At 35.8% G+C, this 144,179-nt stretch overlaps 1 protein-coding gene across 2 annotated transcripts; it reads left to right on the top strand.

Annotated features, from left to right (window-relative positions):
* Positions 1-74,903: 74,903 nt before the first annotated feature.
* On the top strand, positions 74,904-137,208 carry LOC149237998 (endochitinase 4-like). Of its 2 annotated transcripts, none has more exons than XM_089372885.1 (3): positions 74,904-75,385; positions 75,524-75,638; positions 75,739-76,212. In XM_089372885.1, the coding sequence occupies exons 1-3, from the start codon at positions 74,968-74,970 to the stop codon at positions 76,031-76,033; spliced, it is 828 nt and encodes a 275-aa protein (XP_089229011.1). In that variant the 5' UTR covers positions 74,904-74,967; the 3' UTR covers positions 76,034-76,212. The 2 variants fall into 2 exon arrangements, with proteins under 2 accessions (XP_089229011.1, XP_089229010.1); XM_089372884.1 differs by lacking the exons at positions 74,904-75,385; positions 75,524-75,638; positions 75,739-76,212 and adding exons at positions 135,900-136,403; positions 136,522-136,636; positions 136,731-137,208.
* Positions 137,209-144,179: the final 6,971 nt, after the last annotated feature.

Genomic DNA, 144,179 nt, shown 5'->3' with positions numbered 1-144,179 from the left:
GTGAAGATGTTGTTGATATATTCACCAAGCCTCTTGGGAAGACTAAATTTGAATTGTTTAAGGAGATGTTAGGTGTTCAAGTGAATCTTTTCTCTATTAACGGGGAGAGTTGAAAATTAATGTAGAAAGTTTGTTTCATAGTTGTGTGTGTCCTAGATTAGAGTTAGCTCGTATTTTCTAGGAGATGGTTTTTATCTCCCTAAATTGAATGTAAACTTATATATTTCTGATTTAAACATTAATGAGATAGAACATATTGCTTGGACAATCTCCTGGTGTAGCTTTCTCACCAATGAGATGCTAGCTTTCAATGTGTAAGTTTCATTCAAGTTTTGTCTTTCCATTTTTTAACACAGTACACCCTATCTCGTTAATCATTATATCAGAAATATATAAGTTTATATTCAACTTAAGGAGATAAAAAGCATCTCCTAGAAAATAGGAACTAACTCTAATCTAGGACACACACAACCGTGAAACAAACTTTCTACATTAATTTTCAACTCTTGTTTATATGAGAATATAATGTTTCTTTAATCCTTTCACTTTTTGTTAATGTGGATAGGTGCCATTTAGCAAATGGCAAGATAATTTTTTAATCATATTTAGTAAATTTCATAATTTAAACATGTTTTAAACAAGATATTTATATATACAAGTTATGTGTGAGAATTATGCATTGATATAAATGAGATTGAGAATATGATGGCATTTTTAATTCTAATCCATCATATTTGGGAAAATGATTTATTTATCAACTTTGGGATACTTATCAAAGTAATTAACCATGGTACAACAAAGCATTCTACAAAGTATTCCTTACCTTACTCAATGTTGAATAATGAAATAATTTCAAGTTATTTATCATTCTTATTATGCCTGCCACAACTTGTATTATGCATTTGATAATAAGCTGATCACTTATTACTTGGTCAAATAAAGTAAATAATTCTCAATTTTACAAAGTGAAACTTTAAAGATAATATTTTTATTTATTAAAAAAAAAACATTTTTCTATAATATTATTAGTTGTAATTTTAAAGATTTTATTAGAGCATGCTTTGTAATTGACGATATGATAGTAACACTTAAATTTAATACTAGTCCAATCATATTAACTTTTCTCTCCTTTATAATTGCACAAACTCTTTCAAATTTCATTTCATTGTCACGAAACTCATTCACTTAGATTTTGTAAAAAACAAAGCTTGTTCATTTTCATAAAAAACAAAGCTTGTTCAGTTAGATTTTCATAAAAAACAATGTCATTCTTCGAATGTATGCCCGACCAAGATGTGCATTTCGCCAGGGAATCCGAAGTATATGAGTGAGCTTACTATGGGAGTGATGGATTGATTGTCTCTGAATTTGATGTGGAGGGTACCGCGATTTAAGCCTCCAGGGTTTGAGAGACCGAGAAACTATGATAGAAATCAAATATCCGAATGTGAGGAGGGTTTAGGATATGCGGTGTTGACCTACTCTCCCTCTGATCAGACGACCCTCTCGGCTGCTCACTTTCTTTGACGACCTCGATCTCATTTCCACGTGTTTGGCAGAGACTAAGCTTTACACGGCTTTTAAGTAATCACATATTTTGAAGCTCTTGTAATTTGGAGGAGCTGCTTAATTCACATATTTAATGAAATTATTATTATTTATCTTCTTTGGGCATAGACTTTTAAGTGTGTTCATTAATGTGTGATATATTTTTTTATTTGTAATTTTTATTAAAGTAAAAATTTTCAATTTTTTGAAAAGTTCTCAAAGTCAAGACTTCCATTTATGAGAATTAGGTGAATTTTTATTTTTATTTTTAAGTTTATTTATTTATTTTTTTGAATGGCTGAAATATATTTTTTAACTAATTTAAAATTTAATATAAATTTGTTAAAAATTTGAATGGTATAGTTTATATAGTTCGAATGTTTTAAGGATATTTTAAAGTATTGAATTTATTTATGTATTTAAAAGTATATTTTAAATTACTAAAGAATTGTATTATTGGATTTAGATTAAAAATATCAAAAGATGAGTTTTGTCTAAACTTTGTTAAAATGGTAAATTTGAGTGGTTAAAATGTATAGAATGAGTGTCATCAAAATTGTATTTCAAGTGATTAAAAATAGTGATCTCACCAAAAAGTACGTAGTCACATTTCATAATAATAATAATAATAATAAAAGACATATTTACCATTGATAATTATTTTCTAAATTTAAATTTAAAATCATAAATTTATTTACGAGAATTTCAATTAAAGATATCGACTTATTTTAAAACAAATCATATTATAAGATTTTGACTTATTTCAAAACAAACCATATTACAAGATTTTGATTTATTTCAAAACAAACTATATTACAAGATTTTGATGTATCTAACAAACCATATTACAAGATTTTGGTTTATCTCAAAACAAACTATATTACAAAAGATAAATACACAAAGGTGGAACTTTGCTTGGTTAAAAAAAATGAATTTATCCATTTATTATGCAACATTTGGTAATAGAGGGGCCACCTATTACTTTGGTCAAATAGAGTAAATAATTCTAATTTTACAAAGTGAAACTTAGGGATTAATTTTTTATTTATCAAAAAAAATTATTAGCATTTACCTATAATGCTATTAGTTGTAATTTTAAAGAACTTATTGGAACATGCCTTGTAATTGGTGATATGACGGTAATATTTGAAATTTAGTGCTAGTCAAAACATATCAACTTTTCTCTCCTTGATAATTGCACAAACTCTTGTTGACTTCATTTCATTAAAATACAATAGCACAAAAACTAGCTCAATTAGATTTTCATGAAAAAATAATGCCATTCTCTAAATGTATTCCCGACCAAGTTGTGCATTTAGCGAGAGAAGCCAAAGTATAACAATGTAGATAAATCAAATACACCACTAGGTATGGATCAATATTATCCTATTATGATATGATATTATTAATTTTTAATTTTTCTATTTTATTATAACATTTGTTTATATATAGATATGTTATTATTTGATTCATATTATTTTTTCTTTTAAAATGTGCTTACCATCACTTATGATTGGATATTTATTATTTATTATTTTATTTTGATGTCATTTAATAAAATAAAAATATAGTTTTTACCATCTAATAACAAAATAAATGTCAATTTAAAATACATATTTTTTTTTTACTTTTTAATATTTAATAAAAAAATTCATTAACATAATAATTACTCATTTTAAATTTAAATTTTTATAATTATTTTAAATTATTTAATTTAATTTTAATTAAATATAATATTAAGTTGAATTAACATTATTTTAATTGATATATTTTATATCATTCCATTATAAAATTATTATTTTTTAGAAAATTTATAAATTAATTTAATATATATATATATATATATATATAAAATTTAGTATACTATTACAATTTTTATTGTTATACTATTTTTTATAAAAGCAAAATAGCATCCATCATCATATTAAAAATAAGCTTCCATATATTTTCAATTTTCTAATAAATTTTCATTATATTAATAAGTGGTTGGACACTGTCACAATTATTCATATTGTTGTTGGAGACTTCCATAATAGAACTGTGTAATATTTGTGATCTAACCAATGTTTCGAATGGTAATTTCATTCATCATCAAGGACCAAAGAACTTTCATTATATTTTTAACATTCTCTTCAACTAAGTACAATATTATCTTGATGATGATTATTTTAATTGATTTTATTTTATTAACAAAATTATCTTAGATTACTTAATTGATTTAAATTTTTTTGACAAAAAAATATTTATATTATTTATAATTATTTATTTATTAATTTTTTGAATTATATAAATTAATTTATTATTTATTATGTTAAAATTTTATAAAATTAAATTTTATGTTATTAAATAAGATAAAATGGAAACACAACTTTTTCCAAAATGAGAAAAAGTCATATAACATAGTATAAAACAAAATTGCATGATCACATTTTAGAAAACATTTATAATATGATTTTAAAGTCTATAACCTTATTGCTAATAAACTTTCATTAGAAAATAATGTTGTACATTATTTTTGTAAATTGCATGATCACATTTTACAAAACATTTCTGATTTGATTTTAAAGCTTACGACTGTATCGCAAAAAAATGTTTGTTGTATTAGACATTTGGTAATCAGTTGACCACTATTACTTTAGTCAAACACAGTAAATAATAAATTACAAATAACTTAACACCTCAATTTACCAATCACCGAAATCTAAATTGACCCAATTCTAAACCTTAATAATAACTTAAATTTAATATTTTTACCTTATTTCAAGTCAAGTATTAACTAATATGTAGCTTGTATTTCCATGATAGTAATCTTTATTTCCATAATGATAATGTGAAGCTAATAATACTACTCATTTTCATCATACAAATGATACCAGGATTAGTATTTGAAGACAGGTGTCCATTACTATCAACAGCTGTTTAGCGCCATTATCCCCATAAAAGGTGAATCTGCGTTTAGTCCATTCACAAAGCAAAAAACTCCATTTATAAAATCACAATAAAGCCATGTTCTGTGTATTCAAAAAAGCAAGCGAAAGAAGGAAGCTCCATCTATAAAAGGTAGTTGTCATTGGCTTCGATCGTTCCATCTTAATTTTGTATTTTGTTCGAACCGATCTCGGGTTGATTCATTTTCTTTCATCGCCGTTTTATCCACTTCCAGCGCTATTTTATTTGTTTTCAGGTTTCTTTCTTATATTGGTTCGTTCAGATTTCTTTCATTTGTTTCCAGGTTTCATTCTTGTATTTGTTCCTTTAGATTTCTTCCTTTCTAATGGTGAATCACATTTTGATCTTTTACCTTCTTGATTTCATATCCAAAGGCATGACATGGCTAGACAAAACCCTATTGCGCAATGAAATGATTTAATGTAATGGAATTCATTTGAAATGAAAAAGTTTAAACGCGTAATGTTCTCCTTTTTCTTTTACTTATATTTTTCAAAATTGGGTGCCCCTAGTGAAAAGTTCATTTGTGACCTGGTATTGTTGTGATTGTATTGAATTTATAATTTTGGTTCTATTTAATTATTCTTTATGTTTTTATGATTTATTTTAAAGTGTTTAGATTTTTTTTTGTATGTAGGGGAACATGTAATGTAATTGATATAAAGGAAAGGTTAGTTTTCACATTTAAAAAAGGAAATATTTGCTTGATTTTGTAGATCAAAATTACAAAATTGTTTATTATCCAGTTGAAGAGAATCCCAAGTTTCCTATATGATTCACAATGCTATTACATATGATGTCAAATACATTTCATGAGTTTTATAATATGTTATATGAGACAGGGTTTCAAGAAATAATTAGTTAGTACCATTTAATTCAAATTATAGTATGATGGTAACTGTGGGTTTCTAGTGTTGTCCAATTTGATTTGTTCACTCTAATCATGGTTTCCAGTCTAGTCTAATTTCAAGTATCCATGCCCACCTTTAGATTTAGATAATGTCCATATGTTTAGCCATATAAAATAAAATTGACTGGATTCAATAGGCCTAGAGTTTGAAGGTGTCAATAGTACTTGTCTAAGGCAACTAAGCACAACCTTAGACAACACTCAATATTCCACATATTGTCCACTCTACTCCAAACACCTGTATTATGATCAAATAATTCCCCATGATTCTGGATTTGACCCTTCAACTTTGTTGAACGCCCGCTTAACATAATGAATTCTCCATTTAAAAAGAGTACATGGAATCAATATCACTCTTGGTTCATAGGAAGTAGAGCCTCCTTGTTTTCTGGTTTAACATCATATTCTTCTACAACTCGAAGATCACTTTTATCGTTGTCGTGTCCTTCAAAGATATAGATAAGCCCCTGTGATAAACATAACATTCGAAGAAGGATACAACCATCCCCATGTCTTCTTTATCGTGTCATTTACCCATCATGAAGTCATAGATAGATAAAGAATTCATTTCTTCCCAACAAGAGGGATTCTGCTTCTTATATACCGAAAGACAAAAGAGGGGAATCCCGCTGAAAAATTGGGGAATTAAAGGAAGTCAATTCCAAGAGGCCCATTGAGGGTCATATAAAGTCATCCCATAAGCCTTGGTGGCCTACCACTTAGACAGCTTCCCCTGAGGAATAGCCTAAATCAAACATATAAATTGCTTGTTAGTCCTAGAGACCTTTTCGTCCTTGTAGAACACGAGATACTCACCATAGACTCGTAGCTTCTTCAAAGAAATTTGAGTTTATTGTTTAAATTGTAAGAGACTATGAGAAAGTTCTCTCAACTGATTTTATATGGAATATTGGGAATAATATCCACTAATCCCACTACAATTTCTCAAATTACTCCAAAATAAGCGTAAACTAGTTGATAATTAAATCACAAGTATTAGAAGTTGTTTAGACTTTCTAAAATCAAATGAAGGGTATGAGAAAATAAAGAGAAAACAATGTGGAATATTGTGCTAAAAATGCTTGAAAGTATTTTGATAAAAAAAATTAAGAGTATGAGAAAATATGGGAAAAAACTAAAAATATTGTGCTAAAACACTAGGGAATCTTGTGCTAAAAACCATTGAAGTGTATGAGTGAACATAAATAAAACCACAAAAATCTTGTTGTAGAAAGGAATTGAGGGTATGAGCAAAGAGTAGATCGATGAGACTGTGATATACGTAAAGTGAAGGGTGGCCATTCCAAGAGAATGTGAAGATGGGTTGTCAGATGGAGCAATCACATCGACCATTAGTCATCCCAATGATGAATGGGTTTTTTCCGCATGTGACATTTCACTGTTGAAAAATGAATGACAACATATTGTAGACATTTATAACTAGAAATAAGGTTGAAATTTTGTCAGTAATGAAAAAGTCAATAATTTGCATTTAGTTAGAGATAAGGTTGAAAATATGTCAAAGATGTAAAAGTGTCACTAAGATGGACATACGTTTTTTTATATATTAAAAATAAGTTTCATTCAAATTGAATTTTGGATTGTAGAGTGTATTTTGTTTAGGAAAGGGAATTTTTTTGTTTAGGAAATGAAATAATATTTATTAAAGGTGGTCATTTTTTTATATATTTATAGATGACATGGACATTTTTTGTTTGTTAATTTTAATCAAAATTGGGATGATATTTTTAAAAATTTGAGTTGAAATTGTTTAATTTGTTGAATTTGAGTGCCCTAGGGGTTTTCCAAGTGCTAAATCCATTTATGGATTCAAAAATGCAATTTAAACGACAAAAAATCACATTCTTTCTTAAAATTGTTTTGTCATCTGTGAAAAAGTCTATTTCGTTTATAAGTTAGATTACACCTATTTTTTATTTATTTAAAAATGATAACTTTTAATTATTCAAATGATTTTAATAATTATAATTACATTATATTTTATAATTATAGTTTTTTTTAACTCAAATATGTTTTATTAATATAAACAAGTGTTGTAAGTTAGTTTAATCCTTTTCACTTAAATTAGAATTTATGCTCTAGAAAAAATTGCATAAAAATTTATAACATATATTAGTCAATCTTAAATTAATAGAGTCAAGAGTCAAATCAAATCCTCGAGGATGAACCACATTAGATTGTTCGAAAAGTCCACCTAAAACTAATGATGTGATTAATAAGAAAGACATTTTGAATAACAATATGGATCACAGAAGTCTAAAATCAAAGAACTAATAAATTGAAACATGGATAAATCAATTTATTGCTCTAACACAAGGATTTGGATAAGTTTTTGTGGGTAGTAGCCACTAGTAAGTCCATGTTTACAATATAACTCCTACATAAGTGCTAAGGAAAACCCTAAATAATGGTGAGAAGTAACGCCTTATAATCATATAACCTTTTTTAGGGATTTAGTTTTAGTTGATTTTCCTACAAAGATTAATAATAAAAAATCAATGCACAAATATCTAAATATCATGCACAAATATTGCAAATATATCAATAAATTATGGCATAAAATATGTGAGGAAGTTATCGACACTACATTATAATGTATAAAAGTTGCAACAAGACTTTCAAATTATGGTCCAATCAAATGTTTGAAAAAAAAAAAAAAAAAATATATATATATATATATATATAGATATAGATATGTTAAACATTATAAGTTGCATTGTTCAATTTCAATGTAATAATAGTTAATAGATGATTAATAGAGTCCTAACTTCCTCTTAAGGATGACCACATTAGATGAACCAATTTAGTTGGTTCAAACTTCGACCAAATCCTCATGATGTGATTAATCCAAAAAACATTTTCATTAACATAAATTTATTTTATAATTATTTTATTACATATTTTAATTATTTTTCAATATATATAGTTTTTAATTTCATATACAATTTATATCATATATTTGTTAATAATAATATAAAATCAAAGGAAGAGGTAGCAAAAGCAGAAGAAGAGGAGAGAAAAACAAAGAAAAAAGAGGCAGTAGAGGCAAAGGAAGGAGAAGAATAAATCAAAGGAGAAGAGGGGGAGAAGAAAGTAGAAGAAAGAGTAAGCCCTAAGGAGACTTATAAACCCCAAGAAGTAGAGAAACAACCACACTAAACAAGTCTATCTCTAGGGAATATTGAACAAGAAGTAGTTGCAACATTGCCTACATTGGGCACACCTATCAAGCCCAAAAGGAAGCAACCAAGAAAAGGTCCCTTATATTTCAAGACTAGGAAGAGAAATAGAATTAGACAGGGGAAACCAAAAACTCCCGCAAAGGTCCCTATCTTTATTGATGAATCACCAAGTAAAAAGGAAGAAGTAGGACCTAGTGAGGGAAACATTGAGGAGGTTACTTCTCCTAAAACCAAAACCGAGTGACTTGTAGCATTTGTGGTAGGCCCACCACTAGGTTAGTGACCTTCAAGAAACCTAGGATGCAAGTTTCCTTTGAGCAAGAAAAAGAGGGGAAGTTATATGAAAGATAGGGTTTGCTATAGGAGAGGTAGAGTTTGCTATAGGAGGAATAGGGGAAGCTACAAAAAGTAGCAACCACCTCAAAGTCAATTGGAAAGGACCTCCAAGAACTCCAAGAGCCTGATCCAAAACCTAGATTGGGGTTCTAACAAAAATTTATTGAATGGGGAAGGATTATCCCTGAAAAATCTACAGTCCCACTCCTCTATGAGCTAGAGCTAGAGAGAGGTAGAACCCGCAGGTGGATGAAAATTTTCAAATCCAAGAATGTGGAAGATGTGGAGCTCATGGAGGAGAAATTCATTGAAATGGGTAAGGAATTGAGTGATTTGAGACTAAGGGAGTTTATTATGAAGGAGCAATTACAGGTAGAAAACACAAGATTGAGAGAGAGGTTGCATGAGAAAGAAACACAACTTACCACCATGCCAAGTCTCTCTATGGAAGCCCTGCAATGAAGGAAACCATGAAAATATTATGCTCTATTCCTCAAAGAATAGTGGTTACATTTCCAAATAAAAACTCTAGCACAATATGGGTCTCTGCCTTTTGAGGACTACAGGCAATTTATTGAGTTGTGTAAACAAACTAGTATGAAAGACAGGGCAAAGTTAGTTGAATTCTACATGCACAATTTCATTTTGATAGATATGAATTTGTGGGATCTCAATTCAAGAGTGGGATAGACACAATTAATGCCTTTATCATCTTGGTTGACTCATGAGGAGAAAATGGTTGAGGGGGTGAAAAAGGTAATGACAAAAGAGGAGAAGAAGGCCTTGTATATCACAGCAGAGCTAGTGAGCCCTTGTATATCCGAGTATAGCTAGTGAGCCCTAAGGCTATCATCAACAATCATAACCTCATCTCCTCTGATGTTACTTTAGCAACCAAATACATTTCATCCAAGGAGCAAGCCATTCTGCACTTTGAAGGCACCTTTAGAATGTTGGGAACAGAAAGTCTGCAAACTTTCCAAAGAAGATGGCATGCCTTACCCCACAGTATACAAGTCAAAGAATATCACTCTCCTGAAAGGCTAAGGAATACCTTGGAGAGAATACCATTGTATACGAGAATCATGTAGAGGATGAAGACTAGATGGATAAGACTCAAACTTAGTTCACCCTTGTTGATATGCTTACAAGAAGGAAGAGACGAAACATAAGAGCAGAAGGCGTGGACTGAGACAGAAACAAATGCAGGTTTTTAGCCATAAGAAGGCACACCATCTAAGTTGCCTTGGGATGTTAGAGAGGCCACCAAGGCCATGAAAAATCTTCACATGGACGAGTAAATTTCTCAGAGGATGAGCAACACCTTCAGTAGAGGGGGTGGTGACGAGTTCCATCAATAGGTATGTCTTGAAGATCATCATGCCATCCTCTAGCAACCTTAAAATTATCATTTTCTCACATTAATTCACATTTTTTATTATAATATGCTTATAAAGAAGAGTAAAAGGTGTTTTCCATAAAGTGTGGCCTAATGTGGTTTAATTGCAGGAAAACAAAGTTTTTCTTAGGCATTTACTATGCAGGGGCTTGAGGGAGACAACTAGGTGAAAATCAAGGAGGTTTGTCCACCTCCTTAACTCCCTAGCTCAGCTTGGGATCACAACATCCTCTCTCACCAGTTCGAATTCATTGAAAACCGAGAAAATCCTAGTACATTATACTGTGTAACTGTTGCAACAAGACTTTCAAATTATGGTCCAATCAAATGTTTGAAAAATATGTATTTTAAATGTTGAGAGATCGGTAAAAATCACATAAAAAACTTTAATTTGATCTGTTTTAAACTATCTAGTGTGGTTCATCTTCAAGACAAGATGAAGAACCAAATCATGGAATTTGCATATATGTGAGTTCTTTTGGTGTTTGTAGTGTTAGCGGACTAACACAGAATTTAGTCAATGTGGAAAGCGTTAGCATGCTCTCCATCACCACAACAGAGGCGTTAAAAAATTAAGGAACATACGTTTCAATTTTTTTTAAATTGTGAAGTCAAGTTCATGTGGTTCTATTCATGTTTAGGAGAGTGCCTTTTTTCTTTTTCTTTTTTAAGTCCTTATAATATATCAAAAGAGGCATGTAAGCTTTATATTAAAGTGGTTTTTTTTTAGGATTGATTTAATAAAGGGGCTTCACAATAAAAGTTTTTCAAAAGGAACTTTGAAAAATATATTTTTTTATATATAACATAAAAACTTAGGTTTTTATTGAAAGGGGTATATTTGAAAAAGTTTATTAAAGGAGAATTTTTTTTTTGAAAAGAAACTTTTGGTGAAAGTTGGATTTCTCAAATTTCTAGCCCCAGTTCCCACCATTTATAGGGAAAGATTATGATGTGTGGGCCATTAATATGGAAACCACTTTGCAGGCACATGATCTTTGGGATTATGTCCAGTTTCAGTTTTCAGAACCTAAGAATGAATCAGAAGAACGAGATCTCAATAATGTAGAGAGGCAAGAATGGAAGAAGGACAAGAAGAAGAATGCAAAAGTGTTGCAGCTTATCCAGCAGTGAGTCGATCGAACAATGTTCCATAAGATTAAGATCACGTCTTCAGCAAAGGAAGCATGGGATACTTTGGCGACAAACTATAGAGGTATGGACAAAGTCAATATTGCTAAGTTGCAGAATACTAGGAGAGATTTTGAAAGTATGTAGATGAAGGAGACAAAGGACGTCGATTCTTTCACTAAGCGGGACATAACTGTCGTAAATCAGTTAAAGATTTATGGTGAAGAAGTTAAAGATCAAACTATGGTTGAGAAGGTCCTCAGATCTCTGTCTACCAAATTTGATGTTGTGGTAGTAGCCATAGAAGAAGCCAAGGATTTGGCATCACTGGCAGTTGATGAGTTGATGAGATTACATCTATCACATGAGACAAGGATAGACAGAAATAAGGATTCCACTTTAGAAACCGCTTTCAAAAGTCAGGTTTCTATTTCAAGAGACAGAAGCCGAGGCAGAAGTAGATCGAGAGGCAGAGGACGAGGCGGAAGATATGGTGGTCAGAGATATGGCTGAGAAGAGCATGAATATGAAAGTGGAAGCAACTACAAAAGCTTCAACAATAATCAAAGAGTTGACAAATCAAAGGTGAGATGTTATTATTGTAATAAATTTGGTCACTATGCTCGTGATTTTAGGAAAAAAATAGTTGATCAAGGGGACCAGAGAGATAATGTCACTACAGAGATTAATAACTCCATGTTCCTAGCTTGCCATACAATGCATGAGCCTTCTTCTAGTGTGTGGCTATTAGACAGTGGTTGCAGTGACCACATCACAGGAAACAAGAATTTGGTTGCAAATTTCGATCAATTTGTGAAAACAAAGGTAAAGTTGGGGACTAACAAGACTGTGGAATTAGATGGCAAAGGAGTGGTCAACATTCTGACCGAGGGGGAGCCAAAGATAATCTCAGAGGTATATTATGTTCCTAGTCTCAAACATAATTTGATAAGTGTTGGTAAATTGACACAAAAAGGATACAGAGTATATTTCAAGGTCAGTAATGTGTTATATATGACAAGCCCCAAAGTAAGCAGGTGATAGCGAAGGTGCAGATGACAAGGAATGGGCTCTTTGCTCTCATTATGAATTACATTGATCAGGTAAATTCTTTTATAGTTGCATGTTCTAATGATTATTTGTTGTGGCACTTTCGATTTGGATACTTACACTTTTATGGTTCAAGATTGTTGCAACAGAAATAGATGGTTAGAGGATTACCTCCCATCAAAGAGCCTGTTAGTACTTGTGAGTGTTGCATCTTGGGAAATCAACACCGTGAAAGTTTTCCTAAGGGATTTGCAAACCGAGCAATGCAACCTCTTGAGCTAATACATACAGACTTGTGCGGACCTATGAGGACACAGTCGATTGGTGGAAGTTGTTACTTCCTCACTTTCATTGATCACTATAGTAGAAAAACTTGGGTTTACTTCTTGAAGCAGAAGTCTAAAACTTTTGCAAAGTTCAAGGAATTCAAAATGTTAGCAAAGAACCAAAGTGATCGACAGATCAAGGTATTGAGGTCAAATCGTGGTGGAGAATGTGATTCAAAGGCATTCCATGATTATTGCAAACAAGAAGGAATTAGAAGACAATTTACAACTAGATACACACTGCAGCAGAATGGTGTAGCAGAGAGAAAGAACAGGACAATTATGAACATGTTAAGAAGCATGTTGAAAGGCAGAAACTTGTCTAATGAGTATTGGGCAGAAGTAGTTGTATGTGTTATTTATGTGATCAACAAATATACTATTAAGAGTGTGGTGAACAGAGTACTAGAACAAGCATTGTCAGGTATGTCTTGTAGTGTGTCTCATCTCAAAGTATTTGGATGTGTAGGTTATGCACATGTGCCTAAGGAGTGAAGATGAAAATTGGATGATAAAAGTGAAAAATCCATATTTACTAGTTATGGTGAGCAATCAAAATCTTACAAATTGTATAACCCTGTCACAAAGAAGACCATAAGTAGCAGAGATGTCGTGTTCAAAGAACAAGAGTCATGGAATGGAACTGTAGACAAAACAGGTGATGCACAAGTGCCACTAATGGAAGAAGATGATGTAGCAAAAAAGGAGTAGCAAGAATAACAAGTGAAGACACCAAACAGAGCACACCAACAAGGACTCCAAGATTTTCAGAGCAGCATGGATCTTTAAGAAGATCAACAAATCGAGATTCTCTGAGCAATCAATCAGATGATGAATCAAACAATGGTAAGAGAAAGATGAGAAGTCTAAAATATATTTATGATGATTTGGATGTTCATTCAAATTTTTGTAGTCTTTTCATTCCAACCTTCTTCATTTGAAGAAGCAATCAAAGATGAAAATTGGGTGCAAGCCTCAGATGAAGAAATTGAATCTATTAAAAAGAATGATACATGGGATTTGGTTGATTTGCCAAAGGATAAAATTCTCATTGGTTTAAAGTGGGTGTACAAGACAAAGTTGAATGAAAAAGGTGAAATTGATGGATTTAAAGCAATCAGGAATAGATTTTGGAGAATGTTTGCTCCGATAGCCAGATTGGATACTATAAGAGTAGTTCTAGCCACAACAACTTAGAACAAGCGGAAAGCATATCAGATGAATGTGAAATCAACCTTCTTGAATGGAATTCTAGAAGAAGAAATTTATATGCAGCAGTCTCCAGGATATGAAGTTAAAAGTCACAAAGAGAAAGCTTACAACTTGAAGAAAGCAGTCTATGGACTGAAGCAAGCACCTAGAGCTTGGTATAGCAGAATCGATAGCTACATGATTAAGAATGGATTTTACAGAAGCAACATTGAGCCTACCTTGTATACAAAGGTAAATGAACATGGAAAAATTTTGATTGTTTCCTTATATGTTGATGACATGACTTTTACATGTGATTTTGAGTTAGATGAATTTAAAGAAGACATGATGAAAGAATTTGAGATGACAGGTCTTGTCTCATGAAATATTTTCTTTGCATTGAAGTTGACCAATCTAAAAAGGGAATTTTTATTTGTCAAAATAAATATGCCAAACATTTGTTGAAAATATTTAGGATGGAAAATTTCAAACTTGACCCTACACTAGTTGCAACAGGCACAAAGTTAACCAATGATGATGAAGGGTAAAAGGTCAATCCAACTCTATTTAAAAGATTGGTTGGCAGCATCATGTATCTCACAGCTACAAGATTGGATATCATGCAAGGAGTGAGTTTGATTTCCATATTTATGGAGACTCTAAAAGACACACATTGGATTGCAGGAAAAAGAATGATGAGATACATAGCAGGAACTAGAGATTGTGGCATAATGTATGGAAGCATAGAAAAGAAGGATTTGATTGGATACACAGATAGTGATTTTGTAGGCAGTTTAGATGATAGGAAGTACACTTCTGGGTATGTGTTCCATCTTGGTATAGGTGTGATTTCATGGGCATCTAAGAAGCAACCCATTGTGACACTTTCTTCAACATAAGCATAATATGTAGCAACAACATCAGCATCATGTCAAGCAGTGTGGTTAAGAAGAGTATCTGATGGACTCAAGAAAAAACAACAAGGATCCACAACAATATATTGTGGCAACACCTCACTGATTGCACTATCCAAGAATAGTGTGTTTTATCAAAAGAGCAAGCATATTGATACTAGATATCACTTTATTAGAGAACTTGTGAGCAATGAAGAAGTTCACTTGAAGCCTTGTAAATCTAGTGATCAATTGGCTGCTATATTTACTAATTCATTAGCAAAATATGCGTATGAGTTTCATAGAAGAACCTTGGGTATTGTAAGCCTATTTGAGATATACACGAGCAGGCATGTTTGAGTTTTCATGAGTCATGTTTTAGTTTAGTGGTCGTAATTAAGGGGGAGTGTTAAAATAAGTTAATTACTCCCACATGAGGAGTTGGCTAAACTTAGAGAGTCAGTTGACTGAGTGTTGAGTGTTGAGTATTGGAGTGTTGAGTGAAGTCGCGTTAAGTAATAGATGAATTTCAGCATGTGGTTTCATGTCAAAATATTTTAGGCAAGTCACTAGTTTGAAAAGGATAAATACTCTTCATTGGGTTCATTGTGAGTATCGAGTTTTGTGAGATCAATAGAAGCGTTGCAGCTCGTGTGTTTTATGTGTGAATTTTTGTTTTGCCTCCTCTCCATCAAATGGTTACAAAAGTGTCATTGGTTTTCTTAAATTTGTATCTTGTATGATGATGTTATTTGGAATTTTCAAGAATTTTGACGAAAATCCGAGTTTATCCATTCTCTAACACATCATCAAAATTTTTTGTATTGTTTCGATCAGTAACACTTACTTTCCGGGTAGGTCAATCTACTAATCATAAATTTGCCAGACAGACAACATTTTCCTGAAGTACACTTCAAAGCCGTCGAAATTTACAAATTTAATTTGTGAGAATGCAATCATGCAATTAGCTACATAATTCATCATAATCCAACACAGTATCCAGATGCAGTACGAGTAGCTGGGGAAGTCCTAATTTTTCTTAATAAGGAGTTCTGTAAGTTGAATAATAGATCTAATTTATCATAATGAAAAAGAAAGCACCAAGAATACGAAATAGCAAACCGCAATCATGGATGGTAAGGTGGACGAAAGTGTTAAGAATGACTTTATATGGAAATGTTTTTTTTGGTAGTAACCAACAAAATATTGAAGCTGTTGAAGATATAAATAACAAATATTGAATTTGAATTTGATTATGAAGTTGAATTAACATTTTTTGAGGATTATTTTATAGAGCTTGGATATAATGGAGATGAAAGTTTGTATGGACATGTTGTCATAACTACAACAAAAGATACAGGAAAAAATGAACATAACTATTAAGAATGGTTGAAACTATTCTAACAATATAAGAGAAGATGAAAGAAAAACATTTTTTTTTTATATTTCATAAGTTAATAAATAGACACAAAGGACTAAAAAAGAATAGATAAAAAACAAAAAAATATTGAAGAAGAAAATTAGAGTAAAAGTATAACTGAAGAACCAGAAAAAGTGAAGAAAAATATAAAATTGAAATTTAGAAAAAGAAAAAAAAAATTGAGAACTTCAAATAAAACAAGTTTTTAAATTAATATCAAATATGATGACACCAACTATAATTTAGACCACCAAATAGTAGGTAGTGGTGTTAATTAAGGTTGTCTGTAGGAATGCCTCGAGTATTCAGGAAGGCACTGCTCTGCAAATCTATGTGGAAAGCATTAATGGGTGACTCGATGTGGAGCTCAGCCATTCACACCAAATACATGGACAACAAGGAAATGTCTTGTTGGATCAGGGGAAATCATATAGGGTCCTCACTGGGATCTGCTATTTGGAGGGGCTTCAGCAAATTGGAACAATATTTCAGGCAAAATCTAATTTGGAAATTTCATACTGGAGCTAAGATTATGATAGAAAGGGACAGATTTGCTGGAGGGGCTGGAAAAATAACTATATCTCCTCGTTTACTAAGATTGCTTCATAACAGAGGTATCTTTTTCTGGGCTAGCGCCATTCGAAAATGCGAAGGAGCCATCCCCATATGGAAAACAGCGAAGGAATTGTAGCTCAGAGACGACATGGAGGTTCAATGGAATTCTACTGTGATATCGGTAAGTGCTCACAGAATATATCGCTCTGAGAATAAATATTTTCTCATATGGAAGGGTCTAGGGGCCTCCTCGACAGTACAGGTAATATATATATATATATATTTGGAGGTTCTAATCTCTGAGGGCAGCAACGATGGAGATATATTTCCTTTTCCTTTATGGAAATCGGGATGCCCTACAAAGATCATTATCTTTGCATGGTTGGTGTATCACAATAGAAATCTCACTTGGGAAAATTTACAAAAACGAAATTGGCACGGGCCTGTCATATTCCCTCCCTACGGAAGTGACTCCGAAAACAATATGCATCTTTTTTTCACTTGTCCACAGGTGCAACTTATCTGGCAGAATCTTGCTGGTCACTATGGTTTCATGCTATGCTCCTTCCCATCCATTACAAAAGCATTCAAAAGTTAGTGCTCCATGAAAAAAGAATGGCGGGCCATGCCAGTATTGTCCATTTGGGCCATTTGGAAGTGGAGAAATGGCAGGATCTTCAGCTCAAAAAAGGAATCTAACATTTCTGTAGCTGCATCTATTATATCTCTATACAATGCCCTTGACTTGTCTGGACAGAATAGGAACAGGAAAGAAAGAAGTCAAAAGGCATCAGCAAATAGGAACAGTATTGGAAGAAGATCCATAGCATCAATGACCACAGTTTCTCCATGCGCATACTTCGATGGAGCTGCTCAACATGGGATATGCGCATGTAGTGTATACATTAAAATAGCAGATGACCAGGCTATTGAAATTTATTGGAATGCTGGACCGGGGTCCAATAACAGAGCTGAGGCGGTGGCATTAGCGGGTCTTCTATCCTTTTGTAACTTTCTTGACATTCCGAATTTGCAAATCTATGGAGACTCGAGGATAATAACTAATCATGTTTTGTCAAAACACAACATAAAAAACATTCATCTTGCTGGATGGCTGGACAGGATTGCAGCTATATGGAACAACAAGAAGGCCTATAAGATTTCACACATTGACAGGAACAAAAACAAAAAAGCAGATGCATTATCCAAAATGGGCCTAACTTCTCCCCAAGGCATTTGGAGGATGCAGATCAAAATGGACAACAACTGCTTCCAGATCCAGGACTTTTGTCTTCCGGGTATATAATTCTTAAGCTATGGAAAATTTTCTGGTATGTTTCCTACACGTGCTCATACAATGGCTATCTCATAAGAGAAGGTATGCATATATAATCTTGCTGTCATGGTAATCTTTTTTCTTCCCTATATCTGTTGATCATAAATATCTAAATCTACTCAAACATTATGTTGTATATAAAGGACATCTTTCAAATTTTTTTGCTAATACTCTAGATGTGGCGTGGCCCACACGACAGCTCAAACGATTATGTTGTATATATAGGACATCTTTCAATTTTTTTTGCTAATACTCTAGATGTGGCGTGGCCCACACGACAACTCAAACAAATGGCAATATTATCCGAGTATGTATGTCTATATTTGAATATAATCAAAATATACAGCTTTTTTTTTCTGTGCTGAAAAAAAAAAGAGAGAAAAAAAAGAGACATATTTGTAAGAGTTAAAATTAGTATGACTCTATTAGCATTCTAATATCTTTCCAGGCTTATCCATAAAGTTGGGTTTATTTATTATTCTATGGTGTCTAAGTAATTCAATCAATTCCAAATTCTGACCCGTAGTTTTATTGTGTGATTTATTTATCAGCTTAACTTTTGTAAATTTCTGGTTTCTTCCTCTCTCCATAAGGATCCAATGGTACCAAATCCAGAATAGGCATTGCCAATGCAGTTATGGTCGCCAACTTTCCACTAACAGTAAAAATAATTTAAATTTTGTTGTAATAATAGTGGTTAAATCATATTTTTGTTTTTGATGATATTAAAAAAAAAAATTATATAAAAATATTTAAATCATATTTTTAATAGTGAAAATGAATTAAGTTTTATTTAAAAAATTTGGAAAACCTAAAATATTTTGATTTAACAATTATACCTTAGATTTGTAAAAATCCCTATGAAATTTCATCAAAATATTGGAAATTTAACAATCTAATTAGATTGCTACTTTTTATTTTATTATTTATTTATTTATGAAAATAGCTAAATGGATATTGACGCATTCTGGATTCAATGGATTTTTTATCCTCAGAATGGCCGGAACTGAAATGCGTCGAATAGGAAATAAACACATTCCATTATCGCACGGTGGAAAATAATCGCATTTAACTACAGATAAGGTTGAAATTTTGTCACGAATGGAGAAGTCAATATTTCGCGTTCAATTAGACGTAAGTTTGAAAATTTATCAAGGATGTAAAACTCTGACTAAGATGGATATAAGTTTTTAATATATTAAAAATAAATTTCATTCAAATTGAATAGGGTGGAAAATAATCGAATTTAACTGGATATAAGTACTACAAAAGAAGGGGTGGAATGGGCTGGGACGATGCTCCATGTGCCTCTCGGATCATGAAACCAATGTCCACATGTTCTTCCAATGTGCTCAGACACAGAAAATCTGGTATGAATTGTCTATATCCTTTTGTTTTCCTTACCACGTATTTGCTTCTGTACAGGAGGGCTACAGGTGGTGGAGTGAGCAATGCTTGTCCCTACGATCTATGTTTGTCACGATCATCTGGCTTTTATGGAAGTGGAGAAATAACTGTACTTTTCAAGATCTCAGAACTCCTCTTGCGTCTATTCTGCTGCGGATTACAGATTCCTCTGCCCCTCCTGATATGTAGGGATCTCTCTTCCAACTGTTTCTTGAAGTCCTCATTGCTGCTGCGCACCAATGTTTTTTATTGGAACAGAATTGTTACTTGAGGTCGTCATTGCTGCGCATCAATGTTTTCTTTGGATCTGCCTGATTTTGGAGCTCTCGCTCTATCTGGTGCTTTTGGTACACATGTTTCATATGGAGATTTCATAGTTTTTTTTTTTTTTGTCTCTTTCTGGTGTGAGATTATCTGCTCCACCCACCTGATCATCTGTAATCCTTGCCTCATACATGGGTCTTATCTGTTTTTGCTGTGGTCCAGGCAATACTGTTATGCTGTATACATGACTTTATATTTCCTGTAATATAATATATTTGGTTTTTTTTCTTCTGAAAAAAAAGATTGAAATTTTGTCAAGAATGGAGAAGTCAGTAATTCGCATTTAATTAGAGATAAGGTTGAAAATTTGTGAAGGTTGGAAAAGTCTGACTGATATCCACATAAGTTTTTTATATATTAAAATTGAATTTCATTTTAATTGAATTTTGGATTGCAGATTGTATTTTGTTTAGGAAAGGAAATAATATTTATTAAAGAAAGTTAATTTAAAATTTTGATATATTTATAGATAAAATGATATTTTTTAAGACATTTTTTTGGTTAATTTTAATTAAAATTTCGCAAATATTTTTAAAAGTTTGAGTTTAAATTGTTTAATTTGTTCAATTTGAGAACCATAGGGAATTTTTAAGGGGTTGAATTTATTTATGCATTCAAAAATACATTTTAAAAAACAAAAAATCACATTCTTTCTTTAAATTGTTTTCCGCATGAAAAAGTCTATTTCGTCTATAAGTTAGATTAAACCTATATTTTTTATTAAAAAATGATAACTTTTAATTATTTAAATGATTTTATTAGTAATAATTACATTATATTTTATAATTATAGTTTATTTTTAACTAAAATTTGTTTTATTAATATAAACAAGTATTGTAAGGTAGCTTGGTCCTTGTCACTTAAATTAGAACTTATGCTCTAGAAAAATTTGCATAAAAAATTATAAGATATATTGATCAATCTTAAATTAATAAGAGCAAGAGTCAAATCAAATCTTATAGGAAGAACCACATTAAATGGTTCAAAATGTCTACCTAAAACTAATGATGTGATTCATCCAAAAGACATTATGAATCACAATATAGATCACAGAAGTCTAAAATCAAAGAACTCATAAAGTGAAATGTGGATAAATTAATTTCTTTCTCAGACACTAGGATTAGGATAAGATTTGTGGGTAGTAGCCACTAGTGAGTCCACATTTACAATTTAACTCCTCCATAATTGCTAAGGAAAACCCTAAATAATGGTGGGAAGTAACTCCTTATAAGTATATGACATACTTTTAGGGATTTAGTTTCAGATGATTTTCCTAAGAACATTAAGAATACAAAATCAATTCACAAATATCAAAATAACATGCATGATGAATATTGCAACTATATTCATGCATTATGACATAAAATATGTGAGGAAGTTATAGACATTATTACATTATACTGTGTAAAGGTTGCAATAAGACTTTCAAATTATGGTCCAATCAAATGTTTGAAATATATATATATATATATATATATATATATATATATATATATATATATTAAAAAATATATATATAATTTTCTAAGTTAAACATTATAAGTTGCATTGTTCAATGTCTATGTAATAATAGTTAAGATGTGATTACTAGAGTCCTAACTTTGTCCAAGGATAAATCACATTAGTTGGTTCAAAATGTCGATGGAATCTTAATAATGTGATTAGTCTGAAAATCATTTTTATTAATATAAATTTATCTTATAATAATTTTATTATTTTATATTTAAGATTTGTGTCCAATCTAATCAAATCAATATAATACAATTCAATATATAATTAAATAAATTTAAAATATTTAGAAATAAATAAAATAAAGTAATATATTTTCCAATAAAAATTATTTTAATACTTTATATAAAAATTAGATTGTATAATTTAATAAGATATATATATTAATTAAAAACAAACTATTAATATAATACTTTATTTTGGAAATAATTTAAAATATCCATATTAAACTATTATCAAACTTTTTATGTTTCGAGTTTACTCTTAGTTTATGTTTCGAGTTTACTCTTAGTAATCAATAATAGATTGTATCAAAAATTATAACAAAAAAAACTTTGAAATAGATCTATAGTTTTGAAAGCTATCTTGAATGTATTCTCTCTTATTGGGAATTGGCTAATATAAAAGACATGGAGAAGTTTAAAAGTATAATTAGAAATGATATAATGATTAAATGTAATAATAGACCTCTTTCATTAACACATAAATTTTGTGACCTTAACTAAGTGGAATTTTTCTTTCTCATTTAGATTTCGCATCAAGATTTTATCACAAGTCACAGTCACAAGGTGTTTTGGCAAGAGATGGGTCTCCACGAAGATGAAAGGCCCAAATGGAACAAAAATCATTTATTTATCCCTTGAATCAAGAAAATGAATGAATAGTCCCTAAATTCGCCTAAAAGGTACATTGCCAAGCTTCACTCCAACACATTTTACAGATCCATCCCCATAGCGGAGACAAGGTTGTGCAAGCTAAAATTCTCTTTGAGGGAAAAAAAAAATAGTTTCCAACAAATTTCCAAGTTAGAAAAATCTCCAGAAAAGAGTTTTAGTTATCCAAGCAAATGTAGCTACTACAATGAAATTCATTGCAACAAACCAACATATTATTCTAGACTACTTTCTCAAGGGATGTTTGGATAGAGATCCAAAGGACTACACGTTCTCATTATTCATGGGAGGGAACCACAAATAAATAAGAATTCAAATCCTAGATAGAAAATTGTCACACAAAAGAGTACAAGGCGCCCCCTTTGATGACAACCTAGGAAATTTGGTTAACCTAAAATCACTCCTTGTTCATTGATGTGTCTCCCTCAGTTATCCAATGGGCGATGAAACGATTTCGCATATTAAATTATATCCCACAAAGCTCTCATGTGTAGGATTAGCTCCAATGATTACACACCACAATACAAAAGGACTCGCCTTGGGGAATTTTTTGACAGTGTGGTTCAAGGAAAATTCTCCATTGGAAGTGCTAGGTGGGGGAGACAATTCTCACACAAAAGACTACAAGGTGTCTCATTTAATAATAGCCTACGAAATTTTGTTATCTTAGAATCACTCCAAGTTCATTGATGTGTCTCCCTTAATTATGTAATGTGTAATGCAACGTTTAATCATATTAAATTCTTTCCCACAAAGTTCATATATCTAGGATGCCCTCAATGATTATACACCACAATACAAAATGACTTCCCTTGGAATTTTTTGACAATATGGTTCAAGGAAAATGGTCCTTTGAAGGACTCAGCGACCAAGGATTTTCAACCTGCTTTGGAGAAATACATCTCTTACCTTTATATCTACATAGATTCTCTTTTTATTATAAATTAAATAAATGTAATAATTCTCATTGTAAAATTATACATGTATGCCTCTCCTTCACTCACATTTCTTTCGACCATGTATATAGGGATAAGAACAAAGGGGAAAATCAACTCTCTAAAACTAGTTTGGAGATGGAGAGGTGAACGTTGAAATCATTGAAAATATCCAAATAAGCACATCAAGCTATCTTCACCAGATAAGACTTCAACTTTGACAAAATAGATCATAGTCTCATAGTTTAGCTTCTACATGCTATTTTGAAGTCCGTGTTCCATAGGATTCTATAGGACACTATCTCTAAATGCTTATAACTTATCCAACACATGAGGTATTATAATATCAAATTTCTCTTTTGAATCAATACATTCAAGTTTCATAGTTTAACTTTTCCAGGGATGCCAGAGTTGCCCCTGTACCACGTCATGGGGGAGAAACTCCTAGTACCGGAGGTGCAAATGTGGGGACCATAATTTCCCAGAGTTTCTTTGACGGTCTTGCAGGTGGAGATGCGAGTTCCTGCTATGGAGAACGATTCTACACTTACGACGCTTTGATAGTTATTGTCAATGCATATCTAGATTTTCCACCACCAGATCCAACGACGACCAAAAGAGAGAGCTCGTTTCCTTCTTCGCTAATGTGATGCATGAAAAATTAATTCTTCCGTCATGTCAGGGTTGTGCTACATCAACGAGATAAATCCTTCGTCAAACTATTGTGACCCAAGTTACACGTTGTGGCCATGTGCGAGAGGGAAGAGCTTCCATGTGCGAGAGGGAAGAGATACCATAGGCGCTACCCTCTGCTACTTAAGTTAGTAAGTAGCTCTTTGTAGCTCTTTGTTGAGATATTAATCTCGTTATTACATTTTATTCTTTTATCTGTTCGGTGTTATAGACATTTCAGTTTCAGTTCAGTTTTACTTGAATTTAGTCTATTTATTATTGATGTTTTCAATGTAATCTATTTGTCTTTTCGAATATTTAGAAAAGCAATCTCTGCTAATTTTTTTGTTTCCATTCTTTGCACAAATCGTCTCATATTTACCAATTTCTTGAAAAGTTAAAATATATGCATCTTGTGCACTGAAGGACTTCACAAAATTGTACATAAAACGCCTTCGAAACTGCGCAAACATTGACAGAGCATTTTTTAAAATATGTTGTGCGCCATAAGTCGTTCGAAGTCCTCGGCTGTGGCAAAATCAAATGACTTTTTTTCAAGATTCGTTTCTTAAAAGTCAAAAGAAGGTTCATCTCTTTGTATTTGTTTTAAAAAGGGCTTTTAGAAATTTTAAAAGGGAGATTTGAAAGAAAAAAAAACAAAGAGATTTAAAATATATCTATATATATATATATTTAAAAATCCTTTTTAATACAAGAAATTTGATTAGTGGTTTCATAACAAAGAGATCCATAAAAATTTTTTGTTAAAAAGATTTTTTGTGAAGATATTTTTAAATAAAAAGTTTTTTTTTTTTTAAAGGGTTTTGTTTAAGAGTATTTTTTAAAGAGGAGTCGAGGGGGAGCCCGTTTTCATTGAGAAAAGGGGATTAAAGAAAAAAACAAAAAAAAGAGGTGCACATTTGTATTTGAACAAATGGCTTTCTCCAGTGCTTTGCCATTGACCCCGAGTTTGCTTGGAAATAATTACGAGTTTTGGTCTTTAAGAGTGCAGACATTTTTGTAAGCCCAAGAGTGTTGGGATACACTTCAAAATGCCTATGTAGAGTCGATCTAAGAAGCATGGGAGGACATGACAAATGACCAAAGGAATGAAACTATTGAACTCAGAAAGAAAGTGTACAAAGCCAAATATATAAAACTCAGTCGATGACTCTATCTTCGACAAGGTAACTAGTGCATCCATACCAAAAGAAGCTTGGGAAATCTTGAATTTATGTATCAAGGTAATGATATAGTGAATACAATTAAATTGCATAAATTGAGATCATAGTTCAAAACCCTAAAGATGACTCACACTGAAAGTGTGGATCAGTTGAGACTAGAGTGGTGGGAATAGTCAATCAAATCAAACTCATTAGTGAAACCATTATAGATCAGAAGATTGTTCAAAAATTCCTTCGAAGCCTGCCCAAGAAATATGACATGATCATAACAGCCATTCTAGAATCCAAATAATTTACAACTTCCCTAGTAAAACAGTTAATTGGATCACTTCTAGATCATGAAACAAGACTCAACTTGGCAAAAGATTCCATGCAACAAGCTTTTAAAGAACAGCTCTCTTTTGGAAGAGGCAAAGGCAGATGATATGGAGGCAGAAAAAAGTGAGGCAGAGGTTGAAGTAGAGGCAGATCAAAACATCATCATGCAATATAGCAGTGGATACATCCACAAAACCAAACTAAAATAAGCATGCCATGGATCAAATATAATGTCCAAATCTATTACTCCAAGAAATTTTGGCATTATGAACATGAATGTAGAAAGAAATAGTGAGATCATCAAAGAGGCAATGTCTCCAATAATGAAGGAGAATCCTCTGAAACAATGTTTCTTTCATGCCATATTTCTGAATACACTTGCAACAAGGATAATTGGTTGTTGGACAGTGGCTGCAAAAATAATATGATAGGTAATAAAATTTTTATTTCTTATCTTGATTCTTCCATAACATCAGAAATTACCCTTGGAGATTTTTTTTTGTATTAAAAATGAAGGAAAATGTATTGTCCCTATTCTTACTAAACAAAATCAACATAAATAAATACCTGATGTTTATCTATTCCACATCTGAAGAATAACCTCATTAGTGTAGGACAACTGATGTAACATGGTTATGATGTAATATTCCAAGGGAACATGTGTTATATCTACGACAAATCGTGCAATAGAAGACTTACAAATAAGGTTGAAAAAACCAAGAATAGAATGTTTCCATTGACTCTTAGAAGTCAAAATCTCTCACAGTCTTTAGTACACAATGTGTCAAGAATGGATGAGTCACAACTATGGAATCCTAGGTATGTCCATATCATTCAAAAGTTGAAGTCAACTTCAGAAACATTCAATTGTCATTGGTCTCCCTACTATGAATGAAAAATATTGTAATTTTGAAATTTGTGTTCTATCCAAGAATAAAAGAGATAGCTTTCCCACATCTTCCTCTAGAGAAAAAGATCCTTTAGAGCTTCTCCATATAGATATTGATGGCCCAATGCAGACAAAATCCATTGGTGGTAGCCCTTATTTTTTGACATTCATTAATGATTATAGTAGGAAGATATGAGTGCATTTTCTTAAAAATAAATCAAATACTTTCTCAATATTTAAATAGTTCAAAGCATAAGATGAAAAGAAGAGTGGAAAACATTTCAAAGTACTTAGATTTGAGAGAGAAAGAAAGTACAACTCCAATGAATTCAGATTTTTTTCAACAAAAATGAATCATCATGCATAACACAATAAGATATACTCCATAACATAATGCAGTAACAGAAAGGAAAAATCAGTCGATCATGAGCATGGCCTGATCCAGGTTCCTTCAGCTACCAGAATTATCCAAGATCTTTTACTTCTGTGATTTTGTTCAAATTGCATTTTAAAGAGCATAGAAGAACATATGTGCATTCTTAAACAAGAGGAAACATGACGACAATTAGAAAATCAAAACTTAGGACATTTGATAACAAATTTCGTCCAGTGTGGACTATATCTCCGAGCCCAGTGTCAAGATGGTGGAGGATGCTTCATATATTGTTGGAAATGATGATGATGTACATGGAAGACTCTTTGTCATAGCAAGGACATACACCTTCAAACAAGAGTGGCTTGTCTCTCCACGAGATGTTCTACTTATAGGAATTCTCAGTCAAAAAGGCTTCCTCTCAACATGACAACTTAACATGATCTCACACAATGTGGTAATGAGTATCCATTCAACATAGTTACATAGGGATGTCAACAACAATACATGGCAATATAAGCTAATTACATCTCACATAAGGTGGAAATAATGATCCCTTAACATGACATCAAACAGGGATCTCAAACATCGTCCATCATCTCAACAATTATGAAGAAAAACATGACATGACTTATTCATGTACCTTCACCTCTGAAGTTGGCCGAAAATGGAAGGCTTAGCTGCAAAAATTGTCTGCACCACTGAATTTCTGTCGTCGGGAGGTGTAAAATCGACTATCCATTTGTCGAATTCTGACACCGTCAATATCTAGGCCTTCGGGAATCTTTTAGATTCCCCCATGATTCTCAAAAGAGTTTGCTCCATGGGCTGACTGGAGATCTTCTTCCCTTATCACAAATCTTATCTTACCATTACGATCATTGCAGAATTTCGAGATTTTTTAGTATAAACTTGGCTGCATTCTGAATCTGGCGAATTTCAATGTCCAAGGGAATCAAAAGATTCCTCAAGATTCTCAAAATGTTATATTCTATGGAATGCCTACAAATCTGCTACTTAGATGATGATTCTAATTTCACCATCGCGTTCCCTATGAAATTCTAGTTAAAATGACTATAAACTTTATATCATTCGCACAAAATTAAAATTTACCTCCCCATGGAATCTTTTAGGCATCAAGGAATATTCTCTACAAAATATCTTTGTCTCGAAAAATGTGCCATCATGGTTTTGCCTCCTAGAACTGAAAATCGTCGTTTCATCTCTGGCCTGACTCACGGCTCCACCACTTTGCCTTTTTCTGCTTGGTCCCTTCGTTGGTCCGCTTCCCCACCTCCATGGAATCACAATTAGCATGCTTTAAATAAGTTTAAGCGGTAAAGATTACAAATAAATGGCCATTGGGACAATGGTAAAATTCAACAATGATAAGCATGGGGTCGGGGGATCAAATCCTGCCCCTGCCAAAATTGGTGCATACATATTTTTGGCAGATATTTGATGGTTTGTTTGTGTTAAACTATGGTTTTGAATATATGTTGATTGTCATTTGTGGAACCGTTGCATGGGCGGGACTGACGGACCCGTTGATGGTGGGTTTGACTCCCACCAGTTTCGGTATATATTGATTATATGGTGCGGTGGGGTGGCGGGGTAGCGGCCTACCACCTCTTTAATTATTTTTTTGTTATTTTTAAAATAAAACAAACATTTCAAAATCACTTGAAAATAAGGGTCATTGGGCAAACAAGTAGGCCATAATTTCGCCCACTCGGTGGCTAGATTCTAGTGACCGTTGTTGGTGAAATTTTTAGGTCCATTAACCCTGCCACTTGTCGAAGTCAACCCTGAACTTTGATTGGTCCTATCTCCTCCATACGAGCTTAGATTTGAGTGTCCTCTTGGACTTATGCATGTGTTTGGAGCCACCTGGATCATGGCCATATGTATGCTTCGTGAGAAGAAGTTGTCGAATAACTAGTGGGTTGAAGTACTTTCAACAACAGTGTATGTTCTCAACAGATCTCCAACAACCAGTCTCCAAGATACAATACCTCAAGAAGCATGGGATGGTAAAAAGGTAAATGTATCTCACTTTAGAATTTTTGGATCAGAAGAATTTTCACATGAGAATGTAAGAAATAAGCTTGATGATAGGAGTGAAAGATCTATTTTCATAGGTTATAGTGAGTAGTCAAAGGCCTATAGCCTTTATAATCCAGTTACCAAGAAGTTGTTTTTAAGCAGAGATGTCAAATTTTTTGAAAATAAATCTTTATCTAATCATGTTGATGAAGCTTTAAATCAATCTTTTTATCGACCACAACCACCAAGATTACAGGTTCAAGAAGAACCATACCATTCTGAAAATGGTACATCTTCAAGCAGTGAATCCACCAGTGATTCAACATCTTCAGAAGATAGTCCTAAAACAAGAATCATTAGAGAAATATATGAGTAGGAGAATGAGTTTGACTAGCAGAATATGTTTGCATTTTTTCATCTCAACCAACCGATTTTGAAGAAACAATTAAATAGAAGCATTAGGTTGATGCAATGAACCAAGAAGTTTCTTCCATAGAGAAGAACGAGACTTGGGAATTAGCTGATCTCCCAAGAGACAAAACCAGAATTGGCATAAAATGGGTATATATGACCAAGATAAATGAAAAAGGAGTGATTGAGAAACATAAGGCAATGTTTTTTGCCAAAGGATTCTCACAATAGTTTGGTGTCGACTATGGTGAAACCTTTGCTCCAGTAGCAAGGTTAGACACTGTGAGAACCATTTTTTCCACAACAGCTCAACACAAATGGAAAGTCTATCAGCTTGATGTAAAATATACCTTCCTAAATGGTATATTGTAGGAAGAAGTTTATGTAGAGAAACCTCCTAGTTTTGAAGTTCCAGGATAGGAGCATAAGGTATACATATTGAAGAAAGATTTGTATGGTTTGAAACAAGCTCCAAGAGCTTGGTATAGTCGCATTGACACTTATCTCATAAAAAAGTGGTTTTTTCAGAAGCAGTCATGAGACAACTTTGTATACCAAAACTCATGAAGGTAAAATTATTATTGTATGCCCTTATGTAGATGATCTTCTTTATGTAGGAAATATGATGTTAGAAGACTTCAAAGAAAAAATGCAAACAGAGTTTGATATGATAGAGCTAGGAGTCATGAAATACTTCTTAGGCATTGAAATTCACCAATCTACTAATGGCATTTTTGTTGGTCAACAAAAATATGCCAATGACATCATCCAAAAGTTCATAATGACCAATTGTAAACTAGCTGGTACACCAATTTCTCAAGGCACAAAGCTGAGCAAGCAATATGTAGCACCACCAGTTGATCCCAGATTGTATAAAAGTCTAGTTGGTAATTTGTTATATCTCACTTCAAGTAAACTTGATATTATGTTTGTAGCAAGATTTTTTTCCAAGTTTATGTAGTCACCTAAGATTTCTCATTGGAAGGTTACAAAAAAGATCTTAAGGTATGTTACAGGGACAATAAAATATGGTTTGTAATATACACAATTCGAAAATTGATCACTTTCAAGTTATGTAGACATCGATTATGTAGGGAGTTTAGATGATCACAAAAGCACGTCAGGGTACATTTTTCATCTTGGAACCAATATAATTTAATGGGAATCCAAGAAACATTCAATCATTTCAATATCTTTTGCAAAGGCAGAATATGTAGTAGCTTGTCAAGCAGTGTGGTTGAGAAGAGTATTGAAAGATATTTCAAATGTTTAGAAGGAGCCAACTCTAATTTACAGTGATAATAGTTCAACAATTTGTTTATCAAAAAATCATGTTTTCCACAAAAAAAGAAAGAACATTGACACATGTTTTCATTTCATTTGTGAGCTTGTTAATGATCAGGAAATAGTACTTTCTTTTTGTGGTTCCAAAGATCAGCTTGCAGATATTTTGGCAAAGCCTTTGTGCAAGAATGTATGCGAATTTCAAAGAGAGCAATTAGGCATTGTAAGTGTATCTACATGTAACAATTAAGATTAGGAGGGGATGTTGAGATATTAATGTCATTGTCTGCTAAGTGTCACCACATTTGATTCTTTTATCTGCTAGGTCTCATAGACAGTTCATTTTCAATTCAATTTTACTTTAGTTTAGTCGATTTCTACTCTAGTGATTTATTGTTATCGTTTTCAGTGTAATCTATTTAGCTTTGTGAATATTGATAAGAGAAATATCTACTCCACTTTTTCACTTTACAATCTTTTACACTCCTCATGCAAGTAATACCATCTCCTCCTCTCAAATCTAATGATGAAAGATGCTTAGATTGATTATTGAATTATTAATGAATGCAATAATTACAACTATGGTGTAGCCAGAAGAACATTGGGTTTGATGGGATGAACAACCCAGAGGTTGTGGGGCAATACTCCGCCATCTCGCTCGATATGCCTATGTGGTTTTGTAATAAGAACAACAAATTCCCTTCCTCCATAACCTTCGAGCATGGCTTCAGTGCGACAATCAAGGCCATCAACAACATGGAATGAAATGGTGGAAACACTCCTATAGTGAATAGTAGAGTTGGTTACTAGAATATAATATGTGGCCAATTGTGTGTCGATACTAGAGCCAATGTCTCCGGCTAAATCTTTCTTCTCCTCATGGATGCAAAATATATCAATAAGATGCCCATGGCTATCCAGTAAATAGAAATTGCAGTGCATCTCTCGTGTCGTGCATATAGATTATTTCACAATATCATATTCAATATTTAGTTGCAGTGAAGGGTTACAAACATATCCCATATTTTCATAAATTTGCATATTATACAATCATTTTCCTTTGAATTTTCAAAAACTTGGATGATAATCCATGTTTCTCCATTCTCTGGAACACATCCAAAAAAGTAGTCGTATTATTATGATTAGTAATGCTTTCTCTCCACATTGGTCAATCTGTTAATGATAAATTTTCCAAACAGATAACATTTTCCTAAGGTACACTTCAAAACCATTGAATTTTACAAATTTAATTTGTGAGAATGTAATGATGAAAACAAATAATAATTCATCATAATGTGATATTGTATCCAGATGCAAGCAACAACACACCTAGGGGATGTCCTAATATTGGATAACAAGGAGTTCTTCAAGATTACGAATATGCCTAATTTATAGTAATGAAATAGAAAGCACCAATCGTAAGAAATAGAAAAACCCAATCATGGATAGTAGGGGTGGATGAAAGTGTTAATAATGGGTTAACTTGCAACGAAAAACTCATTTAAAATATCTATTGAAGGTTAGGGTGACTACTTTCCTTGTTGAGTGTTTTTGTTGTTTCCTTGTTGAGTTTTTTTGTTGTCATGAGGGAAAAAATTTTAATCACACTTTAAATCACTTAAGTTTGTACATCTATTTTGATGGAATTAAAAGGATTGGCCTACGTGCAAAGGATTTCTAACTGTAGCTTGCAAGATATGTCTACACACTCACTCATTTATGGAGGCAAATTCCTTCCCAGAGTGTGAATGGGATAAGTCGGTTTCTTGCTCCCCATGTTCCAGTGGCCCGGGTAGCTCATGCTAAAGAGACATGGATAGGTAGTTGTGTTTATTCAAGGAAACAAAGAAAAAGGGTAAATAAGAAAAAGGCACTTTCATTTTTCATCATTACATATTTTTTTAGGAATTCTTATTTTCCATGGTATTCTGTTTTTTAAAAGTAAAAATTAATATTTTGGGGATATTAAGATTGGATTTATGTGTTATGCAACCAGCTCACAAAAAGATAGAAAATATAGATCAACGACTTCAAAATTAGCCTCTTCGAGGTGGAAACCTCCTTTACATTACACAAATGAACAATTCTTGGATGATACAAATGAAAATACCTCCTTTCTATATATAGGAGTCTTAGGGGTCCTAATATAATCAGAGCATACTTAAAAATAATATTGTAGGGGCACGACAATAACAATAGTGGACTTCTATGGGGCACAATCATAACAACACGGGGACTACATGGGCACAACACTACAATAAGGGGGGTTGCACTAATAACAAGAAGGGGCTACACTAGTAGTATAGGGACCTAACATGTCCCTATCCTTTAAAAAGTGTTGTCCTCAATGCTTGAGTAGTTATGGATGCTTCTGTATAAAATTATCGCCCTCCCATGTGGAACCTTCAGTAGGTAATTTCTTCCACTTTCTGAAATTGATCGATCTTGTAGCTATCAAGTTCTTGTTTCTGTGAATACTTCAAGTCACAATATGATTTTTCCTTCCTCGTCAAGTTTCAATAATATTGTTTGAACTGGGATCTTGTCCTCTATAACCTTATTTAAGCATGAAACATGGAGAACTGGGTGCACTCGGGAAGATGCATGAAGCTCCAATTTGTATTCCATATTACCAATCTTTTGCAACACCTTGTAAGGACCATAATACTTTGGTGATAATTTATTATCCTTCTTAGCATGCTTGAGGTACTGATTTTTTTGTGTTGTTGTAGCTGTAAAAATACGTAGTCGCCTACATCAAAACTTTTTTCACTGCGATGTTGATGTGCCTCTTGTTTCATTCGATTCTGCACAAAAGTGAGGCTATCCTTTAAGAGTTGGAGAACCTTTTTTTGATGCTCAACATGATCTTCCACTGCTTGAACCTTAGAATGATTGTCCAAGAAGTTTTGGAGTTCAAGAGAAATAGATGATTTTGCTGTTGAACCTCTAGTGAACATAATTATGAAATTATGCCTCGTTGTTCTTTCTATAGAATATTTGGCATGCTATTAGAGATGATTATCTTTCCTATTTTCCCTGTGATATCCCTTAATTCAAATTATTTTCCTTCCCAAAAAAAATTCAATTAAAGTTCTTGAAAATTGAAATCTATCATCCCCAAAGACTGTAACCATTGGACTCCTAGTACAACATCAACACCACCCATTGTCATGGAAAGCATTGGAATATTGAAGACATATTATCCCATGGATATCTTGATATTATGGCACTTTCAATATCAATTTATGGTTCCTCTATTTGCAACCTACTTGACACTCTAGTACTAGATATAGGAAGCAATTCAATTCCTTGGCTATCTTACAATGAATAAAATTATGGGCACTACCTAAATCAATCAACATTATTACCGTTTTCTTCTTGATATGTCCTTCTATCTTGAAAGTTTGAGGAGTAGTAATTCTTGTCAATTCATTAAAAGATATGGTTAGATTCATTTCTTCTTTCTCTAGGATTGGTTCTTAGTGTATATCGTGTTCTTTTGATGTTTCTCGTTCCCTTTCTTCCTTCTCTTCCCCATCTATGTAAATTAATTTTTTCTTAGCACACTTATGACCTTTAATGTATTTTATATTACAATTGTAACAAATCCATTTTTCTCTTTTTTCTTCCAATTTTTATGGTATCAACCTTGTAGGTGGTGGAAGGCTATGAACAACAACACTTCCATCTTTATAGTTATGAATGGTAGGGTTCCTTGTTGCCATAATTTTTCTTTCAGTTTTTCTTGCCAGCCTGTATGCCTTCTCCAATGAATCAGGTTCCCAAAGGTGAACCTCATGTTGGATGTTATCCTTTAAAGTCCCTATGAAGACTTCAATCCTACGCTTCTCTGTTATATCATTTACCCTTATATTCAATTTTTGGAAGTCCTCAATGTGCTCTGCCATTCAACCCTTTTGTTTGATATTTATCAATTCGCTAAAGAAAGCATTTCTCTTTACATCCTCATAATGTGCTATCATTTCCTCTATGAAAATTGACCGGGTGACAAGTGGTTTACAAGAAAAATTCCCTCTATACCATACAGACTAAATCGGTTTTAAATATAAATATGCAGTACATAACTTTTGTGGCAGTTTCACATCATGTAGATCAAAATATTGCTCCATCTGTAATATCCATGTTACAGGATCCTTGCCATTAAACTTCCTCATATTGGTCTTTAGAAAATGGTGAGTCTTCAATCCAATGTTAGATTCAATGAAATCATGATTAACACTACCTTTTTTTCTCATCATGAGTTTCCTCTACTACCTTTTCAACATTAGGAAGCCTTTCTTGTAGTGACTTTATCCCACTTTCTTTCAAACCTTCCATGTCTTTTTTCAAATATTCCATGTTTCCATTTAATTTTTCTTCTATACCATTGATCTTATTGATCATATCTTTTATCTCATTCTTCAAATCATCCCTCCAATTTTTCCTATTAGGTGTTTCTATTTTCTTGATTTGAGTCAATCTCTTTCTTGCTTATAGGAGCTCGATATCGAATATATGATATCTCTATAATTTCAGATCTCCAAGGTCTAAAATTTCATCCTATTGTAGCCCTATGAGTCTTGTTTCCAACCCAGCAGGTCTAATCGAGATTGTATTCTTCAAGAAAGAGTTATGTGAAATCTCCCATGATGCCTTGATTATAGACTAGTTTAGTAGAGCGAACTTGTACAACGTGCCACGTGTCATTGTTTCGACCTTCAGACATGAGAACGATACACAGAAAACTATATTTTGTCATATTTCTGTAACTTACGAAATTTCAATCTGATGCTCAGAGAGAACGTTATGGAGATTTTCCCAAGGTCACCTGTTTGGGATGTAATTCGAGAGCCTACCAAAACCCTAAATGTGTTGGACCATATCTTTGAAAATATAGTGAAACAAGATCTACAATTCGGACCTGAGGTTTATCAAGATTTCAAATCAAATGGGTTTCAGTTTCTGCATTTGAAACGTCGTATAAAAAAATTTATTATGAAAATCCCATGATGACATGTTTGGAGTAGTGAAACCCTAGAATCCAAAGCTCTGATACCAAATGTTATGCAACCAGCTCACAAAAATATAGAAAAGATAGATCAACGACTTCAAAATAAGCCTCTTCAAGGGGGAAAACTCCTTTACATTACACAAATGAACAATTCTTGGATGATACAAATGGCAAGGCCTCCTTTCCATATATAGGAGTCTAAGGGACCCCAATATAATCAGAACCTACATAACAATAATATTGTAGGGGCACAACAATAACAATAGTGGACTTCTAAGGGGCTATACTAGTAGTATAGGGACCTAACATTATGATATATTGTATTGAATAGGTTTTAAACATTTAAAGACGGGTAGTTTATGGGGTTATAATTTAAGATAGGAGGGAGACATATTAGATTAGAAAAAATAAAATGATGATTAGAAACATTGTTTGTCATTTAACAAGGTTTGGGTGACAATGTTCTCACTATAATTGCAGCAACAACATGATCCAAATAAGTTTGGGATATTCTAGAAATGAAATATAATGAAAGGGGGAGTAACATCAATTGCCATCAAGCCATTGTAATAGAGGAAGTAGAAGATTTTTACATTGTATAAATAATATGAGACGCTATGGTAGATGTTGAAAAATAAAAATAAGATATACAAGACATGAAATTAAGTGTAATTGTCCTAAATGCTACAAAGAAATTTGGGAAAAAATTGCAGAATAAAAATGTGACTTTATAAAAAATGCAAGAGATGAACATGGTGAAGAAAGTGAAGCTCACTATGTAGATACAAATATGGATGATGAAATTGAAGTAGAATATGAAATTGGAACTACCTTTGCAACAACTTTGAAAGTTATTGAAGACATGAATGAGGTTACAATAATTATTGAATTTGATTATGAAGCTAAATTAACATTTATTAGGGACTAGCTTGTAAACCCTAGGTATGAGGGAGATGAAAGTTGGTATGGGAAAGTTGTAATTGTAGAAAAGTAGATGAAAGAAAAGGAAGATGTTTTTGATGTTACAAAGATTGAAAAAAAATTAATTAGTACTACTAAAGTACAAGCAAATGTAGAAAAAGAATTAGAGAAAGAATGAAAAAATATCGAAGAAGAAGATCAAAGTAAAGTTGAAGTTGAGGAACAAGAAAACCTATGCACAATTTAGATTTTGGATAAAAAATAAGAAAATGTTTGTACAATATATAGCTGAGGACAACCAAACAACCGTTTAAATTAATTTCAAGTGTTGTAATCCTAACTCTCCAGTAGAGATTAGTAGTCATAATTAAGGGTCTTCACATAGCTTGAATGTAGTTTGCATGTATTGCATGCAAAATATAAATCTAAGAAATAATTTGGCATAGATATAAGAATTAAAATTAGTGTGGTTATTATTAACATTCTAAGATTATTCTAGATGATATCTCCACAATTTTTTGTGTCTATTTATTCTTCTATTCTCAAGGAATTCAGTCAACTCCAATTCTTGAACTACAATTCTATAGTGTAATAATATTGTATGAATTATATATTATCTTAAGTATTGTAGCAACTTCTTGTTTCCTCCTCTGTCTATTGGGATTTGATGCTACCAGATCCAAAATCGAAATAGGCATTGGAAACTCAATTGAAAGTGTTCTAAGTGCAAAATCTCTTGCCATAACAAAAGCTACAATATCCACTCATAAGATCATATTGAAGAAATTATGGGGATTTGTGGTCACCACGCTTCCACCTCAACCACTTCAATATCTTATGGGTAAGTTGTAATAAGGTTTTCTCTTGCAGTTATTGCCATAGTAATAAATGCCAATACTACAATAGCATTACTTGTGGCAACATAGATCACTGCAACAGTCACAATTTCAAGCAATAACATTTATGCCCACCAGTAGTAACACTAACCCCAATGCAATTACAGATGTACCATTACCAGCCCCCATTGTTGATAATTGCTCTAACACTCCCACACTTCTCAATATTTAATTTCTTGATATGGGTAACTTAATGGTATGTTTTTTGTATTTATATTGAATCCTTGTCCCTTCCTTCTTCACATCAAACATAAGAAACTCAATCCATCCACATCATGAACATTAATTTTAAGAATTAGTGAGATACACATCAATATGCGATGAGACTCACTTCCAAGGTACAAATTTTAAATTTGAAATACCCATCAAATTTGATAACTTCTGCAACTCTAGTACCCATTTTGATCACTTTCACAAAGAATGTTGATGGGAAGGGAAAAATTTTGGCTATATTTGGTTGTATTTCAATAAAAGATGTTGATGAGAAAGGGAAATCACCTGTGACATATCAAATTCCATCCCTGTTCGCTTCACTTTGGAGTGTCAACTGCCCATTTTCAATTCATACAATAGAAATTTATTTATTCATATATTTTGGATGTTATCACTATTACACTCGCAATCAAGTCAAATTAATTGAACACAACTTGAGATTTCCTCACATTACTATTACATGTCTTATTACACTGAAGGTGCTTTTAAGGGGAAGTTGCTATGAGGACTTTCATCAATTATCCAAAGCCTATAAAAATATGTCACATGTATACACTATGTTATCATTCATTTTGCAACAGTGAACTGCCACATGCAAAAAAAGCCATTCATCGTGGGGATGACTAATGGTCGATGTGATTGCTCCATCTGACAACCCATCTTCACATTCTCTTGTAATCACCACTCTTCACTTTATGTATATCAAAATCTCATCGATATACGCTGTGCTCATACCCTCAATTCCTTTATACCACAAGATTTTTGTGGTTTTATTTATGTTCACTCAAACACTTCAATGGTTTTTAGCACAAGATTCCCTAGTGTTTTTAGCACAATATTTTTAGTTTTTTCCCATATTTTCTCATACCATTAATTTGTTTTTATCAAAATACTTTCAAGCATTTTCAGCACAATTTTCCACATTGTTTTCTCTTTATTTTCTCGTACCCTTCATTTGATTTTAGAATAGTTGAACAACTTCTAATACTTGTGATTTAATTATCAACTATTTTATGCTTATTTTGGAGTAATTTGAGGAACTGTAGTTGGATTAGTGGATATTGCTCTCAATATTCCATATAAAATCAGTCGAGAGAACTTTCACATAGTCTCTTACAATTTAAACGATAAACTCAAATTTGTTTGCAAAAGCTAGGAGTCTATGGTGAGTATCTTGTTGTTCTACAAGGACAAAAATATATTTGGGACTAATAAGCAATTTACATGTTTGATTCAGACTATTTCTCAAGGGAATTTGTCTAAGTGGCAGGACACTAAGGCTTATGGGTTGACTCTATATGATCCTCAGCAGGGCACTTGGAATTGACTTCCTTTAATTCCTCAATTTTTTGTTGGGATTCCCCTCTTTTGTGTTTGGGTATATAAGAAGCTAAATATGATTGGGGGATGGAACCCCTCCTGTTGGGAAGCAATGAATTCTTTTTTAATTTATGACTTCCTAATGGGTAAATGACACCGCAGAGAAGACATGGCAATGGTTTGATCCTTCTTCACATGTTATGTTTCTCCTAGTGGGCTTATCTACATCTTTGAAGGACATGAAAATGATAAAAATGTTCTTTAGGTTGTAGAATCATATGATGTTAAACAATACACGCAAGAGACTCTACCTCCTATGAACTAGGAGTGATATTGATGCCATGGAGTATTTTTAAATGGATAATTCACTATCATAAGCGGGTGTTCAACATAATCAAAGGGTTGAATCGAGAAGCATGGGGAAGTATTTGATCATAATATAGGTGTTTGGAGTAGAGTGGACAATATGTGGAATATTGAGTGATGTCTAAGGTTGTGCTTAGTTTCCTTAGACAAGTACTATTGATACCTTCAAACTATAGGCCTATTAAATCCACTCAATTTTATTTTATATGGATAAAAACATATGGACATTATCTAAATCTGAAGGTGGGAATGGATACTTCAAATTAGACTAGACTAAAAACCATGATTAGAGTAGATAAACCAAATTGGACAAGATTGAAAACCCATGGTTACCATCATATTATAATTTAAATTAAATGGTACTAATCAATTATTTCAATTATTTCTTCAAACTCTGTTTCATATAACATATAATAAAACTCATGAAATGTATTTGACATCATATGTATGTAATAACATTGTGAATGATATAGGAAACTTATGATTCTCTTCAATTTGAGATAATATACAATTCTGTAGTATTAAAATATAAAATCAAAATTGCAGCAAATCTTTCCTATTTTAAATACGCATAAGGAAAGAAGAAAACATATACTCCAATAACATTTTTGTGAAAACTAACATTTATTTTATATACTCCAATAACCTTTTTGTGAAAACCAACATTTATTTTATATACATTACATGTTTCTCCTGCACACAATATCTAAGCATGTTAAAATAAATCATAAATCTATATCCCCGAACAATAATTAATTATCTAGAGATATGAATTCATACATATTAATATTAATATCCTTAAAAATATTCAACCTAATCAAAAGAAGCATAAAGAATGAGCCATTTAATTGCATAAAGAATGAGCCGTTTAAATAAAAATTAAATGAAGCCAAAATTATAAATACAATATCATCGCAATATCTGAAATTTTTACCTTATAATTTCAATACACTCTATTGCACAATAGCTTTTTGTCGAGCCCATGTCATGATCTTGGAGATGAAATTAAGGAAATAAAAAATCAAAATGTAGTTTACCAATAGAGAAATATACAATTTAACCATAATTACACCAGTAGAAAAGAAGAAATCTGAACGAACCAATACAAGAATGAAACCTGGAAACAGATGAAAGAAATCTGAACGAATAAATAAAATAGAGGTGGAAGTGAATAAAATGGAGATGACAGAAAAGAAATCAATCCGAGCCACGATGAACAAAATACAAAATTAAGATGGACCGATCGAAGCCACGACAACCACCTTTTATAGATGAACATTCTTTCTTAAGATGGAACGATCGAAGCCAACGACAACTTCCTTTTGTAGCTGGAGCTTCTTTCCTTTGCTTTTTTTAATAGACGGAACATGGCTTTATTGTCATTTTATAAATGGAGTTTTTTTCCTTTCCTTTTGTAAATAGACCAAATGTAGATTAATCATTTTATTGTGAGAATGTCGATAAACATCTGTTGATAGTAATGGACACATGTCTTCAAATACTAAGCCTTGCATCATTATTTTCATGACAATGACTAGCATTATCCGGTTCACATCATCATCACCACGGAAATGTGAATGATAAATAACTTGAAATCATTTCATTATTTGACATCGAGTAAGGCCATGAATATTCTGTAGAACAATCCACGGAAATGTGAATGATAAATAACTGGAAATCATTTCATTATTTGACATCGAGTAAGGCCAGGAATATTCTGTAGAACAATATTCCTGTAGAATGCTTTAGTGTAACATGGTAAATTAAGTTGAAAAGCATCTTTATATTAGAAGTTGGTAAATTAATATAATTATATTAATAAATGTAGTTGAAATAAGTGGTAGATGTCAATTTAATATTTGTTATATTATAAATTTAATATTATAAATCATAATATCAAACTTAATATTATAAGTTCTATATTAAAAACCTTAATATTAATATATTAATTATGTATTTAGAAAATATTGTATTAATAAATATTAATTTAAATATTATTATATATTAATTAATATTAAACCCAAGGGATTGATGTTATAAACGCAAGGGATTGATACTAAAACCCCAAGGGAATAATATTAAAACCAAAGCATAAATATTATAAACCAAAGGTATATAAACACCAAGATAAATATTATAAACCATAAAACAAACATGGTTGACCATTGTTGATTTTCATATTGAGACAATCTGTTATGAAACCAGCTCAAGAAAAGAAATGGCACACAACAATGCTTCCATATCCTCATCCTTTCTTGAGAGTGCATCTGCCACCACATTTTGCTTCCCTTTTTTGTAGATGATTTCAAAGTCGTAACCCAACATCTTTGTGACCCACTTTTGTTGCTCTTCAAAGGATAATCTTTGTTCTAAAAAGTATTTAAGACTATCATGATCCGTTTTTACCTTGGAGTGTCTTCCCATTAGGTAGGGTCGCCATTTCTTAAGTGCATGGAGTATTGCCAACATTTCCTTCTCATAAATAGCTTTGCTTAAAAACTTTCCCTTGATTGGACGACTTTCAAAAGAAATGGGTCTTTCATCTTGCATTAGAACAGCACCAATTCCATTTCCTGAAGCATCACATTCCACAATAAAGGTTTTTGTGAAGTCAAATGTTATGGAATCGGAGCTCGATATTGCCTCCGATGTATCTCTGTACTTTCTGATTATCTAGTTTTGAATTTGTGACCTGTAGTAGCCCTCTGTGTCCTCTTTCCAATGCCACAAGTCTGACCCAAATTGGATTCTCCAAGGAAGAGTTATGCGAAATCTCCCACAGTGACTTGATTATAGACTAGTTCAGTAGAGTGAACTTGTACAATGTGCCACGTGTCACTGTTTCAACCTTTGACTCTGAAAAATAAATAAAAGAAAACTACAGTCTGTCATCTTTCTGTACCTTCTTACGAAATTTCAATCCGATGCTCAGAAAGAAAGTTATGATGATTTTCCCCAGGTCACCTGTTTTGAGTGTAATTCAGGAGTCTGCAAAAAGACCAACTTCCTCAGATCATATCTCCAAAACTATCACGCGAAAAACTCTGAAATTTGGACCCAAGGTTTAGTGCGATTTCTTCTCAAATGGGTTTTTTTTGTGACTTCTGAAACATCACAGAAAAACAGTTATAGCAAAAATGCCACGATGACCTGTTTGGAGCAGCGAAACCCTAGAATCCAAAGCTCTGATACCAAATGTTATGAAACCAGCTCAAGAAAAGATAGAAAAGAAAGATCAACGCCTTAGAATTCAGCCTCTTCGAGGGGGCAACCTCCTTTACATTACATAAATGAACAATTCTTGGATGATACAAATGACAAAACCTCCTTTCTATATATAGGAGTCTAAGGAGTCACAATATAATCCAGCCGACCTAACAATAATAATATAAAGCCACAAAAATAATAATAGAGGGATTCTATGGGGCACATAAATAACAATATGTGGGTAATAGGGGCACCACAATATAAATAAGGGGTATAACTACAATAGTAATGGGGTAATCACTAATATTATAGGGACCCAACACAATCCTTGTCAAAATGTGACATTGGACCATGGTTGACCATGGTTGATTTTCATATCAAGACAACCATTGTCACAAAGTGATGTTGGACCATGGTTGACCATAGTTAATTTTCATATTGAGACAATCCTTGTCACATTATGATGTTGGACCATCGTTAACCATGATTGATCGTGGTTGACCATGAAAGATTTTATAAAACATCGTTGACCATGGTCGACCATGATTGACAATGGTGGATCATTGTTGACTATGATTGATATTATAAACCCAAATCCAAGGGATTAATATTATGAAACCAAGGGATTATAAACCCAAGGTATATAAACACTAAGATAAATGTTATAAACACTTAAATAAACATGGTTGATTTTCATATTGAGACAATCTTTCTCACAATTCAACATTGGACCATGCTCAACCATGGTTGAACCCTTAGATTAATAAACCCAAGGGAGTAATACTAAAACCCCAAGGGATTATGAACCCAATGGAATAATATTAAACCCAAGGGATAAATATTATAAACCCAATGTATATAAACACTATGATAAATATGATAAACCCTAAAATAAACATAGTTGACCAAGGTTGATTTTAATATTGAAAGAATCCTTGTCACAATGTGATGCTCGACCATGGTTGACCATTCTTGACCATGATTGATTTTCATATTGAGACAATTTTTTCCACAATGCAACATTGCACCATGGTTAACCATGGTTTATTTTCATATTGAGACAATCTTTGTCATAATGCGATGTTGGATTGACCATGATTGATTTTATAAAACATGGTTGATCATGATTGACCATGGTCGACCATGATGGACCATGGTTGACCATGATTGATCATCATTGATCATGATTGAAATGATAAACCAAAGGGAATAATAAACCCAAGGGATTAATACTAAAAATCCAAGGGATTATAAACCCAAGGGAATAATATTAAACCCAATGTATATAAACCCTAAGATATATATTATAAACCCTTAAATAAACATGATCGGCCATGGTTGATTTTCATGTTGAGACAATCTTTGTCACAATGAAATGTTGGACCATGTTCGACCATGGTTGAACCCTTATATTAATAAACCCAAGGAATTGTTATTATAAACCTAAGGGAATAATAAACCAAAGAGATTAATACTAAAAACCCAAGGGATTATGAATCCAAAGGAATAATATTAAACCCAAGGGACTAATATTATAAACACAAGGTATATAAACCCTAAGATAAATATTATAAACATTAAAATAAACATGATTGACCATGGTTGATTTTCATATTGAGACAATCCATGTCACAATAAGACATTGACCATGCTTGACAATGATTGATTTTCATATCGAGAGAATCTTTGTCATAATGCGACCTTGGACCATGGTTGATTTTGATATTGAGACAATCTTTGTCACAATGGGACGTTTGACCATGGTTGACCGTGGTTGACCATGATTGATATTATAAACCAAAGAGAATAATAAACCCAGGGGATTAATACTAAAAACCCAAGGGACTATAAACCCAAAGGAATAATATTATAAACACTAAAATAAACATGGTTGACTATGGTTGACCATGTTTGATTTTCATATTGATACAATCCTTGTCACAATGTGACGTCGAATTAATACTAAAAACCTAATGGAATAATATTAAACCCAACGGAATAATATTAAACCCAAGGAAATAATATAAACCCAAGTTATACAAAATCTAAGTTAAATATTATAAACCCTTCAATAAACATGGTTGAGTGTGGCTAACCATGGTTGATTTTCATATTGAGACAATCTCTGTCACAATGCAACGTTGGACCATGCTCGGCCACAGTTGAACCCGTAAATTAATAAACCCAAGGAATTGGTGTTACAAACCGAAGGGAATAATAAACCCAAGGGATTATTACTAAAACCCCAAGGGATTATGAACTCAAGGGAATAATATTAAACACTAAAATGAACATGTTTGACCATGCTTGATCATGCTTGAACAAGATTGATTTTCATATTGAGAGAATCTTTGTCACAATGCGATGTTGGACCATGGTTGACTGTGATTGATATCATAAATCCAAGGGATTAATATTAAAAACCCAAGGGATTATAAAGGTAAGGGAATGATATTATAAACACTAAAATAACTATGGTTCACTATGGTTGACCATGGTTGATTTTCATATTGAGACAATCCTTGTCACAATGTGAAGTCAAACTATGGTTAACCATGGTTGATTTTATAAAACATGGTTGACCATGGTTGAACATGATTGACCATGGTTTACCGTGATTGATCATGGTTGACCATGATTGATATTATAAACCTAAGGGATTAATACTAAAACACCAAGGGATTATGAACCTAAGGAAATGATATTAAACACAAGGGATAGATATTATAAACCCAATTTATATAAACCCTAAGATAAATATTGTAAACCCTACAATAAACATGGTTAACCATTGTTAATTTTCATATTGAGACAATCATTATCACAATGCGACGTTGGAACATGGTTGACCATGCTTAACGATGATTTATTTTCATATGGAGACAATCTTTGCCACAATGCAACATTGCATCATGGTTAACCATGATTGATTTTCATATTGAGACAATCTTTGTCACAATGCGACATTGCACTGTAGTTGACCATGATTGATTTTATACGACATGGTTGGCCATGGCCAACCATGATGGACCATGGTTAACCAAGATTGATCATGGTTGACCATGATTGAAATTATAAACCCAAGGGATTAAAACTAAAAACCAAAGGGAATAATATTAAACCCCCAAGGTATATAAACCTTAAGAAAAATATTATAAACCCTTAAATAAGCATGGCCGACCATGGTTGATTTTTATATTGAAACAATCTTTGTGAGAATGAAATGTTGGATCATGCTCGACCATGGTTGAACCCTTAGATTAATAAAACCAAGGAAATGATATTAGAAACCTAAGGCACTAATAAACCCAAGGGATTAATACTAAAATCCCAAGGGATTATGAATGCAAGGGAATAATATTAAACCCAAGGGACTAATATTATAAAGCCAAGGTATATAAACTGTAAGATAAATATTATAAACACTAAAATAAACATGGTTGACCATGGTTGATTTTCATATTGAGAGAATCCTTGTCACAATGAGACATTAGATCATGCTTGACCATGATTATTTTCATATCGAGAGAATAGTTGTCACAATGCGACATTGGACCATGGTTGATTTTCATATTGATACAATCTTTGTCACAATGGGACGTTTGACCATGGTTGACCATGGTTGACAATCGTTGACCATGGTTGACCATGGTTGACCATGATTGATATTATAAACCCAAGGGAATAATAAACCCAGACGATTAATACTAAAAATCGAAGGGCCTATAAAACCAAAGGAATAATATTATAAACACTAAAATAAAGATGATTGACTGTGGTTGACCATGTTTTATTTTCATATTGAGACAATCCTTGTCACAATGTGACATTGGATTAATACTAAAAATCCAATGGAATAATATTAAACCTAAGGGAATAATATTAAACCCAAGGAAATAATATAACCTCAAGTTATATAAACCTTAAGGTAAATATTATAAACCCTTAAATAAACATTGCTGACCATGGTTGATTTTCATATTGAGACAATCTTTGTCACAATGCAACGTTGGGCCATGCTTGACCACGGTTGAACCCTTAGATTAATAAACCTAATGAATTGATATTATGAACCCAAGGGAATAATATTAAACCCAAGGGACTAATATTATAAACACTAAAATAAACCTAATTGACCATGGTTGATTTTCATATTGAGACAATCATTGTCACAATGTGACACTAGACCATTATTGATCATGCTTGACGATAATTGATTTTCATATTGAGAGAATCTTTCTCACAATGTAACGTTGGACCATGGTTGACCATGATTTATATTATAAACCCATTAGAATAAAAAACCCAAGAGATTATAAACACTAAAATAAACATGGTTGATTGTGATTGACCATGGTTGATTTTCATATTTAGTCAATCCTTGTCATAATGCGACTTCGCACTATGGTTGACCATTATTAACCATGTTTGACCATGATTGACTATGGTTGACCATGATTGATTTTATAAAACATGGTTGACCATGGTTGAACATGATTAACCATGGTTGACCATGATTGATCATGGTTGACCATGTTTTATCATGGTTGACCATGATTGATATTATAAACTCAATGGAATAATAAGGCCAAGAGATTAATACTAAAAACCCAATGGAATAGTATTAAACCCAAGGAAATAATATTAAACCCAAGAGAATAATATAAACCCAAGGTATATAAACTCTAAGACATATATTATAAACCCTAAAATAAACATGGTTGACCATGGTTGATTTTCATATTAAGACAATCCTTGTCACAATGCGATGTTGAACCATGGTTGACAATGCTCGACCATGATTGATTTTCATATCGAGAGGATCTTTGTCACAATGCAATGATGGACAACAGTTGATTTTCGTATTGAGACAATCTTTGTCACAATGCAACGTTGGACCATGGTTGACCATAATTGATTTTAGAAAACATGATTGAAAATGGTCGACCATGGTTGACCATAGTTGCCCATGGTTTACTGTGGTTAACCATGATTGACCATGGTTGAATATGATTGATATTATAAACCCAAGGGTATAATAAACTTAAGGGATTAATACTAAAAACCCAAGGGATTATAAACCCAGGGGAATAATATTAAACACTACGAATATGAACCTTTATATTAATAAACCAAAGATATTGATATTATAAACCCAAGGGAATAATGAACCGAAGGGAATAATATTAAACCCTAGGAATATGAACTTTTAGATTAATAAACTCAATGGGTTGATATTATAAACGAAGGGAATAATAAACCCAAGGGAATAATATTAAACCCAAGAGATAAATATTATAAAGATTCTATTCAAAATTAATCAAAATCAATGAATTACACATATAGCTTCATTGCCAATTAAGTATGTTAATTGGTGATAAGTGTCAATAAAACCATATAGTAAATAGTAAAAAAATAATAAAGTTACTTTAAACAATTTGAGAGTAGGAAGATTTTTCCACTTTGAAATAATCAATTCTAAGTTATTTAAGATTATCTTGTTTTTTATTAGTTAAAGTTTAATTTATTTAAAAAAAAAAAACAAGATTGAAAACTCATTTTATAGGAATATATCCTTTGTAAATTTTAGATGGGAAGGATAACTACTATTCATCCCAACTACCCAAGTTAGACTTAATTCATAATGATCTTAATTACTTATGATCATGTAAATTCTGAAAAATATAACGGTTTCTAGATCTAATTCATGAACAACTATTACACAATTGTTAAATATAATAAATTAAGTTAATTGTGAAATAATTTGTGGTTTTTTTTTATATATTCAATTATAATAAGAATTAAAACCATTTAATACTAATGGTAATAATTATTTTACAAGTACAAATACTTTAATAAAATAAAAATGAATTTCTATAATTAAAAATATCATTACATGTTATGTAATTTTTAATGTATATGTTAATTCATATATAATTTTACATCTAAAACTTTTGTGGTCCATATCATAGATAAATATTAATCCAAAAAACATTTATCTATCATATATAATTTTTTATAATTAATAATAATTTAATATTTCTTTTTTATAATTAATAATCATTTAAAATAAAATTATAATTTTTAAATTAAGAACATAAAGAAATTAAATCTAATTAAATAACAAAGTTACTGCCAACCACTACATCTCCATTCTCTTCAACATTCTTTCTCCTTGTTTTATTATTTATTTTATAGACTTCGTCACCATAATCTCTAAGATTCTCGAGTTTGTCCCATTATTTCATTCAGTCACCTTAATCTCTAGGATTCTCGAGTTTGTCCCATTATTTCATTAATATGTACTTCTAGATAAGGAAAGGGGAGGAATGATCATTTAACATATAATTAAGCAAAGCCATCTAGTTAATACTAATTTGTTAATTGACTAAATGATGTTAGGAATACATAGGATAGTGATTTAATAGATAGACAAACTCTATTATGATTTATTGAAATTGGCAAATGCGAGGTGCGTACTCAAACTTCAAAAAACTAACACAGACATGTAAATGTGTTAGAAAACCTGTACAGATGAATCTAGCTAGTAAAGGTTGAACACACAACTTTGCAGAGCAAAAACACTAAAAGAAAATCGAAAGAACAAAAGAATGATTCATTAGAAAATAGGGTACAATGCTCATGATATAGCATTACTAGGTGAAGATCCCAAGGTAATGCACCATAGTGGTGATCAATGAGAGGACTCAACACCTACAACAAGTTCTGGAGAGAACTAGCCAGTTGCGGAGCAAATCAGGGAGTAAATCATGCAGAAGAACTAGCCAGTTGCGGAGTTAAAGAAGGAGCAGATTAGGGAGTAAATCATGCAGAAGGAATCTTGCATGTAGTCCCATGCTCTAACTAAGTGTCCACATGTAGGTGTGTAGTACCTCCAACACCCCCCCTAAACATCATTATGGGGAAAAAATAGAAAATGGGCCTCGGAAACTAAGGCCAAAGGTCACCCAAAATACAGTGCAACTTGTACTAAAATTGAGGAAAGAGGGAAAACGTTGTGGGAAAAACCCCCCCACAAAATACAATGTAATCAAAAGAAAAGAGGAAGAAAAGACAGTTGCTAAGCAACTGTGTCCTTCACTCCAAGACAATCACGTAGAGAGCGAAACTTCTGCACAGTGAATGTCTTCATGAAGATGTCTACAGTTTGTTCTGCTGAAGGAGAGAACTGCAAATCAATGACCCGATCATGTACTAAGTCTCTGATGTAGTGCATATGGATCTCTATGTGCTTCGTCCGCTGCCGTTGTACTGGATCCCTGCAAAATTTGAGAGTGCTCTAGTTGTCACACAAGATGACAATGGGCTGGTGGAACTGGACGCCCAACTCAGTGAAGAAGTGTTGTAGCCACAGAGCCTGAATGGTGATGTTGACTACTCCTCTGTACTCGGCCTCAACTGAAGAGAGAGCAATAGTAGCATGCTTCTTGCTTGACCAATAGATAGGGCCAGACCCTAGACTGAGTGAATATCTAGAGGTGGACTTGAGATCAATGATGTCGCCTGCCCAATCAGAGTCAGTGAAGCCAAGGAGATTCAATGTAGTACATGCTGTATAGTGAATCCCAAAGGTGATGGTGCCCTGCACATATCAGAGGATGCGCTTGGCAGCATTCCAGTGTAGCTCATGCGGCTCTTGCATGTATCTCGAAATTGCCCCTACTGTATATGAGAGATCTGGTCGAGAGTGGGTGAGGTACAATAAGCTCTCCACTAGCTATCGATAGAGAGTACTATCAACTAATGGAGTGTCACCTCCATCCTCAAGGCGGACCCCAGAAAGAAAAGGAGTCGGTGCTGGCTTGCAATCAGTCATGTGAAATCTCTCGAGGAGATCCCATGCATACTTAGCCTGAGACAGTTTGATGCCTGTGGCATCCTGGCTAATCTCAAGACCAAGAAAGAAGTGTAATGGACCCATGTCCGTCATCAAGAACTTATCATGCAAGCCCCTCTTGGCTGCAGTAATGGCTGAAGCCGAGCTGCCGGTGATCAGGGGATCATCCACATACAAAACTAAGATAAGAAGAGAATCATGTGTCTTGAGCATGTAAACATTTGGATCAGACTTACATCTTTCAAAGTTTTTTGATAAGAGAAAAGAATCCATCTTCAAATAGCAAGCTCTCGGGGCCTGCTTAAGGCCGTAGAGAGATTTCTTCAGTCTGCATACCAAAGATGAATCCTGAATGAAACCATGTGGCTGCTCCATGTATATCTCCTCAGATAGGTCTCCATGAAGAAAGGCATTCTTCACATCCATTTGGTGTACTTCCCACCCCTGGGCAGCTGCAATGGCAAGTGCAACGCGTATGGAATCCATCTTTGCTACTGGAGCAAAGATCTGATCATAGTCAATGCCATGCACTTGCTGGAAGCCTTTAGCTACTAACCTAGATTTCTGTCTGGTGATTTGCCAATCTACAACACTGTTATGAAACCAACTCACAAAAAGATAGAAAAGAGAGATCCACGCCTTAGAATTCAGCCTCTTCGAGGGGGCAACCTCCTTTACATTACATAAATGAACAATTCTTGGATGATACAAATGACAAAACCTCCTTTCTATATATAGGAGTCTAAGGAGTCACAATATAATCCAGCCGACCTAACAATAATAATATAAAGCCACAAAAATAATAATAGAGGGATTCTATGGGGCACAAAATAACAATATGTGGGTAATAGGGGCACAACAATATAAATAAGGGGTATAACTACAATAGTAATGGGGTAATCACTAGTATTATAGGGACCCAACATGCCCCTCTCCTTCAAAAAAGTGTTGTCCTCAACGCTTGAGCAGTTCTGGATACTTTGCATAAAATTCTCATCCTCCCATGTGGAATCTTCAGCGGATAAGTTCTTCCACTTGATAAGATACTCTGAAATTGATCGATTTCGTAGCTGTCGAGTTCTTGTTTCTGTGACTGCTTCCGGTTCCAATATAATTTTTCCTTCCTCGTCAAGTTCTGGCAATATTGTTTGAACTGGGAGCTTGTCGCCTATAACCTTCTTTAAACATGAAACATGGAAAACTGGGTGCAATCGAGAAGCTGCAGGAAGCTCCAATTTGTATGCCATAGTACCAATTTTTTCCAACACCTTGTACGGACCATAATACTTTGGTGATAATTTATTATCCTTCTTAGCTTGCTTTAGGGGCATTTGCTTATATGGTTGTAGCCGTAGGAATACCCAATCACCTACATCAAAACTTCTTTCACTGCGATGTTGATATGCCTGTTGTTTCATTCTATTTTGTGCCAACACGAGGTTATCCTTTAAGAGTTGGAGGACTTGTTGTTGATGTTCTATGTGATGTTCCACTGCCTGAACCTTAGAATTTTCTCTTAAATATGATGTGATTGATGGTGGTTGGTACCCATAAAGTGCCATAAATGGGGTCATTTTTTTTGCTGTATGGAAGGAAGTGTTATACCACCATTCAGCTAGAGGCAACCATTTGACCCATTGTGTCTTTTTATCAGATACAAAGCAACGAAGATATCCTTCCAAACATTTGTTTACTATCTCAGTTTGCCCATCAGATTGAGGATGATAAGATGAGCTATGAGCTAACTGAGTACCAAGACAAGAAAATAATTCTGTCCAAAAATTTCCAGTGAAAATGGGATCTCTGTCACTTACAATAATCTTTGGGTTTCCATGTAGCTTTTGAACTGTTTCCATAAATGCAGTAGAAACTGTACTGGCTTTAAATGGATGTGATAATGCACAAAAGTGTGCATACTTGGTAAGTCTGTCAACTACCACCATGATGACACTCTTTCCCTCAGACTTGGGTAAACCTGTGATAAAATCCATTGAAACCTCCTCCCAACGTTGGCTTGGAATGGATAAAGGTTGTAATAGACCCGGTGTCTTAATTGTTTCAACTTTATTTTGTTGGCAAACCAAACATTCCGCTACAAACTTTTGAATATCTGATTTAAGGCCATCCCAAAAAAATTCCTTCTTAACCCTGTGGTAAGTTTTTAAAAATCCTGAGTGCCCTCCTAAGGGAGAAGTGTGCAATTCCATAAGAATCTTTTGTTTTAGCTGGGAATTCTTACAGAGGTATAAGCGATCTTTGTACCATAACGAATCATTTTTCCAGCTAAATGTATCAGAAGTACTTGAATCTTGTTGTAGCTTTCGAATAAGTGCCCACACTTCTTCGTCATTCTTCCATTCCTCCTTTGCTTCATTTATCCAATCTGGTTGGATAATAGAAATGGCACACAACAATGCTTCCATATCCTCATCCTTTCTTGAGAGTGCATCTGCCACCACATTTTGCTTCCCTTTTTTGTAGATGATTTCAAAGTCGTAACCCAACATCTTTGTGACCCACTTTTGTTGCTCTTCAGAGGATAATCTTTGTTCTAAAAAGTATTTAAGGCTATCATGATCCGTTTTTACCTTGAAGTGTCTTCCCATTAGGTAGGGTCGCCATTTCTTAAGTGCATGGAGTATTGCCAACATTTCCTTCTCATAAATAGCTTTGCTTAAAAACTTTCCCTTGATTGGACGACTTTCAAAAGCAATGGGTCTTTCATCTTGCATTAGAACAGCACCAATTCCATTTCCTGAAGCATCACATTCCACAATAAAGGTTTTTGTGAAGTCCGGTGTAGCTAAGACTGGTGCTTGGCACATTGCCTCCTTAAGATGTTTAAAGGCCTTTGTTGCTTCCGAAGTCCATGAAAATGAATCTTTCTTCAATAATGTTGTTAGAGGTGCTACTATTCTCCCATAATTCTTAACAAACTTGCGATAATACCCTGTCAACCCAAGAAATCCTCGCAGATGCTTTATGGATGTGGGAATTTTCCATTCCTTAATGGCTTTAATTTTGCTAGGGTCTACCTTAACTCCTTCATGAGATACAATATGACCCAAATATTCCACCTCCTGGACTCCAAAGAAACATTTGGATCTTTTTGCATATAATTGTTTCTCCTCCAATAGTTGTAGCACCTTGTCAACATGTTCAACATGATCCTTCCAAGACTTGCTGTAGATTAGTATATCATCAAAAAATACTAACACAAATTTTCTAAGGAATGGTTTGAAAATTGAATTCATCAAACCTTGAAATGTTGAAGGTGCATTGGTAAGGCCAAAAGGCATGACCAAAAATTCATAATGACCCTCATGAGTTCTAAATGCCGTTTTCGGAATGTCTTCAATCTTCATTCTGATTTGATGATATCCCGAACGAAGATCCAACTTGGTGAAGTAAATTGATCCATGCAATTCATCCAGTAATTCATCAATGACAGGAATGGGGAACTTATCTTTAATAGTGAGCTTGTTGAGCTCCCTATAATCTGGACACATGCGCCATGATCCATCCTTCTTGTGCACCAATACTACTGGAGCTGAGAAAGAACTTTGACTCGCTTGAATTATACCAACCTCTAGCATTTCTGCAACCATACGTTCAATTTCACTTTTTTGGACATATGGATATCTGTACGGCCTGATGTTTGGAGGAACACTTCCTGGAATCAGATGAATAGCATGATCATGATCACGCATAGGTGGGAGACCTTTTGGAGTCTCAAATACCTTGGAATGATTGTCCAGGACTTTTTGGAGATCTGGAGAAATAGATGATTCCAATGTGGAAACATCTAGCGAACATAATTGTGCAATTACACCTCTTTGCTCCTTTTTTAGAAGCTTTGTCATGCCATTAGAGCTGATTATCTTTCCTGGTTTCCCTGCAATACCCCTTAATTCAACTTCCTTTCCTTCCACAGAAAATTTCATGAAAAGTTCTTGAAAATTAAAAGCTATTGTACCCAAGGATTGTAGCCATTGGACTCCTAGTACAACATCAGCACCTCCCATTGGAATGGAAAGCATTGGGCTAGTCAATACATATTCTCCCATGGATAGCTTGATATTATGGCACTTTCCAGAACAATTTATTGTTCCTCCATTTGCAATCATCACTTGACACTCTGGTGCTGGATATAGGAAGAAATTCAATTCTTTTGCTACCCTACAATGAATAAAATTGTGGGTGCTTCCTGAATCAATCAACACTATTACCTTTTTCTTCTTGATTTGTCCTTCTATCTTGATGGTTTGAGGAGTGGTAATTCCTGCCAATGCATTACAAGATATGGTCGGATTTATTTGTTCTTCATCTAGGCTTTGTTCCTGGAATATATCCTCTTCTTTTGACCTTTCTTGCTCCTTTTCTTCTTCCTCTTCACAATCTATGTAGAATAATTTCTTCTCAGCACACTTATGACCTTTTGTGTATTTGCTATCACAATTGTAAAAAGCCCTTTTGCTCTTTTTTCTTCCAATTTTTGTGGTGTCAACCTTGTAGGTTGTGGAAGACTATGGGCAACAACACTTCCGTCTTTATAGTTGTGAATGGTATGCTTCCTAGTTGCCATAATTTTGCTTTCCATTTTTCTTGCTAACCTGAATGCCTTCTCTAATGAATCAGATTCCCAAAGGCGCACATCATGTTGGATATTATCCTTTAAAGACCCTATGAACACATCAATCCTATGCTCCTCTGGAATATCTTTTACCCTTATGTTCAATTTTTGGGGAACTCCTCAATGTGCTCCATTATTGAACACTTTTGTTTGAGACTTATCAATTGGCTAAAAAAAGTGTTGCTTTTTGTATCCTCATAACGTGCTATCAATTCTTCCGTAAAAATTGCCCAAGTGATAAACTGTTTACGAGAACAAAGCCATTGATACCATACAAACTGATTTGGTTCCAAATATAAAGTTGCCATACGTACCTTTTGTGTGTTTTGCACATTATTGAGATCGAAGAATTGCTCCATCTGTAATATCCATGTGGCGGGATCCTTGCCATCAAACTTCCTCATATCGATTTTTGGAACATGGTGAGTCTTCGATCCAACATTAGAGTCTATGGAATCATGATTAACATTTCTTTTTTTCTCATCATGAGTTTCCTTTAGTACTATTTCACCCTTAGTGACTATTTCTTGTAGCAACTTATCCATCTTATCATCCATGCCATCAATTTTAGCGTCCATGCCATTCACCTTAGCTTCCATGCCATCCATCTTAGCTTCTACACCTTTCTTTAAACCATCCATCTTAGCTTCTACATCTTTCCTTAAACCATCCATTTTAGATTCTGTTGCTTTTTGTGCAAGTGACACTCGTTGCACTTGTTCTTGTAATTTTGATATATCATATAGTATTTCTTCTTCTTCTTCATGAGTCATGCTAGAGCTTTCAGGCTCCTTACTAGGTGTTTGCATTTTCTTTCCTCGCGGCATCAGTTACCGATAATAATTCTCTAATATGCCCTTTGAATTCCTTCAAAATAAATTTTCAAACCAAGCTTAAGCAAAAATTAAAGAAAATCTACACACCTTTTTTCACTTTGTAGGAGCTCGATATTGCCTGCGATGTATCTCTGTACTTTCTGATTATCTAGTTCTGAATTTGTGACCTGTAGTAGCCCTCTGTGTCCTCTTTCCAATGCCACAAGTCTGACCCAAATTGGATTCTCCAAGGAAGAGTTATGCGAAATCTCCCACAGTGACTTGATTATAGACTAGTTCAGTAGAGTGAACTTGTACGACGTGCCACGTGTCACTGTTTCAACCTTTGACTCTGAAAAATATATAAAATAAAACTACAGTCCATCCTCTTTCTGTACCTTCTTATGAAATTTCAATCCGATGCTCAAAAAGAAAGTTGTGACGATTTTCCCCAGGTCACCTGTTCTGAGTGTAATTCAGGAGTCTGCAAAAAGACCAACTTCCTCAGATCATATCTCCAAAAATATCGCACACAAAACTCTGAAATTCGGCCCCAAGGTTCAGCGCGATTTCTTCTCAAATGGGTTTTTTTTGCGACTTCTGAAACGTCACAGAAAAAAAGTTATAGCGAAAATTCCACGATGACCTGTTTGGAGCAGCGAAACCCTAGAATCCAAAGCTCTGATACCAAATGTTATGAAACCAGCTCACAAAAAGATAGAAAAGAGAGATCCACGCCTTAGAATTCAGCCTCTTTGAGGGGGCAACCTCCTTTATATTACATAAATGAACAATATTGGATGATACAAATGACAAAACCTCCTTTCTATATATAGGAGTCTAAGGAGTCACAATATAATCCAGCCGACCTAACAATAATAATATAAAGCCACAAAAATAATAATAGAGGGATTCTATGGGGCACAGAAATAACAATATGTGGGTAATAGGGGCACAACAATATAAATAAGGGGTATAACTACAATAGTAATGGGGTAATCACTAGTATTATAGGGACCCAACAAACACTCTTGGTCCTGTAGACCCATTTGCATCGGACAAGTTTCCTTCCTGAAGGAAGGGGGACCAGATCCCAGGTCTGGTTCTTGAGGAAGGAGTTATACTCCTCCTCCATGGCGGACTCCCAAGATGGATTACCAACAGCCTCAGCATAAGACTGCGGATTAGAAGACTGAAGCAAATGACAATGCCAGGATGGCAGTGGTTCAGTGGTAGTGAGGGCAAGGGGATGCTCAATAAACTCTGAGCTAGTCCTCTGCAGATCATAATTATCCCCCATAAGACCGTTTCTAGCAATTGGGTGGTCTTGTGCATATATCTCACGTAAGCTCCTTGTTCTCTTATTTATGACAGGGGAAGTTGATTCACTGTGGGAAGCCCGATCTGTGCTTGGATGTTGATCATCATATGCATGCACTAGATTTGTATCTGAAGACTCTATCTCTGCATCTGCATGCTCTACCTCGACATTTTCATGATCTGTATCTGCATCTAAGTGTACTGAGTCATAATCTCGGACATGAGGTAGATAAAAGGTTTGGAAATAATACTGAGAGGGGGGGTTGAATCAGTATTATCAAACTCTTTTCAACTTATACAAAGATTTGCAGATCTGACTAATGAAACTTGCGTATACCTCCCATACTTATAATTTAATTTATTCTTCAGATGTTGATTATTAAGCTGTGTGTCAGAACCATATAACAGTAAGTAGGAACAGAAAAGTAGAGCAGACAGTCACACAAAAGAACACAAGATATAAGGTGGAAACCCAATGTGGGTGAAAATCACCTACTGCAATATGTCCCTATCTTCTTTCAATTAGAAACTTCCTTTTACAATGATTCTGTACCGGTGCAGTCTTATACCAGCACGCAGGCTTCAACCTGCAGAAGGCTACAACCTTCTCTCGTTCTCTAGTCACTTCTGGAAGGGAGCTACAACCCTCGTAGGTGCTGACCTACAGAAAACTTCTATTTTCTTCCAGGGACCACGTTTCATAAATTTTCAAACTGGATCCATGAATATCAATCAAACATCAAATAGATCTGCAATCAACCAACTTCCTTGTACAAATACTAAATCAATAACTTCTTAGAACACAGTACCAGTAACCAGATACCAATTTAGAACCCTGAACACTGCAGTAATAAACAAAAGTAGCTAAAACATATTTCAAGAAAAAAATCCGCAACTTCACCAATAGAAACCTATGTACATCCGCACCTTCTCTGTGGCCAACCTGCGGGTATCCGCACCTCTACTGTGTCGGTCCTACAGACTTCGCGCTTGCGCTATGTAAAGCCTGTGGATATTCGCGCCTGCACTGTGACGATCCTGCAGATCTCCACACCTGAACTGTGTCGGACCTGCGAGTATCCGCGCCTGCGCTGTGTCGATCATGCGAATCTCCACGCCTGCATTGTGTCGGACCTGTAGGTATAGATAATTTTTCATACTTCAATTATACCCCAGACTATCAGATTTACAGATTTGATCTTGCGCCAAAGAGATCTCGCCCCATCAGTAGATTCAGGTTTCTCCTTGATTTAGGTCCAGCTATAACTCACCAACCGATCACAGAATTTCAGATCTTGCTCTTCTTAAGATATTCAACCCATCGGTGTACAAGCCAAATGATCTCCTTTCCTTTTTATAGACTAGGGCTTACACAAACCATGGTCCAAAATCATAGAGATCCAATACTAGGGACCCAATACCTGGGTTCAATACTTTAGATGCAAAACCACGGACCAAAACCATAGGATCAAAATTGTCGGACTAAATACCATGGACCAATCATAAGATTTCCCACGTGCGCGCTTTTCTCTGCATGAAAGTGCGTGTACTTTACGTCCACACCTTTTTTTTGGAGAACCTGCGTACATGTCCATAGCTTTTTTCGGCGCATCTGCGTATGTCCACACCTTTTGTTCGCTACACCTGTGGGTACTTCATTTCCTTCCATTCTGAGAGCCTGAAATGTGATCTGCCATTTGAGAGAGTTGCCATAAAGGACAACACTTATGTCATCGAGCCAAACCTGTGTCATAATGCCAACAATCTCCCCCTTTGGACTTGATGGCAACCCAAAGTCACTCAAAGTCTTTTCTCCCCGTTTGACATCAAGGGCAAAGGGTTATGCTCCCCCTGAGTACATGCTGAAATCTCTGCTCTGCTGTGTTGTCTAAGCTCCCCCTAACATATAGGCAAGATCTGCAAGAAGATATTCTACAAAAGAAATCTGACATTATACACCATAACAGACCTTCCTATCAAAGACTCATACATACAATTCCCAACCAAGTCGGAATATCCCAATGACTCATCCACCTAACCAAATGGGCATACATGATAAGCACATTACATTATCCATCCCAAGAATAGTGGGGCAACCAAGATAGGCCGTTACATGACCTTGACAAAAGAAATATAAGACATAGAGACAAAACATCAGCATCCATGTTCTCCTTTTGTACTTGCTCCTCCAAGATCTTCTACAATAATGCCAACAATGCATTATTAGAAGAATATATGCTCCCCATGAACCTGTGCCAACTGGTCTCTGATAGATCCATAGTGAACTCTTCTCATCCTTTCTTTTCCATATAAACCAAAGAATGTACGCGTATACCCCATATGAAACTCGTATACAACCAACAATCTCTGAAACAGATAAGATTCAACAACAAGATGATGCATCAACTACCCCCAGCTTTTGTCTGAGGTATTCAAAGGTTTCCCTGGGCAGTGGTTTGGTGAGAATATCAGCAACTTATTCCTTAGAGGGAACATACTCTAATTTGATCTTTTGTTCAAGCACTTGTTCTCGGAGAAAATGATACTTGATTGGTATGTGCTTAGTCTTTGAATGCATGATAGGATTCTTTGAAATACTGATTGCACTTGTATTATCACAGAAGATGGAGATAGGCGGAGTACAAGTGATTTGCATGTCTTGCAATGTTTGCATCATCCAAAGGAGTTGTCTGCAGCAAGATGCAGCAGCTACATATTCTGCTTCTGCTATAGATAATGCAATAGAGCTTTGTTTCTTTCTAAACCAAGATACTAATCTAGGACCCATGAAGAATGCACCACCATAGTGCTTTTCCTGTCATCCATGCTTCCTGCTGAATCCGCATCTGTGTATGCATGAAGTGTGAGATCTGTACCTATAGGATACCATAAGCCATAGTTTTGAGTTCCTTGAAGATACTTGAAGATTCTCTTAACTGCCTGAAGATGAGTTTCCTTTGGATTTGCCTGAAACCTTCCAACTATTCCCGCTGCATGTATAATGTCTGGTCGGGTACCTGTTAGATAGAGCAGACTACCAATCATGGATCTATAGGTTGGTTGATGTACTGCTGCCGATTCATCATTTGCGCTGAGGCTGCATCCTGTCACCATAGGGGTACATACTAGTTTCAAATCCTCCATCCCATATTTCTTCAAGATCTTCTTGAGATACTTGGTTTGTGATAAAAATACCGTATTTGTTTTGTTGGACTTGTAAACCAAGAAAATATGTGAGCTCACCAAGCACGGAAATTTCAAACTCCTTTTGCATCACCAAGGCAAAATTTTGACTCGTCTTCTTCATTGTTGCCAAAGATGATATCATCAACATATACAACAAGTATTAGCAACTTTTCATTGTCAACCTTTATATATAGATTGCTATCAGTTGATCCTTTTATAAAGCCTTGTTGATGGAGGTACTTATCCAATTGATAATACCACGCCCTAGGAGCCTGTTTAAGGCCATAGAGAGCCTTTTTGAGTCTGCATACAAGTTTTGGATTATTTCCAAGAATAAACCCATTTGGTTGTTCAATATATACTTCTTCCTCCAAGTCTCCATTCAGGAAAGCATACTTCATGTCCATTTGAAATACTTTGAACTTCTGAAAGCTAGACAGAGCAAGGAACATCCTTATAGCCTCAAGTCTGGAAACTGGTGCAAATGTTTCTTCAAAGTCTATGCCTTCTTGTTGAACATACCCTTTACAAATGAGTCTTGCCTTGTTTCTAACCACATCCCCATTTTCATTCAGCTTATTTTTGAAGATCCATTTTGTCCCTATGACATTCTTATCTTTTGGTCTAGGAACCAACTCCCAAGTATTATTCTTTTCAATCCGCTCGAGTTCTTCCTCCATGGCCTTCACCCAGCCTTCATCTTTGTAAGCCTCTCTTACATTCTGTGGTTCGGGGAGGAGATCAATGCTAGATAACTTGAAGCTTCTGAAATGGTTCTCCTTGTTTGTACACCTGCCTCTTTCTGCCCCAAAATTTGAGATTCTGGATGATTCTTCTGAACATATCTAGATGGAGTCTTTTCTTCTATCCTTATCTATTCTTCTGGAGCCTCATGAGTTTCTACTTCACTATGAATCTGATTAGATGTTGATGGATAGTCTTCGCCATCTTCGAAATCTTCAGATTTTACCTACCTAGGAGTGTTTCCTTCTTCATCAACCACTACATCAATACTTTCAACAATCTTACCAAGTCTTTTATTGTAACATTTGTAAGCTTTGCTGTGGGGAGAGTAGCCAAGTAAAATGCCTTCATTTGCTCTAGGTTCAAACTTGCCAAGATTTTCATCAATCCTTTTAATGTAGCATTTGCTTCCAAAAATTTTGACGTAGTTTACTGTGGGAGTCTTACCATACCAAAGTTCATGAGGAGTCTAAGCTCTGTTTACCCGAATGTTTGTCTTGTTGAGAATAGTAACAACGGCAAATGCAGCTTCACCCCAGAAGGTTGCTGGAGTTCCACACTCATCAAGCATAGCACGAGCCATTTGTTGAACCATTCTGTTCATCCTTTCCACTACTCCATTTTGCTGAGGACTCCTTGCAGCAAAGAATTCCCTTCTTATTCCATGTTCTTCACAAAAATTGAAGAACTCATCTGAGGTAAATTCCCCTCCTCGATTAGATCTGAGGCATTTGATTTTGCGATCTGATTCGTTTTCAACCAAAGCTTTGAATGACTTGAAATTTTTGAAAGATTCATCTTTATACTTCATGAGTCCTATCCAACACATCCTTGAAGAGTCGTCAATGAACGATATGAAATACTCTTCTCCTCAAGGTGACCTTTTCCTAGTTGGACCACATATATTGGTGTGGACAAGTTCAAGTGGCCTGCTAGCTGATCCTTCCTTCTTAGGGAAATTAGTTTTGGTTTTCTTACCAACTTGACATGATTTGCATATTGTATTGTCGAGAATTCTAATGTCAGGAAGATCTCGAACTGCCTGATATTTGCATGCTTTCCTTATCTGAGAGAAGCTAAGATGCCACAGCCTTCTGTTCCATAGCCAGTGTTCATAATTCTTACTTAAATAGCATTGTTGTTGTCCTCCCTTGAGTATGTATAAGTTATTTGGAGTTCTAATGCCTCTGATCACTGTTTTTCCTGTATCGAGCTCACGAACAATACATCCAATTGATCAAAATATTACCTCAGTTCCCTGATCACACATCTGACTGAAACTCAATAGATTATGCTTTAAGCCATCAACATACATAACATTTCTAGCCTTGACCTTTTCTTTCAAACGAACAGAGCCTTTACCTTTTATGAATGCAGGGGTGCCATTTCCAAATGAGACCTTCTTTTCCTTTTCTAAGGCACTATATGACTGAAGTTTTTCTTTATCACCTGTCATATGTTTTGAGCATCCATTGTCAATGTACCATTTATTTCCCTATCCTTCTACATATAAGGCTATCCCACATCTTTCCAGTTGCATTTCTTTCCTTTTCCATGTTTTGGAACTCAATGAAGTTTTCTCCTTCTGATTTGTTTGCCAAAACTTGCTTCTGCATTCAGAATCTTCATGACCAAAGTTGTTATAGATAGAACATTCTATTTCATTTTCAAGAGCAGAGAAGTTATTGTAAGTTCTTTTCATGATTCCAGTCATACTCCTTTGTTTTTGAGCTTCCCTAGTCATGATGGTCTTGTAGGCAACACATTGAGCAGCTTTATGACCAAAGTTATGACAAGAGAAACATTGGCCATTGAAGAAATTCCTGCGATTATCAAATCTACCAACCATATGATTGTAGTTTCCATCCATTCTTGAGCCAAATTGAGAATGAGTTACCTGTGGTTGGTTGAAGCTTCTGTTCATCCTTGAAGTAGATTGCCCCCGATTTACTTGATAATCTTTGATCATTCTTGAAGCAAATTGTCCCTGATTTACCTGGTGATCTGCATTGTGCTTTTGCTGTCGATTGTCAACTTGTTCACTTCTCCTTGCTGCATCAAGATAACTTTTGGAGGTGGATGGCTTCTGTGCTGGCTTCTGAGCTTGAGATGCTTCTTCAGAATATCCGAGACCTGTCTTGATTAGAGGAAAACATTGCACTTTGATAATCTCATCTAGAGTTTCAGATCCTTTAGCAAATTTAAGATTAAGGGCTTTTGTTTTCTCAATTTCTTTTCTAAGTCCCACAATTTCACATTCTACCTCTTCATTGTGTTTATCTTTTTCAGCAAGTTGGAATGTTAGAGTTTCTATAATCATATTCTTTTCCTCTAAACAAACTTTAAGTTTAGAAATTTCTTCATAAAGCCCTTCTTCATTTGTAGCATCCAAGAAATCATCATCTTCAAAAGCCATCAAAAGTCTATCATCATTACCTTGTTCATCTTCATCACTATTTGACAATCCATCACTATCTTCATGTGTGTAATAGCTCTTCTTATTTACATTCTGTTTTCTGTTCCATCTAACAGGTTCCTTACCTTTGTCTAGTTTATCTTTATGAGGACATTTTGCAGCATAATGACCAACTCTTCCACAAGCAAAGCATTTGAAAGGCAGCTTACCTCTGAATCTTCCAGTTCCCCGTTGAAGGTTCTTGACAAAATTTGATTCTTCCTCTTCTTCTGACATATGTCCTGACTCATAGTAATCTCCTTTTCCTGAAGCCTTGAATGCAGCTTCTCTCCTGTCTGATGGTCCTCCTTTTCTCATTTCGTAAGCAGTTAGAATTCCGTGCAGCTGTGACATGGTAAGGCTTTGTAGATTCTGCTTTTCTTCTATGGCAGAAACTTTTGAATCAAACTTAGAAGACAAAGATCTTAGAACCTTTTCAACCAAAACAACTTCTTTTATTTCTTCACCCAAGTTTTTCATACAATTTACGATCTCATCTATATGTAGGAAATAGCTAGCCACACTTTCATTATTATTCATTTTGAGACTTTCATATTGAATTCTAAGAGTTTGTAATTTTGCTCGTTTTACCTATTCATCTCCTTCGTAGCTCAGAACGATCTTGTCCCATATTTCTTTTACGCTTTTGAGCTGCATAACCTTGACGAATTCTGATTGAGATAGAATTCCTAATAGAGTATTGACAGCTTTTGCATTTACTTCACATTGCTTCTTACCAGCTGCATCTGTAGGAGTTGCTGATGGAAATGTGTATCCTGTTTCCACAATATCCCAAACTTCTGTACCAAGAGATTGAAGATAAGCAGTGATTCTTACCTTCCAATAGACGAAGTTGCTCCCATCAAAAATCGGTGGCCTGATAGATGCTTCTTTTTCATAGTTGCTCATGATGATAGATCTTCCTTCAAGCGATCAAGCTTTTCCTGAAGGACCTGCTCTGATACCAATTGTTGGAAATAATACTGAGGGGGGGGGGGTGAATCAGTATTATCAAACTCTTTTCAATTTATACAAAGATTTGCAGATCTGACTAATGAAACTTGCGTATACCTCCCAGACTTATAATTTAATTTATTCTTCAGATGTTGATTATTAAGCTGTGTGTCAGAACAATATAACAGTAAGCAAGAACAAAAAATTAGAGCAGACAATCACACAAAAGAACACAAGATATAAGGTGGAAACCCAATGTGGGTGAAAACAACTTGCTATAATATGTCTCTATCTTCTTTCAATTAGAAACTTCCTTTTACAATGATTATGTACTGGTGCAGTCTTATAGCAGCATGTAGTCTTCAACCTGCAGAAGGCTACATCCTTCTCTTGTTCTCCAGTCACTTCTAGAAGGGAGCTACAACCCTCGTAGGTGTTGACCTACAGAAAAATTCTCTTTTCTTCCAGGGACCATGTTTCATAAATTTGCAAACTGGATCCATGAATATCAATCAAACATCAAATAGATCTACAATCAACCAACTTCCTTGTACAAATACTGAATCAATAACTTCTCAGAACACAGTACCAATAACCAGATACCAATTCAGAACCCTGAACACTGCCATAATAGACAAAAGCAGCTAAAACATATTTCAAGAAAAAAATCGCAACTTCACCAATAGAAACCTGCGTACGTTCACGCCTTCTCTGTGGCCAACCTGCGGGTATCCGCACCTCTACTGTGTCGGTTCTGCGGAATTCATGCATGCGCTATGTAAAGCCTGCGGACATATGCGCCTGCACTGTGACGGTCCTACGGATCTTTGTGCCTGAACTGTGTCGGACATGCGAGTATATGCGCCTGTGCTGTGTCAATCCTGCGAATCTCCGCGCCTGCTTTGTGTCGGACCTGCGGGTATAGATAATTTTTCAGACTTCAATTATACCCCAGACTATCAGATTTACAGATCTGATCTTGCGTCAAAGATATCTCGCCCCATCAGTGTATTCAGGTTTCTCCTTGATTTAGGTCCAGCTATAACTCACCAAATGATCACAGAATTACAGATCTTGCTCTTCTTAAGATATTCAACCCATCGGTGTACAAGCCAAATGATCTCCTTTCCTTTTTATAGACTAGGCCTTACTCAAACCATGGTCCAAAACCATAGAGATCCAATACTAGGGACCCAATACCTGGGTTCAATACTTTAGATGCAAAACCACAGACCAAAACCATAGGATCAAAAATGTCGGACTAGATACCATGGACCAATCATAAGATTTCCCACGTGCGCGCTTTTATCTGCATGAAAGTGCATGTACTTTACGTCCCCACTTTTTGTTCGGAGAACCTGCGTACATGTCCGCAGCTTTTGTTCGGCGCACCTGTGTATGTCCGCACCTTTTGTTTGCTAAACCTGCGGGTACTTCATTTCCTTCCATTCTGAGAGCCTGAACTGTGATTAGCCATTTGAGAGAGTTGCCATCAAGGACAACACTTATGTCATCGAGCCAAACCTGTGCCAAACCTACGTCATAATGCCAACAGTCTACATGTGGCAATTGAGGTGCATGCGAGAGATTTTCCTCAAATTTGACACTTCACTCAATGATAAGCTTGTCCATAGAGGAAATCAAGAGTCGGTATCCCTTCACACCATCAGAGTATCCAACAAAGATGCACTCAATGCTCTGTGGATCAAGAGCTTTCCTCTTTTCAGAGGGGATCCTGGCCCATTCTTGGGAGCCGAAAACATGGAAGTGGGTGACCTCTGGTTTAGTGCCGCTCCAAGCCTCAAAGGGGGTCTGATCATTGACAAACCTATGAGGAGATCTATTCTAGATGTAGTTAGCACAATTAAGTGCTTCAGCCCATAGCTTATGAGGCAGTGACTTAGCATGCAACATGCAGGAAGCCATCTCTTTGAGAGATCGGTTCTTTCTCTAAGCGACTTTGTTCTACTACGGAGTGTATGGAACTATGTATTGCAACTATATGCCAGACTCAAGGAAAATGTTTTGAAGTGCTATGTTAACATAGTCCCCCCCATTGTCTGTACGGAGGGCTTTGATCTTTCTCTCTAACTGTGTCTCAACTAGTGCATTAAAATCTTCAAAGTGTGCAAAAACTTTAGATTTGTTCCTGAGAAGATACACCCAAGTATACCGTGAAAAATCATCAATAAATGTAAGCACATACCTTGCTTTGTTGATGGAAGGATGAGGAAAAGGCCCCATGAGATCACTATGGATCAGATCTAGAGGAGAGGATGCTCTGTGAGTCTTGCCAATGTCAAACTCTTCTCTAGGATGTTTGCGAAGGACACACCCTTCACAAACTCCTTTGGAGAAACTGATATTTTGCAAGCCTTCCACCATCTCATGCTTGCTTAGCTGTTGGATAAACCTGTAATTTAAGTGACCAAACCTCTCGTGCCAAAGCCTACTACTATCATCAGCTTGTGTAAGCAATAAGGAGGATTCAGATTCAAGAAACTCAGAAAATGTATACAGTCTCGCTCCATTGTTTACCTTACCAGTTACAATTTCTGAGCTGCTATGTAGGTCATATATGTTCACTGCATCTGGAGTGAATTCCACTCTCTTTCTGGTGCCGGAATGAGTGATCTGATAAATTGAAAGCAATTTTACCAAAAGTTTTGGAACATGAGGCACATCTTCAAAGCTTCGTGTAAAAGTTCCACTCTACCTTTTCCAGTGACCTTAATAGGTGAGTCATCTCCCATGAGGATGGGAGGTCCTTTGCATGCATCCAAAGAGGAATAAACTTCCTTTGTAGGAGCCATATGATGTGATGCACCAGAATCTATAAACCATGCATCAGGTGAAGAATTAATTGCAACTAAAGCATGAAAATTGTTACCTTTCCAGTGTGGCAGATCCTTAGTTTTCTTCTTGGCGCCCTCAGGGATGTGGTCCCCAAGGTTGTGCTTCTGAAGGATTTCTACCATTTGGTCAATTTGTTTCTTCATGCAAGAGGATTCTGAATGGAATCCTCTTTGACAGTAGGTGCTTTTGTTTCCTTTCTTCCCTTTCTCATTTCTCGAGCCGGAGGAGTCATTGAAGGGCTTGGTGTACCCTTCCTTCTTTGGATGGGAACGCGCTTTTCCTTTGTCTTTTTACCTTTGATTTTTCTGATTTGAATCAGATCTTTGATTTTTATTGTGGCTGCCATCATGCACAGCAAGTGCATGCGCTTTTGGAGGTTTGATTTTCCCCATGCCAATTAGTTTATCTTGCTCAAAAGTAAGGGACTCCATGAACTCTTTGAGAGAAGGAAAAGTGTAGGATTTACATGTTGCGAGTCTTACTGAATGAAATGTAGACACAAAGATGGAGTATTCCAGTCCAAGCTTTGACATAATAGAGAGAACTTGGTGACTCTCCTCCTTGGATTTGTCAATTCCACAACCCTTGAGTTGCAGCAATAGATCATTATATTTGGTGAAGAAGTCTTGAATTCTGTCATAGTTCTGTGGATCCAATGACAGCCGCTCCACTTCGAGCAGATGTCCTTTCATTTCATCCTGTTTCCCGTAGAGATCTTCAACATTTTTCCAAATCTCATTGGGAGTATTGCAGGCAGATAGATGAAACTACAACTCTAGAGAGATGCACATGCATATGGATACGTGGGCCTCATCCATGCGGTTGAGGTACTTGGATTTCTGTATAGCTGAAGTGGGTTCCACTTCTGCAACCATGGTAATCCTGTATAACCCTTTTTGAAGAAGGTATCGAGCCATTTGGTCCTTCCATTCATGATAGTTGTACAGTGTTAGGATCGATGATTTAGGAAACTCCATTTTGCTATCGATCTTCGATCTCCAAACTGTAATACCTGCAAAATAAAGTACCAGTGTACCTTTTATCTAGCAACCTGTGGGCTCTGATACCATGTAAATGTGTTAGAAAACCTGCACAGATGAATCTAGCTACTAAAGGTTGAACACACAGCTTTGCAGAGCAAAAACACTAAAGGAAAATTGGAAGAACAAAAGAATGATTCATTAGAAAATAGGTTACAATGCTCATGATATAGCATTACTAGGTGAAGATCCCAAGGTAATGCACCATTGTAGTGATCAATTAGAGGACTCGACACCTACAACAAGTTCCGGAGAGAACTAGCCAGTTGCGGAGCAAATCAGGGAGTAAATCATTTAGAAGGAATCTTGCATGTAGTCCCATGCTCTAACTAAGTGTCCGCATGTAGGTATGTAGTACCTCCAACAAGGCAGACATGGGAATCTATAAAGGTTGGCACAACACCTTCCTAGATCTATTCCCTTTTGAATTTCTAGAAGATTGAATACTAAAAGACAAACCCAGTCAAGATCACATCACTCACTTGATCAAATACAAAGGGTTGCATATTGATTATAAAATGCGTACCATGTATAAATATTGATTTTACAATTTAATTCAATTTATATTTTGATATGATTATACCAATTGTTTTTTAAGTGTACATTCCTTTTTATTTGTACAAAACTTGTAATCAACAAAAGAACAAACTAATCATTAATTGCATAATACGTATATTAATCATTTTCAAAGAGAGGTTTATTTGGTAGAAATTAGTTCAAAATGCCTCAAAACTGAGAATTATGATTTGCAATGTGGAGACTAATAAATTAACATTATGAGACAAATAAGGGAGCCTCTCTTAAACAAGGGATAATGGTCCTAGAAAATTCAAATAGATCATACAATCCATTTCCATGAAAAAATGAAGAATCATTGGAGGAAAAAAATTATATTCTTTTTAAATAGTGATAAAAGTGTTATTAATTGGTTGACGGAAAGTTAAAGTTTTGCTAATGACATTCTCCATTTTTCATCTCGGTATGTTCTTTATTTCTTTGACAAGATCTGAAAAATGGTGTCACCTAGCTTTCCCATGTGATGACATGCATTACAAGGGACAAATGGTTCGATGCCCAATTCTCCATTAAATATGACAAGATGTGAGTGTTGGTTAATTCTGATTTCGAGGAGATTCCAGCATGCCTTAGGTACAAATCTAGGGACAGATGGTTCTATTCCCAATTCTCCATTAAATATGACAAGATGTTGGTTAATTCTGATTTCGAGGAGATTCTAGCATGCCTTTGGTACAAATCTGTTTGTGAGATGGTGGGAATGTGTAGATAAATAAATATAGCATTTGAATATTTGGTTTTGCAACTGTGTAGAGGAGTTATTTTCATTGAATTTAAAGAGAGAACCATCAAAATGGAGGCAGTAAACTTAAGCTATAAGAAGATCCTGGATCATATGTTGTTTCATCTCTAGTATTCGCAAAATATATTAAATTGCATGTAAACAGGGTGTATTGTGGGATTGGTTACATCATGGATCATTCACCTGGCTCGAAGAAGAATGAATTTGCAAAAAAATTATACTATCTCATGGCATTTAGAGAATATATTCTAAATTTTCTTACTAGGTAGGAAGAGATGGGAACCTTTGGTGTACATGCTCAATTAGTCCTCATGAATTAGAAAATTGGTCTTTTGTAGACCAAGGTAGAAAGGTTGCAGTAAAAATTCAATTCCATAGCGCACCCCTTGGCTAATTTAGAAACTTCGTCATGGATTGGTGCAATTGTAATTGGACTTGCTATGAATGAGGGAGTGAATGTGATGGTGTCTCCATCTACAAGGGGAAAGGTGCATCAAAATGATGGTGAGGTGGCAGAGGAAGGCCTAGTTGTTGTTCCTCTACAAATGAGGTACTAGATGGTAGAGAATCTAGTCCCAATTCCAGTGTTATTGGATAGGCTTATGTATTGCAAGTATGTTGTCATATTAGGAGTATGTTGGTGAATATATAGGGTTTTTCATATTAATAGCTTGTATTATGTAATCTGACTAAGAGGAAAGAAAGTTTTTTTTTTTTGTTACTTTTGAACATAATAGATGAAGCACTTATTAAAGATGTAAATTGTTCTAACCTTGAAACGAAATAACTATTAATAGAAAAACCGCAACCATTTGTACTAACACAACAACAAATTCAATAATTTAGAATTGTTGAAGTTATTTTTATACTAAAAACAACAAGTTTAATTAATAATTTAAATTTACAATTTTGAACAAATTTTTGTAACCAATTACTGATTTTTTCAAGTTTAATCTTCTTCATTTAAGATATATAGTATTCCTATAAATGAATTAACACTAATCGTTGGAGTCAATGGAAGAGGGGACTAACCAAAAAGTTGATTAAACCATGAAATATGGCGATAAAGCACACAAGTTTGTGAATCTCGTTAGTCTATGTTCACATATCCTTCAATACTCTATCATCGAATTGGAATCTGGTTTCCAGGAAAAAGATATTTGTCTCATCATCGTCACAACCACAAATTGTTGTGAGAAGCAAGGCAATATGATAAAAAGCAGGGTGAATTTGGATTTCTCTTTACCCGTCATATGATTTTTATTTTTTTTCATGTTTTCGGTTTTTATGCTTCCCATCAAGAAATGTTATGTTTAAAACTTTTCCCTTCACGAGTGATGTTTTAATAATAAATTAACCTTTCACCAATAAAAACTTATTAAAAAATTACCCTTCAATAACATAGTTATGTTAAAAAAATTCACATATTTATCATTAAAAAAAAAAAAAGTGATTATATAACACAAATGACTTATTAAATCTTGAATATTGGTTTGAAATTGCATGGAACACTCACAATAAAATCTTCAAAACCGGAAATCAAATGTCCTTGACCTAGACATGCCATAGCATTTGTATATATGAGATATGACTAAAGAGATCTTAAGGAGATCTTATGGGACATATAAGATGACCAACATAATAAAATAAAACTATTGAATGTTATCAATAAGAACTCAAAAGTAGATTAATTAATATGATTTATGTTATGATTTACATAATTTAATATATATTATTGGATCTAAAAGATAAAGTATATATTTTACAGTGTATATTTTGGCATTGGATTATGGGATACACACTAATATTAACAAGATTGAATGCATAGTATGTGAACCTTTTAAAAATTAAAAGACTAAACTTATAATAAATGGATGCTCTATTACTAGAGGAATCACCAATTCCAAAAATTGGGTTTTCAATAAAAAACAAAAATGCAAAAAAAAAAATATTATTTTCTTCCACGGTTTTCATACCTGCATCACTGGTCACTGAAGACCGGATCTTTAGTGAAAATCCAAAATAATAAAATCTTATTAAGGTTTGACAATTGCCTCCTGTAATGCAATGTTGCTTCAAAGGTCTCCAAATATATCATAGGCTTATAATCTGATAGATTGGTCGACAAATTAAAAACTACATTGAATCAACTTTTGACATTTTATCATAATATTAGGGTCCCACCCTAACCCCCTTATTTATGTAATAGGATCGAGTCATAGTTATAGTTAAGTAAAGAGTCAATAAAGCCCATATTATTAACTGTAAGTGGTTAACCCGCATTTAATGAAGGGACCACAGTTAGTTGCAAATGGGCCATGGTATTAGATAGATGGTATTAATAAGAACCATGGTATTTCCCCATGGTATTGCATGTATGAATCTTATATAAAGCATAGAGACTCCCCTCGAGGAGCATCGTGTCTTATTTTGTATTGAGCTCAGCTCTATTGGAGGTTGCCCCCTCAAAGAGGCAAGTGAACATTGCTTTTTGAATAATAATACTTGCTATTATTTCTCATTGTTCTATGTTCTGCGTGTATTCCTTCGCATATTTGGTATTCTGGTACCATCTTGCAGGTTAAGAGCATAACACAGAATTATGAAAACTTATTTTTTATACATTCCTTCAACATCAAGTTTTTAAGCTTTTTAAAAAACATTAATAATATGCTTTTAAGGTTTCTAAAAGTATCACAGTAGGTCACATTGGCAGAGTAACACGAAACATTATTAAATTTTTACTTTTTGACTATGGAATCTCCTCGATAAATTCTAATATTCTTGCTTCGTAATCCACTCTCCTGTATTTGAACAGGTTCTTTTCAAATCTGCAAGTTCGAAGGCTATTTGACTTGTTTTGAAGGGATTTCACTAATTCAATTGCCTTCAACTGAAATTGGCGGAGATATTCATGTGTGATAAGGTGCAAAACAGTGAAAAGATGGGTTTATATGTTGCTAGCTGACCTGTTTCATCTTGTTAATGTTTGCATCTAAATATGCGCTTTTAAATTTCCTCCATGTTAGATGTGCAATCTGGGAAGGTGTTCATGCCGACTTTCACATTGATAATAGTTACTTTTTGTTGTTCAAAAATTATTTGGCACCAAGCACATGATCTATACGCGAACACTGTTGATCTCAATTAGGAAGCAGTGGTTAAGTAACAAGGTGGTTCTCAATTTTAGAGTTGATGTGCTAAATATACTTGTAGAAGGAATGAATGTTTGCTCATTGAATTATACTAAGTATGTTCCTTGTCATGATTTAAAGTATATCAACACTCTCAAAATTTTGAATTATTCTTGAAGAGTGAATTTCGAAAGAAATTTGTCCTCTCCACTTGAGGAACGACCTTTCCATTTAATACCTCCTTCCAAATAATACAAGATCCCAATAAAATGGCCAATCAGTAAAGGTTATGTGTGGCGAAGCAATATGAACCACACACATCTAGCAGAAAGCCAAAGGTGGAAAAATTGGGTGCATAAGCAAGGTAAACTATGGTAGTTCCTAGGTGGTGGTATTCATTTCAAGCATGGAGCTTTAAAGTACATCCAGAGGTTGGGAAACATGATAACTAATGGGACACGGGGATTTACGATCCGCAGGAGTAGTGCAAGTTCTTGATGTTGGCTATGGTTTTGCAAGATTTTTAGCTTATCTATTTCCACTGGTATACAGAGAATGTCATTTTCTCCAAAGCATAGGCATGAGAATCATATTCAATTTGCTCTTGAACGAGGAATTGGTGCCATCATTACAGTTCTTGGTACAACACAACTAGCTTACCTAAGCAATTCATTTGAAATGGTCCATTGTTCACGTTATCCTGTCGATTGGCATGAAAATGATGGTATTCTCTTGAAAGAAGTGGATCACTTTTTGAGAGCTAGTGGTTACTTTGTTTATTCTGCACCTTCTACTTACGGGAAGGATAAAGATTATCCCCATCAATGGGAAAAGTTGATGTCTAAAAAATTTCAATGCATGGGAATCTTATTGCTCGTCAAGTTCAAATAGCGATTTGGTTCAAGCGAGGAGATAAGGCATGCCAACTAGAGAAGAAAAATACAAAAGCTTGGTTTTATGTGATGAGGCACATGATCCAGAACAATCATGGAAGAATTCCTCCATTGTCGGAGTGTTTATCAATCTTCCCTAAATGACATGAAAAAATAAAGATCACTATTGAAAATTTTAGTGCAGACACAACATTTTAGAAAAAGCAAGTCAATGAATATTGGACACTTAAATATGATATTAGAAATGTAATGGATATGATCTCTTTCTATGGCGGATTTACTAATGGTTTAAACACAAAACCAAGGCGATGAATATAATTCCTCCCAGATAAAGAAATACTTTACCTCCTATTGATGACATAGGTTTGATTGAATCTTTTCATGATTGGTGTAATCAATTTCCTACTTATCCATGTACATATAATTTAGTTCATGCATTCTAATTGTTTTCCTATTACAAGAGGATGTTAGAGATTTCCAAATATAAAACATTATACTGGAAGTGGATGCATTCTTTGGCCACTGAGATTTTTCATCATCCAAAATGGATCAACCATGATCTCAAAAGTGGCGGATATTGCACCTAAATTTCTGGGGATGCAAAAATATATAATTTGGAAGGTGTTTGAAACCGAGAAGAGCAAGTGCGAATTTGCCAAAAGGGGTTGGAACCTATCCTTCAGCAAAGTATTAATGCCAGCGCAGATAGGATTTGTCCGCAAGATAGCACATCATAAATCAAGGTTACATTAAAAAAAAAAAAAAAATAATAATAATAATAATAATAATAATAATTAAATTCCAACGCAAATTCCAACACTGATGGAACTCCCCGCACCCAATAGATACGAGTGCAATTGACTTCTCCAATGGAGATTGAGCACACTCAATTTTACCTACGCCTATTGAAGGTTGAAATCTACAATCCTCAGGTCTTCCTCAATTTTACCGACGCCTATTGAATGTTGAAATCTACAATTCTCACTTCAGAGGACCATTATCTCTTAGGACAGATTCGATTCATCACGGATAAGGAGAAAATACCCAACGCCAAGGCAGACTCGAGGCGTTCAACACTCCCGAACTAAGCGCGTCCCGCCGCCCATGAAGTCATAAAATCAAACTCTATGTGGCTACTATTATTGCAATTGTTTCATAAAATCAAATTCTAGATGAGCTGCCAGTATTGACCCAACTACCTTAATAAGTGTTGGGGGAGAAGGAGATTGCACTGGGATTTCTCTATAAAGAGAAAGAATTCGATTCAGTAGATCCATAAAGAGATTAAACATTTGAGATTGAGTGTGGGATTCTGACAGAAAATTATTAGCGATGGGGAGTGGTTGTGGTACTTCGGTAATGGCTCTGGTTCTAATGCTGCTCCTGGTGGGCGTCAGTGTTAATGCTCAGAATTGTGGCTGTGCCAGTGGTCTGTGTTGCAGCAAGTATGGATACTGCGGGACGACCTCCGATTACTGCGGCAATGGCTGCCAGAGCGGCCCCTGTACCACCTCAGGTGGAGGATCCCCTAATACCGGAGGTGGAAACGTGGGCACCATAATTTCCCAGAGTTTCTTCGATGGCCTCGCTGGCGGAGCTGCCAGCTCCTGCGAGGGCAAAGGATTCTACACTTACGACGCTTTCGTCGCAGCTGCCAATGCATATTCTGGATTTGGCACCACCGGTTCCAGCGACGACCAGAAGAGAGAGCTCGCTGCCTTCTTCGCTAATGTGATGCACGAAAGTGGAGGTATATAATCTATCTACTCAACAACCATAATAATATCAACCTCATAATCTATGCCTATATCCACAATTTGATTTCAAATGTTTCATTGATGATGAATGTTAATATATCAATTAATTAATTCTTCCGTCATCATGTTAGGGCTGTGCTACATCAACGAGATAAATCCTCCAATCATCTACTGTGATTCTTCGAACACGTGGCCGTGTGCGAGCGGGAAGAGCTACCATGGGCGCGGCCCAGTCCAGTTAACCTGGTACGTAACTCATCATGTAACTAATACCGTCTCCTCCTCTATCTGTAATGGTAACAGAGGCTAAGACCCACTGTTGGATTTTGTTACTGGATGGATGCAGGAATTACAATTATGGACCAGCGGGGCAGGACATAGGTTTCGACGGGCTGAACAACCCAGAGAAGGTGGGGCAAGACGCCACCATCTCCTTCAAGACGGCGGTGTGGTTCTGGATGAAGAATAGCAAGTGCCATTCAGCCATAACCTCCGGGCAGGGCTTCGGTGCGACAATCAAAGCCATCAATATCATGGAATGCAATGGTGGGAACACTGCTGCAGTGAATAGCAGAGTTAGTTACTACAATACAATATGTGGCAAATTGGGTGTCGATACCGGAGGCAATGTCTCGTGCTAAATCATTTTTCTCTTCATGGCTGCCAAATATATATCAATAAGATGCCAGAGATGTCCATGGCTATCCACTAAATAAAAATTGCACTGCATCTCTCGTGCCGTGCATATAGATTCTTTAACACTATCAACTTCAAGACTTAGTTGAAGTGAAGGGTTACAAATATATCATTGGTTTTCCTAGATTTGCATCTTATATGACCATTTTCCTTGCAATTTTCTAAAACTCGGATGGCAATCCGTGTTTCTTCGTCCTAATTTGCTTTATTGTTTCGATCAGTAAAGTTTGCTTTCCGCATTGGTCAATCTGTTAATGGTAATTTCGCTAAACAGACAACCTTTTCCTGAAGTACACTTCAAAACCACAGACTTTTACCAATTTATTTGTGAGAATGCAATGATGCAATCAGATGCATAATTTATCATATTCCAGCATTGAATATAGATGCCAGCAGCCCTACAACAAGGGAATTTCTGGAAGTTTAAGCATTGGCCTAATTTATAATAATGAATAAAATAATGAAATAGAAAGCACCAATCATAAGAAATAGAAATGGAAGAAATGTTAAGAATGGCTTAATATGCAACCATTTAAAATGTCTATTGAAGGTTAGGGTTTCTGTATCAATTGCATTTACGTTATGAACGAAACTACACAATAACGCAATCTAGTTACCGCTAACTAAATTGTATTGATTCAATTTCTTAAAGGTACAATCTAATACGAGTTATTGCTAACTAAATTGTATTAATTTAATTTCTTGAAGGTACATGATTAAAGTTATATGATTAAATAGATCCAAAACCTATAAGAATAGATAGGCTAATCTTATGTCACACATACAGGGCTAACACTTCCTAAATTAGAACCGTAATATTACTAATATTTTTTAAATTTAGATGGTAGGTAAATTGCTTGAAATTGTATGTTGATTAAATGTAATTAAATTTAGATGGTAGGTAAATTGCTTGAAATTGTATGTTGATTAAATGTAATTGGAAATAATTATCCCTAACAGACCACTTTAATTATGATCACTAACTTTTAGCTAAACTTTCGACACTTAAATTTTCTGTCTAAAACTCAAATACATTTTTTGTTAATGGCTTTCTCACATACATACACTTAAATTTTCTGTCTAAAACTCAAATACATTTTTTGTTAATGGCTTTCTCACATACATTTCTTGTCAATAGCGTTTTCCCTGTCTCCATCAAGATTAGATGGTACCAAATCCCAAATAAGCATTGCCAATTGCAATGAAAGAATTGCAGTGTAAAATCTCTTGCCCTAGCAGAAGCCGCCAGCTCCCCATAAAGTCATGTTAAAGGAACTGTGCAAAGTTATGGTCGTTAGGCTTCGAGCTCAGCTACTTCGAGATCCTCCGGTTGAGTTGTAACAAGGGTCTCTCTTGCAGCTATGGCTGCAGTAGCCATACCTGCTCCAACCTAGATTGCGGGTCACAATTCGAACAGTACAATTGCAGTCCTCCATTGTCAATAATTCCTCTAGCACTTACTCTCAATATTTAGTTTCTTGATACGAGTAACTGAACGGGATGTTTGCTGTATTTATACAGAATCCACATCCTTCCTTGTTCACGTTTCATATAAGCAACACAATCCATCCACAGCCTAAACTTTTATTTTAATAATTACACTGCTACATGTTAACATGCGACGGGACCGCTTCAATGTGGAGCGTCAACCACCCATTTTTAATTCCACTGGTTCCATCCATCCCTCGGACAACAGCAATTTATTTATTTAAGTGTGTAAAAAGGGTATAATTTTGTTTGGAAAATAGTGGAGATTTTGGTTAGATTTTGATTAAAATTCAGTAAAGTTTTTGAGAAATTTAAATTATAGTTATTAAGTTTCAAAATTTGTGAGTATTTATAAGTTTTTGAGATTTTGATGATATTAAATTAAATTCTAAACTAAAAACAATTAAAATACTTTTATTATTAAATTAAAAAAGAAAAACCAGATTCCAATTAAAAAGAGTAGAAACTATCATTTATTTATTTATGTATTTTTGGATCTTATAGTTGTTATGCTCACAAATAGAGATGAAATTTTATGAGGAAATTCTCAATATACAATTAAAAATTTTATTTCTTTGTTAATATTTTTTGGAAACTTTTTCGTGGGTTTTCTGGTCTAATTTCTCTAAAATCTGGCAGGAATTTATTGAAATTATGAGTTTGATGGGTGTTGAAATTACAGGCTTGATAAGTAACCCCTGCATAATCGAAATGCCCTAAAAACTTTTGACATACTGAATCCATATATACAATGAAAAGGTTCATCATCAGTGTGGTTCATCATCAGTACCAAATGAAAAGGCATTGCCAATGCAAAAGGTTAAATAAAAAACAATGTAAAGCTTAAATAAAAAACAATGTAGAGACATGTTTAGAGACATGTTTACAACTAGCGGCTATATTTGAACAATAATGTTTAAATTATAATATTAATTTATTAATATATTAAAAACAAATATTATTAAGTAACACTATATTAAATGGTTATTTTTTTAAAAAATATTTAAATAATGATATTATTTCATTAATTTATTAAAAGACTAGTTTTTGAAGAATAATATTTAAATTAATTTATTAAAACCAAATATCACTAGTTCTTGAAAAATAATATTTAAATACTGATTTTAGTTTATTAATTTATTAAAATATTAATATGTAATGGATGTTAGTTTTTGAAAAATAATATTTAAATTAATTTATTAAAACCAAATATTATTAGTTTTTGGAAAATAATATTTAAACTGTGATATTATTTTATTAATTTATTAAAAACAAATATTAATAGGTAACCGTTATATTAAACAGTTAGTTTTTGAGAAATATTTAAAATAAATGAATAAATAATCAAAGTCAAACTTTAAAGAAGGGGAGTCAAAAATTATAAAAACAAGTGAAGACCCAAATCAAGACAAGATCATTTGATAAATAAAATAAGTAATGGAAATATAATAACTTGGAGGAAGTGTATTCTTACAAGTACCTAGGAATTGATATTCATCACAAGCTCAACTGGAACCATAGCATTGAGAAAAGGATTAATGGGGGGTGGAAAGCTTACTTTGGTCTTGAAAATAATTGTAAAATAGCAAACCTTGTAATGTGGGATAAAAAGAAGTTCTTCTTTGAAACTTTAGTCACTCTTGTTATCTTATATGGCTGTGAGGTTTGGGGTTGCAGCATTTCCAGAGAATCATGGAGAAAGATTGAGCAAATCCAGAAGCGTTTTATAACTTATAACCTGAAAATTAAAAGTAATACACCCTATCCTATTCTCCTTATAGAAGCAGGTCTTTCCCCTATTGAGAGCGTAGCTATGCTTAGGTTTCTGTTGTACAAGCACAAAATCAGTAACATAGACGATCATATACTTCCTAAGCTAGCTTTAAATTCTAGCCAAAACCACCTAAGGCTCAATCGAGGGTGGCATAAAGACACAAGGGCCTGGTTTAACTATTGGGAGATCAACGAAAATGATGCATTGCAAAACATAAATAACATTAAAGATATTGTTACTTCTAAGTTCAAAGAAAAAATGTGGTGTGAGAAAGACTTAGCGGCTAAAAGAAAATTAAGTTATTATAAGAAAGTCATCAACCCCACCCTAGAAGATCAAAAGTATCTCTCTATTTTAACTAGCTCAAAGAAGAAAACTAATATAGCAAAGATTAGAACGAATTCTCATGAGCTCCATAGTGAAACAAGTCGTTGGGCAGTTCCTAAAACGCCATGGACGGAAAGGATTTGCCATATATGTGAGAATAGGAACATCGAGGATGAAAACCACTTCCTCTTAGAATGCCCTGCGTATAACCACATTAGATCTCAGTTTCACAATCTTTGTTACAATACTGACCTTCCTAGCCTTTTACAATGTCAAAATTATAGTGAGCTCGGGAGGCTTCTCTCCAAGCTTTTTGAGCATAGGAATAAAATCTTAAATCAAAATAGATAATTTGTTTCTTTAGGTCCGATAGACCATTATTTGGTCTCAGTGGACGTTAATCATCATCATCGTCATCAATAAAATAAATTAAAAATAATTAATGGAAAAATAAAAGTTTAGGCTGTAGATGGATTGAGTTGCTTATATGTGATGTGAACAAGGAAAGATGTGGATTATGTATAAATACAGCAAACTGGTATCAAGAAACTAAATATTGAGAGTAAGTGCTAGAGGAATTATTGATGTGGATTCTGTATAAATACAACAAACATCGTGTTCAATTACTGTTATCAAGAAACTAAATATTGAGAGTAAGTGCTAGAGGAATTATTGACGATGGGGGATTGGGAGTAAGTGCTAGAGGAATTATTGACGATGGGGGATTGGGAGTAAGTGCTAGAGGAATTATTGACGATGGGGGACTGGTCATGATGTTGTAATTGACAATGGAGGAGTGTAATTGTTTATTTTTCATTAGAGTTTATTTTATTGAACATTCGTATTTTATCATCATATTCGTTCTTAACTCCTTTTAGTATTTGTTATTTGTTTAATGGGTCTCAGCCCCATATTTTATTGTTGACCCCATTTTATTTATTGATTATGTTTTCTTTGGATATATATATATATATATATATATATATATATATATATGTATATGTGTGTGTGTTTTTTTGTTTTTATTTATTTATATTTATTTATTTATTTTTACTTGTGTATATTTTTGTTTTATTTTATTTATTTTTCCGTTAATTATTTTTAATTAATTTAATTCAATTTCTATTAGTTATTTTATTTATCAAATGATCTTGTCTCGATTAGGGTCTTCACTCATATTTATAATTTTTGACTCCCCTCCTTTAAAGTTTGACTTTGATTATTTATTTATTTTAAATATTATTTCTCAAAAGCTAGTTGTTTAATATAGTGGTTACCTATTAATATTTGTTTTTAATAAACTAATATCACAGTTTAAATATTATTTTTCAAAAACTAGCTGTTTAATATAGCAGTTACATATTAATATTTTAATAAACTAATATCAGTGTTGAATATTTTTTTCAAGAACTAGTAATATTTGGTTTTAATAAATTAATTTAAATACTATTTTTCAAAAACTAGTCGTTTAATATAGCCATTACCAATTAATATTTTTAATAAATTAATGAAATAATATCATTATTTAAATATTATTTTTCAAAAACTAGCCATTTAATATAGCTGTTACCTATTAATATTTTTAATAAATTAATGAAATAATATCATTATTTAAATATTTTTTTCAAAAACTAGCTGTTTAATATAGCTGTTACTTAATAATATTTGTTTTTAATATATTAATAAATTAATATTATAATTTAAACATTATTGTTCAAATATAGCCATTACTTGAAATTATGTCTCTACATTGTTCTCTCTTTGCCGTGCTCTACCTCTTCATCTAGGAATGTATAAACCAATGCTTCCATAGATTTGATTTGATCGTAATTTACAATTATGGAGATAGCTTTCGTACTAATATTTATTAGAGAAGAGATAGGAGCAATATCATACCACTTGTCTTTTAGTAGTTGGATCTCCCAGTTTTTGGAGTCCTAATGATGAACCACACTTATTGGTTCGAAATGTGTCAGCCAAAAAATTCTCTCATGTGATTTCTACCGAAAGACTTTGTTTAATTAATTATGGATCACAGAAGTTTGAATACAGAAATATTCAATTATTCAAATGATTTTATTGAACTAAAATAGATTTATATATATATATATATATATATATATATATATATATATATATATATATATGAAGATGTAATTTATTAATATAAACAAGTGTTTTAAGGTAGTTTAGTTTTTCTCACTTAAAGTAGCTAATAGTAGTCAAGAGTTAAATGGAATCCTAGAGTCTTGCTTTATCGAGAACTATTAAATTGAAATGTGAAGTGGATAAATTAATTGCTTATTCATGCACTAACAATGGGTAGGAACCATTAATAAGTCTACACATTTACAATTTCACTCCTACATAAGTGCTAAAGAAAACCTAAATAATGGTGGGAAGTAACTCCTTATAAGTATATTTATTTACTTCTTATTCATATTCATTCATTTTTTATGCAAGACTTTGCTTAAATTATGGTGGGAAGTAATTGATGGTAAATATGTTATTTACCTGAGTATGAGCCATGTTCACGTATTTATATAGCACAATACAAGGGGTTAAGGTTTTTTGGTAGTTGTAATGTCCTCCTCCCACATTTACCTGAGTGTGAGCCATGTTCAGGTATTTACATAGCACAACGCAAGGGGTTAAGGTTTTTTAGTAGCTGTAACATATTCTTCCCACATTTACCCAAGCTAATCGATCCACTTGGGTAAACATGTGACGAAGAGTTACTATGATATGATTCAACCTCCTAGAACACTTTTAGGAAGTGGAATCAGAAAACCAAACACTTTATTGACTTCCCTAACAGATGCTACAAGACACCTAAGGGATAAACCACCCTTCCAAGTGCTTAGACCCTGAGTTAAACCTCTCTTTTTCAGTGCTCTGATCTCTTAGACACTAGCACAACACTACTGATTTCGACTGAAACCCTCTAGTTGCACGCATGATTATTACAAGGGAGCAACTACAGTGTTTTTCACTTAGTTCTGTGCCTACGTGTTACACAACATTTTGTCACTTCTCCCCATTCCTTGATCCTGGAGGACCTCTATAGTGAACCCCGCATGCTTTGCCTTCATGAAGAAACTCTCATTGTGTCCCCATTCATGAGCAAATCAATTCCCTTTTGCACCATTTCCCTTGAAACTTCTGTTTTGCCCATTTTACAAGACTGATGCTAATGGAATTTGTCTCCCCCACACCAATGTGCAGATATTAGCACTATCCCTAGCACTGACTAAAGTGACTAAGCTGTGTTCCAATCATGTCGGTCCTGTTATGGAAAGTTTTTTAAATTAAGAGTCGAAGCTTCCAGCTCTAGAAGCCTTGTAACGGAAGTCTGGTAAATGGTTTGGTCGGATGGTGTCGAGGATGTCAGTTTGGGCTCCTTTCCCTTATAATAATGGAACTACCTCAAGGGATAATCCCTTCTCGCATGAGAAGATGATCCATCTCCCATCCATTCATCCTATATAAACCTCCCTTCTTCCCAAGCACAAGCTGGTGTTAATGTTGGTGTGCTAGTGCTATTTTGGTTTGGAGTAAACAACAAGCTATTCCTAGTTGTAACTATCTAGTTCTGTTAGGAAGAAGTGTGATTTGGTTAGGAGTGAAGCCTAAAGGGAAGAGCCTTAAAACTATTATGGATTGGGGCCATCATGGAATACTAGCAGAAGTGTGTGGGAACCTGGTATTGTCAAAGGAGGACTATAACGTCAAGACGATGGTTGTAATCTCTCTTTGATATTAATATATGCAACTATCGATTGATTTCCTACATGATTTGTCATCTTACATATTCATGGCTTAATGTTTCTTGACTTGTTAAGTAGGTTGAATTATGATTGGTCTATTATTGTGGTTGTTGTTTGCTATTGTTTATTTGTTTCAGGTGTTTGAAGAAGAAAGCGAGAGATAGCTGGAGCAAGCAAGCAAGGATATCATCAAACGGGATAAGCGTACTAAGAGGTAGGCCCTCTTAATTGGTTCTAACCTAAGGAAATCTTTCATAGAATGTATTTGTTGTGGCTAGACCCATTATTGGGCTAGAGGAATTTGTTTGTGTCCGCACTTATAATTTTACTTCACCACAAATTGGCGACTCTACCGGGGAATCCCAATCCTTTTGTTTGTCTTGGATTTCATGATTTCGTGAGAACTATTCTAGTTCCACTTTTTCCCTTTGATTATGTTTCTTTTCTCTTGGTTACTGGCTTGAGTCTAAAATTTAGAGTAGCAGATCTAGTCCCCATTTCAAATTTTTTTTATTTTTTTCCCTAGCTCCCTCGATCAACGCGCTTAATTTGCTGATAGTCACGCCGATCAATGTGAGTTACTAGGAAATAGTCACGTTGATCAACCTCTGACACTTGTTCTCAGTTAGGCAGTCACATCGATGCCTGTAAGTGAAAATTAGGGCCTAAACCCAATCTTGGCCAGTGTGTTTTGCTCTTGTGATTTTGACCCCGTAAGCCTTTTGGACCATTTTTTCCCTGACTAGAAAGCTGCTTTTCATTTGGTTTTGTTTGTTGTTGGCTTATCATCTTTCTGCTTGATTAATTGAGTCATTGAGTGGTTAGCAACACTAGGGCATCGAGTTTGTCATTCATCTGTTTGTGAACTCAGTAAGTAGGGTTGTAGGTGTACTTACTCCTTGCATTTTGTTTTTGGTCCTTTTACAACTTTGACCTCTATTACGCAAGTTTGAAAAGTTTTTGTTTGCTCGTTTAAATGTTTCTTTTCCAGCAAGGATCACATTGCTTGTCGTGTGGTTGGTAAAGTCAGTGTTTCATTAGTTTTAATGAGTTTCTCTTTTCATGTTTTCATTTGCTTGAAGAGCTTATTGTCTCGAGAACTTTTTTTACTGAAGAATTATATGCGAAAAGTTTATTTTGTTGTTTCATGAAAAAAGTATGAAATTCTAGTTTGTTGCATCATTGTGCTACGATAGCTTGCATCATTAAAATACTAGAATTGCATCGACATTTGGAAAGGGAAAAGAACTTTTTTTCTTTTGAAAGGACTAATAGATAAGTGTTTGTTAGGAAATTATGAATTGGAATGCATTTTTCATTAGTTTATTTTTTCAAAAAAGTAAGGTAGTGAAAGATCATTTCGTTTTCAGTTGTTTGATTGTTTGCATTTGATTGAGTAGTTTATACCCTCTCTAGTGTAGGCATTTCATCGAATTGAAAGGGTCTTGTCTCATTTAGTTGCATCAAAGGTTTTTTGAGTCGCATCGCTAAGACCTGAAAACTGAAACATAACTCAAGATAAACTTTAAAATGAATTCAATTAACCTAAGGCACATTTGACATTAACGATCATATCTAGAAGGTCTCCGCTAGAGACGTCTTCTCGCGTCTTTAAACCTAGCAGCTGTTGTTAGCTTCGGTATTAGATAACGCTAGTATGGATTTATGCTCCCCATACTGTCGAGTATATAATGGAACCCCTAGGCTTCAATCCTTTTATCCTTAGGAAGCGGAGTGAGTCTCCTTGCAACCGTGATGCACCGAACACAACATTCGGGGGGATTTCCTCCTCGTACTTCTTGGTTCGCAGGGAGGTATTCTGCAGTTCAAGGTTGCCTAGTAATCCTGTTTACCTAGATCATCCAGAGCAGTCATTTGATATTTTTGACTCATTAAACTTAAAAGATCATTTGAGAATTTGTCCTTTCGAGCTTGTTTCCAATCGAAAGAGATAGAGTCATCTTTTTTTCTTTCTCAACTCTTAAAAAATGAAAGAGAATCAGTCTTTTATGCGCCTTAATAATTGATTGCCCACGATCAAAAAACACCCTGTTAGTCTTTTCTGTGACTAAATCGTGAGTTTCCCTTAAAAGAACATTTTAAAGCCTTGAAGTTAACTTTTCTATCGACTAAGAGATGGTCATCATGGTTGAACCATCTGGTTCACCCAATTCCTCTTCCTCTCCTCTGTCTGAAAGATTGTCTGAGGAGTCGTTTTCTGAGTTACTAAAGTCACTCGAGGACCAAGGTGTTGAACTCGGAATTGTTCTGAGCATTCAACCTTTGTCATCTCATCCTCCGCCTACTTTCGATATTGGGTCATCTGCTGATCTTGGCCCGGAATCTCTGGACAATCCTGTTCAAACTCCTGAGAACTTGCCGACCATTGACGATCAGCTTGGACTGGTTATCTACCCTCTGAATCCTCTGTTTGACCCTGTTATGATAACACCACAGCGTCCTTGTAGTCCATACGACCAGCCGGGTGTTTCTTTGGAACTATCCCCTCTAATTCTTTAGCCATTCATTGTCGTTTGTTTCCAGACATGGAACCGAAAGGCGATGCTCCAGTCACCTCTTCGGATGAGTCCGAAGTTTCTACTGCACACACTATTGAGGGGGAAGAGTTACCTTTTCCTATCAAGGATTTCCCCTATTCAAGGGATATTCCCACCAGTTTTCCACCCAACTATGTGTCTTTGGCACAGTTGGTTTCAGGTACACCTAGTGCCTCATCACTTTACCATAACCCTATTTGGGATGCCTACTTCAAGTCCGTTTGTTACGAACATGACTTCCTAATAGGTTGTTACCTCAGTCCCAGTGCAACCCACCATTCTGAATGCCCTTGTATCATCAATCCCAGTTACTCGTCAGGCACAACCGACAGTTTCAAAGAATGTCTCTATCAATTCCTCCATCCCTCTAGTCAGTGGCCAAGCTGTGCCACCACCTAGGGGGTAAAACCTGAATGTTTCTATGGTGTCAGGTGCCACTAATGTGAGAATCTCACAAGCTTACATGCTTGGTATAAACCAGCCTTCTTCTGGTATTATTCATAATCCTGTTGATCCTACTGGATCAAGCAATGTTCAGTACCAATAGGTTCAGAATCTCGTTGGTCCATATGGATTGAGCAATTTTTAGTATGAACAGCCTTATGGGACTTAGGTCTAATACCAAAATCCTTACATTCCATATGGTTCTCAAGGAATGGTTAATCAACCTTAGACCTCCAATCTGGGCAGTACATCGAGCCTGGTTATGGCTAGATTCAGTTCAGAAGTTTCGTGGGCACTATTCAAGTACCCTTGCCTCAGCAAGGATAGCCTCTACAACAACAAGGGTAGCCTTTGTTACTGCAAGGGAAACCTTTGTTGCAGCAAGGGCTCTTCGCGCAACCACAAGGGCAAATGTTCCCGCAGAAAGGTCAACTACAACAACCGCAAGGTCAACCCTTGCAAAAATTGCAGCAAACCACACAATAGCAGATGCAATATGCTCAGCACACCTCTCAAACCATGTCATCGCAGGGCCAACCTCTATAGCCCCAGGGACAAATTTTGCAACCGCAAGCTCAACCCTTGCAACAACAAAACCAACTAGGGCAGCAGCAACCCTTGTATACATATCAACAAGGTCAACCCTTGTAGGGGCAGGGTCAAGGTCAAGTCCTGTAGCAGCAGGTTCAAAATCCTCATGTCCTAGGTCAACAGGTTCATAATCCTATAGACCAAGGGCATCAGGTACAAAATCCCTATGTCCAAGGGCAACAAGTGTATCAACCTTATCCCCAAGGACAGCAGGTCCAAAACCCTCTTGTTTAGGGACGACAGGTTTATCACCCGTATGTTCAAGGACAACTAGTCCAATATCCATATGTCCAAGGTCAATAGGCTCAACAACCTTTTAACCCATACGTTGCTTACCAACAACCTATGGCCAAACAATTCCAAGGTATTCAAGGTCAAAATCCTCCCTATGGTGAAGGTAATCCGCAATGGGGGCAGCCTCAGATTCCATGTGGAAAAATCCCTCACCGTGGGGCCAAAATCCTTACCAACAGGGATGGGCTCCACCATATGGACCCGCTTATCGACCTCCCATGCCTTTTAACACCCAATTTCCATTCTTGGCTACACTCGAGTTGCCAAACGTATCTCACCTTATGAATGATCCAATCCTTCATTCGCTGTACTAACCTCCGGTTCTGTCCAAGATACCAAGTGATTGTACAAAGTTCGATGGGAAAGCTAAAGAAGATCCTCAGGCCAATGTGATGAAATATCACCTCTGGTGCTCGTTGAACTCATACGTTGATGATTCCATTCGTCTCTGTCTTTTCCAATGAACCCTCACGGGTGCTGTAGTGAAGTGGTACATCGAGCTACCTCGAAGTACTTACCATGAATTTAACTCTTTAGCCATGAATTTCCTCAGGCATTTTCAATTGTCAGTTCGCTATGAAACCGACACCTATTTGCTCACATCGCTTAAGAAATATACTACAACACACAGCTCTGATCACATCCATGAATGGAGACGTAGACGTTGCCTGATCAAATTTGAGAATGCTAATCAGTTGCTCACTGAATGGTTCACCAAATCGTTCGTGGCACCAATTTCTCGCGATATAGCTATGCGTGGATGCGTCACTGAAGAGCGGGTCATTTCTCGTGCCCAGTACTTGGATCTAGTTTACTCTCAGTTTGGCACTTTGTAGGAGTTATTACTCGATGCTTCACAGCCATCATCTAATCCCGCAGCATCAAAGTCACAAGTTGTACCTCCTGTTGATGGAGTTATTGGTTCAGTATCCCAGACCCCTGCTAAATCTTCTTACAAATAGAAGTTGGTTTCAAATGTTGTTCCTAATAGTTCATCTCATAATCCACCTGGCCCTGGTAAAACCTCAGAGGTCCACAATGTCTAGTCTACCCCAGTGGAAAAATCCTCGAAAGGAAAGAAGAAAGGTAAAGCCAAGGGTAAAGCCAATGCCCTGAAATAGGGTCCTCCCAAATCGTCTGCTGGCGAATCTTCACAATGGAAACCTAAATATCCCTGCCTCATTTGCGAGGAAGATCACTACATTAAGGATTGTCCCTGATGATATGAATTTAGTCGCTTGCTCAAAGGGACCCCCACTCTCCTCAAAGAGCCATTTCCATCTCAGCAAACTCAAATGATAGACCAACCCCAATATTATTCCTCCGGATCTCAAGTGTTCATGATGAGTACACCTATTAATGTGGCTACTAGATCGAAAGACTATCAAACTCCTGCTTCGATAGCTGGGAAAGAGAAAGAAGCAACACCTTCTTCTTCTACCCCTAGTTTTGGCCCTCTTCATATTGAGCACCCTAACCCTGATTCCGCTATGCAGCCACCCTCTTGAGGTGTGCTGCGGAAATCCTCGTATAATCCCAATGCCCAAGCTGCTCAACACTACAATATTGTTGAGGATTTGGCTCAGGCACCATTAGCCATGTCGACTCTCGAGGTACTCCAAAGCTACCCATCACAGCAAAAATATTTGTTCTCAGCTATTGGGGGCATCGATCCCACTGATTCCAATTTGATATGTTTTGATCTAGAGAACCATGTTCCACGTCTCCCTCATCAGATTTACTTTCTTATTTAGGTAATCATCAATGAGAAGACCATCCACTAGACTGTCATCGATGAAGGTGCTTCCACTTGCATCATGTCAATCGCATGTTGGAAGGCTATTGGTTCTCCTGCTTTGAACCAATCTCCGAACACTTTGGAAGCTTTTGATGGGCATGATTGACGACCCTTCAATGTATTACCTAACCTTTCCGTCACCCTGGAAGGAAAGATAGTTCAAGTCGAAGTAGAAATTTTTTACGCCAATCTCAATTATAATATTCTACTCAGCCGAAGTTGGACCCATGCCATGCCCAACGTGGCCTCCTCTTTATTTCACGTGATTCATTTTCCCCATCAAGGGAAGATTGTCACTATTGACCAGTTGTCTTTCTTTGCCTCTTCCTCCTCATATGGCAATGTTCCGTACGTTAAGCACACTGGTGCTCCCTATGAAAGTGTAGGGGCAGGTCTTTTCAAATATTCTACCTTAATGGGAATTTTTCCACTCCCACCTTCTCATGTTGCCTCTATCAACATGATCTCGGTCTAATCTAATCCTTGCCTCATACCTTCACCAGACCTTGTTGATGCCTTAGGTGAGGTTATGCCACTTAGTCCCGCCAAAGTTAATTACATGGAAATTGTTTCGGCTTCGAGTTCTGCATCCTCTGATTCTTTTATGTCGAAGACCTTTCTCGATACATACTCTCAATCCCCGTGGCTTGGCACTTTGGAATCGCCTGATCCCTTAGCCGAGACCTTGCTTGCTGATGAGGGTATCATGGAAGTCATGTTTCTCGAGGAACCACCTTGGATCGACACTCATCATTGCTCCTCGTTCCTGCCTCACCCGGCGGTCATGTTTATCATTTTCAAAGAGTCCTCTTCTCCATTTCTACCACCGATTGTTACTCATGAAATATGGTAGGAAGGAAATCTGGGTAATATTACCCAAACGATGTCGATTGACATTTCTATCAAACCCGATATCATTGAACACATTCATATTGGGGTATCTTATTTTGCAGATGAGATCAAGACATATACTCGTCTATTCCAGGAATTATGTTATGTGTTTGTGTGGTCCTACAATGAAATGCTTGCATTGATCCTAGCATTGTAGTGCACGAAATACCAACGTATCTGCATGCAAAGCCCATTCGACAACGGCTTCGCCCAGTGCACTTTAGGAAGGCCGCCACTATTAAGGGTGAAGTTGAAAAGCTTCTCAAAGTTGGGTTCATCTATCCCATCCCCCTTACAAACTAGGTCTCCAATATTGTCCCAGTGGCTAAAAAATAGGGCATGATCCCTGTTTGTGTCGATTATCAAGATCTTAATCGTGCTTGTCCTAAAGACAACTATCCTACTCCCTTCATTAATCAAATCATTGATGAATGTGCCGAGAACAAGATCTTTTCCTTTATGGGTGGTTTTTCTGGTTACAACCAAATCAACATTGCACCGGCCGATCAAGAAAAGACAACTTTCATCTATCTGTGGGGTACATTCGCGTACAAGAAGCTCCCTTTCGGCCTAAAAAATGTTGGAGCCATGTTTCAGCGGGCAATGTCCTATGCGTTTCATGATATTTGAAACATTGTCTAGCCTCACTTAGATGACCCTCCCGCTCATTCTCGTAAGCACCAAGATCACCCAAACCATCTTCGGTAGATTTTTCTACGATACAAACACTATAACCTTCGGTTAAACCTGCACGCATGTGTTTTCTGTGTAGAATCAGGATGACTCCTCGGCTTCATCATTTCTAAGGATGATATTTTCCTTGATCTGCTAAAAGTCGAGGCCATTGTAAATTTACCCCCTCCATCTTCACTGCACAACCTCCAGAGCCTATAAGGAAAGGCCAACTTTCTTAGTTGCTTTATACCCAATTATGTCGGGCTAGCTATAAGATTTACCTAGTTGCTAAAACAAGGAACGCCCTTTGTATGGGATGAGGTGGCCCAAAAATACTTTGACGATCTCAAGGCCATCCTCGTAAATGCTCCTCTATTACACCCGCCAGACTATTATTGAGATTACTTCCTTTACCTAGCCACAACTCCTAGCACCATTACTATGGTCTTGGTCCAAGACGATGACGAAGGCAACGAACATGTGATCTACTACCTTAGTCAGAATCTCCTCGACACTGAAACGTGTTATGGACATGTTAAGAAGTTGGCTTCGGCTTCCGTCCAGGTTGTTCAATGCTTTCGGCACTATATCCTTTTGCGCAAGTGATTTCTGAATGTAACCCCATGACCTATATCCTGACTCGTCAGTTGCTGGGGGACAGATATTCTAAATGGATCATGATCTTGCAAGAGTTTGATTTGGTATTTACTACGACTATATCTAAGAAGTCACTTGTTTTGCCAAATTGATTTGTTCCATTCACTCCAAATCTCTCCTTGCTGGTGCAGATGAACAACTTCTGGATGAAACCCTCTTTCTGATTAGTACCCTTGATCCATGGTATGGTGATATCATCTTGTATCTCCAAACGTCCACGTTTCAATCCGCATTAACCAAGGATGATCGTCGAAGGATTCGACATCACTCCCAACCCTACCGTATTATTGACGATACTTTATACCGTGTCAATGTCGATTTAGTTCTTCGCCGATGCCTTATGATTGAGGAAGCCGAAATAGTTCTTAATAATTTCCACTCTGGGGCATGTGGTGGTCATATGTCTGGTTACGCTACAGCTTAAAAAATCCTTTGCACTGGTTATTTCTGGCCATCTATCTTTAAGGATTCCATTATTATTGCTCGCAAGTGCCATGAATGACAAATTTAACAACGCAAGATGCGTGCGCCACCCGCTCACCTACACCCTATCATTATCATTGGTCCTTTTGCCAAATGGGGCATTGATTACATGACATGTAACCCTCGTTTGGCCGGGGGGCATGGCTATATTATCGTCGATGTGGATTATTTCACCAAATGGGTTGAAGCGATGCCTACATACTCTGCAGATGGTAAGACAACGGCTCAATTCCTTTTCAACCATGTTATTTCTAGGTTCGACATACCTAAACCCATCGTCACAGACCATGGCTCCCATTTTAGAGATTACATGATGGCTGAGTTGACATATGCATTGGGCTTGCGCCACGATGGCTCGACCCCATATTACCCTCAAGCCAATAGCCAAGTTGAAGCTGTGAACAAACTCTTGGTCACAATGCTTCAGTGTACTATTGGGATGCACAAGTCAAATTGGCATCTCATGCTCTTTTCAGCTTTGTGGGCCTACCAAACCTCAACCAAAGACGCAACTAGTTTCACACCATTCCAGCTGGTCTATGGTCTAGAAGCAACATTACTGATTGAATGCAAGATTCCTTCACTCAAGTTAGTTGTTGAACTCCTCCCCGAAACGTCACCTCAAGAGGAATGCCTCTTATATTTAGAATGACTGGACAAGACTCACTGTCTCGCCGCCTTGGTCATCGAAGCACAAAAGAAACGGGTCAAATCCCATTTCGATCAGTTGGTCTTGCCTCACACTTTCTTTGAGGGTGATTTAGTCTTACTATATGACCAAGCTAATGATAAGCTGGGGGTCGGCAAGTTCGAACCCATGTGGCATGGGCCCTACATTGTGAAACACGTTTTGCAGAAAGGAGCCTATGAGCTTATTGATTATGAAGGAAATCCTCTCGATAAGCCTCGAAATGGGCTTTACCTCAAGAAGTACTATGCTTAGGTCATCTTGCATGGTTACTTGTGTACATTACTATGTCATTCATTTTTATGTAGTGTGGTTTTGTGTGGTAGCTTTCAAACAACTTTCCTATTTACTATGCTTTTCTTGCTTTGTAGATGTCTGCGACTCCCCACATTGGTTTTGCTGATGGTGCTTGTCGTAGTACCTGAAACCTATCATCCGTGGCATGGGCTATTTATGACCCTAATGGTCAGTTGATTGACCTTGAAGTTATTTTTCTAGGTCGCACAACTAACAACATTGTTGAATATAGTGTGGTCATCGAACTGTTGTCAGAAGCCATCGCTCTGGGCATTAGAGAGTTGGTTGTCAACCTGGAGTCAGAGCTTGTCATCCTTCAACTCAATGAGCAATATTCTGTCAGAAACCCTCAAATATTGAGAATGTATCTCTGTATCCGTCTATTGGAAAGACATTTTGATTACATTACATATCATCATATTCCTAGACGCATGAATACATTGACAGATGCATTAGCTAATCATGTGTTGGATAGACATTTACAAAACATGTGAAAAGATAAAACAAACCATTTATACCATAGTAGACAAGAAAATACAACATATATATATATATATATATATATATATATAGATATATATATATATATATATATATATATATATATATATATATATATATATATATATATGGTGATAATGTTTGATACATCAAAACCCCAAAAAAGAATATGTGTGTCTAAAATAACATCGGTGGCTCGCAGGCCTCATATATCCGTGGCACGTAGACCTCAAAAAATGTAAGTGTTGGACCTAGGAACTAATCAGCATGGTGATCGTGGTAGCATGATATGGCTCATGCAACACGAGACAGCAATCGACAGATCCGATCCGATCCGAGACTCCCACTGCTTGTCTGTAGTACTCACAAGGAATGTCTCCTACCTGAGCATACTCCGAGATACCACAAGTCAACTCCTCAAGGTTCCTCGCGATATCCTCCTCGTTGTCACTCCCTCCTTGATAAGGAGCGATAAAATCGATAGGGTGAGGGACTTGCCTGATTATTGGGGACATCCTAGCAGGATGCCCTAGTCCAACGTCTACATTAACAAGAGAAATAGTTTAAGCACATATATACCAAAAACAATTAAAAAAATATCAAAATTAAAAATTTCATTTTTTACCTTCATCATCGAATTGCTCTCCATCTGGTAAGGGCATATCTGGATCTCCACAAAAATTGGTGCCACTGTATGACCAATCCTCCACGATGATCTTTTGTCATTGTAGCCATGAAAAGAATGCAGGTTGGCATGACATGTGCTGACCCCTAGTGATCATGGGCATCAAATGACTCTAGCGGGCCATCTGCAGGTGGTGGGGCATAGGATGATCTACCTCAGCCAGCTGATACTAGAATAGTGGTACCCATTCTAAGAATAAGGTCACAAGAACAAATCCGAAGCAAAATTACTTCAAATTCCGCACCTTAGCTTTGGACAGCTGGTGTTTGATGTTGGTCTTCATGGCCTCTACCTAGTTGAAAATCGTAGGAGTTGTACAGTTGATAGCATAAAGGCACTTCGACTTGTTGGTCTCATGTTCTGCCTAGGACCCCGCCACTCTGTTGATAGTCAATAGAAGCACTCTCAGTGTCATATCCCAAACAATGGAAATCTCTATCTTCCCACTTTTGGATTTCGGGGCCTTAGGGCAGTGTTCGGCAAGCAATGAAGATATGCTTGCCCCAATCAGTCGTGACCCGTACAAGTTCACTGGTTCCCCTCTGCAGGACAGTCCAATGATGAAGTATATATTTGAAGTTTCCAACTCCATCTCCTGGTTGCCAATGACAAATATCTCCTGATTAATGTCCCAAAGACTAATCAAGTACCGAAGGAACTCAGGTTGGGCCCACATCCCTAGCATGAGAAAGAATTTGAGGAGCCTGCAAACCCTCAAAGCTTCCAGGCAATTTGGGTCATTCATTGCCTGGGTGTCAACATCCTCATGTTCCCATTCTTTCCAATCGACCATTTTCAGCGATTCTTTCTGGCAAAAGCCATTAATTTGAGTTAACAATAATGCTTGGCCCATAAAATTTTAGTTTAAACAGTGATTTTTTGAGGAAATAGGGGTTTTCCCTATTCATGGTGCCGATATGCCTGTGTTAAAAATAGTTGTGCCGAACGGCGTGGCTGGCTTTGTTGATCACCCTCGGCTAGCACGATTACATGCGCGGAAGTCACGCCGACCGAGGGCGAAAACGTTTTTCAAAACCCCCTCAAAAAACTAAAAAAATGGTTAAAAACATGAATAAAGGACATCAAAATATAGCTTAGGGCTTTAGCTTTTACCTGGAACTGGCGGCTCGTCAATTGACCTCCTGGATCTTTCGCAATCTACTCATGAAAAGTGAGTAAAAATTTTTCACAGCAAGGTAAAATGGTAAATGGTAAAAATATATTTGCTTTTCTCCTTCTTATTCATTTTTTCATGAAAATATTAGGTTTTTGTAAATATTTTAACCCATTTTTGCCTCAAGAACTAGATAATACACTTTACCTTTTTGTGCAATGACAGGTAATGGATGTTCGACAATGATGAGAAATCACATTTCAACTCTTTTCTCAACTCGTTAAGCTCATATGAAAAGATTGCCAAGTATTTTTTCCTTTTGACTCATAAAAGAGGATAAAATGGGGGGTCCGCTTTCAGCTCTTTTCCAACCCTTTAAAAGCGAAAAGATTGCCAAGCCCTTGTCATTTTGAACTCATTCACGGATGTGAAACGTCGTGTGCCCAGTATAAGTTTACCCCTTTTTCGGGCTGGGAGGAACTATTTACGAAAATGGTACTCCTTGACTGAAATGGTCAAGCAGTTCTCTCAAGTATTATTTTCTACCTTTTCGGGCTTGAGAGACACAAATGTATGAAAAGGTACCATGTGCAGTTTTCTTTTTCATGTCCTTTTCAAACTCTCTAAACATGAGAAAGATACCAAGTTACACATTTGTCGACTCGTTAAACTATTAAACAACATCAGATTCGTCACCATTATGAAGATGAGCTTCTCCTTCCTAGGGATCGTTAAACTTACTAGGTCGGATTCGTCCAAAGGATGAACTTACAGTGCAAGCATATGTTATCCCCTTCAAGCTTGCGATTAAAGAATAATTTGGGTACCTACTAGAAATGGTGGGGGGAAATTTGGAAATCTATCAGTTGTGTTGGCATATCACTATTGAAACATGACACTTTTTGCTTCATGTCAGGTTGGGATATCCTCCTTTGTATCGTTGACCTTCCTGGGTTTGGGCCGTTCATTTTTTCCTTCCATTTGATCTCTGCCATGTCATCATGACCACCGATCCCATGGATCCAAAAGCTGCCAAACTTCCAGTTGTGTCGCCGATATCTTCAAGAGTTGTCCTTGTGCAATTACACTTACCTCTGATTCTCTGTATCATCCAAAATCATTTTGCATCCTTTCGTCTCTTCGATGATATGGGAAACATTATGGCCCTCCTTCGACATGGTCATTTCCCGTCGACTTCAACTCATTATCTGGGAAGTTGAATGAGAGACTCCCTTCTAGTACCTTAGAGTTTGCATGCCCTAATGGAAAGTTCTTCGCACTCGACGAAAAGTTCACATCAGTGGCTTTCGATCGAGTGATTTCATGGGTTTTCAACTTTAGTTCCTCTATTCGCATTCCATGGATTGTGCTCATAGTACCTTGACAACCATTTTCATTATTGGTGGTTTTTCTCGCGCTTTTTAACATTTTACATTATTGATTAGTAATCAAGTGACTTTCTAGCATGTTTGATGTCAACACATCTATTCACATGTTAGAATCTATACATTGATCAGGTCGTGTTGGAGTGCAAGACCCTGGACTCAGATCACAAAATTCCAGATTGCGAAATGATGTGAAATGGTTATGTTGATATGCATGTCTCTTTCAGACGGATGGTTGCAACCATACCATGAGTTATCGGATGTGATCCTTCTCATTATTGGATGGTTACGACCATGCTTCAGTTTCATTATGATCCCCTTTGACAGATGGTTGCACCCATACCTTGATCCATTTACATGATCATTCTCTAGATGGCTACATCCATACCATGATTCATGTATCATTTGACAGAGTTCTCACTTATGTATATGTATATGTACTTTCTTGTAGGTTTTTCAATGATAGAATACAGTTCCCTGCACTGATTCATAAAGCATTTCATTCCTCACTCTAGCTCAACCTTCACACTTTAGGGGGAATATGTTACACAACATTTTGTTACTATCCTTGTAATCCTCGTTCCTTGATCCTGGAGGACCTCTACAGTGAACCCCACATGCTTTTCCTTCATGAAGAAACTCCCATTATGTCCCTCATCATGAGCAGATCAATTCCCTTTTGCATCATTTCCCCTAAAACTTTTGTTTTGCCTAGTTTACAAGACCAGTGTTAATGGCCTTTGTCTCTCTCACACCAATGTGTAGAGATTAGCACTATCCGTAGCACTGACCAGAGCAACTGAGCTGTGTTCCATTCCTGTTGATCTTGTTATGGAAATTTTTTTAAATTAGGAGCTAAAGCTTCCAGCTCTAGAAGCTTCATAACGGAAGTCTGGTAAATGGTTTGGCCAGATGGGGTCGAGGATGTCAGTTTGGGCTCCTTTCCCCTATAATGATGGAACTACCTCAAAGGATAAGCCCTTCTCCCATGAGAAGAGGATTCATCTCCCATCCATTCATCCTATATAAACCTCCCTTCTTCCCAAGCACAAGCTATTGTTAATGTTGGTGTGCTAGTGCTATTTTGGTTTGGAGTAAACAACAAGCTATTCCTAGTTGTAGCTATCTAGTTGTGTGAGGGAGAAGTGTGATTTGGTTTGGAGTGAAGCCTAAAGGGAAGAGCCTTAAAACTATTGTGGATTTGGGCCATCATGGAATGCTAGCAGAAGTGTGTGGGAACCTGGTCTTGTCAGAGGAGGATGGCAACGTCAAGATAATGGTTGTAATCTCTCTTTGATATTAATATATGCAACTATTGATTGATTTCCTACATGATTTGTCATCTTACATATTCACGACTTAATGTTTCTTGACTTGTTAAGTAGGCTAAACTACAATTTGTCTATTATCACGGTTGTTGTTTGTTGTTGTTTACTTTTTTCAGGTGTTTGAAGAAGGAAGTGAGAGATAGCTGGAGCAAGAAAGCAAAGACATCATCAAACATGATAAGCGTACTAAGAGGTAGGCCCTCTTAGTTGGTTCTAACATAAGGAAATCTTCCATAGAATGTATTTGTTGTGGCTAGGCCCATTATTGGGCTAGAGGAATTTGTTTGTGTCCACACTTATAGTTTTACTTCACCACACTACGCCCACAATATTTAAGCCACTTTTTTAGGATAGGATCCAGACCTATGCCCAGAACTTAAGGAAAATTTCCAATCCATGAATGACACAATGAAAAAGCCTTACATACAAATCTTAGATAAGAACTTGACCTAACAAGGCCTAGCCATGATAGTCATTCCGTAAAAAGTATCATGAACATGAAATCTACAGGTCATAAATACACATATGAACATAGGGGTCTCATATTTGGCTGAGAATCATGAAGAATGTCTAATTCCATCTCATTTTAGCTACAATAACATCTATTAGGTTAGGCATTCAATAACCAATTACATATTCATTAAGCATGTCAAGAGCCATAAACAATATATATCATATAACCTACATATAACAAGAAATAACCAACATATAAACCATGTAAACTCAACCATAATGTCATCATCATGATCAATACATATGTTCATAGATCACAATAAAAAATACCTCTTATTAATATATGAAAATTCTATCCAAGTCAAGGACTTCCACATACCACCCAACCATATACTAGGCTGAACTAAACCTTTCTTTCAGCCAGTCACCCCAATGCCATATTCCAAGCATGAAAGTGGGATCTCATGGAATAAACCAAGCAAAACCAAACCAGAGCTTCTAGAGGCCAAACCACCTCAACCCTCACCAAATGATTCCACCTCATGGTCAGACATCACTAACTCTCACCAGATTTGTCTCTACACAAGTTGTCCAAGGTTCCAGAGCGTTTTTTCCAACCAAGGCTTCTAAGACTAGTAACTCAAACCACAGTTGTTGCTGGGCTCTAGAGTGTTTGTCCAACCAAGGCTTCTAGGACTAGTAACTCAACCACCAAGGGCTCTATTGTGTTTTCCCAACCAAGGCTTCCAAGTCTAGTAACTCAACCCAAGTTGTTACATGGCTTCCAGAGCTTTTGTCCAACCAAGGCTCCAGGAACTAGCCCACAACCAAAGGAACATGAGAACCAACCAGAAAACAAAAGGAAACCCACAAAACCATGTCTATCCAGGAAATGGAAAGGCTAGGCAAAACCACCATCAATTCAAGAAATCGTCCATGTCAATGATAGATCATAAACAAGAAACCACATGGATGTGCCATGCATGCCAAAACTAGCAAGGAAATCATACATGCAACTTTGTACCTACAAGCAAAACCTATTGTAGTCGTTGAGCCTGATGTTCTCTTGTGCTTTCCTGGTCTTATTTTTCCTTCTTGCATAAAATTCCATGTATGCCACACTCCTCCAAGAGTGCTTCAAGAAAACTCTAAGTGTCCAAGAGTATGAGAGAGAGTAGAGAATTAAAATTCCAAGACTAAGCTTACAAAAAACTAACACTCACCAAAGCTACCAATTGATCCTTAGAAGCCTTTTTATCAATGAGGCCTCTATTTTCTTCATTTTCCATTATTTTCCTTAATGTTCCTCCTCAAATGCAACGTGTGACCTTTCACCTTCCTTTTCTCCTAATTTCCATCATTTTCATAAATAAAATGCTAATTAATATCTCTTTTCCTTTGCCAATGCCTTTTCCAATTTCCCTTAGCTATAATAAACCAAATGAACACTTGCTAGAATGTTTTTCCCACCATTCATCTTGGAATATGTGTCCCCATGACCTTGGTCTTATATTTTTCTACATGAATTTTTTAATTGGTCCTGTTATAGAGCTCTCCCCCTTGGGGGAACACCATCCTTACTATTCAATGACACCTACAACCAACTAGATCAATGAAAAGCAAAACATACTACCCATGGAACTTTATAACACAACTCATTTTACAATGACCACTACTAAAACATGACAAACATATCGTTTATCGGAGCTTTATAACAAAACCCATTATGGTATTTACAATAACAATCACATATACTCTCATGCACATTTGCTTCAGCCAGCAAATAAATATGTTGTCTATGGAGTTTTATAAACACATCTCGATACAATATTTATAATAATATACACATATACACATATGCATATTTTCCCAACAAGTAAATAAAAGGATACGAATCTTGCATCTGCAACAAGGGAATCTAGAGGCTCACACCTCCACCCTCAAATTAGTACCAGTATTCAACTCCTTATTAGGAATTCCATAATCCATTGTCAAAGTAAAAATGCATCCAATGTCCAATGCTACAAGCTAACGCTACTTGTCCTCTCAGTGAACAATTATCGTCTCATTGTTCCAGGGCGCACTCCCAATGTGCATTTGATTCCATATGACAATTATAATGACCAAAATAAATCCATCCCCAACCTTCCCTTCTCTGCTACACAATCCTTCAGAAAATTGGTCACCCCCTTCCATGTAGTCAAACTCCTTCCAAGTTCCACAGGAATCCCCTTCTCTGCTACATAGTCCCTTGGGTGACCCCTCCCTTGGTAAAGTCTCCTCTCATCGGAAGGTCGAAAACCCAAGGCATATCCCTTCCTCAAAACCATCATATTGGTCATAGCATGCTCATGGAAATCAATGGACATACTGGGTACCAATGTTCCACAATGTCCCTGCTCCTGAAGTGCTTTACTAGCACTTTGTTGCATGTTTCAATTTCTCCCACTGCTACTGCTAATATTCTTTGATAACAAATTCCAATCAGCCAAACTGGGCATTCCCATGCTTTCTTGTGCCAAGTACATAATTTCCATTAGATTCAAAACAATTTGAAATAAATTCACATCATACCTCATTGGTAGCTCATCAATGAGGTACACTTGCAATTCTGTTCACTTCCTGTCACAACAAGTTAAACTAATCGTTTAATCAAATCATCATGTATAAACATATCACATCTAGTTAGCTCAAAACACAACCATCATACTCAAAATCATAGATCACATGTAACTATCATAAATTAGAGTTATAAATTACATGCATAATAAAATCTAAAATAAAATACTAATACTTATCCTTCAATAGGTCCTTAGCTTCTACCTTAGTCCTTTTCAAACTCACACTAGATCAGATTCCACACTCAACAAGCACCTAGTGCCTTCTCTTTAACCACCTACACATACATATAGTGTGCATCACACACATACACACATAGGACACTACCAACATAGGACACTGCCAAACTCTAAGTGTCCAAGAGTATCGTAGCATAGGACACTGCCAAACTCTTCTTTGAATGACTATCGGTACATTTTGGGATCCTGCACACCATCATATTAGATCGTGATAATAGGCCCCTTAGCACATTTTGGTCAAGCCTCTTGACACTATGGGACACCAAGATCACCAAGTTGATTGCATTCCAACCCCATACCGATGGCCAAAAAGAGGTTGTCAATAGGATGATAGTACACATACTCTTCATGTACAACTTCAATCATCCATGAACCTAGGATGAGAGCCTTCCCTATGTGCAACACAATTATAATAGAGCTCTCCATAGCTCGACTGGTCGTAGTCCCTCTCAAGTGGGTCTAGGATGTCAACCATTGTGTCTAATTAATGTTGTCATGGCTCATGCAACTACACAAACATAATCCACACATGTTCTGTTTGAGGCTGATAAAGCAACCAGATTTATTGAATGCATCTAGCACATCTGCCAACAGGTTCATGACATGTTGGAGAAGTCCAACTCCAAGTACAAGCAATGACATTATCAACAATGGGTGCCACACAAGTTTCTAATGGGTGATAAAGTTTGGTTGCATTTACATAAAGAATGCCTTACTAGAGCCCATTGGAAGCTTAGACCAATTTGATATGGACATTACACCATTACCAAGTTTGTGGGATATAATGATTTTGAGCTCAGAATTCCTTATCTTGCACCAAATGTTCAATGTAGACCGCCTTCGACCATACTTTCCACCATTACTAGACACATCAGACATTACAAAACAACTCACCCCAATAGCGCTAAACCCAGACTACATGGAACATGCCATAACTGATTGGATCGTGGAAACGTATATAAAAACACTCGCTATATGAAGATCCAACTGTATCGAGTTGTCAAATTTGGCCAGCTCCTCCACCAAGGCAAGTGGCTCACCAAGGACCAAATTTAGCGAAGTTTACCCATCTCAGGGAGTCACTCAAGCAATGGGGTCCATTGCTTCCTAAGGGGGGAGGATTGATCCAGGTATATATTGGTGGCCATGCTCCTATTCCACTTGGATCCCCACCATTGTACTGTTATTTCTTTCAGTTTCTGTAATTGTAGCATAGTTTACTATTTTTGGTATTTTTTTGGGTCCTAAACTTTTGAAGTCATTTTGAGGCTTTAAACGACATTTTTTTTGGAAAGTCGGAAAACATGAGTTTTAACTAACATTTCTAGTTGAAATTTATAGACTTCGAATAGATCTTTGTAAGAAAGTATCGCACGTGTCAAACGGAGATCGTATGCCAAAGTTACCACCCCGAGAAGTTGATGTACCAATTTACCCCAACGAGGCCCATAGTTTTGGCGCTTCATCTCCTAAGGTTAGATTTTTGGATGTTTAGGGTTTTCCATTGATTCTCAATAATAAATATGTAGAAAAACCTATAGATTCACAAGCTCATGTAATCTACTAAAACAAGAGACAATAATCTATTTCTACTCTTTACAGCAGAAGCCCATAAACATTGAGAAAACAATAATAAATATAGGAAGAGAAACAAAGGCACATAACACAATAAATATCTTGGGAAAGCCATAGCTCAAAACCCCACCATGTATTTTGTATTAATCCAGAAAATCAAGATCAAATTACAATGCGTGTTCTCTCTAGAACAATCCCAACACTCAACAAATTCAATCTCCAACTCATAAGCAAGATCAAGGCCAAATATTAGCCAATTCACAAGCTCTCCAAGTCTCTATTCCAATGTGTAATTCCTATGAAGGATAGCTTGTATTTAAAGGGAAATAAATCCTCTAAAAATATCGCAATCCCTCAAGGATCAATTCCTAAATGCATGCACTATCAGTGCAACTCACAAAAATCTAAAACAATTAGTACACTGTCCCTGCACTCTAGTCTCAACTGGGTCTTTCTCAAAATCAAAATGCATGATTTTTTGATGGTGGAATCTTCAGTTAACTAGAGTAGCACTAATTAGGTCACTAGTGTCTCAACTGACTATTTACTCACTATAGTTCCTGAAATCGATTGGAACTAATTTAACCAGACTTCACTCAATAAAATGAGTTAACTAATTACAACTCATTCATAACTCTTCCTGAACTCCTATAAGTTAGGTAGAGCATATACATGTCTTGTAAAATACTTCCAATTCGAATTTCCTAAATTAATTAAGTTAATTAAACTTAATTAATTATTTTCAAATTGCTATGAGAAAAGAATTCTATTTTGATTCACAGTTTAATTCAAGGACAAATTAAATTGGAATTTCTTATTGTCATTTCTCAACAAAATAGGCCTTTGAGCCTCATTGTAACATGGTTCAGAGGCATGTAGCCGCCACATCTCTTCTCAGAGACAAGTTACCATCGCGCGAGCTAGTTTATTTCCATTCTGTATGTAAGTATATTTCAATTCTTTGATATTAATGAAATGAATTTTTATTTTTGCTGCATCTTTGTGTTTATGTTTATTATGTTGCATTCCTACATAAGTCCAGATCAATACCTCAACCAAGAAAACCTTATCCCTTAACGTGGAGGAACCCTAGTCATGGACGCTTGGTATCGGTGCACCCATATTATCCCTACCATGATTGGATGGGTAAATGATGATATGCCTGGAACCCACAACTCGGAAGGATTGACCTACAGACTTATATTGTGCTACAAAATGATTTACCAAGATGACGTCATCTTGGATGAGTTGGCTGACATGTATTCCTAATAAGTATACCATTGGCGGGAGGTGGTTCCCACCAAAAAATTCATCTTGGAAGCCCTCGCTTGATAGTGCCAAGAGCAGGTGGAGTGATGTCAATTTCCATAGTAACCCGACGAGCACACAATTAGTCAAGAGGAGGCCCTACTGCCATGTCCATTTGGTGCTCCCCACCCAAAGGTATGAAGGAGTGTGACGAAGAAAACGCCACGATAGACGCGTCAGGATGATGTGTCTAGAAGGGTCCTACCTAGCTAGTTAGCTTGTACCCCATAGGCAGAGAGGACAACTCGCCATGCATGCAAGCAAAACAAGGGGATCCCTACAGTTAGTGAAGAAAAGTGATGGGGAAATAACCGGGATGGAAGATGGATGTAAGATGGGTGTGTGGCAAGGCTTGCTTTGAGGTTGACAACCCATTAGTGGGAGATGGCCCCACATGATAGGTCAGAAAAATGGATTAACCCCAAAAGTATCGAAAGGTGCAACAAGAAAAGCATCGGGATGCCAAGGTGAGGGTGATGTGGGAAAGTTGTAGCAACGGTCAACAGTCGATTTAATGGAGGCCAATAGGAAGAAGGTTATGCGGTCCACCATCCTCATAAGCTCAGAAGTAAGATCCCGATGAATAACAAGGAAATCTCTTAGGAATTATCAGGAGAGAGTAAGTAGAGTGGCATGTCTAGTAGGACCCACCTGGGAGGCATAAGGGAGCCATGATGAAAGCGTAGGGTTGATGTAGAGAGTGGGGGTCATTGCCTTCGATGGGGTCCAATAAAGGCACATATATATATCTTAGGTATGTTTGTTTGCACGCAGGGTAATGGCTCTGGTTGTAAGGCTTAGAGGATGAGCTGAGAAGCCTATGTGAAGTAGCTAAGCTAGAAGGAGAATTAAAAAAAAATAAAAAAAAATTACCCCATTCCTCCAACATGACTTGTGGAGTTGGGTATGTTACAATTTTCGCATACAACCTATGTGTATATTGGACATGAATTTATGGTGTTATAAAATAAAACCATTATGGAGGTGGAAGTCTAATGGCATATCCATAGCCTTGAAGAAGTAACATTGGAGATGGAAGATGCAATGTGGGAGGCATACCCATAGTTATTTTTGAATTTTTGATAAAATCTTCTAGACATGCATGGTGACGTGCACTTAAGAAAACAAGAAAACAAGGGAAAGAAGAATGTAATACCCCACTTTTGAACCTTGATTGAATAATGTGTATTTGTCCATGATGAAAGGTAGAGAGCCTAGCAATGTGATAGTTTGTGGATATTATTAATAAACTTATACATCACCCACTATAGACATATAAGGACAAGATTTATAGGGGGCTATGATTCCATGAGAGAGGGGGTAATTAAAGAGGCTAGACTAAATTTTATCATATTCTATTGATATCATATTTGAATTAGTTGAGAAAATGAGTTATATCAAATTCTTCTTTAGGATGCCAAATGGCACATTGTGCATATACATATATATTAACCCTATTTTGTATGGTTAGGGGAATTCCTCATCCATTCTTGGTATTTCTTTTGGGGAGAATATTTCTATAATATAGAGTCATTGCTATTTGGTTGTGTGTTAAGACTAGTTATTATCGATCATGTGAGGATACCTAAGTGCATAGATGCATTGGCATTATTGAGAAAATTTTTGATGGCTGAGAATATCCACAAGTTTCAACATTAATATTTTCTTACCAATAGCACTGGACCCTTGGAGGGAAATGGAGTAGCCTGAGGTATTTCATTCTAGAGAAGGGGATTCCTTTCCTTAGGTTGTGAAGGCTAAAGGGGAAATATAGCTAGAAGTTGAGATCACTATGTGACTATTTGAGTAAACTATGATAGCATGGGATTGTTGTGTGACTATGTAAATTATGATAACATGAGATTGATTATTTCTTGGGTGAGAGTAGAGTGTGTGTAGCCTCTTTTCCTTATGGATTCATACTCTCAGCTCAAGGTTGACCTACTGCTAAGATATTTGGAGTAGTAAAGTTTATGTTCAAGTGGAATATTTGATGTTTGTAGCTATTTGATGAAATTTGTTGAGAAAGATAAGTGTTAGAACTATAATAATTATATTCATTCTCTATTTACTTTTCCTTTTCTTACTATTTATTGCTAAATATATATACTAATGTTATACTCTGTGTGATGAATCATGTATTTCTTGGATAATACATATATTATTAATGGTTTTCATGTGTTTCCTTCCTGCTACATGTTTATTTATTCATGAAAATCATGTTAGAGCCTGTAAATTAGTTCAAGGTCATGAGCTCTTGATGTACCCTACAATTTGGGTAAGCTCAATTGGTATCAAAGATTGATTTTTACCGTGATATGACTAGGCTTAGATATGTGCCATTCATGCAAAACATGTAATGTAAGAAAAATTAACTAAACAAGATGAAGGTAAAGGAGGTGAAACAACTACGGAGTTCCCTTTATTAGTCTTGAGTGGACCTTACTAAAGGATTTTTTAGGGAACCTAAAAAAACACCATGTACAAGAAATATAAGAGTACATGATCTTCACTGGCAGACTATCTAAAAGGAAAAATATGTATCAAGGGAGTTCAATTTCTCTAATAATATTGGTTACTTGACAACAACGGATATCGTTTTAGAGATACCCCCATCTTCCACTTATACTAAAATTTTACATCAATCATCCCTTCAATCATTGATTGATTGAAGGGCTTGTATTTCCAAGCTCCCTCAAATTAGTGTCCCCAATTATAGGGATCAAATCCCTTGATACATTACCTCCCTTTAGTTAGCAATTTGACTAGATCATGTTGGCTTGGTGTGTTGAAGGTTTGAAACCCTTTGGAGGTGGATGAGAGGACATAATACCCATTTTTCCTCATGCCATGTTGGAGTAGGAATCCTCCATTGATTTGATCTATTTGAAGTATGGGTTAGTGTAGCATGTAGACATCCATAAAATCATGGAAATAATAGAAGAAATAAGACACAACACACATGTAACGGCCCTTAGAATACCTACTATTTTTTTAACAAATATGTATGGAAAATATATTTCCCAATTAAATGTTTAATATAGATTTCATCAATGCCACTCGCTATATCTATACATGTGTAGGCAATAACAACTTAGTCATGATAAACATTTTTAATTAGAATTAAGACCACTTGCTATATATATACATGTGTAGGAAATAACAACTTAGTCAAGATAAACATTTTTAACTAGAATGTTTATCTAGAAATAAGACATAAGCATTATAACCTGTAAGAATAAATTGTGTTAAATATGATGTTTACATTCCCTAGCTGGAGCTCTCATTGTATTTGGTATTAGCTTGAGCTTTGGACTTTTATATAGAGGTCTGGTTTTAAAATTATTTATAAAAATCCATGCGAATCATTTATAATTTTTCTTATCAAAACAATGTAGCACTCCACAATTTCCATATGACTCTATTACCCTTATGCTATAAACACATCCTTTTATTGTCGACTACCAACTTAATGGCATGCACATCTATCTACTCAATGATTTGGATTAAAATCCAAAATTCTTATTTATATATGGTATTGGTCATGGTACACCTCATGAGGTTGTACACATATGTTGTGAAAAGGTAAATATCATATCTCTATAGTCAAAATGCTTCCTTCAAATATAGTTCAAACATTGTCTTTTAACATTGTATCTATTTTTATTTATTCCTATATTAGAACTGTTGACCTGGATGAGAAAACAATGATGTGAAGCCAAGTAGAGTGGATCCATGAAGAAACAGGAGCAAGAAGCCAAGGAGCAAAGCCATCAGGGAAGCCATCAGAAGAGGAACACATCAGAGGAGTATTACAGAATATCATAGCAGAGAATATTGGAAGTTGTCAGTCGTGCATTCATATTGGATGGCGTTAAGAGATCAACGACGGAGATGAGTTTTCGTTCTAGCAGAAAAGGAATCCGGAGGAGAGCCGTGGAGCTGTCAATGGTAGAAGATCTATGGTCATCGGAAGCGAATCAATTCAATGCGTTAATCAAGACGAACGGCGGATTTAAAGCTATAAGTGGGATTTCGGGTGGATGCAAAATGGTAAGTGGTATTTAGAGGAGAGTGCCCGATTCCATTAAATGGTTGACACGTAGCAACTAGAGGAGAGAGAAAAACTGCTCATTTCGAGTGAGTAACTCTCGTGCAAGTAGTCCACCCGAAATCGCTGTAGAACATCGAATTTTGGGGGTTGAAATATATAGTGGAGAATGAAACCGATAAAGTTAAACCTTGGGAATTGTATCCAAGTGGGCTATGTCATCACCATTGTAATACGCCCTAATGCTATATCGCGTCAGCCGTATCGAAGGTTATGCATCACAAATTATAAAGGAATGGCACACTATACACTGCGATTGCGATATATATGTATATACGGACCCGACAGAATTATTAAAAACAATTTATAATCATATCGCATCCAGTAGGGGAAATTAGTAATCGGCCATTGATGATGTTATAGGCACAGCGTATAAAAGACCTCAAGAAACTTGCAATTGCGATTTAGATAGTGACGTGGCTGGTGGGACCACCCATTATATATTTCTAACTATGTTAATGGGGCATCGACTAGGTTGCAATTGTGATTGAGAGATTATTAATGTATATTGCATGAATATTAAAAAAAACGGGGCCTCTCTGATATTTTCTTTAATATGCAACATTATTGTAATTCGGCCTCTCTTCCACATTAACGTGTCCTATGAGTGTTGGTGGATTCAAAGGGACAGAGGAAGCTGAAGAGTGAGCATAGAGGAAGCTCAAGCGAGCAAGGAGGAAGCCAAAGGTAAGGTGTATCAGGCATATAAAATAGAGAACAAGGAAAGTTTAGTGGATCTCGCGAACTGTAAGAAAAAAAGGAAGCCGAAGTTCTGGCAGATGTGGAAGGAATAGGAGGACAGAAGTAAGTCATAGGTTCAGCAAGGTTGGGAATAGAGAATTACAACCAAATAGATCTAGACAGTTTACAGTAGAGGGTTGGACCTCTTGAGGTTGGTGCCTCAAGACTGAAAGGATTGGTGTCCTGGGAGTTGGTGCTCTGGAGGTTGGAGCCTCACAAAGAGTCCAAGTTGGTGCTTGGAAACTGATTGAAACACTATATATATATATATATATATATATATATATATATATATATATATATATATATATATATGTACTTGATTTATTGCAAAAATCACATTAATAAAAGCATCTATTCCTATTATCTATTTATGTGTTCCAAATATAAATGTTTTTAATCGATAAAAATAATATTTGAAAGGAAATAATGATTCAACCTCCCCCCCCCAGTGTTTCCAACAATTGGTATCAAAGGAGGCTTCTTCATATCAGCCTAATAGCTTGAAGAAGGATTCTTAGTCATGATGAGAAATCAAGAAGTGTCAAGAAGACCTCCTCTGTTCGATGGCACAAATTTTGGTTTCTGGAAAAAGGGAATGTCCTACTACTTAATGTCCCTTGGACCTGAAGTTTGGCATTCGGTCTTAAATGAGTACATAGCTCCTTCCACTCTTCCAACAAATTAAGAGGAGAGGAAAGTCTACGTTGCAAATGCAAAAGCCCTAAACTCCATCACTAGTGGAATCATTGATTCTGAATTTACAAAAGTCGTGAATTGTAACTCTGCCAAAGAAGTATGGGACAAGCTAATTGGCTTATACAACGGGGACTCCAAAGTCAAGAAGGCAAAGCTTCAAACTCATAGAAGGCAATTTGAAAGTCTGAAAATGGATGATGAAGAAGATATTGCATCATACTTTCTCCGAGTAGCTGAAGTGGTCAACTCTCTTAAAGGATTGGAAGAAAACATTGAAGAAAGCACCATTGTTCAAAAGGTCTTAAGATCTCTCCCAAACATATTTGACTCCAAAGTAAGTGACATAGAATAAATGAAGGATCTAGATACTATCAAGATGGATGAACTCCCTGGAATACTCATTGCCTATGAGATGAGAAAAGGTTGCCCAAGTTCCAAAGATGCAGCATTCAAGGCCTCAAAATCAAAAAAGGGGAAAGAAAGGAATGTTAGTAGTGATGACTCCGATGTTGAATCTGAATTGGCGCAATTTGTACCATGGCTAAAGAAAGGATCTAAGCTAAAAGGTAAATACCCTCTTATTTGTTTCAAATGTGAAAAAATAGGTCATTATGCTACAAAATGTCCTCATAAGCATGATAGTGATGATGAAGAAAATTCTAAAAGGATGGTATACAAAAAGAAAGGGTTCAATAAGAATAATTTCCTCTCTAAGCAAGATGAGTCTGATGAAGATGAATTTGTAGTCATCAAAAAGAAATCAACTATCCAGTTCCCTCACCGCAAAGGAGGTAATGAAGAATTAGATGAATAAAATGACCATGCTGGAAGCCAAGAAGTATTATTCATGGCATTCACAAATGATGATGACTCAGGGCTAGATGGAAATGTCGATGAATTGTTAATAAGTGCCATTGAAGAAAATGAGAAATTACGAAATGAAATCATTTCTCTCAAGGTAGAAAACGAGGAAAAAAAAAGAAGGGAAGACCTCTTGAAAAATAAGCTAAAAGAAAAAGAAGAAGCTTGCGAAAAACGTGAAGCCGAAATAGTATCTTTGAGGAAGGAATTGGAGCAAGTTAAAAATGTTTGGACAAGCTCTCAAATACTTGACACTATCCTAAATAATCAAAAACCTCAACATGACAAATCTGGAATAGGTTTTAAACGAGAATCATCAAGTACTAAGAATAATGTGAAAAGCTATGCCGAAGTACTTTCCAGCAACCAAAAAATAAGAAAGATTATTTCATTAAAGGCTCATCCCAGATCCAAAGAATGTAGAGAGAGTAACTCCAAGGAAGAATGTTGATTCAAATCATGGCTATTACAACAGGTACAAGACTATCTTTTTTGGGCATTGTTTCCATTGTAAAAAAATTGGTCCTCAAGCTAGACATTGCATGGCTCGTAAGAATGACACACCAAAACTGAAGGATCAAATAAACAAACCATATGGCCCCAAAGGGCAAGGACAAATCAAGACCTACAACTATTTTGATCCCTTGGCCAAATTTGATCTAATTTGCTCATTATGTAATAATAATGGACACATTGAAAAACTTGCCCACTCAAAAGAGGAAAAGAAAGAAGTGACAATCCCAACACGGATAAATGTGGCCTAGCTCTATGTGCTCAAAATAATGAAAATCATTGGTTTGTGGATAGTGGGTGCTCCAGACACATGACAGGGGAAAAAAGGAAGTTTGTCTCATTGAACAAAAAGGAAGGAAATGTATCCTTTGGAAGTGGATCTGCCAAAATTGTTGGAAAAGGAACTGTTACTCTTATTATGGAAAAGGAAAATCTCAAAATGCTTTGCTAGTAAACGAGCTCAAACAAAACCTCTTGAGTGTTAACCAAATCTGTGATCAAGGACATAATGTTGTCTTTATCACCAAAGACTGTGAAATAAGGAACTCTTCCTCAGGGGAACTTGTGGCGAAAGGGGTTAGAACACCAGACAACATCTACATTCTAAACAAGATTCAAGAAGATAAATGCTACTTAAGTCAAACAGATGAATGTTAGTTGTGGAACAAGCGACCTGGATATATAAGCTTTGATAACTTGATCAATATCAGCAAGATTAAAGCAGTATGAGACATTCCAAAGTTATTCAAACCAAATCAAGGAATATGTGGTCCATGTCAACATGGAAAGAAAACCAGAACCAGCCACAAGACCAAGGAGTGTTCTACATCAAAGCCTTTGGAGATCATCCATGCTGATTTAAGTGGACCAACTAAAACTCCGACACTCCAAGGAGAAACGTACATTGCTCTATTTGTTGATGATTGTACTAGAATGATGTGGATATATTTTATAAAATACAAATCCGAAGCATTTGTGTGTTTTAAGAATCTTAAAGCTCTTGTAAAAAATGAAAAGGACGCAAAGATTAAGTGCCTCAGAACAGATAGAGGGGGAGAATTCACATCAAAACAATTTAATGAATTCTGTAAAATACATGGAATTAAAAGAGAACTCTCTACTGCCAAAACACCCAAGCAAAATGGGGTAGTTGAAAGAAGAAACCAAATAGTTCAAGAAATGGCAAGAACAATGTTAATAGTAGCTGACTTGCAGCCAAAATTCTGGAGAGAAATAGTCGGGACAGTTGTCTATACCTTGAATCGAACTCAATTAAGACCAAATAATGAAAAGACTCCTTATGAATTATGGAAAGGAAGACCTGCTTCAGTAAAATACTTCAAGATTTTTAGAAGTAAGTTCTTCATAAAAATCAATGATGGCTCACCAAGAAAGTTTGATTCTTGGGTTGACGAAGGGATCTTCCTTGGATATTCTACACAGAACAAAGCCTACAAGTGCTACAATAACCAACTACAGAAAATAGTGGAAAGCATTGATGTGAAGATTGATGAAGACCTTCTAGAGAAAGAAATTTAAGAACATGAAGTTGATCCTCTCATTGAAGAAGAAGAACCTGAAGAAGAATAAAAAAATCAAGAAATACCCATGGAAAAAGAACCATCTCAAACTCCTTCAAAGATGAAACTTCTCTAAAACTATCACCCAAAAGAGCAGATTATTGACAATATAGATGAAGGGATGCAAACCCAAAGAATAAAGACAAATGCACCAAAGAAAAATGATATTGCTCTTCTATCCATGATAGAACCAAAAACATTTACTCAAGCAAGGATCCTCATTGGGTAAAAGCCATGGAAGAAGAAATGTCTCAAATCAAGAAGAATGAGACATGGGAGCTGGTACCTCGTCCAAAGGAAAAAAACATAATAGGAACCAAGTGGGTGTTTAATAACAAAATGAATGAAGATGGGAAAATCATCAGAGACAAGGCAAGGGTTGTTTGTAAAGCCTATTCACAAATTGAAGGAATTTACTTTGAAGAAACATTTGCCCTAGTAGCTCGTGTGGAAGCTATCAGGATGTTCTTGGCATTTTCTTGCTCAAAAGGATTCAAAATCTATCAAATGGATGCAAAATCAACATTTCTGAATGGGGAACTCAAGGAAGAAGTCTACATGGAGCAACTAGAAGGGTTTAATCTAATAGAAGGAAAAGACTTTGTTTGTAAGTTGAAAAAGGCATTATATGGGTTGAAACAAGCTCCTAAATCTTGGTACGCAAGATTGGATCACTATCTACAACAACAAGGCTTCAAGAAGGGGGTGGCAAGAAGTAATCTCTACATAAAGATGGACGAGGAGAAGTTACTAGTCACACTTGTTTATGTTGATGATCTGATTTTTGCTAGTAATAACGATGAGATGAGCCATGAGTTTTCTCAAAATATGTCAAAAGAGTTCGAGATGTCAATGATAGGAGAGTTATCTCACTTCCTTGGACTACAAGTATCTCAAACCATGGCAGGCATGTTTATATCTCAAGCCAAATATCTTAAAGACATGCTTAAAAGATATGGAATGGAAGATTGTGCACCCATGAGCACACCTATGACCACAAGTTGCAAATTCAGCAAAAATGATGACTCCCCTCTAGTAGATGCAACTCATTACAGGTTAATAATTGGAGCCCTTCTGTACTTAACAACTACGAGACCCGACATTATGCAAGCAGTAGGAATGGTGGGAAGATTTCAATCAGCTCCTAAACAATCCGATTTATTGGCTGTAAAAAGAATTCTCAGATACCTGAAAGGAACTCCTAATTTTGGTTTCTGGTACCCTAAGAGTTCAACTCTTACTTTAACTGCATACACTGATGCTAATTGGGCGGAAGTGTCGATGATCGGAAAAGTACTAGTGGAAATGCATTCTTCCTGGGAGACTGTTTAGTATCTTGGCTCAACAAAAAACAAACATCCATATCACTATCTACAGCTAAATCCGAGTATATAGCTGCCGCAGATTTTTGTACTCAAATACTATGGATGAAGGAAGCTCTAAAAGATGTCAACATAGGTACAAATCAACTAATTACCGTCTATTGTGATAACACAAGTGCGATCAACCTCAGCAAAAATCCAATGATGCACTCAAAGACCAAACATATACTAATAAAGTATCATTTCCTTCGTGAACAAGTAGCTGAACAAAACATCATCTTGGAATATATCAATACTAAGAAGCAGATAGTTGATATTTTCACAAAACCTCTTCCTCGAGAATCATTTGAACATCTTCGTCAAAAGATGGGAGTTATCTCTTTAGCATCACTTAAGTTGTTTCATAAAGATGCTGCAGGACAGGGGGAGCAGTTTGACAGGGGGAGTCCTTATGCACTCCTTTTCCACTGATGTCAAAGGGGGAGAGAAGAAGAATATTGCCATCAATGACAAAGGGGGAGATTGTTGACCTAGATTGTCAATATGGTAATATTCTGGATGAGTAAACAATGATGTGAAGCCAAGCAGAGTGGATCCATGAAGAAACAGGAGCAAGAAGCCAAGGAGCAGAGCCATCAAGGAAGCCATCAGAAGAGGAACAGATCAGAGCAGTATTGCAGAATATCAGAGTAGAGAATATTGGAAGTTGTCAGCCGTGGAGTCATATTAGATGGTGTTAAGAGATGAACAGTGGAGATGATTTTTCGTTCTAGCGGAAAATGAACCCAGAAGAGAGTCGTGGAGTCATCAATGGTAGAAGATCTACGGTCATCGGAAGCGAATCAATTCGGGGCATTAACCAAGAAGAAGGGAAGATTTAAAGCTATAACCGAGATTTTGGGCGGATGCAAAATGGTAAGTAGTATTTAGAGGAGAGTGCTCGATTCCATTCAATGGTTGACACATAGCAACTAGAGGAGAGAGAAAAACCGCTCATTTCGGGCTGGTAACTCTCATGCAAGTAGTCCACCTAAAATCCCTGTAGACTATCGGATTTTGGGGGTTGAAATCTATGGTGGAGAATGAACCCGATAAAGCTAAACCTCGGGAACTGTGTCCGAGCGGGTTATGTCATCACCATTGTAATACGCCCTAATGCTATATCGCGTCCACCGTATCGAAGGTTATGCATTGCAAGTTATAAAGGAATGGCACACTATAAACTGCGATTGCGATATATATATATATATATATATATATATATATATATATGGACCCGACGGAATTATTAAAAACAGTTTATAATCATATCGCATCTAGTAGGGGCAATCGACAATCAGCCATCGGCAATGTTATAGGCATGACGTATAAAAGACCTTAGAAACTTGTGATTGCGATTGAGATAGTGATGTGGATGGTGGGACCACCCATTATATATTTCTAACTATATTAATGGGTCATTGGCTAGGTTGCAATTGCGATTGCGGGATTATTAATGTATATTGTATGAATATTAAAAAAAAAGGGGGCCCCTCTGATATTTTATTTAATATGCAACATTATTGTAATTCAGCCTCTCTTCCACATTAACGTGTCCTATGAGTATTGATGGATTCGAAGAGACAAAGGAAGCTGAAGGGTGAGCGCAGAGGAAGCTGAAATATCAAGTGAGCATTGACGAAGCCGGAGCTCAAGCGAGTAAGGAGGAAGCCAAGGTCAGGCGTATCAGGCATATAAAATAGAGAACAAGGAAAGTTTAGTGGATCTGGCGAACTGTAAGAGAAAAAATGAAGCCGAAGTTATGGCAGAAGTGGAAGGAACAGGAGGACAGAAGTAAGTAATAGGTCCAATAGGGTTGGGAGCAAAGAATTGCAATCAAACAGATCTAGATAGTTTATAGCAGAGGGTTGGAGCCCTTGCAGTTGGTGCTCCTAAATTCAAGGTTAGTGCCTTGACAAGATAGAGTTGGTGCTCTGGAGGTTGGAGCCTCATAAAGAGTCCAAGTTGGTGCTTGGCAACTGATTGAAACCATATATATATATATATATATATATATATATATATATATATATATATATATATATATATATATATATATATATATATATGCAACATTATTGTAATTCAGCCTCTCTTCCACATTAACATGTCCTGTGAGTATTGATGGATTCGAAGAGATAGAGGAAGCCAAAGGTTAGGCGTATCAGGCATATAAAAGAGAGAACAAGGAAATTTTAGTGGAGCTGGTGAACTATAAGAAAGAAAAGGAAGCTGAAGTTCTGGCAGAAGTGGAACGAACATGAGGATAGAAGTAAGTCATAGGTCTAGTAGGGTTGGGAGTGGAGAATTACAACCAAACTAATCCAGACAGTTTACAGTAGAGGGTTGGAGCCCTTGTAGTTGGTGCCTCAGAACTAAAAGGACTGGTGTCCTGGGAGTTGGTGCTCCTAAATTCAAGGTTGGTGCCTTGACAAGATATAGTTGGTGCTCTAGAGGTTGGAGCCTCAAAAAGAGTCTAAGTTGGTGCTTGGGAACTGATTGAAACCATATATATATATATATATATATATATATATATACTTGATTTATTGCAAAGATCACATTAATAAAAGCATCTATTCTTGTTATCTATTTCTCTGTTCCAAATATAAATTCTTTTAACTGATAAAAATAATAAATGAAAGGAAACACTGATTCACCCCCCCCCCCAGTATTTCCAACAAGAACTACACTTCTATTGTATGGTTACCATTTCTTGTTATTAATATGAGTTTTCTCGGCGGCTTCTATATTTTCCCCGCTTGACACAAAGAACCATATCTAGTTGCCATGTCTTTAGTTTCGTAAGGACTTGGTTGACAGTTCAGATCTTGTTCTGTTGAATCAAAGGTTCTTAATATTTTTTAGGGTTCTATGGGGTTTAATGTCTACCTAACGCAGTCTCTCAATCATTCATTTTTCCCTTTTTTGTTTTTGGTTGTGCCACCTATTGCGGTTAGTGTTTCGCTTAACTTCCTGTAGCACTTGTCATTTTTCCACAATGGGAAGCTACATGTGTATGCATTTTTATTCTGAATTAATTTTGTCTACATATGTTGAATGATGGTAATAGACTTTTGTAATTTGTCAAAGACAAAGGAAGGCTTGTTGACATAACTACTCGAATACTTCTCCATGAAGGTAAACCTCTTCTTTAAATGCCAACCATAATTAAGGTTCTTCAGTTCTCCCTTTTACTGTACTCCATCTATTCAACTAATGATAATTTTTGCATTGTTAATTGTTTTTACAGGTTGTTAGTTTAAAATCGTGAGGTTCCATGCAATTTGGCTGCTCTTCCTTTTTTCGAAGGAGCCAAACTGGCCTTTTTAAGTTTCTTAAAGGATTTAAAAATGTAATTAACTCCAGACAAGAGGTTAACGTTATGTTGTTCTTCGAAGGTTTTTGGTTCTATCATTTCTCTGTCTCTCTCATTCATATATATATATATATATATATATATATATATATATATATATATATATATATATATATATATATATATATATATATATATATATATATATATATATATATATATATATATATATATATATATATAGAGATAGAGATATAGATATATATATATAGAGAGAGAGAGAGAGAGAGAGAGAGAGATGTTCAAACCCTTGTTTTACTTTAGAGCCGTTTGGGAGGGTTGTCCTTTTTCCTCAACCTAGGGTTTCATCAATGTAAGGTTTAGAGGAATGACTTACAGTTATTTTCTTTCTTTGCAATTTACATGTGTTAAGTATTGTCACGACTGTGAATTTCTTAATCAATCAATCATGTACAAGTTTCAGTTTGATTAATTTATACATTATCTCCAAGTGGCATTTACAAGGATTCCAATAGGGTTTTTCTCTTCACCAAAATATTTTGTTTTTGTTTATGTTATCACATTCTTCATTGAGAAGGTTTTTACTATTGAGGATAATGCTTAAAATAAAGCTATGTAATTGCTGACAAATTAGCCAACAAATTTTGTGTTCTGAGTTACCAAAACTAGGGCAGAAAATTTATGGATGTAATCAGTGATCATTCAGCAAATTATTAGGAACAGTAGATTAGTCAGATAATGGATAATGAAATTAGAAATATGTGGGCTATATAATAATGTATCCATTGCTCCTATGAAGATATGAGATTCCAATGAGAGTTCAACTGATGGATTGAGAATCAAATTTCTCTTATTTTTGTTTATTAGTTTTGTTTATGTTTTCATATGTATGCTCTTATCAAATTTAACATGGTATTAGAGCTAGGTTAAGAGAGTTGATTTATATGTAAAGTGTGTGTTGTTGGTCGGATGTTTCAAAAGTTTTTGAAAGCCATTAGCAAGAGTTTTCATAATTTTGTGAAGCCTGTGCAGATTCAAGTTATTGGTGGGAGTGCTCAACAGTTAGCAGCAATGGCCAACAATATGAATATTTCTCAACCACAAATACCAATGTTTAAAGGTGAGAACTTTGGTTTTTGGAGCATTAAGGCGAAAACATCATTTCTCTCACAAGATTTGTGGGATTTCGTAGAGAATGGCTATACAGAACCAGATACTCAAACACTTACTCGTTGGACTCAAGACCAAAGAAACCAACCAAATGAAAATCGTAAGAAAGATTCAAAGGATCTCTTCCTAATCTAGCAAGCAGTGCATGATTCTATTTTTCCAAGACTAGTTGGAGTAACAAAATCAAAGGAGGCATGGGATTCTTTGCAGCAAGCATATCAAGGAAGTGATAAGGTAAAAATTGTTAAGTTACAGTCATTAAGAATCTATTCAAGATTTTCTCACTAGAGTTATGGGTATAGTGAATGAAATTAGGTCTTATGGAGAAGATTTAAAAGATCAAAAAATTGTTGAGAAAAATTTAAGAAGTTTGCCTGCATAAATTTGATGGGGTTGTTGTTGCTATTGAGTAGTCTAAGGATCTAACTCAGTTGTCTGTGAATAAGCTAATGGGGTCTCTTCAATCTCATGAGTAAAGAATCAATAGATCTTCTGAAAAATCTATTGAGCAATCTTTTCAAGCAAGAGGAAGTATTTTCAAAGACAAAAGTGGTTCGTCTCATGAGGAAATCGAGAACACTTTTGGAAGAGGAAGAGGAAAAGGACAAACATACAGAGGAGGCAGAGCTTGAGGAAGATTTTTTCTGCATACAACAAAGGAAGAGGTAATGATGACAATGATGGAGGTAAAATATTTAATAAATCCCAAGTTCAGTGTTTTTATTGTAAAAGATTTGGCCATTATGAAAGAAATTATTGAAAAAACAAACACAACAAGATAATTTTTCTGAAGAGAAAGAAGAGGTTGGCATTTTATTCTTGGCTTCTGATTCAACTAATAATGTTTCCAAAGAGGTGTGGCTTATGGATAGTGGTTGCAGCAATCACATGACAGGAAACAAAGATGGATTTGTAGAGATAGATGAATCTACAAAATCTGATGTACTATTGGGAGATGACAAGCCAGTTGAAGCTAAAGGTAAGGGAACAATTGCTGTGAAGACAAAACAAGGAAAACCAAAGCACATTAATGATGTTTTATATGTTCCTAGTTTAGCACATAATTTGTTGTGGGGGCAGCTCCTTGAAAAGGATATTTCATTGTTTTCAAGGACAAGCAATGCATAATATATGATAAAAATGTTCACAGTAAAATTATTGCTAAGACTAATATGTTGCAAAATAGAATTTTTTCTTTCAATCTCCTTTGTGAAGCAAGTACAACATTAAATGTTGCTTATGATGATAGTTCCTGGCTATGGCACATAAGGTATGGACATTTGAATATGAAAGGCTTGAAATTGTTATATAACAAACAAATGGTCAAAGGGTTACCACTTATTGGTTCTATTGATAAATTCTGTGAAGGGTGTATTCTTGGTAAGAAACATAGAGATTGATTTCTAGTAGATAAATCATGGAGAGCAAGCAAATCATTGGAACTAGTGCATGTAGATATATATGGTCCTATGCAAACTTTGTCTCTCAAGAAAAATAAGCATTTCATTATTTTTGTGGATGATTTTAGTAGAAGAACATGGGTATATTTCATTAAAGAAAAATATGTTGCATTTGTCATATTTCAACAATTTAAAGCTCTTGTGGAAAAGTAAAGTGGTTATTGTCTAAAAACCTTACGCACAGATAGAGGGGGAGAATTCATTTCTAGTAAGTTTGATTCTTATTGTAAAATGAATAGCATTCAAAGGCAATTGACAGCTAGTTATACTCCAGAACAGAATGGCATTGTTGAACGTAAGAATAGAACAATTGTTCAGATGGCTAGGAGCATGATGAAAGGTAAAAACCTTCCAAACACTTTTTGAGCTAAAGTTGTAGCTACATCTGTTTATCTTCATAATAGATGCCCAACAAGAAGTGTGCAAAATATTACCGCTTATGAAGCATGGTGTGGAAGAAAACCTAATATTCTCATTTAAGAGTCTTTGGTTGCATTGCCTATGCTCATCTTCCTATTGAAAAGAGAAGAAAGCTTGATGATAAAAGTGTGAAATGCATTTTTATTGGATATTGTGAGGAAACCAAAGGTTATAGATTGTAGAATCCAGAAACTAAAAAATTAATGATTAGTCATGATGTGTTATTTGATGAGAAAGAAGAATGGTAGTGGAATCATGATGTGCAACAACACACTCCAAGTATTGTTGTACAAGAAGATGAATATTTTGTTTCTGCAAATCCATCCAATAATCAAAATACTTCAGAGGCCACATCCACTCCATCATCTTCTGCTACTTCGAGTCCTGTTTCAAGTCCTATTCCTCCTCCAAAAAGGACAAAATCTTCAAATGGAATTTATGGTTATACTAATTTTTCTTTGATGTCTCAGATTGAAGAAAAACCAAGATGTTTTGAAGATCTAGTAAAAGAGTTAGTTTGGTGCAAAGTAATGGATGAAGAGATGACAACAATTAAAAAGAATGCAACATGGGAGCTCGTGGATCCTCCTAGTGAAAAAGAAGTCATTGGGGTGAAATGGTTGTATAAAACCAAGTATGTAGCTAATAGATCAATACAAAGGCACAAAGCTAGGTTAGTAGCAAAGGGATATACTCAACAACGAGGTATTGACTACAATGAAACATATGCTCCTATTGCAAGATTTGATACAATCAGAACTGTTTTGGCATTGGAAGCACAATATAAATGGTTAGTTTATCAATTTGATGTTAAACCAGCCTTTCTAAATGGTGAGTTGAAAGAAGATGTATATGGTCACCAACCCCAAGGATATGAAGAAGCAGGAAATGAAAAAAAAGTCCACAAACTGAAAAAGGCTATTTGTAGGCTTAAACAAGCTCCAAGAGCATGTTACAGTAGAATTGACACTTATTTTTTGAAAAAGGGGTTTAATAAAAGTGAAAATGAACACACATTATATATCAAGTCAAATGGTAATGATATAATAATTATGTGCTTATATGTAGATGACCTGGTATACACATCTTCAAGTAATTTGTTGGTGGAAGAGTTTAGGGAGGCTATGATGACTGAATTTGAAATGACAGATTTGGGTTTGCTCCATTATTTTCTTGGCATAGAAGTGACACAGATGAATGATGGAATTTTTTTTCACAAGAAGAATATGTTTCAAATCTTCTTAAAAAATGGAAAATGGGAAATTGTAAACCCATGAGCGCACCAATGAATACAAATGAAATATTTCTGTAGAAGATGGAGCTGAAAAGGTAGATTCTCAATCCTATAAGAGTCTGGTAGGAAGTCTTTTGTATCTTACTAACACTAGGCTTGATATTATGCATGCAGTAGACTTGATTTCCAGATTCATGCAAAGTCCAAGTAAGATTCATTTTGGAGCAGCAAAAAGAATTTTGAGAAAAAACATTTCAGGTTATGGATTCAACCTTGGATCAGTTACAATGTTACGGTGTTCAAAGAAGCAACCAACTATTTCATTGTCTTTTATAGAGGCAGAGTATATTGCAATAGCAACAACAACATGTGAAGCAATTTGGTTGAAGAAAGTATTGTTAGATCTAAAACAAGAACCAAAATATGCCACCACTAATTACTGTGATAACTTGTCTACATTGCCATAACTAAAAATCCAGTGTTTCATAATTGCACCAAACACATTGATATCAAATATCATTTCATAAGAGACTATGTGGCAAAAGGAGAAATTGAAATAAAGTTTTGTACAACAAATGAACAACTTGTACATATATTTACCGAAGCACTTCCTAAAGGGAAGGTCAAATACTTAAGGGATATGCTTGGAATCACCTCATTAAGAATTAAGGGGAGTGTTGAGGATAATGCTTAAAATAAAGCTATGTAATTGCTGACAAATTAGCGAGCAAATTTTGTGTCCTCAGTTATCAGAATTAGGGTAGCAAATTTATAGATGTAGTAAGTGATCATTCAACGAATTATTAGGGGCAGTAGATTAGTCAGATAATGAATAATGAAATTATAAATATGTGGGCTATATAACAATGTATCCATTGCTCCTATGAAGATATGAGATTCCAATGAGAGTTCAGCTCATGGATTGAGAATGAGACTTCTCTTATTTTTGTTTATTAGTTTTGTTTATGTTTTCATATGTATGCTTTTGATAAATTTAACATTTACAAACAAGCAAAACCCTCGAGAGAACATTCAATGTTTTAAACTATCTATTAAACAATTTTTACCCTTTGGGTAAGGTTGCTCTCGCACCATATAATTACTTCTTATTTCTCTCAAGATTGAGGTTTATATTATACTTATTTATTTAAACCGTGTCAAATTTTTTTCTCTTATTTACTTAGGGTTTAAACCATTTTCCCTTCTTTGTAAGAAGATTCCTCTTGTTTTGAATCTTTTCCCTGTTGGCTATCTGGGATTCTTATTTGTTAATTTCCCTTTTTCTAGATGGGAGTTGAGCATGAAAGTAACCTTGACAAAGTAAAACCGCACTCTGTAGTTTGTCCTACTATTATTTGTTCTTGGATTTATCGATTTTTATACTTTAGGTTCTCATATTGATTGTTGATATGTTGATTTTCATTTCCAGGTACATCATATCTCAAAACTCGCACAACCTCTAGAGTTATCTTCTAGAAAACTCTCGTTACTAAACTCACAGATTCATTTTGTTTTCTTACCCAGGTTTGATTTACTTCAAGAATTTTCTGGCTTCTCGTTATATGGATATATTTGTCCTATACAAACAATATTTATTACATTAGAGATTTTTCTTAGCATATTTCCTTAGTCATGGTATTTTAAGAATTCCCATTTAATTTTTCTTCACGTTAAACTAGGCTTAACGCCGCATCCAAATTAATATAGTTGTATATAACTGTTTAAAAGGGAGACTTGTTGAAGTTCCCAGTGTCTAGACTATTTTTGTTTTTAATTATATACAATTATATTCCTACTTTTTCTTTGAAGAATTTAACTCCATAAGAATCATTGAATTTGTCGACTTTTCTTTTCGGTTCAAGAAACTTGTAAATTAAACTAATGTATATCTTATGTTCATTTTATTATTAGATCTGCATGGCATTCAATAGAAGTATATTTCTCTGTCTACACATAAAATTTCTTCTGCCTGTTATGTTATTATAGTTTCCAATTGGACATTCACTCTTGTTTTGTATCGATACAAAATTCTCGTTGTAGAGTTGTTTTTCTTCTATATAGGCAGATCAATTATCCCTGCTTAATTATTATTATGTTCAGAAGTTTTCAAACGTATAGTTTCTTTGTTACTACATGGTTCCTCTTCTTCCCTTTTTTTTAGTATATGCTTAAATATTTTATGAATTTTGTTGCTGACAATACCAAAGCATTTTATATGTACATAACTCCTCTATACACACAAACACCTAATTTCTTTCTATCCTTGAAGAGTCGGAGTACCATTTGTTTAGTTGATATACGAAATTACTTTATTTTCCAACCATTCAGGTTAATTTTCTTCTCTAACAAGTAGAATAATGTATGGTTATTATAGAATAACAATTTCGTGTATTTGAATCTTTTCCGTTCTAATTCTTATGGTATCTGACATCATTTACATGAGACATTTCTGAAATTGGTCCTTTAAAATTTTGCATTCAGCAAATCAAGTTACAATCTCTGCAATGGTATTTACTGGATTTCTTCCTACACATTTTCTCTTAATTTCTTTCGATATAAATACAAAAAATAAAATGTACTTTGACATAGACATATGTTTGATTTTAGCTATTTTCACGCTACCTAAATAATTACATTCTGAACAGGGTAAACAAAATAAACATTTTTCATATAAAATAATAGTGATTTTAGCTATTTCCATGCTACCTAAATAATTCCATTATGAACCGGGTAAACAAAATAAACATTTTGCATATAAAATAATACTGTTAGAAACATCGACTTGTAATATTCTTTCGGAAACTACAGGTTGATTACTTTGGCTATACCTAGTCTACACAATCTTTGCCTACAATAGTTTATATATATATATATATTTTGCTTCTTTTCCGTCTCTCCAATTTCTTGTCAGAAAATTATGAGAAAAAAACCATAAAATGAGAGATTTTTATTCATATATCACTTTTAGGTAGTTATTAACTTTCCCCATCTCATCCATGAGTGATAGGTGGTTAAGTGCTCCTTTATGAGCTCTTGTTTCCTATTTCTAGAGAAAATTTCTTATTTTTAAGAAACATTAAATTGGCCAATACATAATTTTCAGAATTAAATCTAATCACCAAAATTAGATGTCTAAGACATGCTAAGGGATAAAAATCTAGAACTTACTAATGGATAAAATAATTTATATAATAATTTCAGTTTTTTTCCTCTTTCAACCATTTAGTTTTTTTTCCTTTTTCAACAATATATACTTCAACCATTAATTTTTCATTTTTCTTATATTCATAAAATAAAACATAAATACAATATTACAATTATCAATAAATTATTATAATTAAATATTTGTTTGTCTCTTTAATATAGCACACTAAATCCAAACTAAACTTATATACATATATTTACAATAAAGTCTTTAACCTAACGGATATCCCAACACACTTCATAATTCAACACATTGCTTTCGTCAATAAATTGCAAAAATAATGTGTATATTTATGATGGTCAAAGAGAGAATTAGGTCAAAATGTCTCAAAAGTGGGTCTTATGATCTACCATGAGACGTTAATCAATGAACATGGGTTTACACATTTCAAGGTATAAAGGGATTCATTTGTAGTTGAATAGATCATAAGCATAAACAACAAAACTAATTTTTTTAACCATAATATTGTATTCTTGAAAGTATGTGTAGAAACATTTTTGTGAATTCTTTTTATGAATAAGGAATTTGTGTTAGTGAAATGGAGAGTTTATAAGCATACAATTTATTTTTCAAAAGATGTCCATAAACTACAATTTATTTTTCAAAAGATGTCCATAAACTACAATTTATTTTTCAAAAGATGTCCATAAACTACAATTTATTTTTTAAAAGATTTCCATAAACTACAATTTCATTTATATGTAATTATAGTTTTAAAAACTAGAATTGTTAATTGGACTAGTTCATCTATCAAACTGGGTTTTAAACTCGAACATGTCAAATAAAGATTCGTTAGATCTTTTTTTTTCCACTGGAAAAATCCGTAATTTTCATTAAGAGAGAAAATTACATATAGTAGATGCAAAAAGCATATGCACTATCAGAGCCTTTAAATCAGATACGCCACGCAGGGTGATCTGTTTTTGTACCAGAAGCATATGTATAGTCAGTTAAACATCTAGCTGATATTACCGCGCAGGGTCCGTAGTATTCATTCTATATATCATAGAAACAATAATAGCTCTAAAAACATCAGTTTTTCAAATCATTATGCGGTTCAAAGACTGTTGTTCCTTTGGTATCGCTGATCTATGTAAGGCCTGTGGTAATATCTGTATTCTTCAGATCCTTGCTGTTCCAGTATTATCCATTCGCCTCTTGGTAGTATCGTAAATGTGAGTACAAGAGATATGGGTAAAAGCTGCCTTGAAATTGTGTGCTTCATACAATATGTTGCTGAGGGTGTGTATATGACATATTGAAGATTGATTGAACCAGTTCACTATATTCAAAGAATCCCCAAATATGTTTAGATGTAGACACTGATGTCCCAAAGAGAAATGTAGAAGGTGACGCAGAGTCATAAGTTCAGCAAAGTTGTTTGAACCCACTCCGAGTCCCAATTTGACTTTATATTGTTGGTTTTCACTGATGTGAAGTATGAAGCCCCCCCCACAACCGTTTTGGTTTGAGGCACCATCGAAGAAGGCCCAAGGGACGGTTCTGTCAATGATAGGGGGAGGATTTATGCTCCGCACCCTAGAGGGAGTGGGTTCAGGCAGTTCTAGATAAGAGGAGATGATGCTGGCTTCTGTTCTAGCCCAACATACAGTCTGGTTGTCGAAGATATATCTGTTGCGCGCCTTCCAGATATGCCAAGAGACCACCGATGGTAGGTTCTGAAGCTTGGACCGAGAGTATCTGCTATTCCAGTCTGCCCAAGCGCTTTGTAAGTCTCCGTCGTTCCAAGATCCAGTAAAACCGATAGACGTGGATAAGTTTTGCCAGAGATGTCTTATAGCTGTGCATTGCAGGAAGAGATGTACAGTGGATTCTGAATCTGCTTTACACAGTATACACCATGATGGACCATATATCGCTCTGTGGATTAAATGATCTCCCGTAGGTACGATATCCTTGAGAGCACACCAGAAAAAAAGTCTGATGCGCGGTGGGGCAGCAAGCTTCCATATATCGCTCCACCATTTAATAACAATTTCGGGCTTTTTATGCTGAATAAGAGAGCAGTATCCAGGCTTCGGGGCGTATATGCCATTGTCAGCCAAACACCATACAAGTTCATCAGTCCCCTGTTTTATTCTTATATGCGATTCAGTTAATGCATATATAAATTCCAGCCACTCCTGTTGCCACTGTGGGGGAAGATCAAGCTGCGCAGCTGACTTCCAAGCCTGTGCGAAAATATTGGTATTTTGTTGGTCTGCGATATCTGCAAAGACCTTGATCTCCCGTGAATGAAGATGTCTGATGAGATCTCTGCTTAGTATATGCCTTCCCCCACTTCCAATCCAAGGGTCGAGTCCAATCCTACCAAGTGAACCATCATTTATTCTCCAAACCAGGTGGTCTCGAATGTGAGGGAGAGAAAGAATCAGTGCCTTCCACACCGATGAGCAGCCTCTTGTCTGCCATGAAGGTAATCTGATCCAGTCAAGTAAACTCTGAGGCCATATGTATTTGTGATATGAAATATGTGCCCAGAGGTTCTGACTTGTCATTAGAGACCAACCCATTTTTGCCGCTATAGCTTGTGCAAAAGAGGGAAGATCTTTGAGTCCCCAGCCACCCCATTTCTTCGGAAGTGCTATCTTTTGCCAACTTATCCAGGCAAATATTCTTTTGTCCTGATTGCCATTCCAGAGATAGTTGTTACAGATCTGTTTTAAGTGCCCTAGAATGCTTCTTGGTATCCATGCCAGTGCCATCCAAAAGACTGGTGTGGCTTCCAAGACGGATTTAATAAGAATCAATCTACCAGCCCTGGACAAGTATCTGAAGCTCCACACAGTAAGTTTCTTTTCCAGCTTATTAACCAGCCAAACCCAATCAGCAATTCTTTGGCATGTGGGTTTGAGCCAGTACCCTAAGTATTTGAGCCCTCTGTCCAATGGATGTATGCAGTAGGGAAAAGCCTGCTGTGCTACTTGAGCTTCTTGTACAGTAGTGCGAGTAAATGTGATAGAGGATTTAGAGTGATTTGCAATCATACCTGTAGCAGAGGTAAAGAGGCGAAGAATATTGTAAAAATTCCTAGAATCCCGAATACTGCCATCCAATAGAATGAGCACATCATCCACGAATAGTAGATGAGTGAGAAAGCAATCATCAGAGATCCGCAGCCCATGAATGTCTCCGTTCCTTTTAGCCGATGCAATAAGCCTGCTTAATCCTTCCATGACAATGAGAAAGAGCAGAGGTGACAGCGGACAGCCTTGTCTCAGTCCTCGTTCCGAATGAAAGAATGGTGAGGCTGAGCCATTTATGAGAATGCTGAAGGATGGGGATGTAATGCAGGCCATAATCCAAGTGATGTAGCTGTGGGGGAATCCAAGGTGGATGAGCATCATCTTGATGTATAGCCAACTGACACGATCGAAGGCTTTAGATAGATCAATCTTGAGAATGATGCTTTTGAGATGCTTTGTCCAGATTGAATGAATTGCTTCTTGTGCCGAACCAATAGCTTCATGAATCTGTCTAGAGTCCAGGAACGCAAATTGTTGGGGGGCAATATGTCTGTTGGCTATGATCTTGGATATGATTTTGTACAGGCAGTTGCATAAGGAGATGGGTCTATAATCATCAAAAGAAGATGGGGAGTCAGATTTTGGAATGAGCGCAATGAAGGTCGAGTTAATGGCATGATATAAAGACCCCGAGATCCTGCTTTCCTCCACAACCTTCACCAAATCTTGACCCAGAATATCATAGAAAGCCAGGTAGAATTCAATGGTCCAGCCATCCGGCCCTGGGCTCTTGTCTTTTTTGAACCATTTTAATATACCTTCAAGTTCCCCAGAAGTAACTGGAGCATTGAGCTCCTCTGCATCATCCTCCTCAACAAATCTCGGAAAGTGTCTAGCTATATTGATGATGTCAGGGAGGTTTGATTCTCGGGGACTCTTATAGAGACCTCTGAAATGAGTTATCCCAAGATGAGCCAGCTTATTGAAGGAGTCAGCCATATCTCCTTCTGGCGTAGGTAATTGCCAAATAGTATTTGACACCTTTCTTCCTTTGGCATAACTGTGGAAAAATTTCGAGTTTTCATCCCCTGCTTGTAACCAGATTGCTCTGCTCCTTAGTCTCAGGGATTCCTCTCGCTCCTTGAGTATATAAGCCTTCTGGTTTTCCAATTCGATCAGACGTCCCTTATCCTCTGCTGATATGAATCCCAACCCTCGCTCATCAGTAAGAGCGCTCAATTCTGATTCAATATGTGTGAGATGAGCTGTATCTCGGGCATGCTTTTCCTTAGCCCAGTTAATGGAGAGGTGTTTGATTTCTGAGAGATTTTTGCAAAACCCCCTAGCCAAAGATTCTCCTCCATTAATGGGGTGGGCAAGCCAGTAATCAGAGATCATCTTAATGTAGGTCGGGTCTCTCAGCCAGGTGTGATTAAACTTGAATGGGGCCTTTGGTTTTTTGCAAGGCCCTTGAATTTCTAAATATATAGGCAAATGATCCGATAAACCTCCCGATCCTACCCATTGCTTGTAATGGTGCAGCTGGTGAAGGAGCGAATCTTTCATGATGAATCTATCCAGTCTACGGGCCAACGCAGCATCCCCAACCCTTCTATTTCTCCAAGTCGGAAGGAGTTTTTGCATGGGGATATCTACAAAGTTAGTCTGCTCTAACAGGTTGGTCATATAATCAGTAATAGAGTCAATTTGTGCCGCCGATCCCCATGATTCTCTGAACCCTAGTGAGAAATTGAGATCACCACCGATGATAGTCTTATCCCCTTCGATAAGAGAGAGGTGTAGGAGCCTCTGCCAGAATAGCTCTCTGTGATTACACGGGCCATATACATTCACCACCCTGAGTTCCATGCCTAGGTCAGCCGAAAAGAAGTCCAGACCCAAGTAACCAGTCCCTCCCCACGTGGCATCGACTCTAATAGAGCGGGGGTTAGTTCCGATTGCCAGTCCTCCAGATCTACCGACAGCATCTAGGGATATAAATGACCAACCCGGAGTCAGAGCTTGAAAGGTTTTGGAGATCTGATCAGCAGAGCAAAGAGTCTCTTGTAGCATAATAATATCAATAGATTCAGTCTCAATGAGACGCTTCAAGGCTAGTTTCTTAGGGGCACTAGCCAGCCCTCTGCAATTATAAGATAAGCACTTCATGGAGGAACCCTACGCGGGGTTCGTCCAGCTCTAAGGACCCCATCGATGGTAGATTGCCTCCCAGATACAACCTCCGCTCCAGCTTTCATAATAGCTTTTGAGAGATCTGTTTTCCTACCCCTGGTAGGCATGGGTCCGTCCCCTGACCCAATGATACCGAGACCGGACTGGTGGATCGACGAGTCTGTGATATGAGATCGGGATCGAAGGAAGTATGAGTGAGGAGGAGAATCAACAGAGGATGATCGGGGGGGGAAGATGAGACAAGAGAGGGCAATGAGGGTCCAGTGGTGGCAATAATGGGCGGAGATGGTACATAGAGAGGGGACTGAGATGGCTGAATAGACGATACAGCAGAAATATTAATCTGATCAGAAAAGGAGAGAGAGGGATTAAGAAGAGTAGCCGAGGCTGAAACTGTTCCTGCGACTGAGCAAGCCCAGGTCATTGGTGGCGAAGTGTGCCTGAGATCGGGATCCACCACTGGTGAGGAAGCCACCAGAGACGGTCCAGCAGAGATTGGATGCGATGAAGTAGGAGAGGCTGGCCTGGAAGGGGCAGGAGTGTTCCTCGGAGAACCGTCTGATTTCCGAATGAGTGGGCATTCTTTGATGAGGTGCCCCACCTTGTGGCATCGCCTGCACCTGAACGGAACACCCTCATAGTCCAGAATCTGGGTCCTGATATGTCTCCCCCACTGTAATGTAATCTTTTCCTCCAGCCCCTCCCGAGTATCTAAATGTACCAATATACGAGCGAGTGTCCTGCTTCTGGATTCCACAAATGTGCGATCATGATCTAAGTAGGTGCCTAGAGCATTACCGATCCTGATGAAAACTTCTTCGCGCCAGTACTGTAATGGAAGACCTGGCAAACGTACCCAGATTGGTCCAGCTCCGATTTGTTCACGTTCAGGGTCGAATAGTGGGCTCCATCTCTTGAGGAGGACCGGGGCCATTCCGATATGCCAATACCTAGCCAGAACAATATTCGTGTAGCTTTCTTCAGAAAAATGGAGAGAGAACCATCCCCTTGGTAGAACATGTACTTCTGGCAGATCAATAAGCATTCCTCCCCAAATCTCATTCACCCAATGCGACAGCCGTTTAGCTGTATATGTCCTGCCCCGGACATGCCCTACCAGCACAGTATTGGCCATAATAGCAAAATCTCCTAAATTCGAATCCTCTCCAAATCGGATGGTGATGTCTCTTGTAGTAGCCTTAATGCACTTCGACTTTTTCTTGCATGAACGGGGAGCTGACGGATGGTCGAACAGGGGGTTTGGTACACCTTCCTGTGGGGAGGGCTTGTCCGGCTTTTCCTTGACCGCAGGGGGTTCGATGCACCCAGAAGGGCGAGATCCCGCACAGGTAGTGTGCGTCGGGGCCGGATCCGGGGGGTTAACCGACGGATCAAGAAAAATAGATGGTGATAGAGGGTCGAAAGAAGGTGGAGGGGCCTCCGCAGCGGGGGGGTCACATGGAGGCCCAGAAAAGTGCGGAACCGAGCCGTGCCGGGGGAGAGAATCAACGGGCGAAGGATGATCAGATACCGGGCCAGAAGACGGCGAAGGCGGTGCAGACGGTGAACCAGTTGCAAAGCAGGGATTATGGAATATAACCCTATCCGGAAACGGTTCATCCGAATAGTCCACCGCCTCTGTCTCCATAATGTCGGCCATTGATTCCACAGATCGAGAAGCAAAGGAGACGGGTGTCAGCGACGGTGAGGAGTGCAGGGAGCTATGCGCAGAACCGAGACGGGCTTCAGGAAAGAGATCGGAAGCCCTAGACTAACCTTGACCTTCACGAGCGCAACCCTCCATTCGATCTCCATGTTTTCTTCGTTAGATCTTAATGAATCAGTCTTTAAAAAAAATACATGAAATAATTGGTTTTTAATGGAAAAAAATATTTTAAGATTTAAAACCATGATTCCAAACCAATAGAGATAAAACATGCAAAGTAAAGGTAAAGGTGAATATATCAAATTGGCACCAAGTGCAATATATATCAGCAACATAATACATAATCAATGAGGCTCTAACTGGTCTCTAGAGTCCTGAAAAATTGCTATAAGCTATAGCGTCACTGGCCTACTGCAAGTCTACATATCAGTGATCAACACTCCTCATCATGATCAAACTCATCACTACTACATCAACATGAGCTACATAAATAATCTGGCTAAGTGTTTGAGGACTCCTAAAACTCCTCTGCAACCTTACCCGTAGTGGTAGTAGTAGTAGAAAGAGACATAAAAACTACAAATCATTGATCAACATGATCACTCATGAAACTCATCATTGATTCACCGCTACTAAAAATGGGATCACCAGCAAGAGATACATAAACATCATCTTGCTCAAAGTCTTCAAACATGGATTTCTCAACTTTATAGTATGATAGATATTAAAAAAATTTAGCATGCCTAACTAGTGATTTTGGTTTACGGGAAGGGTTAATCTCCTCGGCCTTATAATGTAGTAGAAAAATCTTATCATCCCTAATCAATTATTTTCCTTCCAGTGAAGGGTACATTCTTGTTAAGGCCATGGTAGAGAAGTTCGACTATCAATACCACCAACATCAAGAAAATTCAAAAATCAATGCCACCAACATCAAGGTTCTTAAAGGACTTTATGCTCTTGATCAAATGTCAATCTCATACCCTCATGCATGATAGAATCAAATGGAAACATTGCAAACCCCCAAACCATGAAATCTTGAAAACCATTAAGTCTGTTGAATTTGAGTGAACTCTAAAATTCTAGTTTCTCCATATGAAATCCAATGAAGTCGAAACCACTCTAAAAAATCCTCAGTCATTTCATGGTAATGTTAACAATTTAAGTGAAAGGATAATAATGAAAAATAAAGGAAATGTCACTTTTACTTTAAAAATTTAACATTACCATTGATTTCTAGTTTTGTTAGGGCTGATATGTGTGAGGTAAATGAGAGGGGAGTCATGCCTTTCTTAGAGAGGTTGTTTTTGGAGGGAAACAAACTAAAATTTCCCTAAAAATGGCATCAAAACTCACATAACTACATTATGTGGGGTATGTAGCTAGCCTAGCAATAAATCGGTCGGTTTATGAAGGAACAAATCGGTTTATGGGAAAATCGACCGGTTCCTTCAAAATTTGGTCGATGTATGGCTGGTCATACCAAAAAACCTGTGCGCCAGTCAAAAAACTGGGTTTTCAACCGATTTGATGGCCAGGTCTAATGAACTGGCCGATTTGATCAGTTTCTGGTTCAGATAGGCTAGTTTTGAAAACTATGGATGTACTTTTGTAGGACATTATGGTATTTTAAAGCAAAGTGACACTCACTATCCTTGATACGACTATTGAATGGAAGGTATGGAAGGTATTTGTGTATTTTGAGGCCAACTAGTCTTTTTCCTAATGCAAAGTTGTCCATCTTGTGAAGGAATCATTGTAGTTTCTAACATGGTAGAATTTCTCCTTCGTGGAATAAAAAAAAATTAGTTAAGTGGTTTTGTCTCAAATATTGGAGACTCGTATTTATTATGTTGCAAAAGTTAAGTGCCCTATTAATATTTGACATTGGGAAGGAAATTAAGGAGTTCAAAGATGATCTTCTCACTATTGGAAATTTTCTGAATTACGTAAAACTATCTAATGGACTTAACCATTTCCCCAAAGCATAGGTGTCTATCTTTCCTTCAGTTAAAGGGATGCCAAATTTAACTTTTACCTTGAGCGACATCATACCTCTAAAATGATTAATCAAAGGTGCCTCGATTACTTTTTGGAGCTTTTGAATTATTTGGTGAAATTGTCCATCATCTTGTTTCTTTGTCACTCATGGCTTACTTAAGAAGTATCTTGATAGGATCTCTTGGTTTGCGATCATTCTTTTTACCTACCTTGGGAAACCACTTGGGTTAGGAAAGGAAGTCTTCAACAATCTTTGTTAGTTCAAAGGCCACCTCCCTATACCCTAACCTCTTTAGGGGCAATAATGAAACAAAAACAAAGAGAAGATTACTTCAATACTACTAATTTGAAATACACGAGAATGAAACAAAGATAGAATATTATGTACAATAACACAAAGATATTGCAAAGAACACAATATTATGTACTGAAACCAAAACTTTGTTAAAGAATGGAATAGTGAAAAGACTACAATATGCAAAGTAATACAAATTGTTTATAATGGTGGTAGCCTATCTTGAAGATGAGATGTCTGTGTGATAATATTCTCAAAAACCCCTTATAATGGTGGTAGCTTATCTTGAAGATGAGATGTATTTGTGATACTCATTCTCAAAAACCCCTTCTCAAGAAGTTGAAAGTGTTTTAACATAAATTCTAAAATCCTAAAAAGTAAAACCCGTGAAGTTTAAAACTCACCGTGACCCAAAGAGATGATGTGTGTTGACATATTGGGGGATGATGCCTAAACTTTTGTCAAGTCAAAGAATGCTATGCTAGGGTTAAACAGACAATGGCAAGGGTTGAAGATAGTACATCAAGAAGCAATGATGTTACTGAAAAAACACCACACGTTAAGACGAAGATACCATGTAGGCATTCGAGGCATCTAAGGAGTTACTCAAAAGACACCACATGTTAAGACAAAGATACCATGTAAACATTCGAAGGCATCTAAGGAGGATTTATGACGAGTTTCTGATTAAAATGCCCTACCTCCATCTTAAAATACTCCATGGGCCTATGCAGGATACCACTCTTAAGTTCCAATCTTCTTCCAATATCCAAAGCACTTTCTTTAGCCATGTAAAACCAATAATAACTAAAATGAACCAATTAAAAATTAATTAAAATAAATAAATATCTTAACATAAATTTTAGTTTAATATAACCTTCGTCTAAACCTTTTATGAATTTGATTTTTTTAATAACTTAAAATAATGAAAAATTATTAGAAAAATCAGTTATTAATACTAAAAGGAAATTACAATAAAAATATTTCAAAATACTCAACCTATATTTATACCAAAAATAATAAATTTAATAATTTAAAATTACAATTTTAACCCAATTTCCATATATATATATATTTTTTTCATATTTACTTTGAAGCTTACTTTCGGATAAATCATATAAGCGATCGTTCATATTATATATATAATTCCTATAAATAAATTAACACTAATAATTATAGTATATCAGAGATTAATTATTTTTTCCCCGATTATAAGAGAATGGGCAGAAGTGCTGCTTGTAATTGAGGAGATCGTGGATGGAGTTAGTGGGATTACCGCTAAAGCAACCACCATAAGCCATGCTGGATAGATAAACAAAAAAAAAACTTATATCGGTTGGTATATCCGTTGGCAGATGCTATGTTGATTGGTAAATGTTTTTCAATGCAAGATGTCCACCATTGACACTAACTAAGAGAAAACTGACCTGGAGTGTAGGCAACAAAAACGTGTCATAAACCATGAAATATGGCCATTAGAGACACAAGTGAGTAAATCTTGTTAATCTAGATGCACATGTCCTTCAATACTATTATCATCGAATTGGGATCTTGTTTCCAAGAAAGGCTACAAGATGGAAAGTAAGACTCCTGCAATTCAACGCTCCCCAGCGAGGCGCGTCCCGTCACCTAAAGACGCCAACGTGGACTCGATGCCTTCAACGCTTCCCAGCGGGCATCTTATCTCAATTGCATATTCAGTTTATCTAATCAGTACGGAACACAATTGATTTTGCCCTTATTTATTGGATTTCCAAATCTACAGTTCTCAGGTCTCCTTGTCTCTGCATTACAGATTCGATTCATCGAACGGATAAGGAGTAAAGACCCAATGCCAAGGCAGACTCGCGGGCGTTCAACGTTCCCGAACAAAGCGCGTCCCGCCGCCTATTAAGTCCTTACAATTAGTTTATAAAATCAAACTCTAGATGGCTGCAATTATTGCAACTGTTTTGATAAAATCAAAGCTGCCAGTATTGACCCAACTAGCTTAACAAGTATAGGGGAAGGAGGAGATTGCGTTGGGATTTTTCTATAAAGAGAAGAATTCGATTGAGCAGATCCAAAAAGATATTAAACCTTTGAGATTGAGTGTGGGATTGTGCGAGAAAATTATTAGCGATGGGGAGTGGTTGTGGTACTTCGGCAATGGCTCTGGTTCTAATGCTGGTCCTGGTGGACGTCAGTGTTAATGCTCAGAACTGTGGCTGTGCCAGTGGTCTGTGTTGCAGCCAGTATGGATATTGCGGGACGACCTCCGATTACTGCGGCGATGGCTGCCAGAGCGGCCCCTGTACAAGCTCAGGTGGAGGATCTCCTAGTACCGGAGGTGGAAACGTGGGCACCATAATTTCCCAGAGTGTCTTCGATGGCCTTGCGGGCGGAGCTGCCAGCTCCTGCGAGGGCAAAGGATTCTACACTTACGACGCTTTCATTGCAGCTGCCAATGCATATTCTGGATTTGGCACCACCGGTGCCAGCGACGACCAGAAGAGAGAGCTCGCTGCCTTCTTCGCTAATGCAATGCACGAAACTGGAGGTATATAATCTACCTACTGAACAACCATAATAATCTCTACCTCATAATCTATGTCTACAAATATTTCATCGATGATGAATGTTAATATATCAATTAATTAATTATTCCGTCATGTCAGGGCTCTGCTACATCAACGAGATAGACCCTCAAACTATCTACTGTAATTCCTCGACCACGTGGCCGTGTGCGAGCGGGAAGAGCTACCATGGGCGCGGCCCACTCCAGTTAAGCTGGTATGTAACTCATCATGCAACTAATACCGTCTCCACCTCTATCTGTAATGGTAACAGAGGCTAAGACCCACTGTTGGAATGTTACTGAATGCAGGAATTACAATTATGGAGCGGCGGGGCAGGACATTGGATTCGACGGGCTGAACAACCCAGACGTAGTGGGACAAGACGCGACCATCTCGTTCAAGACGGCTGTGTGGTTCTGGATGAAGAATAGCAACTGCCATTCTGCCATAACCTCCGGGCAGGGCTTCGGTGCCACAATCAAAGCCATCAACAGCATGGAATGCAATGGTCGAAACACTGCTGCAGTGAATAGCAGAGTTAGTTACTACAATACAATATGTGGCCAATTGGGTGTCGATACCGGAGCCAATGTCTCCTGCTAAATCATTTTTCTCTTCATGGCTGGATGCCAAATATACATCAATAAGATGCCAGAGACGTCCATGGCTATCCACTAAATAAAAATTACACTGCACCTCTCGTGCCGTGCATATAGATTCTTTCACAATATCATCTTCAAGATTTAGTTGAAGTGCAGGGTAAAAAATATATCATTGGTTTTCTTAAATTTGCATCTTATATGATCATTTTCTTTGGAATTTCCAAAAAGTCGGATGACAATCCGTGTTTCTCCGTGCTCTGAAACAAATCAGCAAACTTAACCATATTGTTTGGGTAACGCTGGCTTTCTGCGTTGGTCAATCTGTTAACGATAACTTTGCCAAACAGACAACCTTTTGCTAAAGTACACTTCAAAATCATCGAATTTTACATTTAATTTGTGAAAATGCAATGATGCAATCAGGTGCGTAATTCATCATAATCCAATATTTTATCGAGATGCAAGCAGCCCTACAACTAGGGGAGGTCCTAATTTTGGATAATAAGGAGTTCTGCAAGTTTAACCATAGGCCTAATTTATCATAATGAAATAGAAAGCACCTAGCATAAGAAATAGCAAACCCCAATCATGGATAGTAGGGTGGAGCATAGGCCTAATTTTATCATAATGAAATAGAAAGCACCTCGTATAAGGAATAGCAAACTCCAATCATGGATAGTAGGGTGAATGAATTCATGGTTAAATTCGATAGGTATTTATACGTATTTCTCTTATTTAATTAATAAAATTGATCATTTTAAAATATGCACGTTATTGATAATGGTTATGACTTTTTAATTACTGTTAATTTAACACTACTATATATAAAGGGGATTTAAGATAATATTTAAGCAAATTTTTGAGTAAATTGTCTTAACTTAAGAAAAAAAAAATGTAAATTGTTTTAAATATTGTCTTTAAGCAAGTGTCTTAACTTATTGTCTTAAAAAATTGCCTCTATAAAGACAATATAGAAAATAAGTATTTGTCTCTTAAGAGACAATTCCTTTTTGTCTCTCAATAGACTATAGCTACTATTAAAGACATATTGTCTCTATAGAGACAATAAATGGGATTAAATGTCTTGAATCAAGTTATTGTCTATCTAAAGACAATAAAAAATTATCTTTAGAAAAAAATACAGAATGTGAATCTTTTTCATTCTTCATTGGTTAATTCATGCTAGGGCAGGGTATAATTGAACCACCAACCTCCTGCCTACAAGGTAGGTACTCCTCCATTGAGCTAGCACCCTTTAAGGAAATGTGTTATCTCAATAAAAAAGACAAAAATCAGCAAGCTAAAATGTATCGTCATATTAGTGAAGAAAAATTATATTACCACAAGATGAATTTCAGACAAAAAGAAAAAATTGTACGTCGTACTAACTGTCAGGTCATCTAGTGGGCTAAATTTCACAACATTTATTTGTCCACTAAGGGTAGGCATCTAGTGGGCTAAATTTCACAACATTTATTTGTCCACTAAAGGTAGGCACACATGTCCAAAGGACCTGGGCATGCACTATAAAGGAAGAATCACATTAGGTTTTCATCATTCCTAAAGTGTTTTGTTCCTTCCTAAAGAGAACATCACAGCAAGGCTTATAGCCTATTATAATCAATTAAATAAAATTCAGGTGCAACAACTAGCTCTACTTTTCTTATTGATCAGGTCCTGCCACCAATAGTAATATCTTATCAATAGTAGGTAATCCTTTAACTCTGCATACAAAGCTCAATCAAGTAAGTCATTTTTTCAAATGTAATATCCCCATTCGGTACCTTTATGGAGTCGCAAGGCATGAATATCTTCCAAAAAAATATATGACCACCTTAAAATATATAATGGCTTGTAATTAAAAAAAAAAAAATGGAATTGTATAGTATTAATTTTTTTGACATTGGTCTTTTATATATGTGTATATCAAAATATTTTAGTTGTTCATTGATGACATCACTTTGCAAACAAATTAGAATACAATATTGAAAAAAAAGGAAGTGGCTTATGGGTCAAAACAGGAAGCACTTTTTGGAAGTTTTAGGAAGCAATAACATCGGAAACCAGAATAACTTAAATGGAATATTCAATATGCATCAAATTATTTCCATTCTAAACATGTGAAAAATACAATAAGAAAAGTATTAGTGAGCTCCCAATTTTCCATAAGCAAGGGTTAGATTAAATTCGATACCGAATACATACGAATCACTTTTCTAACATAGGGATTATTTGCCCAAACATTGGACAACTGATATTTGTCCAGTTTTGCAATATGAACCATTCTATTAGTAGAATCTGTTAAAAAAAACTATTAACTATAAGAACTACAACTATGAAATATGGTGAATGAAATCTACAACTTTACATAAAATAAAATAAAAATATATCAGTTATAAGAGTTGCAACTATAGAATAGGTTGAATGAAAATGGACAACTTTACAAAATCAAAATCCATAACCTCAATTTCCCTTCACCAAAAAGAAAACAAACCAAATGTGAATAACTTCCACACAACCATTACCTTCCACACTACAAATAGCTTCGATAAACATGAAGCATTAGTGGATACAAATAGCTACCATTGCAAGTCTCCTTTGCTACCTCCAAAAACAAAAGTACGAAGAAGTTCCATATTGAAGATTTGTTGAAATGCCAACTGATTTAAATTCTTTAGTAAACAACTTGTAAAATAATATCATATTAGACTAGGATTCAGATGGCATCCTTGGAACTATCATCTGTGTATGAAGACCACATAAATTGTGCCTATGATTCCATGGTATCTTATTTTATTGTTGTAGGGTACACACCTGGTACAATTCACCTGAAATAAGTCCCTTTCCAAGTGCAAAAGACACCTATGATTTGTCAAATTTTTCATTAGTTATCACATTTCCAACTATATAACTTTAAAAAAATAGCCATGGAAGAAGTCATACCATGAGACCATTTAGTAAAAATAATAATGAAGAACATAACATTGTTCCTAGTCATATGTAACACCACCTCCCACATTTACCCACTTTCACCAACTTGTCAAGGTAAACATGAGCGGAGGGATACTATAACATGACTCAACCTTCTAAGTACAGTTAAGGAAGTGGAATAGACAACTTAAAACTTTACTGACTTCCCTCAGGTGCTACAGGACCTCGAGAGCTAAACAACCACTCCAGGTGCCTAGACCTTGAGATAAATTTATTTTTCAATGATCCGGAGCCCCAATCACTTGCCTAACAAGGCAAGCCAATGACTGTAACCCTCTAGACGCATGGATGACCCTGTCTCCCAACAAGTATATACTAAATTACTCAGTTCTGTTCATGTGACCCCAAGATCTAAGCCACTTAGGCTACAATCTAGACCTCTGCCCAAAACATGATTGAACTTGCAAAAATGATAAATGACACAAGGAAAAAGATTTTAATACAAAACTTAGATAAGGAATTGACCTAACCGGGTTTAACCATGACATTCATTCCATGAAACACACAGTGAACATGCAATCTACAGGTCATGAATGCATATTTGAACATAGAGATCTGAAACTTATCTAAGAATCATCAAGAAGGTATAATGCCCCCTCACAATAGCCACAATAACTTCTATTAATTCATGCATTAAATAACCATTCATTTATCAATCAAACATGATAAGAGCCATAACTTGAATCTGTCATAAAACCATGCTTATAATGAGCATACAACTATATTAATAACAATGATAGAAAAAACATTTAAGCCACATAATAACAAGTATAATTACTCATGAAATACAAAAGGAACTTAGCTCTTAATAACATATACAAAAGCCAAATAAGTTAAGAACTTCCACATGCCACTCAACCATATATTGGGCTGAACCAAATCTTTCTCTCACCTAATCACCCTCATGCCATATTCCAAGCATGAATGTGGGATCTCATGGGATAAACAAATCCATAAACAACCCAGGGAATACAGAGGTTAAACCACCTCCACCCCCACACTACTGCTATCTCACCTAAACTAGTCCTGAGATCACAAAACCAAACCGAGCTTAGATGCCTTAGAATTCCTTTACCATCCCTTGAGGAATTTTTTTGTCTTCACCCAACAATCGAGGGCTTGTCAGAGAAAACCATCTCCAAGCCCAACCCATGGAATTTTCCTGAGACCACCTCAACCAGATCCAAAACCTTCTAGTAATCCAAATATCAACTAAGAATGAATCCCATCACACCATGGTTATTCGAAAATGGCAAGACAAGGTTAAAACCACTGTCAAACATAGAAAAACCCATGCCAATGACAACAAATGAACCAAATACACACATGCATATACCATGAATCCCAAAACCAGTTAACAAATCATAGACGCAACCTATTACCTACAAGTATTCCCATTGAAGCCACTTGATCCAACTTTTCCTTGCTTGACCCTTGCTTTCTTTTTCTTTCCCTTGCTTTCCTTGTCTGTCCTTTTCTTTATCACTTGCCTTTTATTCTTGGTGTTATCTTCCTCTTTCACACAAACTGACTAAAGGCCCCAAACTGACCAAAGGCCCCAAACTGATGTTCTCATGCCTTTTTTTATTGTTACCTCTAATTTCTTCAATTTACTCCATTTTCCTTCAATTTCCTCCTCACATGCAACTTGTGACCTTTCACCTTCATTTTCTCCTAATTTCCTTTATTTTCATAAATAAAATGTCAATTAATTCTTCTTTAAATTTTCAAAGCCTTTTCCATTTCCATTGCCAATTTCCCTTTAGCCATAATAAACAACAAGTGATGCCCACTAGGATTTTTTACCCAACATTCAACTTGGAATATGTGTCCCATGACCTTGCTCTTATTTTACTTTTATTAACTTTATTACATGAACTTTTAACCCGGGGTTCTTACATACCCTCCCCTTAGGGGAACATCATCCTTGGTGTTCTATGACACCTACAACCAGCAGAATCACTAAGAACCAAAACATACTTTCCTTGGAGCTTTATAAGTTAGCTCGATGCAGTATTTACAATGAACAACCTGCTAAAAAGCAAACCAAGATGACAACATGACACCCATACCGCTTATTGGAGCTTTATAACACAAATCATTGTGTTATTTACAACGAAAACCATAAATAAATCCATATACATATACCAAAACTCATTTACATGAATCAAAAAAATGAAGGATACATAGCCCATATCTGATCAACCCTCTCCCATGTAGATTCTTCGGGCCCAAAGTGCTTCCACTACACTTTAACTTGTTTGATTGCTCGATTTCAAAGCATGATTTGTTTCCACTGCAATATGAACTGAGGTTCCAATTGGAATTCTCCTTTTGGCTCCACTTGCAATAAAAATGGAACACCCCCTCCTCCCAAGTCCACCCAAGCAATTTGCCAATCAAGGTGAACATGCGACAATAGAGGCTACAATAAGGTATTCAACTTCCTTGGTGACCTTAAGTAAATGGAACTGATAGAACATATCAAACAAAATCATTCACATTAGCAACAACACCCTTAGGAGACATGTCAGCCACTCAAACATCATATCCCTGAGTCCCACTGAGGATTTAAGCCTTTTAATCCCTGGTCGCTCTCATGCTATAGGCATGAAAATGTCCAGCAACCCAAAGTCACTCACGTAGGCATATGTGCCAGTGACTGTGGACTTTTCTCACCAAACCTGTGCTAGAGACCCCGCGATTTGAGCCACTTTTCTAGCCAAGAATCCCAGCCTATGCCTAGAACTTACTACAACCTTCAGAATCCATAAAAGACGTGATAAAAATGATGATAAATCATAAATAAACCTGAGTACTAAGCTTGATCATCCCCAACCGAGACTGACCTTCTGTCAAACACTTGACATCAATGCAACCTGTAGGTCTAAGATACAAGACACGGCATAAATGACTGAAATAAATTATGAAACATAACCAAAAGGATCACCTCCTTCTCCATTAAGCTATTATATCATCAATTAGGTCTTGCATCCACCCATTTAACAATTACACGTAAATACATGAAATAACCATGACATGAACCAGTGATTTAACCATGATTATAACTAGCATAAAATATATAAATATCAGAGATATGAGGGCCATTGAATCCATATATAAAATAGTGAAAATGTAAGAGAACTTAGCTTTATTAATCATAGGAAAATCTAACCAGGTTCGAGACTTTGATGTACCCCTGATCATAGACATGGCTGAGACAAATCCCTCTTTCAGCTTGTCACCCCCGTGCCATATTCGATGCATGAATGTGGGATCTCATAGAACAACCAATCCAAGAACAATAAAGAGAATTGATCCAGGTGGATCTTCATATACAATGGCATGGAAAAACTCATAATCAAAGTGATTAGAATGAAGTCAACCTAGGACTAGAGCAAAGATCTCGCCTTTCTAATTCCAATGGCACAAATGGTACTTCAATTGGAGTCCGAATGATGAAGTTATTGAAAAAAGAAGGGTTCTTCAATCCTTAAGAAAATGAGGAATTTCCTTTGAAAAAGCAGTCTTAAGCCTTAAGGCCAAATCGCAATCGGAGCTCACATGAGGGTAGACTTAAGGTTTGGGCTGTCGAACCCCCGATCACCGATCTCTAGTCAGATCGGATCAGTGGATCGGAGGCAATCATAATCGGCGGTAATATATATATATATATATATATATATATATATATATATATATATATATATATATATATATATATATATATATATATATATATATATATATATATATATATATATATATATATATATATATATATATATATAAATGGATATTAGCGAGTAGATAGGGCGATCGGCGATTAGACGGATCGACGGAACCGTTATCAGTCACTCGGGGCAACACATGTGGGGGATGCCAATGCGATCGGCCGATGCTGATAGCGATGATCGGTCATTCCCAAGGACCAGGACAGGGACATAACGATATGCCAATTCGTGACCTCAGCGCGGACCCGATACAGATTATATGCCGAATTTAATAATATTTGAAATCTGGGTGAATGGTTTTTTGGTGGATTTCTTATTGTTTTCGAGATTTTGGAAGTTTTATCATTATAAATGATAAGAGGCCATTTTCAAGGACGGTTGCACTGGTTGATACTTCCACCATACCAACCTCCATAGTTAACCAGGCAAG

Source organism: Pinus tabuliformis, chromosome 8 (genome assembly GCF_031772625.1).
Source record: "Pinus tabuliformis cultivar Carrire ecotype Pingquan chromosome 8, CPIR1, whole genome shotgun sequence".
Taxonomy (NCBI): domain Eukaryota; kingdom Viridiplantae; phylum Streptophyta; class Pinopsida; order Pinales; family Pinaceae; genus Pinus; species Pinus tabuliformis.
Note: the sequence above shows the minus strand (reverse complement) of the source record. Positions and strands in the feature narration are given on the sequence as shown.

What these genes read in the sequence shown, in the direction of transcription:
- LOC149237998 (XM_089372884.1), top strand. Translation starts at nt 135,986, where the DNA reads ATGGGGAGTGGTTGTGGTACTTCGGCAATGGCTCTGGTTCTAATGCTG. An exon ending in TGCAATGCACGAAACTGGAG is followed by an intron (nt 136,404 to 136,521) that starts GTATATAATCTA and finishes CCGTCATGTCAG; the next exon opens with GGCTCTGCTACATCAACGAG. An exon ending in GGCCCACTCCAGTTAAGCTG is followed by an intron (nt 136,637 to 136,730) that starts GTATGTAACTCA and finishes TACTGAATGCAG; the next exon opens with GAATTACAATTATGGAGCGG.